At 39.4% G+C, this 144,179-nt stretch overlaps 5 protein-coding genes and 4 long non-coding RNA genes across 10 annotated transcripts; 5 read left to right on the forward strand and 4 right to left on the reverse strand.

Moving 5' to 3' along the window:
• Positions 1–909: 909 nt before the first annotated feature.
• On the reverse strand, positions 910–7,375 carry LOC122015602 (ATP-dependent zinc metalloprotease FTSH 7, chloroplastic-like). Its single transcript, XM_042572590.1, has 13 exons — positions 6,281–7,375; positions 5,458–5,523; positions 5,249–5,383; positions 5,090–5,155; positions 4,813–4,998; positions 4,631–4,717; positions 4,427–4,540; positions 4,193–4,317; positions 4,005–4,113; positions 3,075–3,200; positions 2,675–2,995; positions 2,462–2,585; positions 910–1,369 (listed from the first exon to the last, which is right to left on the reverse strand). The coding sequence occupies exons 1-13, from the start codon at positions 7,247–7,249 to the stop codon at positions 1,245–1,247; spliced, it is 2,553 nt and encodes an 850-aa protein (XP_042428524.1). The 5' UTR covers positions 7,250–7,375; the 3' UTR covers positions 910–1,244.
• A 3,621-nt stretch (positions 7,376–10,996) lies between these two features.
• LOC122015610 (ATP-dependent zinc metalloprotease FTSH 7, chloroplastic-like) lies at positions 10,997–17,459 on the reverse strand. The gene is made up of 13 exons (XM_042572601.1): positions 16,364–17,459; positions 15,541–15,606; positions 15,332–15,466; positions 15,173–15,238; positions 14,896–15,081; positions 14,714–14,800; positions 14,510–14,623; positions 14,276–14,400; positions 14,088–14,196; positions 13,158–13,283; positions 12,758–13,078; positions 12,545–12,668; positions 10,997–11,456 (listed from the first exon to the last, which is right to left on the reverse strand). The coding sequence occupies exons 1-13, from the start codon at positions 17,330–17,332 to the stop codon at positions 11,332–11,334; spliced, it is 2,553 nt and encodes an 850-aa protein (XP_042428535.1). The 5' UTR covers positions 17,333–17,459; the 3' UTR covers positions 10,997–11,331.
• Positions 17,460–19,263: 1,804 nt separating this feature from the next.
• LOC122015619 (probable proline transporter 2) lies at positions 19,264–25,768 on the forward strand. The gene is made up of 7 exons (XM_042572612.1): positions 19,264–19,809; positions 20,883–21,107; positions 21,314–21,408; positions 21,600–21,789; positions 23,665–23,789; positions 24,747–24,962; positions 25,257–25,768. The coding sequence occupies exons 1-7, from the start codon at positions 19,716–19,718 to the stop codon at positions 25,635–25,637; spliced, it is 1,326 nt and encodes a 441-aa protein (XP_042428546.1). The 5' UTR covers positions 19,264–19,715; the 3' UTR covers positions 25,638–25,768.
• Positions 25,769–56,566: 30,798 nt separating this feature from the next.
• LOC122015628 (putative disease resistance protein RGA1) lies at positions 56,567–60,916 on the forward strand. 2 transcript variants are annotated; one of them, XM_042572631.1, is made up of 3 exons: positions 56,567–56,744; positions 56,884–60,491; positions 60,641–60,916. In XM_042572631.1, exons 2-3 carry the CDS (start codon positions 56,949–56,951, stop codon positions 60,656–60,658), a joined length of 3,561 nt encoding a protein of 1,186 aa, XP_042428565.1. In that variant the 5' UTR covers positions 56,567–56,744; positions 56,884–56,948; the 3' UTR covers positions 60,659–60,916. The 2 variants fall into 2 exon arrangements, with proteins under 2 accessions (XP_042428565.1, XP_042428556.1); XM_042572622.1 differs by lacking the exon at positions 60,641–60,916 and having other exon boundaries at positions 56,884–60,619.
• Positions 58,667–72,819, reverse strand: LOC122015640. The gene is made up of 3 exons (XR_006120940.1): positions 72,642–72,819; positions 71,878–72,449; positions 58,667–58,800 (listed from the first exon to the last, which is right to left on the reverse strand). It is a non-coding gene; the product is annotated as an uncharacterized LOC122015640 (long non-coding RNA).
• A 17,354-nt stretch (positions 72,820–90,173) lies between these two features.
• On the forward strand, positions 90,174–90,667 carry LOC121998902. Its single transcript, XR_006116692.1, has 3 exons — positions 90,174–90,217; positions 90,304–90,367; positions 90,599–90,667. It is a non-coding gene; the product is annotated as an uncharacterized LOC121998902 (long non-coding RNA).
• Positions 90,668–97,865: 7,198 nt separating this feature from the next.
• Positions 97,866–98,359, forward strand: LOC121998913. Its single transcript, XR_006116701.1, has 3 exons — positions 97,866–97,909; positions 97,996–98,059; positions 98,291–98,359. It is a non-coding gene; the product is annotated as an uncharacterized LOC121998913 (long non-coding RNA).
• A 4,268-nt stretch (positions 98,360–102,627) lies between these two features.
• LOC121998925 lies at positions 102,628–103,224 on the reverse strand. The gene is made up of 3 exons (XR_006116710.1): positions 103,051–103,224; positions 102,838–102,908; positions 102,628–102,682 (listed from the first exon to the last, which is right to left on the reverse strand). It is a non-coding gene; the product is annotated as an uncharacterized LOC121998925 (long non-coding RNA).
• Positions 103,225–105,316: 2,092 nt separating this feature from the next.
• LOC122039067 (putative disease resistance protein At3g14460) lies at positions 105,317–111,703 on the forward strand. The gene is made up of 6 exons (XM_042599079.1): positions 105,317–106,312; positions 106,447–107,510; positions 109,890–110,002; positions 110,251–110,331; positions 110,846–111,504; positions 111,689–111,703. The coding sequence occupies exons 1-6, from the start codon at positions 105,317–105,319 to the stop codon at positions 111,701–111,703; spliced, it is 2,928 nt and encodes a 975-aa protein (XP_042455013.1).
• The last annotated feature ends 32,476 nt before the right edge of the window (positions 111,704–144,179 follow it).

Here is a 144,179-nt window from a genome sequence, read left to right on the forward strand (position 1 = left end):
TGAGTTCCACACTATGGCAGGCAGGTTTCAAAGTCAGGTGGACTATGCTTCCTTCCTTCCCAATCAAAACTAAAGTAGCATTTATCTTTTTCTTTTTTCTTGTTTTTTTTTTCCTTTTGCAAAATAAAAGTTGGTGTAGATCATAAAGATGATTGAGACCATTGGCAAGAGTGAAGAGACCATCCCACCAGCCTAAGAATTTATGGACCAAATTATTTTCTAAACAGTTGATCAGTAAATACAAGTGGTTCATTCTCATTCTGTCTCGAGGTGAATCCATGCTATGGTTTCATATAATTAAAAGAATGAATGCATCTGATATGATAGCTAACAGAACAAGTGCATATGCAAATGGCAATCAGTAAATATCCAACACCCTTACTAGGTAGGTAGCCTACCTACTGAAATCTGACTCAGTATCAACATGCAACGAAGGAGGAAGAAAAAAGTGTGCATCTTTGGAGAGCATGCAACTAATAATTCTATCAATCGAACCAACGGATACAATTTTTAGACACTAATACAGTTAAGACGTCCACCTCAAGGACACATGGAGAATGCCTTCCAACAGGGGAAAAAAGAAAAGCAATCAAACTGTTTAACTCCAAAGTAATCAACAACCTTTTAGCAACAACATCTATCGACCAATCAATGATCAGCCAAAAATCGCCAAGATTTTCCTTTTTTTAAAAAAAGAATATGTAAAACGTTCTCTGATGCAACAAATTTCTGCATCTTTCGAGAATCTAGCACAAGTTTTTCATCCCAGTTAAAAGACTACTGTCATCTCCTGTACCAGGGGCTGCACACTTGCAAACTGCCTAAACCATGAATTTCACAATTCCATACAGATCATAAATAAAATGTCTATGATGATTACCAATGAGAAGAAGTAAGAACAAAGTCAACTGCAGTTAGAAATATCCAGTAAACCTATTTCCGAGGATATAATGTACACATGACCTAATCTTAATCTTATAACTTGACAAAGATTTAGGCATAATTCAATAATAAGGATTGAAGCGATTAAGGTATGGATAGTAAAGACTATCTAACTGGGGAAATTATTTGGATATCTCAAACTGTTTATGAGCAACTAAGCATGGATAAAGAGGTATAGATGAAAATGTTGCCGGCTGTATGGTAAATAAATCAACTCTCTTTGTCGACGAGTGGGTGCCACTTTGACTGGAACAGAATTGGTAATTTTGATTCTTTAGATCTTGAGAAAATTTTCAATAGTGTCAGGAGCCTGACTCCAGCTGGAGAAGATTTCCAGACTTTCCTTGTATGAACATAGTCAGTTCTGTAGGGGCAACAACTAATTTCAACCATGCTTGCAGCTCTTCTCCTTCCACCTTCTCCTTTTCTGTTCAGTAAAGCCAGAAACAAACAGAAAATTAGATGATAAGATTTGTTTTACATGTGACAATTTCAGGCTACACCTTACTAACATCCATCAAGGTTAGCAAATAAAACTGAAAGGTCAGAAATGTGTGTTATCATGAAAGGTCATGTGATGTTATGAATACCATCAAGAAGGGGAAAACACATACATTTTTTTTGTTAAAAGGAATAATTGACAAATCCTTATAATGGTTTATAGAAAAAGTAAAAGGGGAATATTGGATACTGGGGATGATTGTTAACCCTCTTGGTTTACAGAAAAAAGGAGGGAATTTATACATAATTGTTTCTATCAACTAAATCAGCACAAGATATTTGTGCTTCCAACTAGATCATTTTGTTTATAACTTGAAGGTTGAACCCGTTTCTTACTTCAATCATTCATGAGAACTAATAATTCAAGTATCTGTCAATTGCTTGTTTGCTTTGACATTCTGATTTTGCGTATATACAACAGCAACCAAGTTTTATCCCACTAGATAGGGTCGCTCTTATGTTGCATAGATGACAAAAAAAAAAATTAAGAAACAAAAGTAAGAACTTGCCAGAGGAAATCTAAATAATGATGAAGAGACATCAATTTATCAAATTGAGAGAAATTAAGAATTCTCACTGTTTCTTAGGTTTATAGATCAAATTCAATTGTAGAATCTACAAATCCCCTACTGGTATAGAAAATCATAGGCTCCACAACTCCTTGTAGATAGTAAGAGATTACATATGTTCATAATGCTTTACTAGCTTGTATAACAAATTTAAGATAAACTATAATTCCTGCCAAATTTAAACAAAAAAAAAAAATCTGCTCAAGGTAGATGTTATCTTCTAATTTAACTCAAAAGGAAAATATCAAGAAAATCAGAAGCCCATAGTGAAGGTCAATTTATATGCTTGTTCAAGGGGATAACTGAATAAGTTATGAATGCCAGATTAGAACATTGTCTATGTTCCATGAAAAAGAAAGCAAAATCACCTCAAACCCAGATAATTGGAGCTAGTAAACTTAACAGCAGATTCCAAAAGTAAAAAAAGTATCAAGGTAAGCATGAGAAACCTTCCAGGTAAGCACCAAGACCCTCAACCACAGTAGGATTGGCTCGTACCACAGAAAGAGCAACTTCAAGAGCTGACTGCAGGAATGATTTTACCTCTCGTTGCGCAAGGTCAACAAGATGGCCCTAAAATTGAATCCCAGTTAATTCTAGCCAATTTACATCCCAAATGAATATTTAAAAGAGCAAGAGAGAGAGAAAAATAAATAAATAACCTGATCTCTTCCCCAAGAACCCACTCCAGAATCATCTAGGCCACCATTAGATAATGTTGCCAATGATACTGGACCAATGTTCTGATTAAGTCCATATTCAGCTATAGCCTTGTAAGCCATATCTGTAGCACGTCTAATGTCATCCAGGGCTCCAGTCGACACACGACCTGAGTAGACAACTTCTTCTGCAGCACGCCCACCAAGAAGAGTGACCAAGCGGCCTCGCAATTCATCAATGAAAAGCAAATATCTGTCCTCAGTTGTAGGAGGGATATATGTGAACCCCAATGCACCCCCTGACCTAGGCAATATGCTCAGTTTCTAAAAGAAGGAAAGTGGAGTAATTAGAGTTCACATTAGAGCCACCAGAATGCAATGATAGAACATCAAAAACCCAAACCTCCACACATGGTTGCCCAGGAAGAAGTTTTGCAACAGCAGTTCCCACAACTGCATGGCCAGCTTCATGCCGGGCAACAACTGCTTTCTCTCCTCCTTGCAGCTTGGCATGTTTCTTCTCTATGCCCTGAGGCCAGAAAAAAAAGTATGACCGTTAAGCAGCATGTATAGAAGATGCTCAAAAGTTGACAAAATCTTAACATTCAAACATGCACCATAGAGTAACAAGTCATTTTATGTTAAGGATTTCTAGTTGATGTTTCAAGTCCAGCAGATTGTGAATAGAGATAACATAATCATACTCCTGTGTGCAAGAAGCCATACAAATGGATGAAAAAAATAACCATGTGATTCCATTCTCTGGATATTGACAACAAACCAGCTGACATACAGTTGGTTCTGTTTGCACATTCCAAAGAAATCCTTTGAAATTTTAAAAATAGAAGTGGTGGATTGTAATGGAGAGGTAGAATGTCAAAGACCAACATGTCAAAGACAAACATAATTATGTAATTAAGCACAGAAAGCATCATGCTGATATTTCTTTCAAAGAAAATTTATTAAGAGCTCCCACTTTAAGGCAGATTCTTACATGAGAGAATGACATATGGGTTGTCATTTGACAAGACAATTCTGGTCAGGAGTAATCTGCTAATAAGTTAATAGGTTACCTAAAGGACAAGAAAATAATAAAAGAATTTTTATACAGCATAAAGATTAAGATACATATAGAAAATCAAATTCTAGAATAATAAAAGCAGAAGACTTTGCGAGGAAATATTCTGTGAAACTGCAGAAGATAAAATGCATCATCCAGTGTCCACCAGAACAAGAGTAAGATATTTGTCACAGGGATAGGCTGACTAGAATAAAGAGACAGAGCATAAGACAAGTTTGATTAGGTTGAAATAGAAAATAGAATAGAACATACAGCTATTGAACGTTCAACTGCAAGGATAAAATCAATCTTTTCAACAACAATTTTACTTAGTCTTCCAGCTAATAGAGCAGCTTCATTCACCAAATTTGCTAGGTCTGCTCTGCACAGTGTTCAGTGCCCAAACGTTAACAGTGAAGTAGATAAAGTCATTCCAGATAAATGAACTCAAATTACAATACCCAGTGAAACCAGTTGTCATGGATGCAATTTCACTAAGATCTACATCATCGCCTAATGGAAGTTCCTTTTTGCTGATATGAACCTTTAAAATGGACTCCCTTCCAAGCCTATCAGGAGTTTCTACCTACAATGAAAACAGAAAAATGATATCCATATTTCAATTGCAATACAATTGTACAAAACTAAATTGGTTATTAGATATCAATATCACATTTAAAGGCAGGCATACGGACCATAACTACCCGATCAAATCTGCCAGGTCGGCGAAGTGCAGGATCCAACACATCTGCCCTATTTGTTGCGCCAAGGACAATAACAGCAGAGTTGCTATCAAACCCATCCATTTCCTAGAAAACAAAGTGGAAGAACAAAAAATATAAGAAAAAAGTTTATAGTGGTAAATGATTAGCAAGAACAGCTAGCTCTAATTGCCCTACAGTAAGTAGCTGATTGAGAGTTTGCTCTCGTTCATCATTGCTGACTATGCGATATCGACCGTCACGGCTTTTTGCAACAGCATCTATCTGCATTAGCAATAAATAATATTAGCATTTATTGCTCTACATAGTTTGTAAACACTAGATGCTGATTGAAAGTGCAACAAATATTTTTTTATTACCTCATCAATAAAAATTATTGATGGTGCTTCTTTCTTTGCCCTAGCAAAAAGATCTCTCACTCGAGAAGCTCCCATACCAACATATAATTCTACAAACTCACTAGCTGAACAACTTATGAAGGGTACTTCAGCTTCTCCAGCCACAGCTTTCGCCAACAGTGTCTTGCCTGTCCCAGGCAGACCTACCTGTAAAAAGTCCCTCAATGTAGAATTTTAGTGATGAAAATTATTTAAAAAAAAAATAAAATTCATTAGAAAAACTTCATATGCCACTCACCAATAAGACTCCTCGAGGTGGCCGTGCTCCTAGGCGTATATATCTGTCTGGGTTTCTAAGAAATTCCTAGCAATGAGCAGGCAGAAAAATATCTTATTATTAGGTCCTACTGTAACCATGAACAACCAAAAAAGAATACTTTGTCAACTTTTCGCCTACCACAATTTCTTCTAGCTCCTCCTTTGCTTCATCAACACCAGCTACATCAGCAAAAGTGACTGCACCAGTATGTTCAGCTGTTTTAGCACTACCTGAATTTGATGCCTTCCTGTTTCTCAACTGACCAGCTGTAGACTGAAGAGGTAAATTAGCATCAGATAAGTTCAAGGGTGATCAGTTTGATTAAAATACAGTGAACGAGCACATACCTGGGAAAAGCTTAGTTTAAAGTTATTAAAAGCACCCACCAGCAAAGCAATGTAGAACAGAGAAATCTGCAGAAAAATCAGTTCTTTTATCAGGAACTTTACCGCCAATAAATTCCTAAACTCACTGTCACTGTTTTTTTTTTTTTTTTGCAGATATTGGGTAGACAATATCGCTAATGATTTTATTCATAAATTCAAAGTACTTCAGGCCATCCTATTCTCTTCTCTCTGAGTTACAAAAAGTGAAGGCAACGTGTGGAGCACATGGATTCAGTCATTTCTTTCTATGTAAATGGTCATTGGAACTTTAGAATCTAAAGAGACACAAGCACTTTGATGGTGGTGTTCTATGTTGACCACATATTGAAAGGAGATAATTCAGTAACTAACTAAAGTTGATTTTGCTTCTATATTCAGTGAGGACATGAAGGAGAGCCTTGACACAACGGTAAAGTTACTGCCGTGTAACCTAGAGGTGGTTTTAATCTCGGAAACAACTTCTTGCAAAGTAGGATAAAGTTGATCCTTCCCCGGGACCCCGCATTAGCGGGAGCTTCGTGCACTAGGCTGCCCATTTTTTTATTCAGTGAGGACATGCAAAGATGAATGCTCCAAATTTAGTTCAAGAGATGATAAATACTTTTGGTATGTAGTGCAGACGTGCTCATGATAAGGTTGTATACATAGAACACACTCTTATGCATAGAGATCAACTAAGAATTCAACCCTAATAATATAACTAAGAACTCATTCCAACCATAGTAAATTTAGATTTTTCACATGCCTCATATAGCAAGTGAGATTCAGAAACTTGAATGCTTACCATCGCAGAGTTTAGGAAACCCCCATTGCGCTTATCTGGTGAGCCAAACTCAACTTGATTCTCCAGCATCTTCTCATAGGGAGTCTTTATATCAGCTGGGCGAGTGGTGGTGTATACTATTTTCTTTGTCGGGGCCATGCTCCTGATAAGAGCTTCTGCATCCTGTGCTCGATTCTCCCCTCCAACATCGGCTTCCATACTGGCAGAATCCTGTCGCAGACGGAACAATATGTGCACACCATCCACCTCGACTTTCTGCACCTGGTCATTATTTATCTTGCTCATGAAGTCGCTGAAGGGCACGCTTACATACGTAGTAGGGGGCCTAGGCTCTGATCCAGGAAGAGGAACCCCGGGCCGCAGTAACCGCATGGCGAACATGACGATGCCCAGCTGAAAGAGAAGGGCGCTGATCTCTTGAGCCGGTATGATTGGCTTCCATTGCCATCTGCCGCCCTTCAACGAGCGGTTCTTCCACTTGTTCTCCCGGCCGGGCGAAGAAGATGAAGACGACGAAGAAGAAGATGTAGACGACTGAGATGACGAAGGGGAGGAATGGGAAGCGACCTTCTTCACATTTTGGCTACTACCCTGCGAGCTCTCTGCGGTGCTATCGCTGGAGCTGGCGTTCGAGTCATTACCCTGCTCAGCAGAACTGCTAGCTCGGACGGCGAAAACCGCGCCTCTCCGCCGACGCGTCAGAATAACGCCCAACCCATCCACCCCCTCTCCCAACGCCCAGCGGCCCCAGCCCATGCTTCCATGAGAGAGGGAAGAAAAAGCGTGACCCCGGAAGCGGCTCCTCCGGCCAAATCGATTGGCATCCGCCACCGCTGCGAGCTCCCGCGACAGGCAAGCGAGGACGATCGACCGATTGCGCAATTCCGTGGGTACGGTCTGCTTACCGAATTTGGGATAGTAAAGACCGCGGGGAGCCAAGGACTCGATCGCTACGGCGGCCGCAGCCATCTGTCGATCAATCAAGCAAACAAAAATCGAAGAACAAAAACAAGGGAACAGATTGGAATTGTACAGATTACGAAACCCTAGCTAATTACAACAGATTGCACTATTTCCACGAGGGGGAAAAAATGAGGTTTTTATTTTCATTTGATCGAGGATTAGAGCGGAGGCGGATGTGGGCCATGCGGCGGTGCAAATCCATCGGCGCGGGGGATAACAAAATATTAGATACAAGCTTTATCGACGCGCGTAAACTTAACCCGAACGTTGCACGGAGATCATTGGCGAGATGCATGGGTCCCTAAAGGAACTGTAAATTGTGTGAAAAAGGAGTTTACTAACTATGGGGGGCTTGGAAGATAAATATGAAGAGAAGGAACCGACCATTCGGGTGAGTCCACGTGTGTTCTACTGGTTCGACGTTGGAGTGGATGGTGTTGAAGAATGAGGTAGCATAAGGCGGTGGTCCACTCGAGATATTGCTTAGGTTTCATAAGCCCAATTAAGCATGAGTTTCAATCCGAATTAAATCGGTTAAACATATCATTTTAGTCAAGTTATATCGATCGCTGCATCCGTTTGATTAAATGTTGGATCAATCTGTTTAAAGATTTGATCGCGTTGGAGTCGCATGTGTTGACTGACGACATTTCATGACTCCTATTTGTATTACCACCTCGAGTTTAGTTTTAATAACTTATACGTCGAGGATGGCACCTGCTAATCATACTTAGATGCCTTAATGGTTATTATTATCCGTCCACTTACCTTAACTCATACTGACACTTTAATGACGATTGAAGCCCGCATCGACGAGGCCCAATCGTGCGTCAAGGAGGCCCGGCATGGCCCAGCCAACGTATCTATAAAATTTAAAAAATGGGTTGGGTCGTCATCAATGACCCAGTCCGGGTCCACGTTCTTGAAATGGATCGGGTCACTGATGGCCCGGCCCACATACTCAAAATATAAAAATAAAGAAAATGTTTGATTCCTTTTTAAAAAAATCATAAAATATATAATATTTTTTTAAAAATATTTGTATCAATTTTATATTCTTTTATTTTTTAAATAAATATTTTACACAAAAGCGGAAACTAAGTTTTGTCACATAAATAAACTAGTCAATTTTTTTACTTTTTTTTAAAACGTAATAATTATCGCGTTTCTTTTTATATCGGTGATCCCGTCAAAGAGAATTGCACGTATAGTCAACATTCCTTTTCTAACTTTAGCAGCAAAGCTGAAGTTGTAGCTGTCAATTGTCATCTTGATAGTCATTTTAAAGATAAATTATAAAGACTTATTCAATTTTAAATAATATTTGTATTCGTCAAAAATCAAACCATATCTGATAAACTCTACGGAATATCAATTCGATTACCATCAGCAGGCTAACTTTACATTCATCGGTTGCAAATGATAGGGACACACGAATAAGCTCGTAAATAAAAATTCACTCCAAAAAGGAAAAACATATTTTGAGTGGACTAAACGTGGTATGATTCGACAACTGAATCGATTCGTCACATCATCTTGGATAAATTTTTATCTTTTAAAAAATAATGTGAAAGATCTTTCAAAAAAAAAAAAAAAAAAAAAAAAAAAAAATTGATGATGTCAATTAATCTCATTGATTATTTCTCGGATGATTAATCCGGTTCCACATAATTTTTTCATTGATCACTAGAATAAATCAGGAAGCGTACATGATGATCAATTTAGAAGTTCAGTATCCTTTAATTATACCCTTCATTTAAAAGAAAAATTTTTATAAATAAATCATAGTTAGATTTGATCATGGACACATAAGAGATAATTTGTATTCGTTCTCGTACAGAAGAAGATATTTTAAGTGACATTTTAAAATTAATTAAATCTTGGAGGCAATTTTTTTTTTAAAAAAAATGCTACTTAATCCTTTCCTACTTTTTCTAACAAAGCCGTGCGCCACGTCGGCCGCCGCTTCCGATTTCCTCTGCTTACTATATATAAGGGCAACGGTGGTCTGCGTCGTCACCACCGCAGGGATGCCGGTGGAGATAGCGAGCTCGCCGCTCCGCCGTTCTTTTTTCTAACGACTGCGTATCCAATTCGGAATAATTACTTCATTACTTAATCAATGAATGTGATCCCTACTAACTTCTCATCAAATTTTAATCAATAGTCCATAAGTTATGATAATATTTCAATTGACTTATGGTCAATATCTTATGAATTTTTGATATTTCTATTAAAAAAATGTATTTGATCAGCAGGATCTTAATTCGTAGAAGATTATTGAAAATTAATATTTTTTAAAGGAAAAAAATCCTAATAAATTACATGCGAATCATTTTTCTTAAAGAAGAAGAAAAAAAAATGAGAATCCATCCAAACGACAAAATAAGGGCAAAACGGGTCATGGAAAGAAGAAAGAATCTAGCTTAGATTTGGTGTCATGTATTCTCCATTCCACATCACAATCACATCTCGTACCACAGTCAAATGCCAATCTCTACCAAGATTCGCGGATCAGCCCAATCTTTTTTTTTAATCTGAACCCGGAAAAACACAGAATAGCAAATATATTAACAAGGAAGTGATTAATTCATTATAACTATTGTTTTTTATTTGATCTCCTAACGTTTTTAATCAGAAGCATAAAAAAAAAAAAACTAGTGTTCCATATCGATATGCTCTGTCGTAATCCTGAAACATTTGAACGCACACGACCGATCGGCAAAGGGATCCACAGGGACAGTGGCATGTTCGTGTTCCAGTCTGCCATATTCAATGTGTGGTGTTAGACTTTAGCTCGAAGAGCGAAGACAAGAGCAATTGGAAACGGAGGTGGCGTGTACTTGAGTTCCACACTATGGCAGGCAGGTTTCAAAGTCAGGTGGACTATGCTTCCTTCCTTCCCAATCAAAACTAAAGTAGCATTTATCTTTTTCTTTTTTCTTGTTTTTTTTTTCCTTTTGCAAAATAAAAGTTGGTGTAGATCATAAAGATGATTGAGACCATTGGCAAGAGTGAAGAGACCATCCCACCAGCCTAAGAATTTATGGACCAAATTATTTTCTAAACAGTTGATCAGTAAATACAAGTGGTTCATTCTCATTCTGTCTCGAGGTGAATCCATGCTATGGTTTCATATAATTAAAAGAATGAATGCATCTGATATGATAGCTAACAGAACAAGTGCATATGCAAATGGCAATCAGTAAATATCCAACACCCTTACTAGGTAGGTAGCCTACCTACTGAAATCTGACTCAGTATCAACATGCAACGAAGGAGGAAGAAAAAAGTGTGCATCTTTGGAGAGCATGCAACTAATAATTCTATCAATCGAACCAACGGATACAATTTTTAGACACTAATACAGTTAAGACGTCCACCTCAAGGACACATGGAGAATGCCTTCCAACAGGGGAAAAAAGAAAAGCAATCAAACTGTTTAACTCCAAAGTAATCAACAACCTTTTAGCAACAACATCTATCGACCAATCAATGATCAGCCAAAAATCGCCAAGATTTTCCTTTTTTTAAAAAAAGAATATGTAAAACGTTCTCTGATGCAACAAATTTCTGCATCTTTCGAGAATCTAGCACAAGTTTTTCATCCCAGTTAAAAGACTACTGTCATCTCCTGTACCAGGGGCTGCACACTTGCAAACTGCCTAAACCATGAATTTCACAATTCCATACAGATCATAAATAAAATGTCTATGATGATTACCAATGAGAAGAAGTAAGAACAAAGTCAACTGCAGTTAGAAATATCCAGTAAACCTATTTCCGAGGATATAATGTACACATGACCTAATCTTAATCTTATAACTTGACAAAGATTTAGGCATAATTCAATAATAAGGATTGAAGCGATTAAGGTATGGATAGTAAAGACTATCTAACTGGGGAAATTATTTGGATATCTCAAACTGTTTATGAGCAACTAAGCATGGATAAAGAGGTATAGATGAAAATGTTGCCGGCTGTATGGTAAATAAATCAACTCTCTTTGTCGACGAGTGGGTGCCACTTTGACTGGAACAGAATTGGTAATTTTGATTCTTTAGATCTTGAGAAAATTTTCAATAGTGTCAGGAGCCTGACTCCAGCTGGAGAAGATTTCCAGACTTTCCTTGTATGAACATAGTCAGTTCTGTAGGGGCAACAACTAATTTCAACCATGCTTGCAGCTCTTCTCCTTCCACCTTCTCCTTTTCTGTTCAGTAAAGCCAGAAACAAACAGAAAATTAGATGATAAGATTTGTTTTACATGTGACAATTTCAGGCTACACCTTACTAACATCCATCAAGGTTAGCAAATAAAACTGAAAGGTCAGAAATGTGTGTTATCATGAAAGGTCATGTGATGTTATGAATACCATCAAGAAGGGGAAAACACATACATTTTTTTTGTTAAAAGGAATAATTGACAAATCCTTATAATGGTTTATAGAAAAAGTAAAAGGGGAATATTGGATACTGGGGATGATTGTTAACCCTCTTGGTTTACAGAAAAAAGGAGGGAATTTATACATAATTGTTTCTATCAACTAAATCAGCACAAGATATTTGTGCTTCCAACTAGATCATTTTGTTTATAACTTGAAGGTTGAACCCGTTTCTTACTTCAATCATTCATGAGAACTAATAATTCAAGTATCTGTCAATTGCTTGTTTGCTTTGACATTCTGATTTTACGTATATACAACAGCAACCAAGTTTTATCCCACTAGATAGGGTCGGCTCTTATGTTGCATAGATGACAAAAAAAAAATTAAGAAACAAAAGTAAGAACTTGCCAGAGGAAATCTAAATAATGATGAAGAGACATCAATTTATCAAATTGAGAGAAATTAAGAATTCTCACTGTTTCTTAGGTTTATAGATCAAATTCAATTGTAGAATCTACAAATCCCCTACTGGTATAGAAAATCATAGGCTCCACAACTCCTTGTAGATAGTAAGAGATTACATATGTTCATAATGCTTTACTAGCTTGTATAACAAATTTAAGATAAACTATAATTCCTGCCAAATTTAAACAAAAAAAAAATCTGCTCAAGGTAGATGTTATCTTCTAATTTAACTCAAGGAAAATATCAAGAAAATCAGAAGCCCATAGTGAAGGTCAATTTATATGCTTGTTCAAGGGGATAACTGAATAAGTTATGAATGCCAGATTAGAACATTGTCTATGTTCCATGAAAAAGAAAGCAAAATCACCTCAAACCCAGATAATTGGAGCTAGTAAACTTAACAGCAGATTCCAAAAGTAAAAAAAGTATCAAGGTAAGCATGAGAAACCTTCCAGGTAAGCACCAAGACCCTCAACCACAGTAGGATTGGCTCGTACCACAGAAAGAGCAACTTCAAGAGCTGACTGCAGGAATGATTTTACCTCTCGTTGCGCAAGGTCAACAAGATGGCCCTAAAATTGAATCCCAGTTAATTCTAGCCAATTTACATCCCAAATGAATATTTAAAAGAGCAAGAGAGAGAGAAAAATAAATAAATAACCTGATCTCTTCCCCAAGAACCCACTCCAGAATCATCTAGGCCACCATTAGATAATGTTGCCAATGATACTGGACCAATGTTCTGATTAAGTCCATATTCAGCTATAGCCTTGTAAGCCATATCTGTAGCACGTCTAATGTCATCCAGGGCTCCAGTCGACACACGACCTGAGTAGACAACTTCTTCTGCAGCACGCCCACCAAGAAGAGTGACCAAGCGGCCTCGCAATTCATCAATGAAAAGCAAATATCTGTCCTCAGTTGTAGGAGGGATATATGTGAACCCCAATGCACCCCCTGACCTAGGCAATATGCTCAGTTTCTAAAAGAAGGAAAGTGGAGTAATTAGAGTTCACATTAGAGCCACCAGAATGCAATGATAGAACATCAAAAACCCAAACCTCCACACATGGTTGCCCAGGAAGAAGTTTTGCAACAGCAGTTCCCACAACTGCATGGCCAGCTTCATGCCGGGCAACAACTGCTTTCTCTCCTCCTTGCAGCTTGGCATGTTTCTTCTCTATGCCCTGAGGCCAGAAAAAAAAGTATGACCGTTAAGCAGCATGTATAGAAGATGCTCAAAAGTTGACAAAATCTTAACATTCAAACATGCACCATAGAGTAACAAGTCATTTTATGTTAAGGATTTCTAGTTGATGTTTCAAGTCCAGCAGATTGTGAATAGAGATAACATAATCATACTCCTGTGTGCAAGAAGCCATACAAATGGATGAAAAAAATAACCATGTGATTCCATTCTCTGGATATTGACAACAAACCAGCTGACATACAGTTGGTTCTGTTTGCACATTCCAAAGAAATCCTTTGAAATTTTAAAAATAGAAGTGGTGGATTGTAATGGAGAGGTAGAATGTCAAAGACCAACATGTCAAAGACAAACATAATTATGTAATTAAGCACAGAAAGCATCATGCTGATATTTCTTTCAAAGAAAATTTATTAAGAGCTCCCACTTTAAGGCAGATTCTTACATGAGAGAATGACATATGGGTTGTCATTTGACAAGACAATTCTGGTCAGGAGTAATCTGCTAATAAGTTAATAGGTTACCTAAAGGACAAGAAAATAATAAAAGAATTTTTATACAGCATAAAGATTAAGATACATATAGAAAATCAAATTCTAGAATAATAAAAGCAGAAGACTTTGCGAGGAAATATTCTGTGAAACTGCAGAAGATAAAATGCATCATCCAGTGTCCACCAGAACAAGAGTAAGATATTTGTCACAGGGATAGGCTGACTAGAATAAAGAGACAGAGCATAAGACAAGTTTGATTAGGTTGAAATAGAAAATAGAATAGAACATACAGCTATTGAACGTTCAACTGCAAGGATAAAATCAATCTTTTCAACAACAATTTTACTTAGTCTTCCAGCTAATAGAGCAGCTTCATTCACCAAATTTGCTAGGTCTGCTCTGCACAGTGTTCAGTGCCCAAACGTTAACAGTGAAGTAGATAAAGTCATTCCAGATAAATGAACTCAAATTACAATACCCAGTGAAACCAGTTGTCATGGATGCAATTTCACTAAGATCTACATCATCGCCTAATGGAAGTTCCTTTTTGCTGATATGAACCTTTAAAATGGACTCCCTTCCAAGCCTATCAGGAGTTTCTACCTACAATGAAAACAGAAAAATGATATCCATATTTCAATTGCAATACAATTGTACAAAACTAAATTGGTTATTAGATATCAATATCACATTTAAAGGCAGGCATACGGACCATAACTACCCGATCAAATCTGCCAGGTCGGCGAAGTGCAGGATCCAACACATCTGCCCTATTTGTTGCGCCAAGGACAATAACAGCAGAGTTGCTATCAAACCCATCCATTTCCTAGAAAACAAAGTGGAAGAACAAAAAATATAAGAAAAAAGTTTATAGTGGTAAATGATTAGCAAGAACAGCTAGCTCTAATTGCCCTACAGTAAGTAGCTGATTGAGAGTTTGCTCTCGTTCATCATTGCTGACTATGCGATATCGACCGTCACGGCTTTTTGCAACAGCATCTATCTGCATTAGCAATAAATAATATTAGCATTTATTGCTCTACATAGTTTGTAAACACTAGATGCTGATTGAAAGTGCAACAAATATTTTTTTATTACCTCATCAATAAAAATTATTGATGGTGCTTCTTTCTTTGCCCTAGCAAAAAGATCTCTCACTCGAGAAGCTCCCATACCAACATATAATTCTACAAACTCACTAGCTGAACAACTTATGAAGGGTACTTCAGCTTCTCCAGCCACAGCTTTCGCCAACAGTGTCTTGCCTGTCCCAGGCAGACCTACCTGTAAAAAGTCCCTCAATGTAGAATTTTAGTGATGAAAATTATTTAAAAAAAAAATAAAATTCATTAGAAAAACTTCATATGCCACTCACCAATAAGACTCCTCGAGGTGGCCGTGCTCCTAGGCGTATATATCTGTCTGGGTTTCTAAGAAATTCCTAGCAATGAGCAGGCAGAAAAATATCTTATTATTAGGTCCTACTGTAACCATGAACAACCAAAAAAGAATACTTTGTCAACTTTTCGCCTACCACAATTTCTTCTAGCTCCTCCTTTGCTTCATCAACACCAGCTACATCAGCAAAAGTGACTGCACCAGTATGTTCAGCTGTTTTAGCACTACCTGAATTTGATGCCTTCCTGTTTCTCAACTGACCAGCTGTAGACTGAAGAGGTAAATTAGCATCAGATAAGTTCAAGGGTGATCAGTTTGATTAAAATACAGTGAACGAGCACATACCTGGGAAAAGCTTAGTTTAAAGTTATTAAAAGCACCCACCAGCAAAGCAATGTAGAACAGAGAAATCTGCAGAAAAATCAGTTCTTTTATCAGGAACTTTACCGCCAATAAATTCCTAAACTCACTGTCACTGTTTTTTTTTTTTTTTTGCAGATATTGGGTAGACAATATCGCTAATGATTTTATTCATAAATTCAAAGTACTTCAGGCCATCCTATTCTCTTCTCTCTGAGTTACAAAAAGTGAAGGCAACGTGTGGAGCACATGGATTCAGTCATTTCTTTCTATGTAAATGGTCATTGGAACTTTAGAATCTAAAGAGACACAAGCACTTTGATGGTGGTGTTCTATGTTGACCACATATTGAAAGGAGATAATTCAGTAACTAACTAAAGTTGATTTTGCTTCTATATTCAGTGAGGACATGAAGGAGAGCCTTGACACAACGGTAAAGTTACTGCCGTGTAACCTAGAGGTGGTTTTAATCTCGGAAACAACTTCTTGCAAAGTAGGATAAAGTTGATCCTTCCCCGGGACCCCGCATTAGCGGGAGCTTCGTGCACTAGGCTGCCCATTTTTTTATTCAGTGAGGACATGCAAAGATGAATGCTCCAAATTTAGTTCAAGAGATGATAAATACTTTTGGTATGTAGTGCAGACGTGCTCATGATAAGGTTGTATACATAGAACACACTCTTATGCATAGAGATCAACTAAGAATTCAACCCTAATAATATAACTAAGAACTCATTCCAACCATAGTAAATTTAGATTTTTCACATGCCTCATATAGCAAGTGAGATTCAGAAACTTGAATGCTTACCATCGCAGAGTTTAGGAAACCCCCATTGCGCTTATCTGGTGAGCCAAACTCAACTTGATTCTCCAGCATCTTCTCATAGGGAGTCTTTATATCAGCTGGGCGAGTGGTGGTGTATACTATTTTCTTTGTCGGGGCCATGCTCCTGATAAGAGCTTCTGCATCCTGTGCTCGATTCTCCCCTCCAACATCGGCTTCCATACTGGCAGAATCCTGTCGCAGACGGAACAATATGTGCACACCATCCACCTCGACTTTCTGCACCTGGTCATTATTTATCTTGCTCATGAAGTCGCTGAAGGGCACGCTTACATACGTAGTAGGGGGCCTAGGCTCTGATCCAGGAAGAGGAACCCCGGGCCGCAGTAACCGCATGGCGAACATGACGATGCCCAGCTGAAAGAGAAGGGCGCTGATCTCTTGAGCCGGTATGATTGGCTTCCACTGCCATCTGCCGCCCTTGAACGAGCGGTTCTTCCACTTGTTCTCCCGGCCAGGCGAAGAAGATGAAGACGACGAAGAAGAAGATGTAGACGACTGAGATGACGAAGGGGAGGAATGGGAAGCGACCTTCTTGACACTTTGGCTACTACCCTGCGAGCTCTCTGCGGTGCTATCGCTGGAGCTGGCGTTCGAGTCATTACCCTGCTCAGCAGAACTGCTAGCTCGGACGGCGAAAGCCGCGCCTCTCCGCCGACGCGTCAGAATAACGCCCAACCCATCCATCCCCTCTCCCAATGCCCAGCGGCCCCAGCCCATGCTTCCATGAGAAAGGGAAGAAAAAGCGTGACCCCGGAAGCGGCTCCTCCGGCTAAATCGATTGGTATCCGCCACCGCTGCGAGCTCCCGCGACAGGCAAGCGAGGACGATCGACCGATTGCGCAATTCCGTGGGTACGGTCTGCTTGCCGAATTTGGGATAGTAAAGACCGCGGGGAGCCAAGGACTCGATCGCTACGGCAGCCGCAGCCATCTGTCGATCAATCAAGCAAACAAAAATCGAAGAACAAAAACAAGGGAACAGATTGGAATTGTACAGATTACGAAACCCTAGCTAATTACAACAGATTGCACTATTTCCACGAGGGGAAAAAAAAATGAGGTTTTTATTTTCATTTGATCGAGGATTAGAGCGGAGGCGGATGTGGGCCATGCGGCGGTGCAAATCCATCGGCGCGGGGGATAACAAAATATTAGATACAAGCTTTATCGACGCGCGTAAACTTAACCCGAACGTTGCACGGAGATCATTGGCGAGATGCATGGGTCCCTAAAGGAACTGTAAATTGTGTGAAAAAGGAGTTTACTAACTATGGGGGGCTTGGAAGATAAATATGAAGAGAAGGAACCGACCATTCGGGTGAGTCCACGTGTGTTCTACTGGTTCGACGTTGGAGTGGATGGTGTTGAAGAATGAGGTAGCATAAGGCGGTGGTCCACTCGAGATATTGCTTAGGTTTCATAAGCCCAATTAAGCATGAGTTTCAATCCGAATTAAATCGGTTAAACATATCATTTTAGTCAAGTTATATCGATCGCTGCATCCGTTTGATTAAATGTTGGATCAATCTGTTTAAAGATTTGATCGCGTTGGAGTCGCATGTGTTGACTGACGACATTTCATGACTCCTATTTGTATTACCACCTCGAGTTTAGTTTTAATAACTTATACGTCGAGGATGGCACCTGCTAATCATACTTAGATGCCTTAATGGTTATTATTATCCGTCCACTTACCTTAACTCATACTGACACTTTAATGACGATTGAAGCCCGCATCGACGAGGCCCAATCGTGCGTCAAGGAGGCCCGGCATGGCCCAGCCAACGTATCTATAAAATTTAAAAAATGGGTTGGGTCGTCATCAATGACCCAGTCCGGGTCCACGTTCTTGAAATGGATCGGGTCACTGATGGCCCGGCCCACATACTCAAAATATAAAAATAAAGAAAATGTTTGATTCCTTTTTAAAAAAATCATAAAATATATAATATTTTTTTAAAAATATTTGTATCAATTTTATATTCTTTTATTTTTTAAATAAATATTTTACACAAAAGCGGAAACTAAGTTTTGTCACAAAATAAACTAGTCAATTTTTTTTTTACTTTTTTTTAAAAACGTAATAATTTTAGCGTTTCTTTTTATATCGGTGATCCCGTCAAAGCAAATTGCACGTATAGTCAACATTCCTTTTCTAACTTTAGCAGCAAAGCTGAAGTTGTAGCTGTCAATTGTCATCTTGATAGTCATTTTAGAGATAAATTATAAAGACTTATTCAATTTTAAATAATATTTGTCTTCGTCAAAAATCAAACCATATCTGATAAACTCTACGGAATATCAATTCGATTACCATCAGCAGGCTAACTTTACATTCATCGGTTGCAAATGATAGGGACACACGAATAAGCTCGTAAATAAAAATTCACTCAAAAAGGAAAAACATAATTTGAATGGACTAAACGTGGTATGATTCGACAACTGAATCGATTCGTCACGTCATCTTTGATAAATTTTTATCTTTTAAAAATTAATGTGAAAGATTCTTCTATAAAAAAAAAATAATAATAATAATTTTAATTAATGTCATTGATTATTTCGAGAGTAGTCGATTTGGACCCATGAAAATTTTTTATCGATCACTAGGATAAATTAGAAAACGCACAGAACGATCAGCTTAGAAGTCAAAATACGTCTCTCATTTAGAGAAATTTTTTTTATAAATATATCGTAACTAAGATTTGATGGTGGATACATAAGAGACCACTTGAATATCATTCTTATAAAGAAGAAGATATTTTAAGTGACATTTTAAAATTAATTAAATTTTGGAGGCATTTTTTTTTTAAAAAAAATGCTACTTAAATCCTTTCCTACTTTTTCTAACAAAGCCGTGCGCCACGTCGGCCGCCGCTTCCGATTTCCTCTGCTTACTATATATAAGGGCAACGGTGGTCTGCGTCGTCACCACCGCAGGGATGCCGGTGGAGATAGCGAGCTCGCCGCTCCGCCGTTCTTTTTTCTAACGACTGCGTATCCAATTCGACCTCATCGTCTCACACCGCCAAACTATCCGCCAATGCATGTGACTTTGGTTCCTGCCTATTTTTGCTCCCTCCATTTCGCTTTCCTCTAGGGTTTTTTTGATTCTCTTTGATTTGGAAGGTTTGCTCCTTTCTTTGTTTTCGGGCGGTGGGGGACCGTCATTAAAGGATTCGTGATTGGCGGTGGATCCCACACCCGCCTTCTTTATCTCTGCCGCCACAGCCTCTTCCCATTTTTGAGTGGACGAAGGACGAACAGGGAGGCCGCTGCTATTGGGAGGCAGCGGAGAGGAGGCGGAAAAACAAGCCATGATGGTTGGCGCCGGCGAGGAGGACAACGGCCGGCATGACGACCAGGCAAGGATCGATGTGTCGGACGAGACGGCGCATCAGATTAGCACCGGTAAATGATCACCTTTTACACTTGTTTGTGTTGTTTCTTTCATGTCATTCCTTACCCTAAATGATCACCTTTTACCCTAAATTGCATCCTACACTCTTCATTCTTCTTCATCATTAACTGTCAATATCTCAGGAAAGAATAAGGCAAGACTTCAGGCTAGAAAGAAACCCAGAACAAACACCCTCGTATCTCAACGTTAGCAGCACTTCTCAGCAGTCTGCCGTAGATTTAATTAATCTGGATCAACGATTCTAAAAGAGGATATAACTTTATAAGTAACTTCCTCTACAACTTTATAGCTCAGATCATGTATTAGAAAGAAAAACATTAGATGGTTGCGTCATGTATCAGCACCCTGCATAGCTGAACTTGATTTCAAATTTCTCTTTGCCCTTGGTGAAATTTGAATTATTGATCTTTTGATAAATAAAATAAACAATTAGCTAGCTAGACAACTTAATACCTGTGATGCGGTTAATATGTTGGAGATTCATCCCTAGTGTCTCTCTTGTTGTTGTCAAGGCGTTCTTTAAAGATTTAGCAATCAATATCCAGACAAACAGACAAATAGATGGAAGTAGTAAGAGAAGCATGACATGAGAAGGAAACCCCGATCAATATTTGTGGAAAGGACAAACAAACTTTTTTTATTTATTGTTGAAGGATGAAATCTGAAGTAAGTAAAATAAATCTAATAGATTCCAGAAATGAATGATGCACAAAAGAGTTATCAAAAAGTTTGAGAAACTTTTGTCTTTAAATTATTACATCCGATAACTGGAAACTGAAGAAATAATGGTATTGGAGTTCCCGTTTCTTAGTGAGATCCTGTTCTGAAACAAGAGCATGAAAATGGAATTTCAATACACCTAAAAATACCAAGGAAAGTAGACACCTTTCTGTTATTCTAACTCTATGCTCTCATAATGCTGTTCAAAGTTGCAAGAGTATCATTTGTGCAGTGTGTTGCAGTCAGTAAATGCAAGGTTGATTGTAATTTTTTCCAACATTATGCTGTTCTTTCTTTATTGTTACAACTAACCTCCTCCTTTTGCATCTATGCTGTATTTCAGATCCTTGGTACCAAGTTGCATTTGTGCTCACTACGGGAATAAATAGTGCTTACGTCTTAGGTTATTCTGGATCAATAATGGTTCCATTAGGTTGGGTAGCTGGTGCAACTGGTTTACTTTTAGCAGCTGCAATGTCCCTCTATGCTAATATTCTTGTTGCCCGTCTCCATGAGGTTGGTGGAAAGCGTCATATCAGATACAGAGATCTTTCTGGTTATATATACGGTAATCACAATAACCTTTTGCATTGTTTTTGTCTTGATTCTAAAAATTACGACAATTACTTCCATGGTTCAGTTTTTGGTGTAGAAATTGTGGAGTGTCCTATCTATTTCTGTATGCAAGTTATATAACTTGTACTTTTTGCTTGGATGGTGGTGTAAATTTCCTGAAGTTTAGTTTATCTCTTTTTTTGGGCGGGCATATGGCAGGTAGGAAAGCTTATTATCTTACATGGGCGTTGCAATATGTTAACCTTTTCATGATCAACACTGGATATATCATTATGGCTGGGCAAGCTTTAAAGGTGAGATATGTTTGTCTCGATCTTGTTGATCAGTGTTAAATTCATTATGGTACAATAGTTTCTCCAGTAGTTTCTATGGTTCATGTTAAGGGTTTAGATATTAGATTCTTTAGAAACACAACTTCCTATTTTATTTGAGTGTTGGTCTTTTGCATACCTCCTTGTTTTGACCTCCTTTATTCATTCTGCAGGCTACTTACGTGCTTTACAGGGATGATGGTGTTTTGAAGCTACCCTACTGTATAATCATCGCTGGGTTGGTTTGTGCATTCTTTGCCTTTGGCATACCACATTTATCAGCTCTTGGAGTTTGGCTGGGCTTTTCAACATTCTTGAGCTTGATTTATATCATTGTTGCTTTTGTGCTTTCTCTTAGGGATGGTACTGCTATCTACCTTGACCTGTTCAAGCTTCCATTAACTGCCTCTATTATCTTAAATCTCTCTAGGTCCCCTTCTACATTGAAATAAAGAGAATACTCTCAAGAATTACATTTGTATTACTTGGACGTGAACAGAAGAGACTATTACAAAAGGCACCAAGAATATCTGTCGATAATTAGGAGCTATAGTTTATGACCCAATTGCAAACATCATAGCCTGTGATCTATCAAGTTACTCATGATGTAAATTTTTTTAATCTCTTATTCCACATTAACTAAATAATATTTATATCCATTTATAGTGTTCAACAAAGGCTGATATGCATGTAGCTAATTTCAAATAGTTGGATTGGCATGGGTTGAAAAATGAGTTTGACGGGTTATAATGGAAATGAGCTATTGGAGTCACTACTCTCATGTGCCCCTTAGGCTAATAGGGTTTTTTGAGGTTTTAATACTGTCAATCATTCTTTATGGTAAGTGAGTTACCAATAATTGCTTGGCCTTAGCGGTCAGTGAGTTAAATCTGAATGCCTTTTGGCCAAAGGTCAGAAATTTGCATTCGTATAATGGTGGCAAAAGGCGAATACGCTCGCCCACAGCGCCCCCGCCAACCCGGCCCAGGGCCAACACGAGGAGATAAATCACGGGCGACTATTAGTCTTTGGAATAGTGACTAGCACATAAAGGAGGCATTTACCTTGGCTTTGCCGAGATTCGAACTCCAGACCTTATGGTGGCAACACCTCATGTGCTAGCCACTAGATCGTCCCTAGGGGACAATTTGCATCTATATAATGACTCTATTGGGAGAGGTTTGACCTTGTGACTGCCGTCCCGAATGTCCCGAATGGGGAATAGATTTGCATTTAACATGCTCTGGAGATACTTTGTTGTCATGATACAAGAAAAGATTGTTTGTGTTGTAAAAGTTAGAAAACTGCATATCCAAAAGTCAGTATATTAGAGATATGAAAAGATAAAAAAATGATGTTTGGAGAAAATACTAAATTTTAAAAACTACTGTCTGAGAGCATTAGATTTAAGCCCAGATGGAGGATACAAGGAGAAAAATGGATTAAGATAGAATGAACATGCTCAAAGACTACGAATAGTAATTTAGGACACATATCAGCAGTAGATGATAGTTTGCTGAGGATCAAAAGATTTAGAAGCTTTTTTTGCAAACTCCTAAAATTTTTTAGTCTCCTTTTTATGCTTCTTTTTGCAGAAAGCATAATGTTGATCACCAAGAATTCATTATCTCTAGATTGTGAAAATGCATGCAGATTACCTTTTTACACGGAAAATATTTTCTAGCATGAAATACTGATTCCATGAAAGTGTAACTAAACAAAAATAATAATAATAATAATGACTGCTAACATTCATGGAAGTTTGCTGCAAAAATTCATTTATTATTGTATGAAAATAATTATTTTTTAAAAGAGGAATTGTCATTCATCTTTTAACCATATAATTATTTTTTTTCCTAGAATGAAATACTGATTCCAACAAAGTTCAATGAAAACAAAAAAATGATGACTTCATGCATTCTTGGGGGTTCTTAATTATTATCATATGCAATGAATATAAGTAGTTATTTGATTCCTAATGATTGAAGTTTGCTGCGCTTGATATATATTTATGTCATCCTTTGTCTTTGATAAAAGAATCAGATCCAGAAAGCACCTACGTAGTTATATACTTTTTTTCACTTTTTCTCCTTTTTCCACTTAGGCATAGTTTCATAAAGTTGAGAGGAGAGCTATAATCCATATAATTTCTGCTTCTATTCTGCACCAGCAATTTGTGCCAAAATAAACCGTCTAAAGGTATAGTTTATTGATTATTCATATATTTTCTCGTAACAGGAATTAATTCTCCTGCTCGAGATTACAGCATTCCAGGATCACATACCAACAAAATTTTCAGTTTTATTGGTGGTGCTGCCAGTCTTGTTTTTGCTTACAACACAGGCATGCTTCCAGAGATTCAGGTGAGTGATTCGAGCTGTACATCTCATGCATTAAGAACAGGTAAACAGTATACATATTTGGAGTCAAAGTTTCATGTATTTCTCATCACGAAAGTCTGGGTGGTTGGAGCTGAAAATTGCTGAAACATAATACCCTTGCCCACCTTTTTGTTTAGAACTAAGCAGATTATTTCTTTTAATAATTGTCTATTTGCTGAATTGGAAAATCATACTTGAGTTGAGCGTATGTTTTGGATAGATTCTTGAAGAAAACAAAAGGGCTAAGGATGGCTAGTTGGCAATAGTTAATGAATACATGAATGAAGGGTGTTATATATATTGTCTCAAATAATTGGGGCTAAAACAACCTAACAACTTGATGATATGATGCAAGTTTCATTGGTGTTTTGGCCTTGCTTCATGTGTTCCACGTATTTCTTACTTTTAATTCACATGTGGTTCTACAGTTCTTTCTTCTGATTTGATGAGATGAAACAATCAAAACGGAATGTTGTGCAACAAATATAACAGTAGGACTAACTCAATGATGGAATAAAATTTATGTAACCAACTCCATATAATCAGCACTCATGACCTGTTGTTGTTTGTTCTGGCAATTCTTTGACGGATATTTCCTATGCTAGGCATGAAAATGTTTATTTGATATACCATCCTCCAGAATTGGATGCAAGTTGCCATGTTCATACATGTGTGATTGTTACCCGCTGTTGTCCTATGAGGATGGCAATGGCCTAGATTTGTAGGTGTTCGCGGCTTTTCCTGTGAATTCAATAACAATAACACTACTTAACCTTGATTCTTTTGTTGTTCTAGAAGTTCCCTTACACAATTTGTTGGGGTTATTTTTCATAAAATTATTAGCCTTATTTTCAGAGGTAGAATTCTCTCATGCTTGCTCTATTGTGCATGTATGCTTTGGAACTACTTTTCTCACTGATTCTGACATTTTTATGTCAGGCAACAATAAGACCTCCTGTCATCAGAAATATGGAGAAAGCTCTTTGGTTTCAGTTTGTACTAGGTGGATTGCCACTATATGCTGTTGTTTTCATGGGCTACTGGGCTTATGGATCGTCTACGTCGACATATCTACTAAATAGTGTCAACGGCCCAAGTTGGTTGAAGGCAACTGCAAACATTGCAGCTTTTCTTCAGACAGTTATTGCCTTGCATGTACTTCACTCAAACTTAATTATGTTCTTTTATTTTTTAGGTCACTTGCATTTGATAGTTTTGCTGTTGATGATTGTCTAGGAGTTCTCTAAAGGTTAACGAGCAATCTAGATGTCTGTTAATGGCATCTTGATAATGATAATATAGATAGACTGATTAGTCCTTTGTTCTGTTTACCTCAGCCATCATCAATTTGCAGACTCAAAAAATTCATGACATTTTCTTAACTGAATTTATGGTTAGATCCTTCCTTTTCTACTTGGCAGCTGCTAACTGAGAGGTTTTTTTTGTCAGATATTTGCAAGTCCGATGTACGAGTTCTTGGACACAAAGTATGGAAGAGGGAAGGGGAATGCCTTCTCCTTCTACAACCTTTCTTTTCGAGTCCTAGTGAGAGGGGGCTACCTCACTGTAAGCACTTTCGTGGCTGCTCTGCTTCCTTTTATCGGAGACTTCATGAGCCTCACTGGTGCTCTTAGCACATACCCACTCACATTCGTTCTTGCAAACCACATGTACCTGAAGATCAAGAAGAGCAAACTCTCCATACCTCAAAAGGCTTGGCATTGGCTAAATGTCATTGTGTTTAGCGGCTTAGCCATCGCTGCGGCAATTGCAGCTCTAAGGTTCATTGTTATTGATTCCAAAACATATCATCTCTTTGCAGATCTCTGAGTTTACCACTTTGATTCATCAACTATACAAGTTGTGTTTGAGCTCTTTACTACTGATCAGCCCGGGCCATGTAAGAATAAAACAGATCTTGATTGCCATATGCTTGATAAATCTTATGTTGCACTTGCATATATTGGAGCCAAACATATTGTTCCTTTTGGTGCTACCAAACATATCGGCTGCCCTTTATCTAACTTGAATTTACTTTTTCATGGACGCCACATGTCCATACCCATTCCTTTTGACGTGAACGCGTTATCGAATGCCGTGTGTAACTACAGACTGTTGTGCAATAATATTCTTTATAAATACAACGACTTCTCTTCCTCGGTTCCTCCTCGTCGTCAATCGATCGCCGCCCGAGCATATCTTCTGGCGACAATGATCGCCGTGACGCGGAGTGCCACCTTCCTTGCCGTCAGCGATGCATGCGACGAAGGGCACAAGCACGAGGCACCAGCTCACAATGAACAGCAGCAGGAAGAGGAGGTGGAACAGCGGATGAAGCTTCTGCTGCTGAAAGGGTCTCGGTGGCCCACCCGGCCGCCGCTGAACCGGGCAAATACCGTCTCAACCACAGTAGAATGTGCGACATCCCATTTTACCCTCAATTTTTCATGAGTATTATCCAAAAATAATTCTATCCCTTGCATTTTGATTAGTAGAGGAGAAAATTAATTACAGATATTTTCACAAATTAGAGAATAAGTGTCATAATTGCTAAGTTATGAAGGATTTGATTAGATACAACATTGGATGAAGCGGAATTAGAACAAATGTTCCGATTTGATTAGAAAAATTAAAGTTAGTCAAATTTTTCACTTCACTTTTTGAGATTTTTTTCTATAAATTCTCAATCGTCATTACGTCCTGAACGTTACTATCATAGTGCTTGACTTCCTTAATCAGAACTTGCAGGCGGTTAAGGCTTTCAGCATCGCCCGTATCGAACCTAGTCTCCATAGTAGAATACTAAAGCCCATGCGAGGGGTCCGACGGCTGGGAAGAGCTCGCCATCATCGAAAAATGAAAAACAAGAGGTTCGACGGAAGTTTAACGGAGCAATAAGCATGAAACGCAAAACGAACACTAGGAAAACTACAAGGAACGAAGAGGGTTGCGAGCGATTGGAGAAGGGAAGGAATGGGAGAGCTTACAGGAGAAGAAAATGTCGTCGAAAATAGGAGTGGAGCGTCACCGGAGCACCGACTGCACAAGAACTCGCTGACAGCCTTCGCAGAAAATGCAAGAGGAAGAAGCCGGCACCGTGGCTTTATAAAGCTTGAGCTCGGTCGACCGGAACCGTCCGATCCAAGTCAGCGTGCTCGGCTTTAATGAAGATGATTTGCATGAATTCCAGGGGGATCCAGATGATGTCAGCGTTGACCGCTCTCAACCAAGGATACAAAGTGAATTTCTTGAAGTACAAATAGACGGAGGGCCGACCCACCTCAAAGAGCATTCCCAAAGCCGTCCGACACTCTTCGATAAGCCGATCAGAGTCTAGACCAGCATCCGGCTGATTGGCCAATCCGACTCAGACTACTCATCCAGTCAGTCGGACTTATAGCTTCTTTCAACTAGACTTGAGGGGAAGGCATGTGATTCAGCGGTAAGGTGGGGCCTGCTCAGCAGAAGGGTCAATGACATAATGGAGGTCAAAATCAAACTGATCAACACCCCTAGTATTATCGTCCGGTCGGGCAACCCTCTTTTCCGACTGGGAGGAAGAATTGCCGAGCCTACATGAAGCAGATGTTAGTACAGCTCGGTCATGCACCGAGTTTCCGGCGCTCAAATAGACAAGGTATGCGCCGAGCAGCCAGCCTGCTCAGACTCACATCGGCGAAATAGTAACGACCGAGCATACTACATTCAGACACATCCCCTTCGCCCGGCATAACAGCAGAGCCCGGACAATGGGAGGTTGGTCGATCGACCTCTCCGCTCGGCCGAAGGGCTAGAGCACCCGAACGGCCAAGGGCTGGTCGAGCGGCCATCCCACTCGGCACACTAACAGACAAAAGGAGGATCAACCGATATCCTCGTGAGAACTCGCGCCACCGACAGATGGCATGGTTGGCGGCATGGATAGGCAGATGATCGTACGACGAAAACTTCCACTGTCATGTCAGAGATATGCTCGGGTCATTAAGGTATGATGTCGGGGACACTTTCCTGACACGTCTTTAATTTTCAGGATATACTTTGAGAAGCGTGCGCACCTCGAGATGCATGCACACGCTCCCTGGGAGTCCTCTATAAGGACTCTCAAGCTTCGACGGAAGTATGCATAATCTTCACTGTATCCCTGTTATTCTGCTACTCTCATTCCTCGTCTTCGTTTCCTTGTTTCCATTTCACCGGAGACTTACTTGAGCGTCGGAGGGTTAACGCCAGGGAATCCCTTCCTGGCCTGACACTGACGTTTTATGGTTGCAGGTCTACGTCATTTGGAGTCTACGCCTAGTTAACGTGACCGCCACATCCTCAGCCTCCATCGCCTGGACTCTCGGAGAGGATCAATATGAATCGCTTGAAATATTGAAAATTAAAGGGTATAATGGAGGTAGGTCACCTAGTTGGTTGATGTCAAAAGTTCTATCTAATTTGAAAAAGCTTGAATTAGTAAATTGCAACGGATGGGATGACGATCTGCCATTTGAAGGTCACCTAGTTGGTTGGTCAACGTTTGCAATTGAACTTCGCATGGACAACATGCCTGCTTTGAAATGACTGAGTCATGAATTTGAAGGCAAGTGTTTTCCCAAGTTGGAAATGCTTAAGTTATTCAATTTGCTGGCATTTGACGAGTGGTCTTGGACCGATGGCAAAGATCTATTTCCCTGCATGCGTGAACTTGGTGTCATAAGTTGTCCTAAACTAAAGAGATTACCTCCCTTCCCTCCTTCCCTAGAAACGTTGATAATAAGAGACTGTCCCGAGCTCATATTAAATAGCGAAACGGAAGATGACGAGGAAGGTGACCGCCTTCTACTGCCCTCACTCAAGGTATAGGAAATGAGCGACTCTGGCGAATATGCAAAACTTTTGCTCGACTGTTTGCACAATCTTTGTTTAGTTACTGAATTGACAATAAGCGATTGCACGCACATAACGTCTATTCCTCTAGTTCAATTGGTAGAACTGTGATGAGTTGAGACGGATGGAGTGCTTAGGACTCCTTAAATCCCTCGAGCAATTGAAGATCGTAGGATGTCCTAAGCTGGTTCAGTTGGATGTAGAAGATGAGCAAGCAGGGACCTTGTCATCTTTGCGTAAATTATGTGTGGACAACACTGCTGTGCTTAAAATGTTTCCTCTGAGAAACTCACTGTCATTCATCACAGAGCTTGGAATTGCCTCATGTTCTGAGGAGGTGATATTTGAGGAGGCGATGCAAAGCCTCACTGCTGATGAAAGATCTAATTTAATCATGTCATATATATTTTTTTAATAAACATTGCTTAATCTAGAATGTCATAAAACAGTTGAAGACTCAATCAAGTAAACAAAGAATGCGTTAGGCATAACATTTATCTTAAACATGTCATTATAAAGATAACCCTTCCCAATTGACATCCCACCCTTGGAAATCATAAACTTATTAGCCTCAAAAATTAGTTTGAACCCAAACTTGTTCAAAAAACTATTCGATGCAAGAGTTTTCTTAACTTCGGGAACAAACAACACATTAATTAAAGTTATAATTTTTCCTAAAGTAAATTTTAGATCCATCTCCCCTATGCCCTAGATGGGTATTGTTGAGGAGTTTCCTATGAAGACAACGGAGTTTGGAACTTCAATTTTCTTCAAGGACTTGAAGAAGCCCTTATTCCTGCATATGTGTCAAGTGTTGGGACCGATATGGCCGCTAGAGGGGGGTGAATAGCAGTTCGTCGTGCTTGCGTCGGTTTACTTCGTCTTGATAATGTGCAGCGGCATACAAAGAAAAAAACACTCACAACGCTAACAACTAGGATTTACTTGGTATCCACCTCAAGATGAGGTGACTAATCCAAGGATCCACACACGACACGCTATCTCCGCTATGAAAACCCTCCTTCTCAGTCGCAACCGAAGGCGGAGAAGCCTTGTACAAACTCACACTACAACACAACACTCACACAAGAAAGAGAAATACAAATACAAATGAATACACTCTCTTCTTGCTTATTTGTGCTTGTTGTTGCCTTTTGAACCTTGAGAGAACACTCTCAAGAGCCTTCAAGAACTAGCGGTGAAGATCGGAGAAAGTTGCAGAAGATCACAGCAAACTCGCAGGAAGAAAGCTCGCAAAGAACTACGGAGAAAACACTCCGCCAAGGCTTTAAACAGTGCTCCCAATCGATCCAATTCATCCCCAATCGATTGCCACATCAGCACCGGCAATCCCAGCCATCCAACACCTGCAACCTGCGCAACGGTCACTTCCCAATCGATTAACCGATCGATTGGGACTGCCTGAATCGATCGGCCGATCGATTCAGAACCTTTCTGTGTTCTTGTGTCCGCGCGAGAGCTTCTGTTGCCCAATCGATCGACCGATTGATTGACAGCTCCCAATCGATCGCCCAATCGATTGAGAAGGCCTCCGTGCTCGCGAATAATGCTCTCAATCGATCGACCGATCGATTGGGACCATCCCACACTTGCAGCACAGTTCAATCGATCGACCGATCGATTGGACCCTGTTCAATTGATCGCCCGATCGATTGAACACTCAGAACTTGACTCAAACTCAAGTCCTAAGTTCCAAACCCAACTCCCGGTCAACCGTGACCTGTTGGGTCTTCATGCCTAGAACTTGGCCACACCCGACCAACCTCGAACTAGCCTTCTAGCCTCCTCCATCAGCCTTGCGTCCCTCGGATATCTCTCATCCTTTACGCCTTGCCTTCAGGAGCTTCCTTCGGCCTCATCCTAGTTGTCAGATTATACCACCACACTCGACTAACCTCGAACTAGCCTTCTAGCCTCCTCCATCAGCCTTCCGTCCCTCGGGTATCTCCCCATCCTTCACACCTTGCCTTCAAGAGCTTTCTTCAGTCTCATCCTAGTTATCGAGTTCTCCTTGCCAAGTCACAGTAGGACTTACCTTGCCAAGACCACATGCTTGGACTTTCAACCTGTGCCAAGATCACACTTGGACTTTCCAATTGCCTGGCTCCTTATCAGGACTTTCTTGTTGGTGCGGTTAGCACTAACGATTTAACCCAGGTTTTGATGAATGACAAATTAGGTTAAGTTAGTTTGTCGTTGTCTGACACTTTGATCAAGTGTGCAGGAGAAGTCGAAATGTCGACGGGCTGTGTCTGACACGAAGCCCGGCTAGGTCGATGGGTGACCGGATAGCTGCACGAAGTCCAAGCGTCGACGGGCTGACCGGACGCTTAGGCACGAAGCCTAGCTAGGTCGGCCGACCGGATAGTCGGCACGAAGTCCAAACGGGTGGACGGGCCGTCTGGCAGGTAAGTGAGGTAAGTCACTGGAGGGAGTGATTATGAGGACATGTTCCCGTGAAGGGAACATTAGGCGTCGATCCGGCTTAGATCCATTTCGGATATCTAAGTCGAGATCGTGACTAGATTCCGGTCTCGGAAAGACGGAATCTAAGTCATACTCTTTTCTTGTTAAATCATATTACTTTAGTTGTGCTAACAATCTATTTTGCAGAATATATATTTGCCTCGGACTAACTCTGTTTTGCAGGAAAGGAAGTTTCTGGAAACAGGAGGTCCGGGCGCCCGGAAGGGATCCGGGCGCCCGGAGGTGAATTTTATCCAGGCCGAGTCGTCGCCACGTGGAGCTCACTGGTTGGACCTGCCACGTCTCACCAGGGCGCCTGGAAGGGATCCGGGGCGCCCTGAGCTTCATATAAAAGAAGGGGCGAGGGTAGAGCTTGAAAACTACTGAGAACTCTTCGTTTGCTTGCTCTGCTGCTCTACGCTCCTGCGACGCTAACAAAGCTCCGACAAAGTGCTCCTTCTTCTTTGGTTAACTTTCTTGTCGGTATCACTTTATTTCCATTAGCATTTCTGTACCTTAATTTGTAATAGTATTTCGAATTGCTAGTGAATTACCCAACGAAAGTACTCAAGAAGTACGAGCCTTCGAGTAGGAGTCGTCACAGGCTCCGAACGAAGTAAAAAATACCTTGTTCAGTTTGCCTAAGTTTTTTTATTATTCCGCTGCGCTTAACTCTTATTAACGCGATTTTTTTGAATCGATATTCACCCCCCCTCTATCGACGTTTCACGATCCAACAAGTGGTATCAGAGCAGGTACCACTCTGATTTAGTGCAACCACCAATCAAGCAAAGGGGGGGGTCGTTTTAAAGAAAAAAATTAGATATTGTTTGTCTTTTAAATAAAACCTTACGCCTTTCGTTTTTTTCCCTCCAAAACGGTTTTTGAAAAATATATCGCCATCTTTTCACCATTATTTAGTATTTAAAAAATATTACATTTTCAAAATTTTGAAATAATATTTTTTCAAATATTTTATTAATATTTTATTATTTTTTCTGAAAATAGTGAAATATTATTTTTTCCGAAAATAGTCAAGTCTTGGGATTTTTTTTTTCTCGTGCAAGAATAATGACTCTTCAAGAAGGACGGAACCCTGCGAACCACCACCATACGATCATGAAGACTTCAACTACTGGAAGCGATTAATGGAATGCTTCTTAGGAAGCGTAGACATCGATTATATGCTAATTTTGAGGAAACCTTCTCAAAACTCGGAACTGAACAAAAAGGTAAGTAACATTATTTGTAATGTTTTACCTAACAATATTTTATGCAGATTAGAAAAGTACAAGAATGCATATGAGCTGTGGACCCAGTTGATCAAGCTTCACGAGACGCCGATGGAGCTAGAAGATCAAGTTAAAGTCAAATATGGACTCGAGTCAAATCCAACGGAGAAGCCTACTGAATTAGGGGTTGCGCTCAAGGTTAGTAATATTTATCAAAATACCCCTGCTAATAGTAGTTTAAATAATCAGCATGATGATAAGTATGAAATTAGTCCAAGTATGGTGCATGATAATCTAGATTTAAATGATTTAAATTCAAAATCACAAAATAATCTAGACTCTGATCAATTTGGCATCAACCTTGATTTGGTCAAACAGAACAATGACCAAATCAATTCAAATAATTTAATTAATTCAGAAAATTTAAAATTAGGTGAGCATTTAGACATAAATAAGTCAAACATTAAAATAAACTTGAATTTAAATGCTAAAAACGAGAAAATGGATAAAATCAATAAATACCCTGATAAAATATTTAATAATCAAGATAAAATCAGTCTAAAAAATGCTATCCAAAACCAAGATAATTTAATTAATAAAAAATTAAACTTTAAAGATAAAACTAATCTAATAAATTCAATTAACCATATCAATTTAAAAGGCAAAGAAAATGTAAGGATAAAATCAAACACTTTGATAAAATCAAAACGGAATTTAACAAACTTAAAATTAAATGTTAAAGATAACATATTAAACAAAAATAATCTAGAAATTTCAAAATTAACAATTAATAAAAAGCTAAAAGATAAACCGTTAAGAAAATATAATTCAAACAGTTTAGTTAATTCAAATTTAAAAATAAATAAAAACTTAAACTTTAAAAATAAGCTATTAAAGAAAGATAATTCAATTAACTCAATAAAATTGAAATTGAAAGAACATTCAAATATTAAATACACTCTCTTAAAAAAAGATAATTTGACCAATTTAATTAATTCAAAATTAAAAACTTAAATTTAAATTACAAATTAAACATTAAAACTTAACTAAAACCAACTCTAATTATACAAAAATCTTAAATTAAAGACCAATGATTCAGGGGGAGGCTCCAGAATAGCTGACACCTCCAAAACTAACTTACCCGACAGGGTAACCCAAACAAACTAACCCGGCAGGGTGATTAGGATTAGTTAAAAAGAGACCACGTCTAACTTGAATCCTGGTACTAATAAAGTTTTTGGATGATAGTACGTTAGGGAAGCTTGGGCATCGCATGTCTAGAAAGATATGGCTTCGATCTGGTGCATTTGGCCAAGTGGAACTGACAGAAGCTACCCTTAAATGGATCCTAACTAGTTAGACCAAGGTTTAGTACTAAGCTCCGTGGATAGGAACTAGGGGTGGGCATCGGTCGGTTCGGTTTGGATTGCTCTACTACGGTTCGGTTTTTCGGTTTTCAATTTGAAAATATTTGGTCTGAAATTAAACCATTTTTTATTACGATTCGGTTCATTTTTTATAATACAACCCACTTTTTCGGTCAATTATATACAACTATAATACTTAATTAAACTATTCCTCATTTGATTAATGTAATACAAAATATAGATTCAAGTCACTCAACGACAATAAAATATAAATTGTTCTAATATCAAAGAAGTAATTCTAATAATTAAATAAGATAACTTGTTACTACTAAATATAAAAAAAAATATTAAAGGCTTAAATGTATGGTCTATAGTTCATAAATATGAGTAAATTATTAAAGACCTAAATATATGTCCAATATTTCAGAAAGAGTGAAAATCGTATTGAAAAACTTGACTGAAAAATATCGAAAAGAAAGTTTCTTCGGTTTTTTTGGTCGGTTCGGTTTTTTCGGTTTGGTCGGTTTTTTTGGTGCGGTCGGTTTATGCCCACCCCTAATAGGAACTATTCGGAAAACTTCGAAAGGTTGGTTACTTCTAATGATGTCCAAGTGACTCACCAAGCTTAGAAGTTTATTCGAAAAATGTCTATTTGTTGAGACCAAAGCTAAACCTGAATCTAACACAAGTTAAACCAAACTCTATAATTAAAGCTAATTCATCTCACAAAATTATAGGATTCCCTGATTGAAAACTTAGATCGGGTGAGATGACTAAGGATCAAAATTAAATTTTGAATTAAATTAATTAAATTAAATTTTGAATTAAATTAATTTAATTAAATTTCGAATTAAGTTAATTAAATTAAATTTCGAATTAAGTTAGTTAAATTAAATTTTGAATCAAATTAATTAAATTAACTTTCGAATCAAATTAATTAAATTAAATTTCGAATTAAATTAATTAAATTTAGAATTAAATTAATTAAATTAAATTTCAAATTAAGTTGATTAAATTAAATTTCGAACTAAATTAATTAAATTAAATTTCGAATTAAATTAATTAAATTAAACTTTGAATTAAATAACTAACAAGAACTACGATTAATTTATGTTAAATTTTAAATTAACTTTAAAAATTATTTTAAAATTAAATTAACTTTAAAAATTACTTTAAAAATTAAATTAACTTTAAAAAATATTTTAAAATTAAATTAACTTTAAAAATTTATTTTAAAATTAAATTAACTTTAAAAATTATTTTTAATTAAATTAACTTTAAAAATTATTTTAAAATTAAATTAACTTTAAAAATTACTTTAAAAATTAAATTTACTTTAAAAATTTATTAACTTTAAAAATTACTTTAAAAATTATGTTAATTAAATTAACTTTAAAAATTATTTTAAAATTAAATTAACTTTAAAAATTTATAAGTAATTAACTTCATCAAATAATTAATAAGTAAATAACTAATTCTTTAAATCTAACCTTATTTGAGAACTAAGCTTGATTTGATTAGAACCTAAGTTTAACCTTATTAAAAATATTAAAATTACTCTAAGTCATTTTTTTAATCAACCTTTAAAATATTAATTATTTTTATTAAAAAATAATTAAAGTTTGAATTAAATTGAACCTTACTTAACCTTGTTTAATAATGAGTTTAACTTTAAATTACCACCAACTTTAAACTAAGTTAATCCAACTTAAAAGGAAGTAAATGAAAAGTTAAATTATAACTAGCACCTTCATCAATTAATACAAAATTTAGATTATAGCAAAATTTAATCAATACATTATTAATATTGATCAATTATTGAATTAATAACAACTTATCTTACTTAACATTACACTAAAGGTTAATTTATTTCAATTGAATCTAACATTAATTACGGTTAGTCAAATTTAAATGAATAATTTTATAAAGATAATTGTACAATCGCCTAAAACACTTAGGTACTAAAATATGTTACGGTTGTAAAATTTTATATTAAGGGGGAGTAATAAATAAGGAGGATTAATAAATTAAAGGAGTATCAAATTCAGGGGGAGGTTTATTTTTTAATTATCTCCTTAAGTGTTATTTCTTAATCTTTTCTTTAAAATCTCTCTAGAAAATTCTACCTCATTTAAAAAAAAAAAAAAATCTAGTTTGAATATTTTTAGCAAATATTTTCAACATTTTATGTTAGGTTCAGGGGGAGGAATTAATTAAAATTTTCCCTTTATTTAAAATATTTTAAATTTGTGTTTGAAAAATGTTTTCTAAAAAAATTTCTTAAACCTATTTTTGAAAACTAACTCTTATAAAACTAAGTTGTTTTTAAGAATTGAGTTTTATTTTTTATTGAAAATTGATTTTGAAAATTAGATTTACCTTAGTTTAGAAAATTGAATTTAAAAATCTAGTTCTTAAAATTTGATTTGAAAGTTAAATTTTACAAAAATTAATTTTAAAAATTGCTTTATTATTAAAAATTATGGAAATTAGATTTTTAAACTTTGACCTTAAAAACTATACTTGAAAAATTAGCTATCTTTCAAAATTACAAAGTTATAAATCAGCTATCTTTCAAGACTTAGTTTTTTTTAAAGATTTAAAAGTAAAATAATCTATGTTTTAAACTCCCCCAGATTAACTTGACATTATTTCAAAGACTCTTAACATTCCTAGTAGACTCTGTATTTATGCTTACTTACTCCATGTTTATTTTTGATGAATGCCAAAGGGGGAGGGTTAGGTGGTTAAGTTAGCTAAACCAATTTGAAAATACAAACTAACTTTAAAACCACATAAATGCATGTTGTTTCTTGCATATGTTTTCACTAACTTAACCAGGTTGTCATTCCATCAAAAAGGGGGAGATTGTTGGTGCGGTTAGCACTAACGATTTAACCCAGGTTTTGATGAATGACAAATCAGGTTAAGTTAGTTTGTCGTTGTTTGACACTTTGATCAAGTGTGCAGGAGAAGTCCAGACAGGTCGACGGGCCGACCGGATGTCTGGCACGAAGCCCAGCTAGGTCGACGGGCTGACCGGATAGCTGGCACAAAGTCCAAGCGGGTCGACGGGCTGACCGGACGCTTAGGCACGAAGCCCAGCTAGGTCGACGGGCTGACCAGATAGCTGACACGAAGTCCAGACGGGTCGACGGGCTGACCGGACGTCTACAGGTAAGTGAGGTAAGTCACTGGAGGGAAGTGACTGCGAGGACGCGTTCCCAGGAAGGGATCATTAGGCGTCGATCCGGCTTAGATCCATTTCGGATATCTAAGTCGAGATCGTGACTAGATTCCGGTCTCGGAAAGACAGAATCTAAGTCATACTCTTTTCTTGTTAAATCATATTACTTTAGTTGTGCTAACAATCTATTTTGCAGAATATATATTTGCCTCGGACTAACTCTGTTTTGCAGGAAAGGAAGTTTCTGGAAACAGGAGGTCCGGGCGCCCGGAGGTGAATTTTATCCAGGCCGAGTCGTCGCCACGTGGAGCTCACTGGTTGGACCTGCCACGTCTCACCAGGGCGCCTGGAAGGGATCCGGGGCACCCTGAGCTTCATATAAAAGAAGGGGCGAGGGTAGAGCTTGAAAACAACTGAGAACTCTTCGATTGCTTGCTCTGCTGCTCTACGCTCCTGCGACGCTAACAAAGCTCCGACAAAGTGCTCCTTCTTCTTTGGTTAACTTTCTTGTCGGTATCACTTTATTTCCATTAGCATTTCTGTACCTTAATTTGTAATAGTATTTCGAATTGCTAGTGAATTACCCAACGAAAGTACTCAAGGAGTACGAACCTTCGAGTAGGAGTCGTCACAGGCTCCGAACGAAGTAAAAAAAATACCTTGTTCAGTTTGCCTAAGTTTTTTTATTATTCCACTGCGCTTAACTCTTATTAACGCGATTTTTTCGAATCGATATTCACCCCCCCTCTATCGACGTTTCACGATCCAACATTTCTCCCTTGCCAAGATCACACTTGGACTTTCCAATTGCCTGACTCCTCACCAGGACTTTCTCCCTTGCCAAGATCACACTTGGACTTTCCAATTGCCTGACTTTTCACCAGGACTTTCTCCTTTGCCTAACCTCCAGTTAGGACTTCCACTACTTCCTAAACTCCAGTTAGGTCTTCCAGATGCCTAACCTCTAGTTAGGACTTACCCAGTCAAGTCTCCTGTCATCCCTGACCTACTTGACTTGTATTCTCATCAACCTGGTCAACCCTTTGACCATCTCTACAACCGGACGATTGCCCTAGCAATCTCCATATATTGTCAAACATCAAAACTCAAATCCCGACTCAAGCTTGACTCAACTCAAGCTTAGTCAAACTAGTCAAACTTGACCAAGGGAAATTGCCTCAATAATCTCCCCCTTTTTGATGTTTGACAATACCTCTAAATTAATACCTCTAAGTTAGGCTAAATCTCATAGCCTTAACCTCTTCCTTATCACAAGGCTGAATCCCATGGCATTAACTCCTTCTTTATACCAAGGCTAAATCTTATAGCCTTAATCTCTTCTTTATCACAAGGCTAAATCCCATAATCTTAACTTCTTCCTTATCACAAGGCTAAATCCCATAGCATTAACTCCTTCTTTATACCAAGGCTAAATCTCATAGCCTTAATATCTTCTTTATCACAAGGCTAAATCCCATAGCCTTAACACTATTCTTCATAACAAGGCTAAATCTCATAGCCTTAACTCCATGACAAAGCATAAATGAAGGTTTCCTTCATTCTCTCCCTTTCCTAGAGGGCAAAGTCTCCCTGCTTGGAATGAAGGCTTAACTTAACCTCCAATTCTCCCCCTTTGTCACACATCAAAACCATAAAACAAACTCTTCTCTATAAGAGTTAACTTTACGTTGTTTACAACTTCATATGTTGTTAACAACCCCACAATGAAGATTTCATAACCTCCATTGTCTCCAAAGCTCCCCCGTGAGCTCTACTTCACTTCACAATGCTCATCCTAGAGCATGCATCAACTCCCCAATGAAACTCCCATTCATTGTATTCAATGCTCCCCCTTGAGCAGTAATCTTCTTCTCAATGCTCATCCAAGAGGATTTTTCACTTTATTAATGAAGGTCCGATCCCCTTCATTAACCCAATGCTCCCCCTTGAGTAGTAATCTACTCCACAATGCTCATCCGAGAACATTTATTATCCTAGCAATGAAGATAACCAATCTTCCATTGCTCCCCAATACGCAACCCTGAGTATTAATTCATCACGAAGGTTTAACCCCCTTCCAAGGTCTTTGAGAAGATTTTTATGTTTTCAAATAGTAACTCCCCCTAAAAATATGGTCACACTTCTATCATTACACCAACAATGACTTGGGTTCCTAAATAATTAGGAAAACTAAAACTCGAAGTTTTGAGGTTCAAAATTCAATAATGAAACTAAACCCTAGCCTAAACTTCACCTAAGTCTACCTTAACCAATCCATACTTGTTTTCATCATGAAGGCTTCCCCTAAATATATACAAGTGTATTCCAAAGGGTTAGGAATGGTTAATGACCCTTGAAAACCAAAACTTGAAGTTTTAAGATTTCAAAATTCAAAATTGAAACTAAACCCCCATTCTAAACTTCACTTTGATATATCTTAACCAATCCATACTTATTTTTATCAAGAAAACTCTCCCCTAAATGTATACAAATATATTCCAAGGGATTAGAATAGTTATTGGAACTCGAAGTGACTTGAAGTGTTGAAATCAGGCTTTTTCATCCATAATCTGACTTCCCAATCGATTGAAGTTGAGACTCAATCGATTGAAATCACTTCAATCGATCTGATTCCGCAAGCTTTTGCTCGCAGAAATTTTCTCTGAATCGATCGACTGATCGATCTAGCCTGGGTCAATCGATCGGCTGATCGATTCACTACCCTTCTGTTCGCAGAAATTGGCTTTCCAATCGATCGGCTGATCGATTGAACCCAATCCAATCGATAGACTGATCGATTGGGTTTCTGATTTCTCTAAAATTTAATTTCAGCAAAATTCAGAAACTCTCCAAAAATTCTACAAAATTCTAAAAATTATGAAAATTCATGTAAACATTATTTGGGATATACTTTATCAAGGAAAAATAGTTTTCTATGAAAATACTTCCTATTTTCAAAGATTGACATAACTTTGAAAACTCTTGAAAATTTCAATGTTTTCTCCTAGTTTGTGTCTAATTTTTCAATGATGATTACTGTCAAAAGATAATTGATCCTGTTCGAACCAAGAGTCAACGAACGCTGGGGATGCGGTGCTCCCTGCTGGATCCTCGAGTGCTCCGGTGAACCTGCAGCAAAACCGAGCCGGGAGGGGTGTCCCGGCGACGGCCCTCCGACGCTCAAGTCAGGTAAGCTACGATGAACAAAGTGGCTTCCAAAATCTCAGAATACGTACCTCACCGGCGAAACCTGAGGTTCTTTATATAGAGCTATGAAGGGTCTGGGCACGCGTACCTAGGTGCATACGTGTCTTCTGTCCTTTCCTAGGTATGCGGCTGTCAGAAAGCTTACCTGTCCTTTCCTAGGTATGTGGCTGTCAGAAAACTTACCTGACCCATATCGCTACAGTCAAAGCATGCCCTCGATGGGACAGCAGAATCCCCTGTCACAAGATTTGGAGCATGACACACACGTGAAACCTACCGGTTGTCAGAGGAGAAATCCTCGGGTCTTTTTCCTTGCTCCAAACTTGTCGTCCGAGCGGACAGCTCCCTCAACATCCGACCGGACATACGCAGTGGTTTACCTGTGCTTTGTGGAGACTAATAAACAGGGGCGCTTTATGACTGTGGCCGGTCAAAAGGTCAGCTCGGTCCGTGACCTTTTAATCGAGCGTCGGAACCCCGATTTGACGGTGTCCTCCAACCATAAGTGCGAGCCGGCCGGCAGTCCGGTCGGGCCGGCCGTCTACGGTCGTCCGTCCGGTCGGACCACACTCTCCTCGGATGGGCGGCTGCTCCGGTGACTTTCACTTGGCGTTGACTTTGCAAGAGGGGGGGCCCGCTCTTACTACCGGATCACTTGCCTCTCCTTCAAGTCTAGTCGAAGGAGGCAAATAGTCCGACTGACTGGACTGTGAGTCTAGCCGAACGGCTCCTCAATGCTAATACTCTCCGCTCGGTCAGCCGTAGAAATATCCTTGAATGAATCAACGATGGCCTTCACCGGATCTCCTCGCGTTCTGCGCCAATCTTCGCCATCAAGGCCGATCATACCTTCATTAAATGCTCCGAATGATTGACTGCCACGTGGAGCAAGGCCAACAGAGTACGGAGGCGGTTGCATGATATTGTGATGTGATCGAAGCAATTCGAAATAAACGGCTAGATGTGTGCTTTGATTCCCGTGACCTGGATCCGACGGTGGAGGCCGCCCGGCCCTCACCCTATAAATTCTTCGTTTCCTTTTCACCTTCACACGCCTCCATTACCTCTACTGCTGCTCTCTGCGCTTCGGAGCTCCGGCGATCTTGTTGCTGCCCTTTGACGCTCTCCGGCGCCTCTCCTCGATCCATCTCCCTTCAGTAAGGTTTTAGAGCTTCTCTCCTTCCTTTTCGGTATCGAATTCGCCTTTCTTCCCCTAGCTCCAGTCTTTGAAATTCCATTTCTTCGTCTTTGGAACTTCCTTTTGTGATTTCTCCTATCTGGATCATGGCCAGTTCCTCTCATCCCGAAGAACAATCCCTAGGCCCATGGTATACTACCATGCGGTCCCGTTTCGAACAACGGGATTTTGATATTTTGGCTGACAATTTCGAAATACCCGAGGATATCGAAGTTCATCTAGCTGGTCCCGCCGCTCGGCCACACAGACCGCCGCGCGGTGGTTTCTGTGTCTTCCGCGACCAATTTATCGCCGGTCTGCGGTTTCCCGTGCATCCCTTTATAGCAGATGTCTGTAATTATTTTGGCGTGCCGCTCGGAAGTTTAGTACCAAATACCTTCCGTCTCCTCTGCGGCGTTGTCGTTTTGTTTAAGATTCACAACATTCCCCTCCGCCCGGAGGTCTTTTTTTATTTCTATTATCCTAAACAAGCCGAGCCGGGCACCTTTATGTTCCAAGCTCGACCCGGTCTGGTCTTCTTCAATAAACTACCCACTTCCAATAAACATTGGAAGGACTATTATTTCTACATCCGCATGCCCAGTCAGCCAAACTTTCCGACCCAGTGGCAGGTCAGTCTACCTCCTCCTCCCGAGTTGAAGAAATTTAAGACCCGACCGGATTATCTTCACGCCGCAAATGTACTAGCCGGTCTGCGGCTTGACATCAACAAACTTCTTCACGAGGGAGTGATGTACATTTTTGGGCTGAGTCCTATACGGACCCCACTTCCGACCGGCTTCGGTAAGAATTTTGCTTGGGCACTTGCTTTAATTGCTAACTGATTTCTTCTTCTTTTCATGCAGCTGAAATCGTCATGGACTCGGTGATGGCCGGCGTTCTAAAGAGAAAGGCAGCGGCGCTGGAGGCCGCGGCGGCCAAGGAAATGGAGGCGCTAGGCATTCAGCCGGTCGGTTCTCACGAAGGAGAGAGCGGCACCCAGGCTGAATCGGCCGCTCCGACCTCTCAACGGCAGGCGGCCAGCGGAGCTGCCCCCTCCAGGGAACCAACGGCCACCGAGGAAGAATCCGTTCGGGAGGAGGAACAGCCACTGCAAAAGAGGCGCCGGGTGGAGACTCCGCTGCGCTCGGCTACCTCCGCGGTCCAACCCCCCGACCGGGCCGCTGCGACTGCTAAAGGCAAGGCGCCAGTGCCCGAGACCATCTCGTCCGATCGGACGCCTTCTGACTGGGACGAGCTGCCTACTCCGGTTGAGGCCACTCCAGTCGACACTCTCCCCCCTGCTCGTCGTTCAGTCCAACGCTCGACCATCCATTCGCGATTTTCTGCGCCAGCTTCTGATCCCGGTCGGGCGATCCCTGGTCACGGCCGCACAATATGAGTTACTCTTCATCTTCTAACTGAAGAGTTGCTACCAGAAGCCGACCGGCCCACCGCGCCCGAGCACACCATTACTTTGAAAGGGCCCCTCACCGAGATGTGGGCCGACGCTCGGGCGCGAGTAGCAATGATCCCTCTCCAGAACTTAGCCAACAGCCATATACAAGCGGCTACGGGGGTAAGTTTGTTGTTTTTTGAAATTTTTTCTGAATATTTCCGCCCGGCTTTTAACAAATGCGTCTTGCTTCAGAGATGGGTGGAAGAGATAGCAGTTTCCAGCCGCCTGGCTATGGCGGACGAGGAGATAAGGCAACTGAGGGCGGCAGGCGGTCCGAGCGGCTCCCAAGGCCCTTCCTACTCCGAGCTGCAAAAAGAGTTGAAGAAAGCTCAAACTCTGCTGGCTGCTGAGCAGAAGAAAACAGCTGACCAGGCCCACGCCCTAGCCGAGTCCGAGCGACAAGTCAAGTCGCTTGACACGAAGATAACTCTCGCCACCACTCGGAAGAACACAGCCATCTCCGATCTGGAGAAGAAAAACGTGGAGGCCCGGGGCCTGGAGTTGAAGATAAAGGAGCTGACGGAGCAGCTCGACCGGGAGAAGGCAGGCCGCTCGGCCGATGCGGAGAAGATTGAAAGTCTGAATGAGGCCCTCACAAGCTCCCAGGCGACCTTGAAAGAATACCAGGATGCTGAGCCGAGCCGAGTCGCCGCTCTCCGACAAAGCCACATCCGATCGCCCGAGTTCTCGGAGAAAATTTGCGAGCGGATGTACTCGGCTTTTGACTTGGCCATTACGGCTACTATGACCTATCTGAAGTCGAAGGGTCTTCTTCCGGAGTCCACCAATATTCCGGCCGGCGATCAAGTGGAGCTCTTGAGCAACATTCCGAGGGACCTCTACGACTACATCGAGTAATTCTTGCAATTTCGCTGCTCGGCTGAACATGAATCTTTTTGTACTTAGGCCACTCGGCCTAAGGTTTTTAATTTTAATGAAATGTTTTCCTTTCGTGTACTCTATCTTATTGCACTGTCCACTTGCTAATACCTGTGCTGTCCGCTCGTCCGCTATCACCCCTTTGGCATTCGAGGTGCATTCTTGCAAGTGTTTTCCCCAGCCCTTCCGTGCGGCCGAATATCATTCTGTGTTGCTAGCAAGACTCGCTCGTTATAGGCCGACCAGAACCTTTTATACCTCGAGTCTGAGCGGAACTTAGCGTCGGTCTAACATTATCGGCTGCGGGTAATTGCCGTGTCGACGATATTCCTCTCGGATTATTTTTAGACGCCGACGCGTCTCTTGATGTTTAACATCGGAGCTCGTCGGCACGGATATTTATAGCCGGTCGGCGAGGCTTTCGATCTTTAACGACGGAGCTCATCGGCCTTTCGCTCGGAGGATTTATAGACGCCGACTCGTCTCTTGATCTTTAACGACGGAGCTCGTCGGCGCGGATATTTATAGCCGGTCGGCGCGGCTCTTGATCTTTAACGACGGAGCTCGTCGGCGCGGATATTTATAGCCGGTCGGCGCGGCTCTCGATCTTTAACGACGGAGCTCGTCGGCCTTCCGCTCGGAGGGTTTATAGACGCCGGCTCGTCTCTTGATCTTTAACGACGGAGCTCGTCGGCGCGGATATTTATAGCCGGTCGGCGCGGCTCTCGATCTTTAACGACGGAGCTCGTCGGTCTTCCGCTCGGAGGGTTTATAGACGCCGGCTCGTCTCTTGATCTTTAACGATGGAGCTCGTCGGCGCGGATATTTATAGCCGGTCGGCGCGGCTCTCGATCTTTAACGACGGAGCTCGTCGGTCTTCCGCTCGGAGGGTTTATAGACGCCGGCTCGTCTCTTGATCTTTAACGACGGAGCTCGTCGGCCTTCCGCTCGGAGGGTTTATAGACGCCGGCTCGTCTCTTGATCTTTAACGACGGAGCTCGTCGGCGCGGATATTTATAGTCGGTCGGCGCGGCTCTCGATCTTTAACGACGGAGCTCGTCGGTCTTCCGCTCGGAGGGTTTATAGACGCCGGCTCGTCTCTTGATCTTTAACGACGGAGCTCGTCGGCGCGGATATTTATAGCCGGTCGGCGCGGCTCTCGATCTTTAACGACGGAGCTCGTCGGTCTTCTGCTCGGAGGGTTTATAGACGCCGGCTCGTCTCTTGATCTTTAACGACGGAGCTCGTCGGTCTTCTGCTCGGAGGGTTTATAGACGCCGGCTCGTCTCTTGATCTTTAACGACGGAGCTCGTCGGTCTTCCGCTCGGAGGGTTTATAGACGCCGGCTCGTCTCTTGATCTTTAACGACGGAGCTCGTCGGCCTTCCGCTCGGAGGGTTTATAGACGCCGGCTCGTCTCTTGATCTTTAACGACGGAGCTCGTCGGCGCGGATATTTATAGCCGGTCGGCGCGGCTCTCGATCTTTAACGACGGAGCTCGTCGGTCTTCCGCTCGGAGGGTTTATAGACGCTGGCTCGTCTCTTGATCTTTAACGACGGAGCTCGTCGGCCTTCCGCTCGGAGGGTTTATAGACGCCGGCTCGTCTCTTGATCTTTAACGACGGAGCTCGTCGGCGCGGATATTTATAGCCGGTCGGCGCGGCTCTCGATCTTTAACGATGGAGCTCATCGGTCTTCCGCTCGGAGGGTTTATAGACGCCGGCTCGTCTCTTGATCTTTAACGACGGAGCTCGTCGGCGTGGATATTTATAGTCGGTCGGCGCGGCTCTCGATCTTTAACGACGGAGCTCGTCGGCGCGGATATTTATAGCCTGTCGGCGCGGCTCTCGATCTTTAACGACGGAGCTCGTCGGTCTTCCGCTCGGAGGGTTTATAGACGCCGGCTCGTCTCTTGATCTTTAACGACGGAGCTCGTCGGCCTTCCGCTCGGAGGGTTTATAGACGCCGGCTCGTCTCTTGATCTTTAACGACGGAGCTCGTCGGCGCGGATATTTATAGCCGGTCGGCGCGGCTCTCGATCTTTAACGACGGAGCTCGTTGGTCTTCCGCTTGGGGATTTATAGACGCCGACTCGTCTCTCGATATTTAACGTCGGTGCTCGTCGGCCTTCCGCTCGGAGGGTTTATAGACGCCGGCTCGTCTCTTGATCTTTAACGACGGAGCTCGTCGGCGCGGATATTTATAGCCGGTCGGCGCGTCTCTCGATCTTTAACGACGGAGCTCGTCGGCGCGGATATTTATAGCCGGTCGGCGCGGCTCTCGATCTTTAACGACGGAGCTCGTCGGTCTTCCGCTCGGAGGGTTTATAGACGCCGACTCGTCTCTTGATCTTTAACGACGGATCTCGTCGGCCTTCCGCTCGGAGGGTTTATAGACGCCGGCTCGTCTCTTGATCTTTAACGATGGAGCTTATCGGCGCGGATATTTATAGCCGGTCGGCGCGGCTCTCGATCCTTTGGGTGGCTGCTGAACGGCGTGCTGTTTCCGCTCGGCATGAACAGGTGCATGCTCGGTTGGAGTTTCCATTTTCCGAGCGGCTTGCGCTTCTTCCACGTTTATGTATTCGTTGGCCCGATGCAGCATGTGATCATAATCTCGGGGCGGCTTTCGGATGAGCGACCGGAAGAAGTCTCCATCTACAAGGCCTTGTGTGAAGGCATTCATCATCGTCTCCGATGTGGCCGTTGGGATATCCATCGCCACTTGGTTGAATCGCTGGATGTAAGCTCGAAGCGATTCTCTCGGTTCTTGCTTGATGGCAAACAAGCTGACACTTGTCTTCTGATAACGCCGACTGCTGGCGAAGTGGTGGAGGAAGGCCGTTCGGAAGTCCTTGAAGCTAGTGATGGATCCGTCCGGCAACCTCCGAAACCACCGTTGAGCCGATCCCGAGAGGGTCGTAAGAAAGACTTGGCACTTTACTCCATCTGTATACTGATGGAGCGTAGCTGTGTTATCGAACTTACCCAGATGATCATCCGGGTCTGTTGTTCCATTGTACTCGCCGATCGTCGGAGCCACGTAGTGCTTGGGCAGAGGGTCTTGTAGAATAGCCTCCGAAAATTGGCGATTGATCCGCTCGGGGGAGGAGTCCGCTCGGGGAGCTTTCCCCTTCCTGTCATCCCGCCTTGGCATTTCATCTGAAGAAGATCCTCTATCTCTTCGGGCTGGTATGGCTTCAGGGGTGCGAAATAAGGCCCGGTGGAATGCGACGGTGGCCTGAGGTGCTTCCGCTCGGCCACCTGACGCAGATGTTGCTTGTTGCTCCGGCCGCTCGGCCGCGGCTTTCTGTTTTTGCTCCACAAGTTTGGCGGCCCTCATCTCGACCAGAGCGTCGAGTTCTTCTGTTGAAAGCGCCACCGTGTGTTGTCGTCCAGCCTCGTCCATTGTTCTTGTTCGAATGCAGGAGCGTTCCCACAGACGGCGCCAAATTGATCCTGTTCGAACCAAGAGTCAACGAACGCTGGGGATGCGGCGCTCCCTGCTGGATCCTCGAGTGCTCCGGTGAACCTGCAGCAAAATCGAGCCGGGAGGGGTGTCCCGGCGACGGCCCTCCGACGCACAAGTCAGGTAAGCTACGATGAACAAAGTGGCTTCCAAAATCTCAGAATATGTACCTCACCGGCGAAACCTGAGGTTCTTTATATAGAGCTATGAAGGGTCTGGGCACGCGTACCTAGGTGCATACGTGTCTTCTGTCCTTTCATAGGTATGCGGCTGTCAGAAAGCTTACCTGTCCTTTCCTAGGTATGTGGCTGTCAGAAAACTTACCTGACCCATATCGCTACAGTCAAAGCATGCTCTCGATGGGACAGCAGAATCCCCTGTCACAAGATTTGGAGCATGACACACACGTGAAACCTACCGGTTGTCAGAGGAGAAATCCTCGGGTCTTTTTCCTTGCTCCAAACTTGTCGTCCGAGCGGACAGCTCCCTCAACATCCGACCGGACATACGCAGTGGTTTACCTGTGCTTTGTGGAGACTAATAAACAGGGGCGCTTTATGACTGTGGCCGGTCAAAAGGTCAGCTCGGTCCGTGACCTTTTTAACTGAGCGTCGGAACCCCGATTTGACAGGGTGTCCTCCAACCATAAGTGCGAGCCGGCCGGACCCATCCGGGTATTCGATTCCATCGGCCGGCCGGCAGTCCGGTCGGGCCGGCCGTCTACGGTCGTCCGTCCGGTCGGACCACACTCTCCTCGGATGGGCGGCTGCTCCGGTGACTTTCACTTGGCGTTGACTTTGCAAGAGGGGGGGCCCGCTCTTACTACCGGATCAATAATCTTCACCAAGGTTTTCCAAAAACATTTTAAAATCATTTTCAAAACCAATATCCAACCATGTTCTTTGCGCTCAATGCACATGACTTGTACATTAGCTTTCCCAATGATTGGAAATCACATGACTATATGCTTTGATGAACCTAAAACTCAACAAGATGCACTAAATCAACATCTTGAGTTTTGTTCACCATCCTAACATCTCACTTGTATTTAATGTGTATTAAAACACATGCAAGTCACTTTATAGTTCTTTGTGAGATGTAAATTCGATTTTCGCCCTAAACTAAGGGATCATGCATATCTATCTAGACATTATAAGACTTATGATCATTCACTTAGAATATCATTTGGTATAATCCCACTAATTGGGATATTCACCATTCATGATAAATGCCTTTTGTCCTTAATTATAAGGAAATTGACATAGTACATGTTGATCAATGGCATACATCAAAATAATCAATTTTCAAAAGAAAAAACATGCTATTACTACATGATGTATGTATGACATTGTTGGAACCCCAAGGTGTTTTGATGTGATCAAACAAGCTAAGTTAGGTCCTGCGTTTGTTTAACCCTTGTGTCTAAGTGTGCAGGAGCTTAGGAACACAGGAAGTCGAGCGGAAGACGCGGCTAGCGAGAAGGACGGCACGGGAGAGAGCCGACGGGCTCGGTGCGTCTGAGGGACGAGGTGTCCGCGAAAGAGTACACCGGTGAACGAGAAGAGCGTGTGCGGCGCTCAAGGGACGAGAAACCGGGAAGGAAGGCTGCTCGAGGAGAAGGCCGGAACATGGGTTCGGGTGAGCCCTATTCCGGAAGGCCGAGATCACCCAAGCTAGCGGAGCCGGAGCGAACAGACCCGGACCGAGACTGGGACTTAATGGAGAAGTGATCCCGGACAAAAAGTCAACCGTAGTTGACTTTTTGCTCCGGGGTGCCCGGAATGCTTCCGGGCGCCCGGAGCATGATTTTGACCAGAATCGCGATTTTCGCAATCTGACCGTTGGGGGATAAAGTTTATCCCCCGGGGGCGCCCGGAACCACTTTCAGGCGCCCGGACCAGTACTATAAATAAAGTACTGATCCGTACATTAAATGCAACTACTTGTAATTCAGTGCTTTCATTTGTGTTATTTCCTTCTGTGCTTTCAACGCTGTAAGAGGCTACTCCGCCCAGAGGAGAATCAATTAGTGCGCCTTCTTTGCCTTGGATTAGCAATCCTCTGATTGCAAACCAAGTAATTCCTCTGTGTCTACTTTCTGTCTTAATTAGTCTCTGCCGTTTTAATTACAAGTTCTTTTAAGTTAGTTGAATATCCGAGAAAGGTTTTTGGTTTTATTTTTGTAGGGCAATTCACCCCTCCCCTCTTGCCGGCCTCCAAAGGGACCAACAGACATGACATGATATTTTTGTATTTTTCATAATAAAAATGAATGCAACACATGATGTCATGGTATATGATGGGCAAATAATCATGACAAGTTAGCATAAATAAAATTTACCTAGATTACCTATCTAAGTATTCTTAACCCTAGCTAACTCAAAATTTAACCCTAAATTGCCCATGATTTCCCACAAAAATGCCAACACCCAATTTTGACATTTCTTTTTTTCCTTTCTAAATCTATGTCATTTTAAATCAAACAAATTCCTCAAAGTATGACACATTTTACTCTTTCAAAGAGTAAATGAAATCAAATTAAGATTTAGATTCACCTTTAACCTTCTAAGAGAATGTCAAAACCCCAACTTGGCATTTCTTATCCTTTTCTAAATGTGTCAATTAAAAAAAAAAAATTAAATTCTCAAATTTTATTTGACACATTTTACTCCTTTTAAGGATTAAACATTTAGATTGAGACTTAAATTGCTCTTAATTCCTTAAGATCATATTAAGATCTCAACTAGACATTTCTTATCCTTTTTCCAAGTGTGTCAACTTACATTAGATGTGATTCCTCAAGGTTTGACACAATTTACTCTTCTAAAGAGTAATTAATTTAGATTAAGACTTAGACGTACCTTAATCCCGTTAAGAAGATACCACAATCCAACTTAGTATTTCTTTTTGCATTTGTGCCAATTTAAATTTAAGTCCACTCTTCAAATTTTGGCACATATTACTCTTTCTAAGAGTGAGAATTTGGATTAAGGTTTACATTTCCCTTAATTCCATAAGAAAATGTCAAATTCCCAATTTGACATTTCTTTTACTTCTCTCAAGTGTGTCAATTTAAATTAGATTCAATTCCTCAAGTTTTGACACATTTTACTCTTTCAAAGAGTAACACTAATAATCCTTTTCATTTTCAAAGGTTAACAATAACCTTGAAAATGCTCTCAAGTGTCAACTTTACCAAGGTTGAGTGACCTACACTTCCAATTATAATTGACACTCTCTAAACCCATTTAGGGTGTAGAGAATATGCTCCTAGGAACCCAAAACCTATTGGTGCTCCTTGGATGCTCTAGGTACTCACTAGGGATAACTTTCCTAGATACCTTCCTAAGGACCTTTCTAGGCTTCTTAGAAGCCTTGATCACTTCCACTAGGTCACTTCTAGGGATACCTTCCCTTGTAACCTTCTTTGTGACTTTATTTGGCCTTTTTGGAGCCTTAGTCACCTTGGTCTTGACAAAAGTACTCTTAGGGATGACTTCCTTAGTAGTTTTGGCTTGACCACTAGACTTAGGTTTGGTTTCATAGCTATATGAAACCCTATGATAGGAAGTTACATCCTTCTTGACTTTAGGTTTGTATCCCAAACCTCTATAGTCATTGGATGACTCTTGTCTAGCTCTTCCTAGGTTATGCTCATTTTGAACCCTAAGCATGTTTTCCATTCTTGCTAAGGTCCTTTCTAAATTATCAAGTCTTGACCTTAAGACTTAGTTTTCACTCCATAAATCCCTAGATTTTGGTTTTTCATTGAATCATTGAGCATTTCTATTTTTAGGCATATATCTAAAGTCCTTAGAGTTATTGCCTACGTTACTATCTACCTTCCTAAACTTAGGTGTGGTAGTTCTAGTATGAGGAGGAATGCATTTTCCCTTAGTGTCATCATGCTTCCTACTTTCATGATAATTAGCATTAAAATGATAAGAATTATTTCTAGCATACTTTTTATCATGTGTCAAAGGAATGAATTCATTAAATGATACTTTGGCTTTTACCTTGGAAGCTCCCCCTAGACTTGTGCTTCCTCCTTTGACTTTGGTTAGCTTCCTCTCTTTAGGATATTGACTTCGGTAATGTCCTCTTTGTTTGCATGAGAAGCACACAATGTGCTCCTTGCTTTTGTGTTCTATGGGACCAACCACTTTAGGCTTCTCCGTAGCCTTGGTTGCCACTTGGCCCTTCTTCTTGGCCAATTTTGGACACTTGCTCTTATAGTGTCCATGTTTCCTACACTCAAAGCAAATGATATGATTTTTATTATTTACAATCGAAATTTCTATACCTTTGCTTGTAGGAGTGACACTTGATCCTCCATTTGATTTATCTTGCATTGTGGAGGTTGCATCTTCTTCTTCTTCTTCTCCTCTTGAGGGTGTGGGTGCTTTCACCTCTTCAACTCTTGAGGATGTGGATACTGCCACCTCTTCCTCTTTTGAAGATATAGAAGATCTCTCATCTTCTTCCTTCTCCTCCTCTTCTTTCTTCTCCTCGAATGTTGACCTTATGTCAACATCGGATTGGTCCTTCTCTTCTTGGACCAATGAGCCCTTCTCCTTGGACTCCTCTACTCCTTGGAATTATGACGGGTCTTCATGATAGGCAATGATCTTTTTTCAAAGATCACATGCACTTGTGCATTCACCTACACTCAAAAGGATATTAGAAGGTAATAAATTTAACAAGATTTTTGTTACCTCCTTATCCGCCTCCGTTTGCTCCTTTTGTTCCTCGGTCCAATGTCGAGGTCGGAGGCGTTTACCCTTCTTATCCTTAGGAGCTTCAAATGGGTCTTCCAATGCAACCCATTGGTTCCAATCCATTTGAAACCATGTCTCCAACCGCGTCCTCCAATAATTGAAGTCTTCTTTGTCATACGGAGGTAGAATTCGGATATCCCATCCGAGCGGTCCTTCAAGCTCCATCTTCTTCTTCCACTAACTTCTTGCTCTCTTGACTGTTAGTCCCTAGAAGAGCGACCTCGCTCTGATACCAATTATTGGGACCGATATGCCCGCTAGAGGGGGGGGGTGAATAGCGATTCGTCGCGCTTGCGTCGGTTTGCTTCGTCTTGATAATGTGCAACGGAATACAAAGACAAAAACACTCACAACGCTAACAACTAGGATTTACTTGGTATCCACCTCAAGATGAGGTGACTAATCCAAGGATCCACACACGACACACTATCTCCACTATGAAAACTCTCCTTCTCAGTCGCAGCCGAAGGCGGAGAAGCCTTGTACAAACTCACACTACAACGCAACACTCACACAAGAAAGAGAAATACAAATACAAATGAATACACTCTCTTCTTGCTTATTTGTGCTTGTTGTTGTCTCTTGAACCTTAAGAGAAAACTCTCAAGAGCCTTCAAGAACTGGCGGTGAAGATCAGAGAAAGTTACAGAAGATCGTAGCAAACTCGCAGGAAGAATGCTCGCAAAGAACTACGGAGAAAACGCTCCGCCAAGGCTTTAAACAGTGCTCCCAATTGATCCAATCCATCCCCAATCGATTGCCACATCAGCACCCGGCAATCCCAGTCGTCCATCGCCTGCAACCTGCGCAACGACCACTTCCCAATCGATCGATCGATCGATTGGGACTGCCTGAATCGATCGACCGATCGATTCAGAGTCTTTCTGTGCTCTCGCGTCCGCGTGAGAGCTTCTGCTGCCCAATCGATCGACCGATCGATTGGCAGCTCTCAATCAATCATCTGATCGATTGGGAAGACCTCTGTGCTCGTGAATAATGCTCCCAATCTATCATCCGATTGATTGGGGCCATCCTACACTCGCAGCACAGTCCGATCGATTGGACCCTGTTCAATCGATCGCTCGATCAATTGAACACTCAGAACTTGACTCAAACTCAAGTCCTAAGTCCCAAACTCAACTCCCGGTCAACTGTGACCTGTTGGGTCTCTATGCCTAGCACTTATCCACACCTGACCAACCTTGACCTAGTCTTCTAGCCTCCTCCATTAGCCTTGCGTCCCTCGGATATCTCCCATCCTTCACGCCTTGCCTTCAAGAGCTTCCTTCGGCCTTATCCTAGTTGTCGGATTATACCACCACACTCGACTAACCTCGAACTAGCCTTCTAGCCTCCTCCATCAGCCTTGCGTCCCTCGAATATCTCCCCATCCTTCACGTCTTGCCTTCAAGAGCTTCCTTCGGCCTCATCCTAGTTATCGAGTTCTCCTTGCCAAGTCACACTAGGACTTACCTTGCCAATACCACTTGCTTGGACTTACAACCTGTGCCAAGATCACACTTGGACTTTCCAAATGTCTGTCTCCTCACCAGGACTTTCTCCCTTGCCAAGATCACACTTGGACCTTCCAATTGCCTGGCTCCTCACCAGGACTTTCTCCCTTGCCAAGATCACACTTGGACCTTCCAATTGCCTTTCTCCTCATCAGGACTTTCTCCCTTGCCAAGATCACACTTGGACTTTCCAATTGTCTGGCTTCTCACCATGACTTTCTCCTTTGTCTAACCTCTAGTTAGGACTTCCACCACTGCCTAAACTCCAGTTAGGTCTTCCAGACGCCTAACCTCCAGTTAGGACTTACCCAGTCAAATCTCCTGTCATCCCTGACCTACTTGACTTGTATTCTCATAAACCTAGTTAACCCTTTGACCATCTCAACAATCTGACGATTGCCCTAGCAATCTCCATATATTGTCAAACATCAAAACTCAAATCCCGACTCAAGCTTGACTCAACTCAAGCTTAGTCAAACTGGTCAAAGTTGACCAAGGGAAATTGCCCCAACATCAAGTGGCTCCCGAGTGAACCCACCAGGTAAATTCTTCATCAACCATGTTGGTTTCAGTGATCATGGCTACAAGTGCCTTCTCATCATTGCCTTTGTTGTGGAAGTTTGGAGCATTTTTATTCTTCTTGAGAAGACGACACTCATACTTGTAATGTCCCTCCTTCTTGTAATGATAGGACTTGTCTTTCTTTTTCTTGATTTTGCCATTGTCCTTAGCATAGAAAGCCTTCTTCTTGAATTTGTTGTTTTGACTTTCTTCTATGACATTCACCTTGGCGGTTGGCTTCGTGCCTTTGTCATCCTCCTTTGATTGAGGAGTTTCTTGCTTTCTCAATTCTTCTTCAATACGAAGAGAGTTAGCTAGACTTTCAAGTGAGATCTCTTCCTTTTTATGCTTGAGATCTCACTTGAAGTGTTTCTGAGAGGGGAGAAGTTTATCAATCAAAGCACTAACTATTATTGTCTCATCCATAACCAAATTGTGTTGAGAAAAATGATTTAACATTCTTTCCAATTCAGTGATTTGTTGTATGATGGGTCTATGGTCCATCATTTTATAATTGAAGAATATTGAGATAGGAAATTTATTACTTGTGGAGTCTTCTCTCATGTACCTTGTCTCATGTTTTTCCCATAACTCCTTGGTGGTTCCTACCGTATGGTAGATGTCAAACAGGTTGTCCCCCATGGCATTGAGGATATGACCTCTACAGATTTTATCGTCCGTCTCCCACTTCTATTTTGCACGGAGCTCATCCAATGTCTCCTATTCCCCTTCATGCGTTGATTTTAAGGTATTGAGCACATAAACCATCTTTAGGGTCACCAAGAGGAAATGAACCCTCTTCTTCCGACATATGAAGTTATTGCCATCAAACCTGTCAAACTTAACTATACTAGATGCTAGATCTTTCACAGCACTAGTCATTTTGGGTGGTAACATAAAGCGTTAGGATTATTGGTGTACTACTAGGCTAGTGCTATGAAACAAGATCAAACTTGAAAGCTTGAAAGAGAAGAATAAATATATTGAACTCTAAATCATGTTTTAAACAGTTCTTAAGACTAACTCTTATTTAGTCGGCTTCTAAAAATAAATAAGCTAAAAAAATTGACACTAAGAAGCATAGTTTGTAGAATCGCGATCCTACGCAGGATCGATTTAGGGTCAGGATCGGATCGTAGAATCATACGATCCTACCAAAAACCCTTAAAATTTTATCATACATGATTAATAATTAGAAAAAAATACCTAAAAACTCATTTACATATAAATAAATAACTAATTTTGTATATATATACAATTATTTACACTCAACACATCAAATTACATTACTACATGTACAAATTTAAATTAACTTATAATTCAACTATCATTCTCGCATAGTAATAATATTTATATTTTCATATCATAAAATGAAAGAATATAAAATATCTATTAAGACAATAATAATAACACATACAATGTCAAAAATATTTCCTTGATTTATAAGATAATTCAATTTAAATGTCAACAAAGCATCTAACGTATATAACAGAAGCTATTGAATCCTTTGATTCAAATATGAATGCCGGAAATAATCTTCTAAAGACTGGTTGATGTCACACAATACTAGACAATAGACATCCAAAAACTTATTATTTTGAGAAAAATAAATGACAGAATATTATTGATAAAAAAACTAACTCAAAAATAATTAAACATATATTTAAATAATTTAAAACTCTAATAAGATGAAAAAAAGATAATTGTTAAGGATAAACTTTGAAATTTATTAAAGATCTCTGAACGAGCTTTAATTTGATATATTATAGGCCCCGTGGTTCAATCCGAGTCAAAAGTTATGACCTCTCAAAGTTTCCACCGATCCTGCTCCGATTCTGCTCCGATTCTGCTCCGATTCTACCGATTCTGCTCCGATCCTACCAATCCTGCTGCGATCCTACTGCAAAAACGATTCTGCACGATCCTGGATCGATTTTGGGTTTCCGGATTGTAGGATCGTACGATCCTACGATCCAAATCGCGATTTTGTAAACTATGCTAAGAAGCAAGGTCCAGAGAAACTTGGCTTATAATAGTATAACGGCAAAAAAAAAAAAAAATGCCAGAGATATTAATGAATTTAATGGTTCAGATAGATCTATTTATCTATGTAATTATAAATTAAATAGTCTTAATTAATATTTGATTAGTAAGAATATTCATATCAATTTTCTTATTGACATGTAAAATTTAAAGTAAAAACTTACTTTATTAAATTTAAATATTACTTTTCACTTATTAATTTTTTTTAAATTTTTTTCACTGCTCTATGATATTTAAAGAATAAAATTTATTTTCTTATACTATTTATAAATATTAAATTTAGAAAATGGATATAGTAATTAATGTAAAAATGTTTTAATTATCTTATGTAAAATTTAAGATAAAATTTTTAATAGGATAATTAATAACGTTAATAATAAGAGAAAGACTCAAGTTAGATAGATCCATTTTTTTGCAATTATATTATATATTAAATATTTTTAATTAATCCTGGCTGAGTCAGCTTCCACCGAACTGAAAACGAGTGAACAAAAAAAATATTGTCGCGTGCCATTTAAGCGCAGGACTCTTCTGTAGTTTGCTTCCGGAGACTTTTTGCAATATTGCTTCCGGAGACTCTTCACTAGGAGCATCGCCCAACTTTGCTTTGATCTGCAACTTCCTTTTAGCAATATTTGCTTCCTGAAACTATTCTGTAGTTTGCAGCAGTTGAGCAACGATCACCTCTAGATCCACTTTATTTGGAGGTAATCAAATCTCTTATACATATATATTACTTTGCTATATATATTAATCCTTTTAATTTGTCATCAATCAAATCAATAGTTCGATCTACTACATGGCGTTTGCCCTTTGATTACTACTGCCTTTGTTTTGTTTTTGCAGCTCTTTTGGCTTGCAGATCTGAGAGAAGAAAACAGGGATCTGCCGCTGCTCTCTTCTGCAATCAAATGGCGGTGTCACTGACAGTGGTGGGGGGATGGGTCGCGCAGGCCTTCATCCAGACCTTGATCGATAAGGCCAGCGACACAGCCATCCAACTGTTTGCCGAGCGCCGGGGTTTCGCGGCGGACATGAAAAAGCTTCGCACGTCGCTGCTGGAGACTCGAATCATCCTTGACAAGGTACAGAGTAGCGGGAGCAACAGCACCAAGTGGAAGACATTGATGCGGGATCTTAAGGATGCTGCTTATGATGCTGAGGACTTGATAGATGAGTTCCAATACCATCTCCTCAGGCAGAAGATCAAAGGTGAAGAAGAGGACAAGGCAAGTGGCTCCAGTGGCCTTTCAAACATTTTTTCAGCTGCAAAAAAAAGGTTGTTTGCTTCTTCTTATTCCTTGGGGGAAGATGATATCAGAGCTAGAGTGAGGGAAATTCAAGAAAGGCTGGAGGGAATTGCTATTAGTGTGAAGGACATCATGAAAGTGTTACCACCAAATGATCAACCTGAGGTGAAGTTTCAGGCTAGAGAATCATGCTCTTCCCCGGTGACGGACATATTGTTTGGCAGAGACAAAGAACTGAATCAAGTGGTAGACTGGTTGTTGGGGTCAGCTAGTCAGGTGAAACCGGCATCGGGATTTGTCAACGATACCTTCTCCGTCTTGCCCATTGTCGGGATAGGAGGAGTTGGAAAGACTACTCTTGCTCAGTACGTGCACAAAGACAACAGAGTTCAGGATCATTTTCATCTAAAGATTTGGGTCTGTGTGTCTGACAATTTTAGTGTGCAGAGACTCACTAAATCTATAATAGAGTCAGTAACTCTTAAAAAAGAATATGATAATATAGAGTTAGAACCTCTTCAAAAAATATTCCATCAGCATATTGCAAAAAAGAAATTTCTGCTTTTTCTTGACGATGTGTGGAGCGATGATAAGAGTATCTGGGAGAAATTCTGTGCACTACTCAAAGTCGGAGAGCATGGTAGCAAAATCATTGTTACAACTCGAGATATGAAAGTTTCTAAAATGGTTAGCCCGGCGGAACCAATCTTGCTCCATGATTTAGACGAAGATGCCTTTTGGAAATTGTTCAAGAAATGCTCATTTGGTACACTCAACCCCGAAGACTATCCAGAGCTAGAAGACATTGGTAGAAAGATTGCTCGCAAGTTGAAGGGCTCACCATTAGCTGCAAAGACACTCGGCAGTGTTCTACAATTAGATTTGCGCAAGCAACACTGGGCCACCATAATGAAGAGCGACATATGGAAAGTAAAACAAGATGAAGATAGCATTATGCCAGCTCTGCATTTAAGTTATCAATATCTTAATGAAAATCTGAAGCAGTGTTTTGCTTTTTGCTCGGTGTTCACTAAAGACACCAGTTACCATAAAGCTCATTTGGTTCCGATGTGGATGGCCGAAGGTTTCATCGAAGATAATAACACAAAGAGGATGGAAGATGTTGGAAACGATTATTTTCTTGAGTTTGTTAACAGATCTTTCTTTCAAGAATTCAAACATGGATTTTATCCATATATGATGCATGACCTTATACATGATTTAGCCGAGATGATTGCTGAGGAAGAGACATGTAAAATTCAAAGTAATGAACAAACAAAGAAGCTTCCCAGTACAGTTCGGCATCTACTAGTAGAAAAAAGAAAATTGCCGCTGGAATTGTCTGGATACGACAAGTTGTGTACCTTGTTGTTGAAAAATTCACCTCCCGATAGCCTCTTCGAAAAACTAAGAAGCATTCGCGTTCTGGATTTAAGTTTTTGTGGCTTGCTGGAGTTATCTGGACATATTGGTAAATTGATTCACCTTCGTTTCCTTGATTTATCATACAATCCTGAAATTAAATTTTTGCCTGACTCATTATGCGACCTTTATAATTTGCAAACGCTAAGAGCACGGAATTGTTTTTCAATGGAGTCTATACCACAAGAATTGCATAAGTTGGTCAATCTGAGACACATTGATGCAGATAAAAAAATTTGGTTGATGATAAAGGATGTATGGAGACTAACTAATCTTCAAGAATTGCTAACATTTAGTGTTCGAGAGGGCGATGCCCTCAAGCTTGGACGACTACAGGATATGACACAGTTTCATGGAACACTTCATATTCAAAATCTTGAGAATGTGGTCGATAGCAAAGAAGCACAGCATGCTGAGTTAAAGAACAAAGTCCATCTAAAAGAATTGGTATTGGAATGGAATGATGAGAAGGATGCCAAGTTGGAAGAGGAAGTAATTGAAGGTCTGCAGCCACACGATTCACTTGAAATATTGAAAATTGAAGGGTACAATGGAGGCAGGTCACCTAGTTGGTTGATGCCCAAAGTTCTATCCAATTTGAAAAAACTTGAATTAGTAAATTGCAAGGGATGGGATGACGATCTGCCATTTATTGGTCAACGTTTGCATCTAATTGAACTTCGCATGGACAACATGCCTGCTTTGAAACGACTGAGTCATGAATTTGAAGGCAAGTGTTTTCCCAAGTTGGAAATGCTTATGTTATTCAATTTGCCGGCCTTTGAGGAGTGGTTTTGGACCGATGGCAAAGATCTATTTCCCTGCATGCGTGAACTTGTTGTCATAAATTGTCCTAAACTAAAGAGATTACCTCCCTTCCCTCCTTCCCTAGAAACGTTGATAATAAGAGGCTGTCCCGAGCTCATATTAAATAACGAAACGGCAGATGACGAGGAATGTGACCGCCTTCTACTGCCCTCACTCAAGGTATTGGAATTGAGCGACTCAGGTGAATATGCAAAACTTTTGCCTGACTGCTTGCACAATCTTTGTTTAGTTACTCGTTTGACAATAAGCCATTGTCCACACATAACGTCTATTCCTCTGGTTCAATTGGTAGAACTGCGATCGTTGGCCATCTCTTACTGTGATGAGTTGACACGGATGGAGTGCTTAAGACTCCTTAAATCCCTCGATCTATTGGAGATAATAGGATGTCCTAAGCTGGTTCAGTTGGATGTAGAAGATGAGCAAGCAGGGAGCTTGTCATCTCTGCGTAAATTATGTGTGGACAACACTGCTGTGCTTAAAATGTTTCCTCTGAGAAACTCACTGTCATTCATCAAAGAACTTGAAATTGCCTCATGTTCTGAGGAGGTGATATTTGAGGAGGCGATGCAAAGCCTCACTGCTGTTACATCTCTAATCTTCTATAATTGCAAGAAACTACAATCTCTGCCGACAGAGCTGCTGCATAGCCTTCCCTACTTAGAAGAATTAACAGTGGCTAACTGTCCACAGATCCATTCACTGCCAGATAAAGGACTTCTTCCCTCCCTATGGATGTTAACAATAGACAACTGTCCACAGATCCATTCTCTGCCGGAGAAAGGACTTCCTACCCTTCTCGAATGCCTACATATATTTGACTGTCCACAGATTCATGTGATGCCAGATCAGGAGGGGCTTCCCAAATCACTATATGTTTTCGATTGCATTGGTGATGTTCATCCAACGCTGAAGGAGCAGTCACAAAAGTTCTACACGGATAGAAATAGGAGAGTAAGTACCCCTGACGCTCATCATAGGCTCCCAAATGTCATTGCTTTTTTTTCAGATCTCTGAAAATTAACATTATTTACATTGCTCCCTTTTTTTTTTTTTTGTCTCTTGTATTGCATGTAATTTACATGGTTAACTTATATATGAAGGAAAGGGCATTGAAATAGGAATGAGAACATGGAGAGTTCAATTAATTATCACAACAAGGATCTGGTTCTTCGAGGACATAACTATGCATAAGACAAGCGGTAAAAGCATCTGTTGGAGTTTGCTGATAATAATATTCAAGTGATGACTTCGTGATATGTTCTTATGTCAATATATACAGCCTTTAGAATCTGGTATGCGAACAATAATTTGCTTATTGTGTCATCTGTATGGATTTCTTTAATTTTCATTGGCATATGTGCGAACTTGCTAAATAATTTGTGTATTCTGACATTCGAATATTGTGTAACTATTATTATCATCGAATCTGTGATTTCTATATTTAAATTTGGAACTTATTTAATAATTATGTTGAGTTTTCTACTTGCTCTTAATTCTTAACTCCTAGATATTCCGTTTTAATATATTTATTATTTTTAAATGAAAATTTAATCTTTGTACGAGATTTTTCTTATGCGTGTAAGATAGCTATTTTTTGTTTCTTTCGTCATTGTAAGTTAGTTTGAGATCAATTTTGGTTGCATAAATTTATATAACATATATATCTATATATCTTAGTGTGAACTTATTATTATTATATTTTCCTTTAATAGCTGTGGGATTAATTGCATAAGTTTTAAAGATCTCATTATCATTAATATGTTGCTCAAATTGGTACTTGGAATTTGCATAATCGTTTTCATCCTTTCCATGATCTTGTCAATAGATCCCATTCATATCCTTAAGTGTTGAAATTCTGCTAAATTAATATATAGAGACAAAAAAACAATCTTTAGTAGAGGAGAAACCATTTTAGAATTTTGATTATTATACGATAATTATGATTATTTCTTAACTTTTCATATATAGAAATAGATAACTATAAATAACACCTCTTATGTGATATTAAACGAACAAAATTGAAATATAGATGAAATATAATCGAACGGGATGGAATATATATAATGAAATAGACTCATTTTCAGGTTCCATGAAATGAGACATGGGATGGCCACTACAAAGAAATTCAGGGAGCTAAGAAGGAAATTTCATACTCATATTGTTCATATAGGTTGAGAACGGGTATGAGGTTGAATTTTTAGTTGTTTTCTAGCTCATTTACATAAGTTGTTATGCTACGTATTTTATTATTTTTTAGACTATATTATATATATTTATAATTACTGGGCTTAGATTTGATCTCGGATTGCTACATAGTTCATATGGGTTTGGTTCGTATCGGGCAAAGCAAAGTCCTATTTTAGGAAGAAAGCTATAATAGATGTTTTTTATTTTAAAGGAATAAAGTTAAGAACTTAAGTTATAAATTTGAATTAAAAGTGTCGGTTCTGTTATAACTAAGTGTTAATTGTACGTGATCCGTCCAGAAGCCGAGTGAAGTGGAGTACTGGTGATGATAAGAACATTGACGGAGAGATGAATTTGAGGCTGGGGAGAGGATCATCAATGGTACTCATGGCCCTACAAACACCAAAGATCAAGTACCCGGAAGCATTAAAACGAGAATCAAGGAAGAGTTCTTAGCATAGGCTTTCCGACGTTCAATTCAGAAGAGAGGTCGAGTGAAAATAAGATGAACAGTGCATGTAAGTAAGACTATTGTAAAATGCGTACCTGACCAATGGAGAGGACCTGTCTTTTTGTATTATTTTTTATGACCTTCGTAATCATAAGGCATCAAAGAATGTCGGATGTCAGGGGGTGTCGAGTGAAAGAAGATGTATGACAGACTTCCATTGGGTAGAAGAAGGTTCTATAGTTTGTATGTGACAGAGCATTGGAATATTCTTTGACGAATAACTGTAATTCTCTGTCAAACTGTTACGATTCCCTGACAATGGTCCTCTAGGGGTCCGATCGGCTAAGAAGCTAACTAAGGGTAAGGCTGGGTCGGTGCCTAGGAGAAGCGAGGGGATTGAGCCCTGAGAACCTGACCGGTTTGGAGCTAGTCGGGCACTGCCAGTGCCCAGGAGAAGCAAGGGGACTGAGCCCTGAGGACCTGACCAGTATGGAGCCGGTTGTGCGCAAGACTGGGCTAGTGCCCAAGAGAAGCGAGGGGACTGAGCCCTGAGGATCTTACTGGGCTGGAGCTGGTCGGGAGTAAGGTTGGGTCGGTGCCCAGGAGAAATGAGAGGACTGAGTTCTAAGGACCTTGTCGGGTTGGAGCTCGTCGGGAGTAAGGTTGGCCTAGGAGAAGCTAGGGGACTGAGCCCTGAGGGTTCGACCGTGCTGGAGTTGGTTGGGTGAAAAGGAGTCGACAACCTTTGCGTATTCCTTGACCTTGACTGTCACCTCCTCCTGATTTTTTTGACTTCCACATCATTTTGATCATTGACCTTACGCCATTCTGGGCTCCACACTTTATACGTTGTATCATAAGCCTCCCCTCCTAGTCTAGTCAAAGGAGGTTCATGTCTAATTGACTAGACTACAGTCTTGTGCGAGTGTGCCCCTTCGCCCTCTGCTATTACCATAAATATCCCTTCTTCCCCATACTGCCTGTGTTTGTCCATCTTCCTTTTCCCAAACAAAATAGCTATCGTACGATCTTCGATGACAATTCACCTACCCCTTTATCCAATATCCAATGGTCTTTGGGAGGTTGGTTCATCTCTTGATGCAATCGTATGGTTCATATCCCATGATTCTTCTTTAAAAGGCCCGACGATGTCTAGCCTACATATCCAATTGTAGGTGTTGTAGAGGCCGCCAAGAGGGGGGTGAATTGCTGCTGAAAAATAAAAACTATACCCTCCTCGGATTTCAACTCAGAAAATCAATAGCAAAATAATAACAAATAAAGAAATAGAAATTAAGCAGAAGACAGGAATTTAACCTGGTTACAACCAAGGAGGTTGTTAATCCAGGGCAATGAGAAGCGCACTAAAAAAAATCTCCTTTACTGAAGACGGAGAAGCCTTTTACACTTTGGAAGCTTAGTACTATTGCTAGGAATGGCTACACGATTGATTGCTTGAGTTGTTGTTGAATTCCTAGCTCCAGGGGCCTTTAAATAGCCTCTGAAAATTCTATCCCGAGGGTCCAGAGGCGCCAAGGCGCCTCCAGGGAGTGAGCGAATAAAACTTTATCCGCAGTGCAAATGGTCAGTTTTGACCTGTTGAAGGCGCCTTCATCAAGACTGAAGGCGCCTCCAAGGCAGATGGAGGCGCCTTCATCAAGGCCGAAGGCACCTTCAAGATGGAGGCGCCTTCAAGCTGGAGGCGCCTCCAAGCTGGCAGCTTGAAATTCCAGCTTGTTTCTTTGCTTCGCTTTGACTTTCGACGCTCCGATCTTTTGGGTGATTGCGGCCAACCGGAATAGGGCTCACCCGAACTCAATTCCTGGCCTTCTCCTCAAGCAGGCTTCCATCCGGCTTCTCGTCCCTCGAACGCCGTGCACGTTCTTCTCGCTCCACCGGAGTACTCTTCCGCAGCTCTCTCATCCTTCAGACGCACCGAGCCCGTCGGCTCCCTTCCCGTGTCGTCCTTCTCGCTAGCTGCGTCTTCCGCTCGACTTCCTGCGCTCCTAAGCTCCTTCACACTCAGACACAGGGATCAAACACAAAGCAGGACCTAACCAACTTGGTTGATCACATCAAAACTACCACGGGGTCCAACACCCTTGCCCCTATTGTGACTCTTTATCAACTCCCTTCAACAACTCTCACCATAGTGATGGAATCAGAATCTCATCCCTGGACTATGATTGGGAAGCTTCAACAACTTTGGCTAAAGGTAAAACAAAAAACTCAACTACTTGCCGAAAAGAGGAAGCCCTAGCAAAGGCGTTGCAAGCCAAGGATTTTCACTGCTCGATCCAAAAGGAACTAGAGGGGCGCTTGCTTGCCGCCTAGTCCAAGGTCTGAGTGGAGATTGCTATGAAGAGTAAAGCTTCTTCAGACATAATTGATAGGTCTTGGGCACTGCATGACATTTGAACTAAGCATTTGTCCGTAATATCCTATATGACCAAAGAGGTGAAGACCAAGGACTTGATGATATTGCAACAACAACAGAACTTGGAGTCACTAATAGCCGAGCGAGATTCTCTACAAGCCAAACTAGAACAAGCTAGGTCCAAACTGGTGAATAAATGTGGGAAGGCTAGGCGAGTAGCGTACTTCTGTCCCAACTACAATTCGACCGTACACGCTCACTTGGGACTGGAGGAGCAGTGTGGCCACTCTAAGAAGGATATTTGATGGCTGATCTACCCTAGAAATTTTAGAACCTCTAATAATTATAACAAAGAGAGAGAGAGAGAGAGAGAGAGAGAGAGAGAGAGAGGCTAAATTGTCCTTGTATTATGTTTTTATTAATGAAATATGGGTATGTGTTTCTTTAATTGCCCTTCTATTCATTTCTCCCTTTTTGAAATGATTCTTCTAGATTTGAACGTTTATAATTGGGTAGAGCGGCGATTGGGATAGGAGCTAGGTAGAGCAACGATTGAGATATGAGTTGGTTAGAGTGACGAGTTAGATAGAAGCCGAGCAAAGCGACAATCGAGATAGGAGCCGGTTAGAGCGATGAGTGAGATAGGAGTCGGGCAGAGCGACGATCGAGATAGGAGCTAGTTAGAGCAGCTGTAGAGATGTGAGCCGGACAGAGCGACTATTTAGATGGGAGCCGGGTAGACGACTGTATAGATAAGAGCCGAGCAGAGTGGCTGTATAGATAGGAGTTGGGTAGAGCGGCTACATAGATAAGAGCCGGGTAGAGCAGTTGTATACATAAGAGCCGGGCAGAGCGGCGATCGAGATAAGAGTTGGGCAGAGCAGCTATAGAGATGAGAGCTGAGCAGAGCGGCTGTTTAGATGGGAGCCGGGTAGAGTGGCGATCGAGATAGGAGCCGAGCAAATGATTGTTTAGATAAGAGCCGGGCAAAACGACTGTATAGATGGGAGCCAGACAGAGCGATTGTTTAGATGGGAGCCGAACAGAGTGGTTGTATAGATAAGTGTCGAGCAGAGCGGTTGTATAGATAAGAGCCAGGCAGAGCAGCTGTAGAGATGGGAGCCGAGTAGAGCCGCTGTTTAAATAGGAGTCGGGCCGAGCGGTTGTATAGATAAGAGTCGGGTGGGATTTTAATCCTGACTAGGAAGTTATAGGTGCGAGAGCCCTACTTACTTATAACTTGCACGGGGCGAGAGTCGGGAATCCGACCGGGAGGTCGTTGGGATGTGAGAGTCCTGCTCGATTATAACTCACACGAGGTGAGAGTCTAAAATTCGACCAGGAGGTCGTTGGGACGTGAGAGCCCTGCTCACTTATAATTCGCATAGGGAGAGAATCTAGAATCTAATTAAGAGGTCGTTGGGAAGCGAGAGCCCTACTCACTTATAACTAGTACGGGGGGTCTGGAATCCGATGGGAGGTCATTGGGACGTGAGAGCCCTGCTCATTTATAACGCACAAGGGGCGAGAGTATGAAATTTAACCGAGAGGTCATTGGGATGCGAGAGTCTTGCTCGCTTATAACTCACACGAGATGAGAGTTTGGAATATGTTAATTAGATAAATGTTAATACAGATAGAGAATGCTCCCTGATAATGTTTTTTTTTATCGTGAAATGATTTCAAAAGAATTTAAGCGCTGAATCCCTCTAACTACACTAATGTAGTATAGAAATGACTCAGGTCGTCTCCCAATGAATGCAATGAAAGGATGATAATCTAGGATTGTATGTTTTTCATATTTTTAGGGTTTTTAATATGAATATGGGGTTTGAGTTTTGAATTATGAATCTAACAAAAGAAAAGCAATGCAAGTACGAAATCTAATTCTAATGCTGAAATGGAATCTAACTAAGTGTCAACAATTAATCCACAACATATTGTCATTCTACGCTATGAGTTTCACCATCACACAATTAAACTAAGGAAGGAAATAACAAAGCATTAAATGAAACCTAATCTAGTAAATGAAAGACAATGCAAGTAATGAAAGCTAAGTCTAACCTATCTACAACTGCAGAAAATAAAAGGGCAACATAAAGTAAAACGTTAACGAAACTAAGCATGTAATGAAACCTAAACTATTCTATCCTAATTGCATTCAATCGAAACTAGAACTTAACGAAATTAAAAGAATAAGACAAAACAAGAATTAAACAAACTAAAATACACCAAATTGAACCTAACTATTTAAAGAGACATTTCATCGAACACATGGCATGCATGAAACAAATGAAGCAAGATTAGTGCAATTTAAACATGGAGAATCAAGTTCAATACAAGCATTCAATTAAAATTCAACACAAGTAAATTGACACAATTAATGAACATTAACATGAATAAAACTAAGTTAACCAAATCACAATCTACACTCAACTTCAATACCAAGTGATCCGGCGGGAAGGACGGGGGACCCGCATAGAAGGGGGTCAGTGACATGTGGGAGTCAAAAGTCAAGAGGGTCGACCCTGAGGTCCTGTCGAGCGAGTCGGTCATCCGATCAGCCGATCGGCCGGGAATCTCCCAGGTCGGATGAAAGACAGCTCGTCCACAGGCTGGGTTTCTGACGCTTGGGTAAAAGAGCTTCTGTGCCGAGCGGCCAGGCTGGCACGGCTGATTCGCAGATCAGTGAGGAGTAATCTCATCCGAGGCGTAATCTCATCCGAGCACATGACCGGGGGCCTGCCCGCTTGGTCCGATATACTCACTGTTAGAGTGTATACTAAAAGCCTAGCTTTTGGTATAAACATTTATCTAGAAATAAAAATCACATTGGTCAAATGTCTACATTTGTGATAAATGTAGTTGTTCAATTAATTTATATTGTAGATAACATGGTGTGTGGTGTCACACACAGAGGATCATGTTATCAGTACCTTATAAATTATAAACAGTAGCTCACGACCAAAATGGAAAGGAACAAACCATTAGAAGGTCGTAGTGTAATTAGGTGTCAGTTTATCTTGACTGTATAATTACACTAGTACACTTAGAGTGTATTGAGTAGGACCATTTGAGGTCGGTTCTTTTATACTGATTTTATAAAGAAACAAAGACCTCGGTTATTATGGAAGTGTGTGCTCTTAATCCTGATATAATAACAAGCACATATATTTGATATTTATTTCTTTAATTTATCAATGGGTGAGATTTAGTTCGATGAATCAATAAGCCCGATAAGTTGGGAAATGGTATCACTTATAGTGTGTGTTGTTGATTATAGAAGGAAACTGTGTCCTAGAGATACTAGGTTGAGAATGTCCCCAAGAGGAGCTCATAAGGATTGTCATGTTAAACCCTGCAGGTGGACTTAGTCCGACATGACAATGAAGTTGAGTGGTACTATTCTTGAAGCTAGATATTAATTAAGTGAGTTGTCAGTAACTTACTTAATTAGTGGACATTTGTTATCTTAACCACAGGGAGACTAACACACTCATAATAAGAAGGAGCCCAAAATGTAATTTGGGATTGGTGCGGTAGTTCAATAATAGTTCTTTAGTGGAATGAATTATTATTGATGGAATTAAGTTGTGTGTTCGGGGCGAACACGGGAAGCTTAATTTCATCGGGAGACCAAAACCAATTCCTCCTCTCGGTCCCTATCGTAGCCTCTTGTATATAGAGATTTATACCCACCACATACCCACCTTCTTACCCAACCAATAGGGGCCGGCCCACCACATATCCCTCAGGCTGATCCATATATATCTCTTCTTCTAGATCTCCATTCAGGAATGCCGTTTTGACATCCATTTGATGGACCTCAAGATGATATATGGATGCTAATGCGATTAACACTCGGATTGTAGTAATTCTGGTAACAGGAGAATAAGTGTCAAAATAGTCAATCCCTTCTTTTTGTTTGAATCCCTTAGCAACTAGGCGGGCTTTGAATTTATCTACTGACCCATCAGGTTTTAGTTTTCTCTTAAACACCCATTTACATCCTATAGTGATACACCCAGGAGGTAAATCTACCAACTCCCAAGTGGCATTAGAGATAATAGAGTCCATTTCACTTTTAATAGCCTCTTTCCAGTGTTTAGCTTTAGGAGAAGTCATAGCATCTCTATATGTCACAGGATCACCTTCTACATTATAGGTGATAAAGTCCTGACCTAAATCCGTAGACACACGTTGCCTCTTGCTCCTTCTTGGTTCTGTATACTCACTAGATTCATCTAGTCTAGAGTGACTTGAGGAAGGTGTACCCACTACGGATAGTGGGACCTCTACGGAAGAAGGCTCATTTCTAGTAGAAATACTAGATTGAGGTGTTCTCGTCTTCATAGGAAATATATCCTCAAAAATTGTAGTATCGCGAAGTTCTACAATAGTATTTGCATCTATTCCAGGAATTTCTGATTTAATAATCAGGAACATATATGCAATACTATTTTGAGCATAACCCAAGAAGATACCATTTACGGTCTTTGGACCAAGTTTTTTCCTTCTGTGTTCAGGTACTAGTACCTTTGCAAGGCACCCCCACACTTTAAGATATTTCAAACTTGTCCTTTGGCCTTTCCAAAGCTCATATGGTGTTTTATCCCTTGACTTCATTGGGACTCTATTTAGCACATGGCATGCAGTGTATAGAGCCCCCCCACATAAAGTTGGGTAACCCAGAACTGCCTAACATGGAATTAATCATATCTTCAAGGGTTCGATTTTTTCGTTCTGCTATACCGTTGGATTGAGGACTATATGGAGCAGTTACCTCATGGATTATACCTGTATCTTGACAAAATTTTTGAAACAGGTTCGAGCTAAATTCTCCACCCCTATCAGACCTTAACCTCTTAATAGTTTTATCGGTTTGATTCTCAGCTTCAGATTTAAAAACCATAAATTTATCTAAAGCTTCATCCTTGGTTTTTAGCAAATAAACATAACAATAACGAGAGTGATCATCAATGAATGTGATGAAATACTTTTATGATCTCTCGTTATTACACCGTTAAACTCACAACAATCAGTATGGATTAATTCTAAAATATCAGAATTTCTATCAATTGATTTGAAGGGTTTTCGGGTTTGTTTATATTGCACACAAACTTCACATTTTTTCCTATCATTTATAGCATATTTAGGAATCATGTCAAGGTTCATCATCCTTTTCACGGTATTAGAATTGACATGTCCTAATCTGTCATGTCATATATCATAAGACTCAATGTTATATGAACAACCAATATTAGTAGATTTATTTAAGGTAGCATTTTCTACATTGAGTTTGAATAAACCTTCATTAAGGTAATCTTTTCCAATAAAGGTTCCAAAATGTAATATTACAACTTTATTACATTTAAAGTTCAACTCATAACCAGCACGGACTAACTTTGATCCGCTAATCAAATTCCGACGGACCGCTGGAACATGGTGCACCTCATGCAGTGACAGGACTTTTCCAGAGATGAACCTCAGGTCAACTTGTCCTATCCCAAACACCCTGGCTGCTGAATGGTTCCCCATGGTGATGGAAGTGCCTTCAATTACCTGATAAATAAGGAAGGCAGAGTGATCAGCACAACAGTGTACATTAGCACCTGTATCAACTAACCATTCATTGGGTTGATAGATCAAGTTTAGTTCGGGTTTGAAGGTAACAAACCTATCGCTGGTGTCGTTACTAGCAGTCACGACATTTACTTGTGCCTTGGTATTGGACGTATTGCTTTGGTTTTTCTCCTTGTTTTTTCGCTTAGGGCAGAATTTGGCATAATGTCCAACCTGTCCACATGCCCAGCAAGGCTTAGGTTTGGTTCCAGTTTTCTTTTGAACCTTTGGGTTGGGTTTCATCTTGTTCTTCATTTTCTGATTTTTGAATTTCTTCTTGTCAGATGAGACTACTACATTCGCCTTTGTAATAAAATTCATTCTTGTATCATCATTTTTATGTTGCTTCCGATGTTCTTCTTCGATATTTAAGGCAATCATCAAATCTTCTAGAGAGATTTTACCTCTTCGATGTTTAAGAGTCATGTCAAAATCTTCCCAACTCGGAGGTAATTTTTCGATTATAGACAAGACCTGAAATTTTTCAGGTAATGACATATCTCCTTCAGCAAGACCATGAATTTGAACTTGGAATTCATGTGCCTGCTCAACCACAGATTTGCCTTCAACCATTTTGAAGTTCAGGAATTTTGCCACAGTATACTTTTTTAAATCAGAATCTTCGGAGTTATATTTTTTATCCAAAGATTTCCACAGCTCTTTAGCTGAAGAGGTTGAGCAGTACACATCAAATAGTGCGTCTGAGAGGGCAGACAGGATTCTCCCATGGCAGAGATAATCCCTCTGCTTAAACCTCTCTAAGGCAGCACTACAGGCAGGTTCCTCTTCATTAGGTGAAGGAGGGTCTGTTTCTATAACGGAGAATAGCCCTAGCGTAGTAAGCCAAAATTTCATCCGTTGTTGCCAACGTCTGAAGTTTTGCCCGTAAAATTTCTCGGGTCTAGCACTAGCCTCATCAGATCCTATTACCCTATCATTCATCATGTCTATTGATGCAGGCAATAAATTCTCTAAGAATGTTGTAAAAATATTGCAATATAAGCAGTATTATATTCGCACAAAATATAGCATGCAATAGACAGATAAATAAAGGAGTAGGGTTTAGAATATAGTTATTCGGTTGAAGCGTCGGCACGCCGACTGTCCTTAGATAATTTATTGCCGCCTCACGGTGCAAAGGCTCTCCGGCAAAATTCCCCCAAGATCCGACAACCGCTCGTCTCGTCCGTAGGTTCACTCCAAAACGGACGCGACACTCGGACCCAACCTCAGATCGCCAGAAGACCAAGCCTCAGGACAAGAAAGCAGAAAAACCGTGCAGAATGAATCGCACAGAGAAGGGAGAAGAAGGAGAAAGCTCGAGGTTTGAGTGAAGAATAGAGGTGCTGCAAGTCCCCTTTTATTCACCCTGAGAAGACCAAGCCTTAGAATGAACCAAACCAGCAAAAACAAACCGGGCCACCCGTGAGCGCAAGGCCCACGGGTTGGGGATTTGCACCCACGTTAATCGCATACATGACGCCCGATTTATGAATTTCCGATTCGAACCTCCCAAATCCATTCGATTTGGGCTTGGCCCGCGCATGCATGTAGGTCTCCTTATCATTGCTAAGCAAGGATGGAAGGGCTTCCTATATAAGCTCTTCCAAGCTTCTCCACTTAGCAATGTGAGACTAAAAACACTACAAAAAAATGTTTTGAATTTAAAACAAAATTCAACAAGAGCATGATTCTCTGACCTGAAACTTCACCTCAGGTTGCTTCCCTCTATCATTTGGTAACAACACACTCATGATGCTCTTCATACTTTTAGCAATTCTCTCCAGCCTTTCTTGAATCTCCCTCACTCTAGCTCCCATATCATGAGAAGAACCAAACAACTTTTTTTTTTTGCAGCAGACAAAATGTTTGGAAGGCCACTGGAGCCACTGGCCTTGTCCTCTTCTTCACCTTTGATCTTCTGCCTGAGTACATGGAATTGGAACTCATCTATCAAGTCCTCAGCATCATAATTCATAAGCAGCATCCTTGAGTTTCTTCATCAATGTCTTCCACTTGGTGTTGTCGCTACGACTAATATGTACCTCGTCAAGGATGATTTGAGTCTCCAGCAGCGACGTGCACAGCTTTTCCATATTCTCCGCGCAACCCCAGCGCTCGGCAAACAGTCGGATGGCTTTGTCGCTGGCCTTATCGAACAAGGTTTGGAAGAAGGCCTGTGCGAACCATCCCCCACTGTTAGTGAGGCCGCCATTAGATTGCAGAAGAGGGCAGATCCTTGTTCTTCTCTCAGATCTGCAAGCCAAAAAAGCTACAAAAACAAAAGAAAAACAATCGTGATCAATTGCAGTTGAATCCGCCGTGCCATCCCAGCCCCACGGCCACAAGGTAAATCAGAAAATTATAGTATTTTTCTCAATTTTATCAAGATGAGATTCGGTTTCTTATCTATCGTAGCAATATCTACCCATAGAAAAGTAATTTGTGTAGGAAATTTGATTACCTCCAAATAAAATGGATCCGGAGATGATCGTTGGCTTGCTGCCGTTGTGTGGGCGATGCTTCGATCTTCAAACTACAAAGTAGTCTCCGAAAGCAAATATTGCTGCCGTATACAAACTACATAATACCAGGAAATTGGAGATCAATAATTTTTTCAACGCGTCAGGATTAAATAAAAATAATTAATATAAATAATACAATCCATCTGAACTCAACCGTTCATTCAATTCAACAAAAATTTCTCTTCCATTCATTTTTTATGAAAACTGACTAATCAAGCATTAATTAAATATATTTTATTTATAATCAAATTGACAAATCGATCCATCTGGACCATAAATTCAATAATATCTCTTTCATTTCATCTTTTTTTTTTCCGTCTCACTTTCTTAAGCGGAGTTTTCATGGACCATTAAATTCGTCAATCCCTAATTTTTTTTCCACGCGTTCTTCTTAACTATCTATACTGGATATTTTTCTTTTAAAAATTATTAAAACAGCACTTTATTATATCTCTAAAATAAAGCGGCCTTGTTGAATGAAATATGTTACAACTCAATATAAAAATAATCTTCACGTTAAATTGCAATCAAAATTTCCATTGCCATTAACAGCGTCAAATTGCAATCATTAACAAAAGAATAAGAGAAGATCATGAAAGACCAATGGTGAAAGTTTCCATGGGTTGATGAATTATCATCTTCAAGTCATATTAGTCCCAACTATTTAGGCTCCCTCCCTCATACGGATCTTATCATTCATTGAACTTATATAAAATTATCTGAACAGACTATTTTCAATTTGTCTTTAAAATATTTTGAAACAGGAAAAAAAACATATACTTTTTCAAAGAAAAATGACAATGTTATGAAGGGCCTTATAAATAAATTATGGTTAGGGAAGGGGTCCCCGACGTTAACCTTTCGATACTCAAGTCAGTCATCGGAGGAAAAAAAAAAATATGTGGAGCAACAGTAGATACAAGCAACGCGCGTTTGTCAAAAGCATACCTCCACCGGTGCTTGGATCCCCCTTTATATAGAGCTCCTATAGCTCGCGTCCTCACTTCCCTAGACGGGCACGGTTCCCCAAGTTTCCTATGAAATGACCTGTTAATAAAGTGTTTCTGACACCATACCTTAATAAGACGAGCATATCTCTGATATGATAGTGAAAGCTTTTGTCGTACGATCTGCCTGTTGACTATCAGTGGCACTATCTCCCAAAAGGATATTAAGAGATACGTCCGTCGTCTATCTGACTGGCCGAGTGGCATGGCTGCTCAACAAAATATTGCCTCCCGCTCGATTAAGCAGTCCTCCATCTAGCGGGGTATTCCTCTGTTCAGACCACTTCGCTGTCGATAGGGAGATATATGTACACTCAGCCATTACAGTCGGGTCTCGATCTGTTGATCGAGAGCTTCCTTCTCGATCGGCTACTGTAGTCGGGCTATGCTCGGCAAGCCTTTGGTGGGCCCATCGGTTCCTCGACGTTGACTTCCTTGACTCTGACCTCCACGCTGGCTGTCATCTCCCTCCTTTGACCCAGCTTTGGTGGGCTGCTTTTTATCGTCGCATCACAAGCCTTCCCTTCAAGTCTAGTCAAAGGAGGCTCCGCGCCATTGAAGATCTGGAGCTCAAGAACACCGAGGCCCGAGCCCTAGCGGGGCGCTTAAAGGAGGCGAAGGCCCTTTTGACTACCGAATGGGATGGCCGCTTGGCCGATCAAACTGTGGTCGTGGCTCAGCTTGCTACTAAGGGCGCCAACCTGGTTTCCTTGAAAGCCGAGCTGGACTCTTCCCGATCCGCCTTGCAAGTCTACCAAGAGGGAGAGCTCGATCGGTTCGAGGTCTTTAAGCAAGACTACCTCCGTTTGGGCCCCTTCAACGACCGACTCACTAACCAAATGCTCTGCCTGTTTAACTTGGCAGTGGATGGGATGCTCGACCAATTGTGGGACAACGGCTACCTTCCCCATGCAGTGATCAGCCAGGTTATCAGTAGGGAGAAACTGACTGACTCGTTGCCGGACGACGTGTTAGACTATCTAGAATGATTAACTCAATATGCTGTATTAAAGGACTGCATTCGCGGGCAATTTAGAAAAAAAATTAATAATCCTAATAAGTCGCATTGACCATTTTTAGGATGATCAGTTCGGTCCCATAAAATTTTTCTACCAGTCACTAAGGTAAATCGGGAAGCACATGCTGAGGGCATCCTAGATGCTTAACATTCTTTGATTGTGCATCCCATTTAAAGAAAAAATTCCTATAAATACGTCATAGTTGAAAATTGAACCATGATATTTGAATGATAACTTGAATATCCTATTACGATACCATAACATGGGACCATTTGTCGGCAACTTAAGAACGTGGGCTAGTGTGCTATCCAAATTTATCAATCTTCAATTTAACCTTCAATTGCCACCAATTTTTCATCATAAAGGTATTCAAAATCAAATTAAATTTCAAGGAGCTAACTGATAGTTTTGACTAACTTTAATTTTTCTACTCAAACCGGAATATTAATTCTGGTTCCGCTTCATCCAATGTTGGATCCAATTTGACTTATAAAAATTATGATCCACTAGGTGGCCCGATTCGCAGGCCTGGATCAGGCTCAATTCGAGCTAACATCACGAGGATCCAGAATTTGGTCAAATGTCAAAAAGCGAATTGTCTTTAACCCTCTTTTTTTACATATATTTTTTTTAACTCGTAGATTACCCCTCCGGCTCCGGTTAGACTATTACACTTGGAAAACGACCTTATTTGAACCGCATCACTTGGATAAATTAAATCTAAGTTTAGTTGTTTATACATGAATAAGTGTTGATTATTAGTTGTGCAATTTAGTCACGATTAACCGAGATTTTACTGTAATGGATTGGCATCTTGATGCTTTAAACAAGGTTTAAAACATAACGTTGTGAATTTAAAAAAAAATGCATTAAATTTGAGTTCACTTTCCATCAGAAATTTTATTCCAAAAAGCATAAGTTACATAAACGAAATGTTAAGCTGACAATCTGCCACCTCTGCACATTATCAAAAGTTTGCTTCTTCGTTATTTCATAGACTAAAAGTGCTCCCACTGCAACCCTATAGTATGCATTAGTTATGGCAGGGCACCTTTCTTTACCTGCCGTGTTCCAAATCTGTGCCTTGACTGTCTCCCCTTCTATCTGTACATTACATTTAAGTTGCTGATCGAATATAAATCCAGAAGTCCAATTAAAATTGAAAAAGAAAATGAACATCACTTAGTACTAATATTATATAAACTTTATAGAAACTGATTTATTGCATTGACCTTTGATACAAATGGAATGGCAAGTACTTGTATGTCTATCTCCTCAAGTAATACACAGCCTTATCCAAATGTCGTAAATTTTTGAAGAAATGATGCTGTTTTAGTAATAAAATAACTTTTTTTTCCTTTCCCTTTATTTCCCTTGAAATTCCAACTGACAGAGGGGTTCAATTCCTTTCCCGTCTATTTTACTTTTCTCCCTTACTGAAGAGTTGTGTATGTAGCATTCGAATGAAAACTATTACAAGAGAGTGAAACAAGAGGAGATATGCTTTAATCATAGTTTAGGAACATCTCAAAGTACACCTACTAGGGTATTTTACTATCTCAGCGTGGAAGTTCAAGGATACATTAATAAATAACATGTAATCCACAACTACATATATGCTAAGAAAATAAATGGGACAAATTTTGGTTCAGGTCATCACATTCAATTCCACGGCAAGAGAGACTATTCTGTAAAGACAACATAATCTAATTGATTTTTTTTGAACAATAATAATTCATGGAAGTAATGTTCCATAAACCATGGCTAAAATGTCCAACTGAAAAACTAAACTTCATGTTTGTTTAAGATTCCTAATTGTTACAAGTGTTAGGCACCATCAACTACCCAGCCTGTTAAGCTTTTGAGCTCTGGCAATCCTTTTGCTCCTTGTGTTATGTTCTTCCACTTCCAATATAATTCAAGTTCACTGATTTGGCAATTATAGGAACTAAGTTGACAGATTGACACATTTTATGCAAATTACGTGCCAAGTGTTCCTGGTTTGGCACAGAGATGGTTCGACAGACTGTCGGTCAGATAGATCACTTGCTTTAAGGAGTTCAAAAATTCTTTTCTACATCATTTTGCCAGTAGCAGGAGGTACTAAAAAACTAATCATAGTCTGTTTACCCTCCAACAAGGAGCCACGAAGTCTTTGAGGATATACATCAAGGATATCAACCAGGTGGCACTGGACATCCCGTCCGCCACCTGTGAGATATTAATAAGTGCTTTCTCTCAAGGCCTACTAGAGAAAGATTTCTTTCGTGTCCTCATCCAGAAACCTGCAAAGGACTTCAACGATTTGCTGGGAAAAGTAGCCAAATATATCAATGTGGAGGAAACTCAAGCCGCTCGGAAAAAGGAAGTAAAGATCCCAGCTCCCATCAGTCGGGCAGACAGAAGGCCACCACCACCTCGTGTCCATCCTAAAGAGCCCCAGCTGAATCTCCCACCAGCCCGAGATGCTAGAGTGGCGCAGCAGGTTGAGGCCATTCGAGCTCCTGTCAACCAGTATGCCCCATGGGAGGCCCAATACTGCACTTAGTACTGGTCTCACACTTACGATATGGGAAATTACTTCCAGTTTGCTCGAGATTCTCACCAAGCAACCGAACTAGGTCTGTCGCGGTCCAAAATCGCACCTAAACATCTAAGACAACACACCAGCATCCTTAACATTTTTGCTCAACCGACTAACCCGCATCAAGGGAAGGAAGATCTGGGTGGATTGTCAAGCAATAGAGCAAAAGAACGGAGGGAGACCCGAGAGGAGGAGAACTGGGGAAATGCAGCCGCCTGGGATATTTTGTAGACGGGTCCTCTGCTTGGCAGGGAAGCTATGTAGTATCAGGCAGAAATGTAACTAAGCCACCACCCCAAGGGGATAGGCCGTAGAAATCAAAAGGTCAAGGGTAAGAAACTAGATCGCCTAAGGAGTACGAATTACCTCTGTCTTTACCGTAATTGGGGAGTGATAACTAGCATTTTTATCTATTATTGTGACTTTTATTCTTGGCATTTTTTGTTGGTGCGGGAAGTATCCGACGATCGAACCTCAGTTTTGATAATGGCAAAGGGATTCAAAGTTAAGATTCCTTGTTATCTAACGTGCTTAAATAAGGTTTCAGGAAAGTCCTAACTGCGGTTAGGCAGGTGAAAATCCTAAGGGGGGTAACCTTAGGTCCTAGGGGGCGGTAACCCTAGGTGGAGGAAAACCCTAAGGGGCGGCAACCTTAGGTCCTAGGGGGTGGTAACCCTAGGTGGAGGAAAACCCTAAGGGGCGACAACCTTAGGTCCTAGAGGGTGATAACCCTAGGTGGAGAAAAACTCTAGGGGGCGGTAACCCTAGGTCCTAGGGGGTGGTAACCCTAGGCGGAAAGTCCAGTCGGTTTGGAGGATCGGACTGACATCAAATAATCTCTCCTGAGGGGAGTAGGTGAGGACGCGTTCCCCGTAGAGGGAACAGTAGGCGTCGGGTCGACCTAGGGTTTCCGGTTGGAAATCCGAAGTCAGACTCGGACAGTTCGAAGACTGTCAGTTTATTTACTTATGATTTATCAGATTCTAACACTGTCTTGCAGGGTATGTATTTTCTCGGACTAACCTTGTTTTACAGGAGAAGCAGCTCCTGGAAAAAGATGATCCGGGCGCCCGGGATGGATCCGGGCGCCCGGAAGCACAATTCTATCCCTGATGCGACTTCGCCACGTGGAGCATCCTGGTTGGTTGGCCACGTCACACTCCAGGCGCCCGGAAGGGATCCAGGCGCCCGGAATGTCATATAAAAAGAGGGTCGAGGGTGCAGCTATAACAACAACACATTCTAAGCAATCTCCTTGCGACAAGCTGCTAACGACTCGATCCAGAAGTGCTGCGACAACCTCCCGATGACCCGGAGCTTCATTTCTTCCTTCTTAGTTATCGGTATAAAGTTGCCATTATACTTCCATTGTAATTAGTTTGTAATAAATTTGAGCTTATAGTTGTTGCCCACGGAAAGCGATCAAGGATCGCGGGCCTTCGAGTAGGAGTCGTCACAGGCTCCGAACGAAGTAAATTCCTTGGGTCTTTTTGTGCTTGCTTTACTTTTCATTTCCGCTGTGTTACTTGATTTTCTCCGATTTCGAATCGAACGAAATAGCCACGAGCGCTATTCACCCCCCCTCTAGCTCTTTAGATCCAGCAATTGGTATCAGAGCGGGGTCACTTCGAATAGGTGAAACCACCATTCGAGTATTTTTTTATGGCTTTTTCGTCTGTTTAGGCTAAAAATAAAAACTTACGCCTTTCATTTTTTCCCTCCAAAACTGTTTTCGAAAAATTTATTCTCATCTCTTCACCATTCATTAGAATTGATAAAATATCGAATCTAGCAAAATTTGAAATAATAATTTTTTAATAATATTTTATTATTATTTTTTTATTATTTCTCAAAATTCCTGAATTACAATTTTTATTATTCTCTTGCACTACTAATCCAAGACCAAGTCTTGGAACAAGTTTTTTGTTTATATTGTGTGCTAGATTTTCATTGGCCTATGAGGATGGATACAACACCACAAGCCTGCCACTCTTGTCCAGCGAAAATCTTGGTTACTGGAAAGACCAGATGGAGCACCAACTGAAAACCCAAGTGGAGACATGGACCATAATCCAGATCGGACTCATTCTCCCAACTGAAGAAGGTGTATCCATCACCTATGACAAGTGGGATGCTAAAACAATAAAAAACTTCGAGACAAATGCAAAGGCAACATGTATTCTCCTAGGCGGACTATCAAATTCAGAGCTTGATCGAGTCGGAAAGTTCGACACTGCTAAAGAGCTTTGGGAGAAACTACTCAAACTTCATGAGATTCCTTTAGAGTAAGAAATTGAACAAGACTGTGAACCCAAATACGAATCTCCAGAGTCAACCTTCGAACCAGACTCGGAAGAATCAGATCAGACCGATTACATAGCACTAATGGTCAGAGAGGAAATTGCTGAATCTGAGTCTGAACTCGAGGTGACAACAGTCAAGGGGGAGGATCCTGTCATAAATTTGAGAGGTAAGATTGTAAATTCAAAATGTAAATGTCACATAACTTGTTTTAAGTGTAGGGAGAGAGGGCACTATAAAAACAAGTGTCCTACTCATAAGACTCAACCGGTACAATCGAAGGAGAAGGAGAAAATGATCAAAAGAAGGAAGGAACAAATTAAATGCTCCAAATGCAAACAAATGGGTCACTGTAAAAAACAATGCCCAGAAAGAAGACCCAATAATCCAGAGAGAGAAATCAAGGTAAATAAATTTACATTATATGAAAATCCAGTTTTCACAACACATGATTGCAGTAGTTCAACTAATCTTGCTTGCTCTAGTATAGATTTTTCCTCAAAATTAGATATGCATGCTAATAATGTAATGAATAAAATTAATTCAAATAAAAATAAGAAATTAACTCTTAGAAAATTAGAAATATAAAATAATATTTTAAAAGATAAAATTGATAAATTAGAGAAGATTGTTAATAATTTAGCCAATTCACGAAGTCTAGACTTGTGTTATAAGTCTAAAGTAAAACTTAAACACTACAAACCAAACTATAATCAAGTACCTTTTACTTACTAAACTTAATTTAAATATAACTCAAATTTAATTTATAAATTTAAAGTAAAATTTATTAAATTCTTATAAAATCAAATTAAAAATTCAAAATTAAATTAACAATTCAAAATTCACTTCAAAATTTGAAATTAAATTAAAAATTCAAAATTAAACTCAAAATTTAACATAAATCAAATAAAAATATAAGGAGGGTCCAGAATCGCTGGCACCTCCGAAATTAATTTACCCGACTGGGTAACCAAACTTAATCTACCCGATAGGGTAACCAAACTTTACCTACCCGGCAGGGTAAATAGGATTAGAATAAAAGGGGCTAGATTTAACTTGAGTCACAGTACTGGTGAAGTTTTTGGATGATAGTACGTTAGAGAAACTTGGGCATCACATGTCTAGGAAGATATGGCTTCGACCTGGTGCATTTGGCCAAGTGGAACTGACCGAAGCTATCCTTAAATGGATCATAACTAGTTAGACTAAGGTTTAGCATTAAGTTCAATGGGTAGGACTATTTGAAAAACCTCGAAGGTATGGTTACTTTAATGAGTTCCTTGTTACTCACCATAGCCCAGAAGTTTATCCAAAGAATGCTTACTTGTTGAACCGAAAGCTAAACCTGAATCTAACACAAAGTTAAACCAAACCCTATAATTGAACCTAATTCATCTCACAAAATTATAGGATTCCCTGATTTAAAATTTAGATCGGGTGAGATGACTAAAGATTAAAAATTAAATTAATAATAAAAATCTAATTAATCATTCAAATCAAATTATTAATTAATCATTCAAATCTATTTAATAATTAATTCAAATTAATTATTAATAATTCAAATCAAATTGATAATCAAAACTCAACTCATTTGAAAAATCTTTTAAAAATCATTTCAAAAACCTTTTAAAAATCTTTTCAAAAATCTTTTAAAACTTAACTTCAAAATTATTTGAAAAATATTTTTAAAATCATTGCAAAAATCTTTTAAAACTTAATTTCAAAATTATTTGAAAAATGTTTTAAAAATTATTTAGAATTCTTCTAAAAACTATTTGAAAATCATTTTGAAGATATTTGAAAATCATTTTAAAAATTATTTGAAAAATTATTTTAAAAGTTTGTTTGAAATTCAAAACTTATGTTTTATATGAACTACAAAGACAACTCCATCTCACTCTCACTCATAAACTGAACATGCTTGTTAATCTAGAATGAGGAAAATGAATTTTTTAAAAACCTCTCATGCCTGGACTTCTGAACCCAAAGAATTTATTAAGGCTAAATTAAGGGGGAGTGATTTTGAGTTGGTTCTAAAATTAGTTTATATTCAAAATAAAAATTTGAATTGACTTCAAAATTAAAAACTATTTTGACCTGTCTTCAAAAATTCAGGATATTTTTAACTTAGCTTTAAAATTAAAATTATTTATGACCTGACTTTTAAATTACAACTCTTCTAGAATGTTTTCAAAGCTAAGCCTTTATGTAAAACCTCTTTAAGCTAAGTACTTAATCAAGTCTTCTTTAACTAAACTCAGTTAGATTATACTCTAAACTTAGCTATTTGGAAAGATGTTTTCTCAAGACAATCATTTTTAAGCTGAATATATAGCTAAGTATTTTCAAATATAGCTAGATATTTTTCTTTTTTCAAAAACATTTAGCTAAGTACCTTTTAAAGTTTTTTTAAGAAAAAAGGAATTTAGCTAAGTGTCTCTCAAAGCAATTGTTTTCAAGTGCTAAGTTTTGCTGAAAATGCTAAGTATTTTCCAAAGCATTCTCAAATTTCATAATTTTTTTTAAAAAAACTAAGTTTTTTTTAAGGTTAAATACTTAACAAAACTATTATCTTCATAAGTTTAGCTAAGTCTTTGATAAAAGTATTTTTTTTTAAAATAAAATAAAATAAAAATCTTAGCTAAACAAAGTCTAGATCATTTTTTTTTTGGCTAAACTCCCCCTTTAAAAACTACGAATTTAAAGTGTTTTGATATCACAAATTTTTTTTTAGGGCTTTGATACCTGATCAAAACAAATTAATAAATTAACAACTATTTAAACTTGACTCATGCTTGGACTTAAGGACCAACTGAATAAATAACCTAAACTTTCAACTGCTCCCTCTGCATCTTAAAAATTAACAAGCTCTTTCTCCTAATTTTTTTAAATATAAATATTATTTTATTCAAATTGAGCAAATTATCTTTTCACTTAAGCTATATTTTCAAAATTTAATGTTTGCAAAAGGTTTAGCTAACTGACTAATATAGCAACTCTCAAACTTAGCTATCCTTATGAATTTTTGCTAAGTCACCTATTAGATTAATTCTATACTTAGCTAAAAGTATTAAAAGCATAATTCTTTACTTGCAAAAGTTAACTCATGACTTTCAAAATTTTTTGCTAAGTAAAAAGAAACTCCAAAATGACTTGCAACCTTTTTAAATCAAGAAAAATATATTTCTTCTTAAAATCCTCTTTCTCCCTTAACTAACATTTCTTTCAGTAAATCAATTATAAGCTAAGTAAACACAATTTTTTCTTCACAGACTAAATCTTTTTTTTTGAAACTTAAAACTTGCTGTCAACTGGCTTATTTTTTGATATATGGCAAAGGGGGAGAGTAGGAAGAAATTCAAAGAAAATTTTTTTAAAAAAAGGGGAATTTTTTGTTAAGGGGGAGCCTTGCATATGCCTATGCTTTATTTATGCTTGTGTTTATTTTTGTTTACCTTTATTACATTCTCTACTTAACTTTGAATTTTGGTTGTCATAATCAAAAGGGGGGAGATTGTTGGCGTGAGAAGCATCCGACGATCGAACTTGAGTTTTGATAATGGCAAAGGGGTTCAAAGTTAAGATTCCTTGTTATCTAACGTGCTTAAATAAGGTTTCAGGAAAGTCCTAACTGCGGTTAGGCAGGTGAAAATCCTAAGGGGGGTAACCTTAGGTCCTAGGGGGCGGTAACCCTAGGTGGAGGAAAACCCTAAGGGGTGACAACCTTAGGTCCTAGGGGGTGATAACCCTAGGTGGAGGAAAACCCTAAGGGGCGGAAACCTTAGGTCCTAGGGGGTGGTAACCCTAGGTGGAGAAAAACCCTAGGGGGTGGTAACCCTAGGCAGAAAGTCCAGTCCGTCTTGAGGACCGGACTGACATCAGGTAATCTCTCCTGAGGGGAGTAGGTGAGGACACATTCCCCGTAGAGGGAACAGTAGGCATCGGGTCAACCTAAGGTTTCCGGTTGGAAATCCGAAGTCAGACTCGGACAGTTCAAAGACTGTCAGTTTATTTACTTATGATTTATCAAATTCTAACACTGTCTTGCAGGGTATGTATTTGCTCGGACTAACCTTGTTTTGCAGGAGAAGCAGCTCCTGGAAAAAGATAGTCCGGGCACCCGGGATGGATCCGGGCGCTTGGAAGCAGAATTCTATCCCTGACGTGACTTCGCCACGTGGAGCATCCAGGTTGGTTGGCCACGTCACACTCTAGGCGCCCGGAAGGGATCCAGACGCCCGGAATGTCATATAAAAAGAGGGTCGAGGGTGCAGCTATAACAACAACATATTCTAAGCAATCTCCTTGCGACAAGCTGCTAACGACTCGATCCAGAAGTGTTGCGACAACCTCCCGACGACTCGGAGCTTCATTTCTTCCTTCTTAGTTATCGGTATAAAGTTGCCATTATACTTCCATTGTAATTAGTTTGTAATAAATTTGAGCTTATAGTTGTTGCCCACGGAAAGCGATCAAGGATCGCGGGCCTTCGAGTAGGAGTCCTCACAGGCTCCGAACAAAGTAAATTCCTTGCGTCTTTTTGTGCTTGCTTTACTTTTCATTTCCGCTGCGTTACTTGATTTTCTCCGATTCCGAATCGAACGAAATAGCCACAAGCGCTATTCACCCCCCTCTAGCGCTTTCGATCCAACATTTTTACCTTCTCGCATGTTTAATTTTATGTTTATATTATATGTTGTGAGTAGGAATTTATTTTAGACTTAATTATAAATTTTCTACAAATTATATAATTTAATCTCATGTTTTTATTATGGTTTTGTAGAAAATCAAAAGAGCCATAAATTAGGATTTGATTAGATCGAATCTGACTTGATTTGGAGGTTAAACTGTAACGCCCAAAAATTCTCAAAACTATTTTAGGAGTATTCTATGATTTTTCTGGAATTTTTAGATATTTTTCCGGAATTTTCCGAGTAGCGGAAGTACCAAAAATAATTAGAAGAATAAAAAGGCTTAAACGGGAATCGAACCCGGGACCTCTCGGGTCCGCTAAACCTTTAGTTAGCCTTAGTAACCGGTGAACCCAGCAGGGCCGTGCTGAAAGAGAAGGGAAACATTTATATTTATATTTGAGTTGGGCCTAGTTATCCACTTAATATAAATTAAAACTTAAGTTGGTTTGGGTTTATTTTTAGAACTCGGTTCGGCAACTCCTCTCCAAAACCCTCACGCCGAGACCCAACACCACCGCCGCCTCTCCCTTCTTCTCCTCTTCCTCACGCACGGCACACCAAGCCCCAAGGGCCAAGGGAACTTCTTCCGGCGAGATCTTCGATACGAGGACGTTCCCCTTCGCGAGTAGAGCACGTGGACGCGAACGAATCATCGAGAAGTCGTCTCCACCGGAATTTCTAGCGATTAGATTTGTAAGAAATCTAGCACACAAGGTAAGAAACCCCTCACTTGTAGTATAAGTAGCTTTTGTGTGGTTTTCTATGCATTAGTTTAGTTATATGCAGATTTTTCGACATATAGAGTGTATTTAAACCTCCTCGCAGGTTTAGGGATTTAGTGAGTGCCTTTGGATGGGCCGGTCACGTCTTTTCCCCCTTCAGTTGGTGGTTTAGATGTTGTCGGGTGCCTAAAGGTAGTCTCCCTAATAGAGAGGGGAGTTTACGCACACTAGATGTTCGATTAAATGATTAGCTCAGTAAAATGCAACTTAGGCATTTTTAATAGCTCAGTAAATGCAATAGAAGCATTTAAAATAGCTTAGTTAGCCTTACTACAGCTTTCATGGGACTACGGTCCAATGGGTGGGCTCCCACAGTCGTCTCTAGGTTCAGACAACCTAGCACTAGGTTCAGATAACCTGGTAATAGCAAGATAAGTAAATTTAGCTATATCCGTATTTTATTTTCAGTGGCACTGTACAGGATCAGATATCCATTAGGTTGGACTCCCACAGTCGTCCCTAGGTTCAGACAACCTAGTAACCCTACTAAATTTGGGACTTGCAGACCCGGGTCTAGTTAGGGGTGCGCGCACAGCAGGTACAGTTGCCGGGCCCAAACAGCAGCCTGATTATTATTTTGAACTATTATGTATATAGTTTTCAAAAGTTCATAAAATAGTCATATGAATTCAGTACAGTTTTAGTATCAGATCAGTAATAGCTTAGCTCAGTATCATGCTCCAGCCTAGTTTTTTTTTCCATGTGAATATGCATGATAACTCTATGTTTAGTTTGATAAATATGTTTGGATGATTGTATGCCATGCCATCTTTTACATGTTCAGCATATGTTTTAAATAGCTTGTTTTAAAAACATCATTAGCACCGTATGCATATTTTTGTGAGGTAGATGGTTTCTTACTAAGCTTTAAGCTTACAGATTCTATTTTCCTTATACTTCAGATAAAGGTAAAGGAAAGATGGACTAGCAGGGGAAGCTGGAGGTCAATGCTGAGATAGTGTGTGTGGCAGGAACCTGGAACGAAGATCCTTGGGAGTTTAGCAAATCAAGAACTTAGTTTCTTTTCTTAAGACACTTTTATGCATTTCTAGTGGTTTAAATGCTATGAATTAATAAACCTTGCACTATGTCATGTTAGAATGCCAGTTAGTAGATATTAGAATGTTTTCCATGCATTGTATAATTGTTGTGTGAGATTTTGGCACGAACTAGTGCTGAAATCAGAGTTTCAGTGCGAAATCAGAAACTCCGATCGATCCATGGATCGATCTGGGGTCCTCGATCGATCCATGGATCGATTGAGGGCTGATTCCACGAACAGAAGGCTTCTGGATCGATCAGCCGATCGATCCAGTCACATTCTGTCACGAACAGAAGGCCTCTGGATCGATTGGTCGATCGATCCAAGCTATTCCTCGCGAACAAAAAGGTTTTTGATCGATCATTGGATCGATTGACTTATGTTGGATCGATCAGCCAATCGATCCAAATAAAGTCCAGTGCACAGAAGCACGCTGGATCGATCACTGGATCGATCAGTGAGCCTGGATCGATCAGCCGATCGATCCAGATTATCACCCGAGCACAGTAGCAGTCTGGATCGATCCATGGATCGATCCAACAGAGAGCAATCGGCCCAGTTCAGTCTGGATCGATTGGGAAGTTCAGTTTCGACCAAGGAACTTAGTAAATCAGCTTCTAGTCCATAGGGGATGTAGGATACATCTTGTATCCCTTAGATTACATCCTTCAGTACATGTAGAACCCAGAATAGTTATCAGTTAGCAACTAAAATTTAAATTAGATCAGTTTTCCGCACAGTTAGCTCATCATAACTGTAGCGATCGGCCTTACAGCCTAGTAGTAGAAGGTGGGTCGTTACATAAACAGAGGAGATCAAGTTAAATCAGTATGAATTGTTGATCAGATCAAGAGAGATCTTATTCCTTCATTCAGATCTAAGCATCCTTCCCTTCATCCAGAGTGAGATCAAGCCACCCATTATTCTCATCATCAAATCTGAACCACACATCCACTTATATTAATCGGACAACCCAGATTAAAGGAGGAAAACTCTTTCCTTCAATTGACGCGAATGGCACAGTACTGAAGCCCCTTCATTGTGTTTTGCTAGGACACGCGACAACTCCCACTCGCGCCTCCTTCTTCCTTTCTTCTTCCTCACTACCAGCCAGCAGCTTCTTTCCTTCAATGTCATCAGCCGGCCATCCACAGTCCACCTCATCTTCTTAATTCCAAGTGGCGACGACAGCGGCAACACAAGCGGAAGTTGCAAGCAGCGGCGACAACTCCGATCATCCACCTTGCCGAAGGGGTTCTTCGGCAAGATCCTTCACCTTCTGGCGTTCTTCCTTCACTCCTACCTTCTGGGGTTCAGGCAGCAGAGTAAAGAACACCACCGGAAGTCCATTTTACAACCCAATTAACTTCCATTGTAGGGGTTCTTTGGTGGAAGATTCATTCATCCCATCATCGTTGTCGAAGTGTGCAGCGACCGACTGTGAGTTACTGTTCACCAGAGTTAGGTGTTCCTTCTCCGGACCCTTATGTGACGGCAAGGGTAATCCTTGGTATTGAAGTTGAGTGTAGATTATGATTTGGTTAACTTAGTTTTATTCATGTTAATGTTCATTAATTGTGTCAATTTGCTTGTGTTGAATTTTGATTGAATGCTTGTATTGAACTTGATTCTCCATGTTTAAATTGCACTAATCTTGCTTCATTTGTTTAATGAGTGTCATGTGTTCGGTGAAATGCCTCTTTAAATATTTAGGTTCAATTTGATGCATTTTAGTTTATTTAATTCTTGTTTTGTCTTGTTCTTTCAATTTTGTTAAGTTCTAGTTTCGATTGAATGCAATTAGGATAGATTAGTTTAGCTTTCATTACATGCACTGGGTTTCATTATATGCTTAGTTTCGTTAACGCTTTACTTTATGTTGCCCTTTTATTTTCTGCAGTTGTAGATAGGTTAGACTTAGCTTTCATTACTTGCATCGTCTTTCATTTACTAGATTAGGTTTCATTTAATGCTTTGCTATTTCCTTTCTTAGTTTAATTGTGTTGATGGTGAAACCTATAGCGTAAAGTGACAATACGTTATGGATTAATTGTTGGCATTTAATTAGATTTCATTCCATCATTAGGAATAGATTTCATACTTGCATTGTTTTTCATTTGTTATATTCATAATCCAAAACCCAAACCCCAACTTCATATTAAAAATCCTAAAAATATGAATAACATACTAAATTACCATCCTATCATTGCATTCGTTGGGAGATGATCTGAGTCATTCTATACTACATTAGTGTTGTAAGAGAGGTTCAACATTTAAATTCTTTTGATATTGTTTCACGGTAAAAAATGAAACACTTATCAAAAATTAGCGTCGTTACCAGAGATGTGTAGCGGTGTTTGGTGATCTTAAGATTATTTTTCTATTTTCTCTCTTATTTATGTTTCCTTTATGGTTGCAAAAATTCAAAAATTATTGTTAGGGCTTAATTATTTCATCTTTTATATACACGTATTCTATAATGTATATTTTCCTATGTCTTTTGATGGTATTTGCATGAGTGTTTCAGGTAAGACTAGGAAATTTCTTATTTGTGTTATTAGCAGTTTCAAAGTTTTAGTGTGATCAGGACCTCAGATTTGATTACCCACATGGATAACAACACTGAAAATACTCTCAAAAAACTTTAGACACTGGATTTGTCAGTTGATTTATTTTACATTTGTTATTTTGATTTGGAGGCAAACTTCGAGTTATGGACTATTATACAGCTATTATCGAAATTTCATAGACTATCTGGTGAAGATCCTAACAGACATTTACAAGAATTGGATATGGTATACTTTACATGGAATCTACTTGGCGTATCAGAAGATGATGTTAGACTTAGAGCATTTCCTTTCTCACTGGCGAATTTAGCAAAATATTGGTTGTATTATCTCCAATCCAACTCTATTTCCAACTGGTTTGAGTGAAGAAATTATTTCTGGTAAGGTTCTTTCCTACTTCAAAGATTGCAGCTATTCGGAGCATTATTTGTGGAATCCAACAATTCACAGGAGAACCATTTCAAGAATATTGGGAGAGATTTAAAAGACTTGTTGTTAGATGCCCTCAACACCAGATAAGCGATCGACTACTGATTATATACTTCTACAAGGGATTTCTTCCCATGGACAGGAGTATGATTGACGTAGCTAGTAGAGGGGCTCTAGTTAACAAGACACCTACTTAAGCTAGAGAACTTATTGAGATTATGGCGGTAAATTATTAGTAGTATAGGACTAGACCAATGATTGCTAAAGATGTTTAATCCTTTGCCAGTGTATTCCCGACTAGGATTCAGTATCAATAGCTTGATCCTCAGTAATATAAGACTCATCAGCAGGATAGATGTAAAATACTGGAAAATAGGCGAATATGAATAAAGGAATTTTCCGGAATTTTTGGAAATTTTTCTGGAATTTTTCGGAGACTGTATGACTTCGGTTACGGGGATAAAAAAACGGGGCCCCGGGAAAACCTGTTTAAGCTACCCCATTGTAACGAGGAAAAGTTTTCTTTTCCTTTTTCTTTGCTTTATTTTCTTTTCTTTCTTTTGTTTTCCCCGCGTGCCCGAGTTCTTTTTTCCCCCGATCCCGATTCTCTTCTTCCTTTCTTCTCTGCCCTAACTGCTCCATCAACCGGCGCCACTCCTCTTCTCCTCTGCGCGCCGACACCGATCCAGTGCCCACGCCGGTCGAGCCACCTTTCCGATCCTTCCTCCCTCACCTCTCGCGACGCCGACCATGTTCTGCTACCTTATCCCTTCCTCTATTCCGGCCGAGCAGCGCCGAAAGTTTTCTTTTCTTCGCGTTGCCCGATCGCCGGAAGGAAGGGCCAATGTCAGCCGACCAAGCTTCTTCCTCCCTCGGAGTCACCTTCGGCCAAGGAGAGGTACTGTGCTGAGCCTTGCTCCGACTGCCACGACCTGATCTCTTTGCGTGCCGACACCGTGTGTCCATTGGGTTGTTGCTCTCCTTTGTGACGACCACCGGACTTGGAGTTTGTTCAGCCACTGGATTTCCGACATTATCCGATTTCAGCCACGTCCGGCAGTGACTCGACAGTTCGGGCATTTATGTTTGGGTGAGTATTTGGATTTTAGCCCTTGGGTTGGAAACATTGATACGGTTGTGCTGATATTTTTGGTTATGCTGATATTTTTGATTTAGGGCTTTTGGAATTTGCGGTGGCGATTTTGCTTCGGCTAAGGACCTCAAGGAAGAGGTTTCTAAGGTGAGTTTTTAGGATATGCTTTAATCCGAGCTATGAAGGAAGTGTAGTAATTGTAATACATGCTGTTGGTGAATTATGTTTATGTTTTGAATTAGGGATAATTGGATAACTAGATGGTTAGGTCCGAATCGTTTGTTACTCGAGAATAAATGAATGAAATAGGATTTCTGATAATTAAGAGATTAGCTATGTGATATACATATGTAGCTAAATTAAATGTGACTATTACAGGACATTGATTTGGGATGAGCACTTTGACGCAGAGGTTGTCTAGCTCGATCTACATTTGAGGCGGGTACCTCTTGACTTATCTTTTATGATATTGTCATTGGATATGCATAGTATTTTATAACTACATGCAATGAACATGTTTGCCGTTGGTATGCCACTATTTGATATCCTTAGCATGTTAGGTTTGTCACCTGTGATGTATCCGTGCTTATATCTCGTGATTTGTTGCCATGATTATCTTGTTACCATGAGTATCTTTGTTTCTAGAGTGACATACCATGCTTACTGAGGTTAGGACTAGGATTTGGATTGTTGTTTCTGGCCTGTGTATTTAGATTATCTGATACTTAGGTTTTAGTGCCATATCAGATTTGTGTACCTCTATTTGTATATCATATATGATTCGGGTGTTTAGACCCTGATTCTTTGATCTGTGTATATTGTTGGTACATATGCTATGGAAGAGGGATATGATTTGGGTCTAGGTTGTTATACCTTAGAGGATTTGTATACCCTAGATCTGTGGATTTGACTTACTGATACTGTGGTACCCATATTATGTATATATGGATTTTTCTATGTTGATCAGGATATTCCATACTTTTTATGTTCAGGACATAGGGTTTTTGATATTCTATCTGACCTGTGTACACTAGATCTTGGTATGTGATCATCGTTTTTACAGTACCCATTTTGTATGTATGGATATGGTTATGTTGATCGGTTTTGCTATGCATAGTGACATGCATCATGATTGCATCTTTGTGCGATTATCGGCTCCACTATGGTTGAGCCCATCGCCGATTACATGTACTGCACACACCCCACTCATGGTTTAGTGGTATATCGGACAGTGTGTGGCGGTTCTGCTGTTTAGCTCCGTTGGTCGAGGACTCGGTAGTAGCCGTGATCGATTCCTTCTGTTTGGCTCACCGGCATTTAGTGTAGCATGTAGTAGGCCGTGACGGTGGACTCTGTTTGCTCCGTTGGTCGGTGACTCGGTGGTAGCCGTGAGAGATTTCCTCCCGTCATCGTGTCGGGAGATGAGAGCATTGAGCTCCCCATTTATGATTTGGGGTCACAGGACGGGAGTAGAGAAGATCCCGTCCACTCGGTCACTCATCGGGAGTAGTGACGACAGAGTGCAGGTTGTCACCACCCTACCCACTCGGTCTCACCATTTGTGTGTGTGATGACTAGGGGTGACCAGGACGCATCATTAGCATCATATGCATTGATGCATTTATATTTTTATGATTGTGTTTGCTGCATTTGGTTGCTGCATTTTGGATGGATACATACTTTTGACCTGCATACAGGATTATTGACACTTTCGGTTTGACGACCCTTTTGTCTGGATAGGAGTTCCTGGTGAGTACAGCTTCCTCTGTTACCTTTCAGTTTTGCGTATTCCCTATATATGATTAGGAAGCTGTATTCCATGTTTGTTGCTGTTAGATATATCTTACTACTCATGTCCATTGGTATTCGCTGAGTTGTTGAACTCACCCCCGTTGACACTATCTTTTTCAGGTACCAGGTTATTTATGGTGTCGCTTGGAGCATCCTGTCTGCTGGTCCCCACGTCACATCAGAAGACTTATCGGTTCACGTATGTTTTGTTTGTTTTATGTATCAGTTTGTTTAGCTCTGTACTCTGGTTTTATTTTTAGAGTGTTGACGTTGATATGTGGTGTTTTGTATTTGTTATTGGTTGTGTAAGCCTAGCCGGCTAGCAGTTTGTGTTTTGGTTTTGGTACAGCTGAGTGGGCTGCTTTATTTTTAACTGCATGGTTGTGTCAGCCAGAGGCTGAATTTGATATTAACTGCGTGGTTGTGTGTATATTCCAGCCGCCTGTGGCTGATATATATTTTATGTCTGTAGAAATGATTCAGATTGTCACCGGTACAGGGGAGGTGCTGCCTAAATTTCTTCGGACAGAGACTCCTCTGGGGCGTGACAATTTAGTGGTATCAGAGCAGGTATACGATACTTGCTATGTGTTCTGGATTTTCGAGATTTATCTGATATCAATTTATTTTGTATCAGAGATCGACTTACGAGTTTTATTTCTCGTGTTTCGGATTTCATGTTTTAGTCTTCTCGATGTGACTTTTTGGATTTTGGGACCTGGCAGCAGCAGGACATCTCCAAGCTATAGGAGGTATGTTTGTATATGTTATCATACCTTTTTGATTAGTTTATGCCCTGTTCATTATTACAGTCTATGACATGGATTAGCACTCTTTACTAGTATCTGTCTAGTTGAGATAGTAGATATTTTATGTATTAGGTAAAACCATGATGATGATCGACCTTGATAGAGATTAAGGGTTACAGTTTCTGGTGATTTATCATATCATACATCAGTAGTTTTTTTAGCTTATGTTATTACTAGTTGGTTAGCAGATTGAGGCACATACCAGCCTCTGCTTTTATTAGCTATGTAGTGGATAGTATTTACCTATTTATGTTGACCTAGCCAGTAGTATAACATGTTATCTTAGTTAATTTCATTCGTAGATAATTGATTTATTCTTGTTAGATCGGTCAGTAGAAGATGGATTGATGTATGTTGACTTAGGTAGTCGTGATCGATTTACCTTAGATGCTTGTAGAGGCTTTATTTATTCTTGATTGGTTAGTAGATAACCGATTAGTTTTGTTGACCCGAACAGTAGGGGATTGACCTACTTTATTTCTAGATGTTTGAATCTTGAGTTATTCGTGGTTAGTTGGATATCTTGAGCACATCGAGTATCTAACTTATCCTGACGTGGGAAAGGATTGGATTAGCCATATACTATTGATGATTTGGTCAGTCGATAGAGGATCGAAGTATCCTATTCCATGGGTACTGTAATTTTAGACTGTTTGTACCTAATTGGATAACTTCGAAGATGGTATAGGGTTGGTGTGATAGATTGGATTAAATATGCTGATTATGCATATCTATGAAGTGTTCATATGATTGTTATAAGTTGAAGAAGTTCTATGATGGATAGTTCATTTGTGGATAGTGAGATATTCCCATCTAGATATGGTTATTGTAGATTCTTGTGGATTATAGCTATTTAGTTAGCTGTACGTGCATGATTGACATATTGGAGGTATCTTATCGATTAAAATCGGTGTTGTGGTATGTACATATGTGTTTGGTGTGGTATTTGAGGTATTTGGTTGATTTTGTGTGATTTGTGAATGCATCTGGGTTTTAGTATGCCTTATTGGAAGTATACGTTGATTATACTCTTGGCATATGTGTATATATGTCAGGTGAGTGTTGTTTGAGGTGTATTGTCGATTATACCCATATTGATATGTGCACACGGGTTTGGTATACATTGTTGGAGGTATCACGGTGATTTATACCTATGATGTGAGTATTTTTGGTATGTATACAAAATGGAGGATTATGTCGATCATACATATGTTGTGTGTGCACGTGTGCCGGGTGTATGGTTAGTAGCATCATGATGATTCTACCTGTATTGAATGTAGAATGTTGAATGTCTACATTATGACATTTGTGGTATTACCCTGTCAAATAATTATCCTATAAGTGGGTGATCGACCCACTAGGATGATGATAGAGTTGACTATGGAATTGATTTGCGTACTGGGTTGTTATACCCTAGACTACCCACATTGATCTGTGGTAGAGAGATCTTGTGCAGTCTCTAGCTAGATAGGTAGGTGCTTTGAGCACTTATGTATTGTTGTGGTAGAGCGTAGCTCCCACATGTTATGGATTGTTTGTGGTAGAGCGTAGTTTCCACCTATTCTGGATTTCCACATATTTAGGGATTGTTTTTTTTAGTGGAGCGTTGCTCCTACATAGTGCGGATTGTTTGTAGCGGAGCATTGCTCCCATATTATTGTGGATACATATTTTGGATTATTTATGGTGGAGCGTTGCTCCCACATATGGAGGATTTCTTGTGGTAGAGCGTTGCTCCCACATATGTGGTATTTCGTGTGATAGAGCATTGCTCTCACACTGGAGGTTCTATTCTTTGGTGATTTATATCGTTGGTGATCAGATCTGTTTATTGTTGAGGATCTTATGGTTAGGAATGACTGAGATACGAACATTATGTGTCTTGATTTTACTATTAGGGCTTACGGTTCTCTAGATGTTATTATGGACACGATGATTTTGGTATTTTGAGGATGTTTGGATCAGTTTCCATTGTCTTTATTGACGATGTTGTGATTTATTACGGATCTGAGGTGATGTCACGTACACTACCTTTGCATAGATCTAAAGATGTTTCGACGAGAACATGTATATGTGATTATCTGTAGTACTGATTTGGTTGTCTTCTGTGAGATGTTTTAGACACACGGTCACCAGTAGGAGTATACCGTGGTTCCACAGGAGATCGAGGTTGTTACTGTTGGGAGTAGACGGAGTCTATAGAAGAGGCTCGCAACTTCCTTTGTTTGGCTCGATATTTCCGGAGATACGTTGAGGGTTTCTCACGGATTGATATGTTACTTTCACGCCTGATCATGAAAGGCGTGAAGTTTACTTGGATTGTGGAATGCAAGACCAGCTTCTAGGAGCTGAAGTGGAGACTAGTGTCGATTTCGATTTTTGGTTTTACCTTCTGGAGAGGACGGATATATCCTCTACCTCGACGCATCTATTCAGGGTTTGAATGCCGTTCTGATGCAGCACGATAGAGTATTCTCCTATGCTTTTCGTCGGTTGAAGAAGCATGAGAAGAACTGTCCTGTACATGATCTGGAGCTAGTCGCCATTATTTTTGCCATGAAGATTTGGCGACATTATTTATATGACGTTACATTTGAGATTCTCACTGACCATATGAGTCTCAAATATTTGTTTTACTTAGAAGGAACCTAATCTCCGACAGAGGAGATGGATGGAGTTCCTGAAGGATTTTGATTGTACCATTAGCTATTACTCAGGGAGAGCTAATGTGGTTGCCGATACACTTAGCAGGAAGTCCAGAGAGACTTTGGCTTGCCACCGAGTTGTGGTCACAGACTGGTTACCATGGTTGCTCAGTAGTCGATCAGGACGAGGATCCGAGAGCCCTAGGCTGTATTTGCGGGTTATTTGCAGCCAGATAGCTTCCGGGTAGCAGACCGAGTTCACACGAGACGAGGAGGGTATTATATACTTCCGAGGTAGATTATGCGTACCTCAGTCTCATCCGGTCTTATAAGAGTTACTTCCGGAGGCTCATCGCTCATGATTTACTGTCCACCCAGGCGGTACCCGCGTGTACCAAGATTTGAGGTGTTTCTATTGGTGGAACGACATGAAGGAAGACATCGCAGATTTTGTAGCTAGATGTCTCGTCTGTCAGCAAGTGAAAGCCGAGCATTAGAGATCTGCCGGCTTATTTCAGCAGATTCCTATTCCCGAGTGGAAATGAGAACATATTACTATGGACTTTGTGGTGAGTTTGCCGAGGACATGACGAAACCATGACGCGATTTGGGTAATCGTTGATCAATTAACCAAATTTGCGCACTTTTTAACTAATCGGGGGACAGATTTCCTGGATCGATTGGTAGATCTATTTTGCCGGGAGATCATCAGATCACGTGGTGTTCCTTTGATTATTATTTCGGATAGAGACCCCCATTCACGTCTCGTTTTTGACAGAGTCTGCAGTAGACCTTGGGCACGCAGCTCTGTTTCAGTACAGTTTTCCATCTTCAGACAGATGGATAGTCACAGCGGACCATTCAGACTCTAGAGGACTTACTGAAGTCTTGTGTATTGGATTTTCGGAGGCAGTTGGGAGGACCATTTGCCATTGGTAAAGTTCGCCTACAACAACGGTTTGCATTCGACTATCCAAATGCCACCGTTAAAGTGTTGTATGGTAGGCCTTGTCGGACACCCACCCTCTGGATGAGGTTGGGAAGGCCTAGTTGTTGGGACCTCATAGAGTCTAATATGAGGCAGAGTTGGTCCGTACTATTAGACAAAGGATGTCAGAGGTATAAGACTGCCAAAAAAAAAATTAGGTAGACCAGAGTCGGAGACTCTAAGAGTTCTCTGCAGGCGACTATATATATTTTTTGCGAGTTTCACCTACGAAAGGGGTGAAAAGATTGGCCTTAGAGGTAAGCCAGCTCCGCGATGCATTGGACCTTTCTAGATCTTGGAGAGGATTGGAGCGGTAGCATACTGGCTAGCACTACCACCGTCCTTGGTAGGTGTGTACGATGGATTCCACGTATCTGTGCTGAGCAGATACGTACCTGACCCGACACATGTGCTGACAGATGTCTTAGATTCAGTTCAGCCTGACGTCACTTATGAGGAGATTCTGGTACGGATTCTGGACTGGAAAGAGAGTCAGTTGAGGAACAAGACTGTTCGGCTGGTTAAAGTCGGATGGTAGTATCATTCGGACGAGGAGGCTACTTGGGAGCTCGAGGATACTATCCGAGCTCGATATCTCCATCTTTTCACTTGAGGTATGTGATTTGTTTACCGTTCAACATTTATGCTTTATATCTGTTGTTGGTACTTGCTGATAGTAGATAATGAAATTTGGGGACCAAATTTTTATTAGTGGGGGAGAATGTAAAATACCGGAAAATAGGCGAATATGAATAAAGGAATTTTCCGGAATTTTTGGAAATTTTTCTGGAATTTTTCGGAGACTGTATGACTTCGGTTACGGGGATAAAAAAATGGGGCCCCGGGAAAACCTGTTTAAGCTACCCCATTGTAACGAGGAAAAGTTTTCTTTTCCTTTTTCTTTGCTTTATTTTCTTTTCTTTCTTTTGTTTTCCCCGCGTGCCCGAGTTCTTTTTTCCCCCGATCCCGATTCTCTTCTTCCTTTCTTCTCTGCCCTAACTGCTCCATCAACCGGCGCCACTCCTCTTCTCCTCTGCGCGCCGACACCGATCCAGTGCCCACGCCGGTCGAGCCACCTTTCCGATCCTTCCTCCCTCACCTCTCGCGACGCCGACCATGTTCTGCTACCTTATCCCTTCCTCTATTCCGGCCGAGCAGCGCCGAAAGTTTTCTTTTCTTCGCGTTGCCCGATCGCCGGAAGGAAGGGCCAATGTCAGCCGACCAAGCTTCTTCCTCCCTCGGAGTCACCTTCGGCCAAGGAGAGGTACTGTGCTGAGCCTTGCTCCGACTGCCACGACCTGATCTCTTTGCGTGCCGACACCGTGTATCCATTGGGTTGTTGCTCTCCTTTGTGACGACCACCGGACTTGGAGTTTGTTCAGCCACTGGATTTCCGACATTATCCGATTTCAGCCACGTCCGGCAGTGACTCGACAGTTCGGGCATTTATGTTTGGGTGAGTATTTGGATTTTAGCCCTTGGGTTGGAAACATTGATACGGTTGTGCTGATATTTTTGGTTATGCTGATATTTTTGATTTAGGGCTTTTGGAATTTGCGGTGGCGATTTTGCTTCGGCTAAGGACCTCAAGGAAGAGGTTTCTAAGGTGAGTTTTTAGGATATGCTTTAATCCGAGCTATGAAGGAAGTGTAGTAATTGTAATACATGCTGTTGGTGAATTATGTTTATGTTTTGAATTAGGGATAATTGGATAACTAGATGGTTAGGTCCGAATCGTTTGTTACTCGAGAATAAATGAATGAAATAGGATTTCTGATAATTAAGAGATTAGCTATGTGATATACATATGTAGCTAAATTAAATGTGACTATTACAGGACATTGATTTGGGATGAGCACTTTGACGCAGAGGTTGTCTAGCTCGATCTACATTTGAGGCGGGTACCTCTTGACTTATCTTTTATGATATTGTCATTGGATATGCATAGTATTTTATAACTACATGCAATGAACATGTTTGCCGTTGGTATGCCACTATTTGATATCCTTAGCATGTTAGGTTTGTCACCTGTGATGTATCCGTGCTTATATCTCGTGATTTGTTGCCATGATTATCTTGTTACCATGAGTATCTTTGTTTCTAGAGTGACATACCATGCTTACTGAGGTTAGGACTAGGATTTGGATTGTTGTTTCTGGCCTGTGTATTTAGATTATCTGATACTTAGGTTTTAGTGCCATATCAGATTTGTGTACCTCTATTTGTATATCATATATGATTCGGGTGTTTAGACCCTGATTCTTTGATCTGTGTATATTGTTGGTACATATGCTATGGAAGAGGGATATGATTTGGGTCTAGGTTGTTATACCTTAGAGGATTTGTATACCCTAGATCTGTGGATTTGACTTACTGATACTGTGGTACCCATATTATGTATATATGGATTTTTCTATGTTGATCAGGATATTCCATACTTTTTATGTTCAGGACATAGGGTTTTTGATATTCTATCTGACCTGTGTACACTAGATCTTGGTATGTGATCATCGTTTTTACAGTACCCATTTTGTATGTATGGATATGGTTATGTTGATCAGTTTTTGCTATGCATAGTGACATGCATCATGATTGCATGCTGTGCGATTGTCGGCTCCACTATGGTTGAGTCCATCGCCAGTTACATGTACTGCACACACCCCCACTCATGGTTTAGTGGTATATCAGACAGGTGTGTGGCGGTTCTGCTGTTTGGCTCCGTTGGTCTGAGGACTCAGCGTGGTAGCCGGCAGTCAGTTCCGCTCTGTTTGGCTCCGCTGGCATTTAGTGTAGCAGTGTAGTAGCCGGCAGACGGTGGACTCTGTTTGGCTCCGTTGGTCAGGTGACTCGGTAGTGGTGGCCGAGATTTCCTCCCGTCATCGTGTCTGGGAGATGAGGCATTGAGCTCCCCATTTATGATTTGGGGTCATAGGACAGGTCGACAAGATCCGTCCACTCGGTCACTCATTAGGAGTAGTGACGACAGAGTGCACACCACCCTACCCACTCGGTCTCACCATTTGTGTGTGTGAGCTGACTGGGGGTGACCAGACGCATCATTAGCATCATATGCATTGATGCATTTATATTTTATGATTGTGTTTGCTGCATTTGGTTGCTGCATTTTGGATGGATACATACTTTTGACTGCATCTGAGGATTATTGACACTTCGGTTTGTGACCCTTTTATGCGGATAGGAGTTCCGGTGAGTCTGACTTCCTCTGTTACCTTTCGGTTTCGTATTCCTATATATGATTAGGAAGTTTTATGTTTGTTGCTATTAGATATATCTTACTACTCATGTTCATTGGTATTATTGAGTTGTTGAACTCACCCCGTTGACACTATCTTTTCGTGTACCAGGTTATTTATGGTGTCGCTTGGAGCATCCTGTCTGCTGGTCCCCGTCACATCGAAGACTTATCGGTTCACGTATGTTTTGTTTGTTTTATGTATCAGTTTGTTTAGCTCTGTACTCTGGTTTTATTTTTAGAGTGTTGACGTTGATATGTGGTGTTTTGTATTTGTTATTGGTTGTGTAAGCCTAGCCGGCTAGCAGTTTGTGTTTTGGTTTTGGTACAGCTGAGTGGGCTGCTTTATTTTTAACTGCGTGGTTGTGTCAGCCAGAGGCTGAATTTGATATTAACTGCGTGGTGTTTGTTTTCTTTTATTGTTATTATTCCAGCCGCATGTGGCTGAGGTATATAGTGCTTGTAGAAAAGTTTCAGATTGTCCGCCGTACAGGGGAGATGCTGCCGAAATTTCTTCGGACAGAGACTCCTCTGGGGCGTGACAATAGATATAATTCATTTATAGGATTCAGGTATGGGAGGAACACACAACAAGGATTTTCTGAGTGGCCCTAGTTTTATCAGCCTTACTTTTAGTACCATCAGCCTAAGCAGCATTTTAGGGTGCAGTTGCAACAATTTTGGCAACAACAAAAAATATAGATTAGGAAAGAACACATTCATCGACATAGTTACAGTTGCTATCAGATTAACATACCGCATCAATTCCCGAAGAGATGAATTGTAGAGTTTGTGATATTTCTGACTTTGATTCTGCTACTTTGCATGACTCTTCTAGTTTTTTTATATCATGTTATTGTAATTGATTCTGATATTATTTGTTGATGATATTGTTGTTCCAAATATTCTTAATGTTGCGTGTATAGGAGATAATGATGGAAGTGTAGGGATTTATGTTGAGGAGATAAAGCCCAAGAATCGCTTCCTTTGACTGTTCTACCACTAGTTGAGCCAGTTGAGTCTGCTAGTATTTTACTTAGTGACGAAGGAAGTGTAGGGATGACTTAAGAATCACTTCCTTTGAGTGAACGACTACTTGATACAGAGCCAGATCCTTTACTTGATCAAGATGATGCTGCATTTAATATTTTAGACCCTCCAGGTATCTTTTAGGATAGTGAGATCAATGTTTCTTTAGAATTATTATAAAATTCCATGGGGGAGATTCATTTTGATTGTAATGAATGTGACACATCTTTTGATTCATGCTCTGTTACTTTTGATATTATTTCTAATCAATCTCGCATAGCATGCGTGCAGGAAATGCATCCTTTCTTTTTAGTGCACAAGATTTTTACAAACAGTTTATTTACAGTCAATCATGCAAGGATGCATTCTATCAAGTGAAGATGACCCTAACACTTTATGAAATAATGAAGCTTCTGGTGTCACGCCCCAGAGGAGTCCCTGTCCGAAGAAATTTCGGCAGCATCTCCCCTGTACGACGGACAATCTGAAACTTTCTACATACATAAATACCTCAGCCACAGGCGGCTGGAATAAAAACAGTAAATAAAATCAATCACCACGCAGTTTATATAAGTATTCAGCCTCTGGCTGCCACAACCACGCAGTTAATAAAATAGTAAACAAAACAATAAAACTCTGACTCGAAATCCACCCTACTCCACTACACTCGTAAAGCTCAAAACCGACGAACCCACCTCTTCTGCCGTCCAGGCAGGCATATAGTAGAATAAAATCCAAATCATATCAAAGGTCCATCAAACGAAAGGATTCCATACAATATCCATATGAAAAATCCAAAACAAGACTAAAACAAAGTCTGATAGAGAATAAAAAAACTAAAATAAAATAACAACTCAACCCAATAGAGGACTAGCACTACGTCTGTGGGGACTAGCGATGGAACTCCCTCCGACATCAACACGAAAATAACAACAATGGGCGGGTGAGTCCAACACTCGGTACAATTGATATGCAAAGTAAAGAAATAACACCTAGCACTAATCATGCGTCCTGATAAAGATAAAGGTAACTACAAACCAAGAAGACAGGAGAGAATCAGTACTAACCAGACCCGGTAAAAGGACAAACAGTCCGAAGGTATAGCAGACATGTATGCATGTCAATCAAGGTATCCAAGCAATGTGCAGCATATAAGTGCAACAAACACAAACACAAACAATAAATGCATCATGCATATGATGCCAATGTCATGGTCACCCCTGCCGACTCACAACAACGGTGGGACCGAGTGGGTAGGGCTGTGACAACGTGCACTCAGCCATCACTCCTGATGAGTGATCGAGTGGACGGGATGCTGTCGGAGTACATACGTACTCCTACCCCAAATCATAAATGGGGAAGCGCAATGCTCTCATCTCCCGGTACACTATGACGGGGAGGAATCTCTAACGTGCTACATGCTGCGTCACACTACCCATGAGCGGATCAACGGAGCACGCTGTGTCCCGCTACCCATGAGCGTCACAACGGAGCACCGAACAGTGATGGAAACTGGCAAAGTGCTCGACAATAATGGAGCAATCTATCGCACAGCATGCGATCATGCAAATGGTGCATGTCACTAAGCATAGTAATATACTAAACCAACCTCTGGGCATATAACAATGGGCACCATAGTGAATAGATCAAATCAAGACATACTGATCAAAAAGGTATCAAACCTAGGTCCTGAACATGTGAAACATGGTTATATCACTACCCATGAGCATGATAGATCGGGTACAAGATCAATACGAGATGCAAACAAACAATCAATCAAACAGGTAACATGTATTGGGCAGTGATTAACCGAAACAAATAGGAAACACAATTAATGCATCATATTATTTTCATTACTAAGCATATCAAAGACAATAAGTCAAAAGTACCCGCCTCCAATAGGAATGTCCAAATCTGACATCGAGCTACTCGTCTCGCGTCAAAGTCCTAAGTCACGAACAAATAAATATATTTTATTTAGCTATATTTTACATAAATAGCTAAATAAATTCTTAAAAATTATTTAGAGCAAAACCCTAAACCAACCTACTAACCATATATTCCAAATTCACTACAAAATGTATCACGATCCTACACTTTACCTCAAATCACAACCGTTGATTGTTGCCGATCGTTTACTGCTGAATTGAGAGCTGCAGAAATAGGGCAACTGCTGGAAACAAAACAAGCAATCAAATCAACAATTTCCTTCCAAACCATGTTCCCAAAAACATAACCACTACAAACCTATACAGAAAATGCTACTTCATTTTCTACAAATCTGATGCCAACCACAGCTTGATTAACAAACTCACCTACTCTGTATCGGAGGTGCAGCTAGTGCTAAGGCAGAGGTAGGGCAGAGGGGTTCGCTGTGGAGAAACAAACTCGCACTCGGAAGTGGCACGCCAAGGAAGAACCAGGGTTTGATTCGTTGTTCTTGGCCGGATGTAATCCAAGCAGAGACGCACTGGCGAAGATGGGAAGAGGGAAAAAGGCCACGGCACTGTGGTGGTCGGCGCTGAGGCTCCAGGGGAAAGGCAATAGGTCGGCTGCCGGCGTGATGCTCGGCTCAGGGAAGATCGCCGGCAATGAAGGGGTCGGCTAGGGCAGAGAGCGAAGCCGCCGGAGCTCTTGTGGCTGATGCTCGACGTCGGCAGAGGAGAAGATGTAAGAGGAGAGGAGGAAACCGAGAATAGGAAGTGGCCGAGGGGTTTAAGGCTTCAGCGAGGAAGAAACCGCCGGGCCGGCGGTTAGGGCTCGGCGTCGGGAAGAAGGGAAGAGGGCAGCAGGTTTTGGCGAGGAAGAGAAATAAGGAAAAGAAATTAGAATAAGTAAAAAGGAATTATAAAAGAAACAATTCCTCGCTTAATTGGGTAGCCTAAATAGGCTTTTCTCCGGGCCCCGTTTTCATCCCCGTTAACTCGTCCATACGAGCTCCGAAAAATCTCCAAAAATTCCGGAAAATTCCCTTATTCATATTCGCCTATTTCCGGTATTTTACATCTGGAGTGGACACTCCAACTGAACTATTTTCGTCCACCGGAGAAAATTGTTAAGGAGACGAAGGTGGAGGGAGCATTCCTCACTTCACCTACAATCATTCCACTTCCAGATTAGCTTCTGGAACTGAATCGACTCTAACCACCAGAAATTCAGGGGAGTCTGTTCCATCTTACTTTTTCTTTTTATTTCTACTTGTATATATTTCTTTACTTTGTTTGCTTGTGCTTGGTAGTTTATTTTTAGTTTGTCTTATTGGTTTTCATAATAAATTCCCTATGTATTCTTTTTTATCATTTTAGAAATTATGAAAGCTAGTTAAATTTGATTGTCGAGTTTGATGATTTATTGTCATGATTAGATTCTTGGATTACATGCGATTACAACTTGGTGATTGATTCTATGTAGATAGATTGGGATGATATTTTTTATATACCTAGTGAGGATATTTTTAAGCCTATTATTCCTATTGATGTATGATGTACTTATTGTTAATGTTACTCTAGAACTTCTTGATTCTTTTGAGACCACATTATCATAGGTATGTATGATTGTTATGAAAGCTATTTTACTAGCTTTTATCCATTCCTTTTGTTATCACATGTTTCATGAATAATTATCATTTGTTTCTCTCTTCCATTCATTTCCTCTCTATTTCACTTTTGGATGTGGATATTTTTGGACGTTCCATGATGAGTGTTTTGCCTGGGACGGATAAAAGTTTAAGTGTGGGGGAAAGAAATAGCTTAGTAGAATTTAAGGAAAGCATAGGTGAACCATGCTTGATCACCATTGGTGAGCCATGCTATTTATCTTTGTATTTGAGCTATTGATGATTATGTATAGGGAAGATGCACAACATGTTAAAAGAAAAAAAATGGGAAAAAAATGAAAAAAAAAAGAAAAAGAACAAAAAATAGAAATGTGAGGAAGAAAAAAATAAAGAAAAGAAAAAAATAGAAAAATGAAAATGCTTTGACATGTGTGGTATTTTGTATTCATTTGTGGTAGAATTTTTTGTGAGTGATAATTTTTATTGTAGCAACATTTAGATTTTATTATCTATCATGAGTAAATTTTTATTGAAAAGCTATAGTAGAGGTTGCTCACATTTTTTTGAGTTGTGAAAAGCTAGCTTGGAAGTTTGGATGAGATATTTTTAGGGCATTAGTTTCTTGTACTCATCTATGTAGCATTCTATTATGTCTATATCGTCCACCGATACCTTGCTTTATCTATCTCATTTTTTTCTTATACTATCATTTTCTTGATTCATGTTTCTCTTACATAATTAATGTCTTCATTATTTTATTGTGGACTACTCAAAGTTGGAAAAATCAATTGGCACATTAAATGGTTAGTCTGGTGAAACCAATTTTGATTCATGGTTTAAACAAAGATGTCTTTTGGAAATTGTTCAAGAAATACTCATTTGGCACATTAAACCCTGAAGACTATCCAGAGCTAGAAGATATTGGTAGAAAGATTGCTCGCAAGTTGAAGGGCTCACCATTAGCTGCAAAGACACTTGGCAGCGTTCTGCAATCATATTTGTGCTAGCAACACTGGGCCACTATAATGAAGAGCGATATATGGAAAGTAAAACAAGATGGAGATGGAATTATGCCAGCTCTGCATTTAAGTTATCAATATCTTAATGAAAATATGAAGCAGTGTTTTGCATTTTGTTCGATGTTCCCTAAAGACTACAGATTCAATAAAGCTACGTTGGTTCAAATGTGGATGGCTGAAGGTTTCATTGAAGATAAAAACACAAAGATGGAAAATGTTGGAAGCGAATATTTTCTTGAGTTTGTTAATAGGTCTTTCTTTCAAGAATTTGAATATGATGGATTTGTGATGCATGACCTTATACATGATTTAGCTGAAATGATTTCTGCGGATGAGACATATAGGATTGAAAATAATAGACAAACAAAGATGCTTTCCACTATTCGGCATCTACGAGTAAAAGAAGGAAAATTGCCGTTGGAGTTCTCTGGATACGAAAAGTTGCGCACATTGCTGTTGAGAAAAAATTCACCTCCTGATAGCCTCTTTGAAAACCTAAGAAGCATTCGCGTTCTGGATGTAAATGGGTGTGGTTTGCCGGAGTTATCTGAACATATTGGAAAATTAATTCACCTCCGTTACCTTGATTTATCATACAATTCTGAAATTAAAATTTTACCTGACTCATTATGCGACCTTTATAATTTGCAAACGCTGAAGGTAAAAGGTTGTTCTGCACTAGAGTCTATACCACAAGGATTGGTTAAGTTGGTCAATTTGAGATACATTTATGCAAATGTAGACTTTTGGGTGATGATAAAGGATGTACGGAGACTAACTAATCTTCAAGAATTGCCAACATTTAGTGTTCAAGAAGAGGATGAACTCAAGCTTGGACAACTAAAGGATTTGACACAGCTTCATGAAACACTTTATATTCAAAATCTTGAGAATGTTGTTGATAGCAAAGAAGCAAAACGGCCTGAGTTAAAGAACAAAGTCCACCTAAAAGAACTGAAGTTGGAATGGAATCATGAGAAGGATGCCAAGTTGGAAGAGGAAGTAATTGAAGCTCTGCAGCCACACGAATCACTTAAAATATTGAGAATTAGGGGTACAACGGAGCTAGGTCACCTAGTTGGTTGATGCCAAAAGTTCTATGCAATTTGGAAAAACTTGAATTATAAAATTGCAAGGGATGGGATGACGTTCTGCCTTTTATTGGTCAACGTTTGCATCTGATTAAACTTCGCATGTACAGCATGCCTGCTTTGAAACAACTGAGTCATGAATTTGAAGGCAAGTGTTTTCCCAAGTTGGAAGTGCTTCAGTTAACCAATTTGCCGGCATTGGAGGAGTGGTCTTGGACAGAGGGCAAAGATCTATTTCCCTGCATGCGTGAACTTCGCGTCAGCAGTTGTCCCAAACTAAAGAGATTACCTCCCTTCCCTCCTTCCCTAGAAATATTGACAATAGAAGACTGTCCCAAGCTCATGTTAAATAGCAAAACGGAAGATGACGAGGAAGGTGGCTGCCACCTACCGCCCCCACTCAAGGTATTGAAATTGAGCTACTGTGGCAGATACGCAAAACTTTTGCCCGACTGCTTGCACAACCTTCGTTTAGTTACTCAATTGGCAATTAATGATTGTCCATACATAACGTCTATATCTCTGGTTCAATTGGTAGAACTGCAATGCTTGTGCATCTCTAACTGTGATGAGTTGATAAGGATGGAGTGCTTAGGACTCCTTAAATCCCTCTGGGAATTGAAGATCGTAAGATGTTCTAAGCTGGTTCAGTTGGATGTAGGAGATGAGCAAGCAGGGAGCTTGTCATCTCTGCGTAAATTATGCGTAGGCAGCACTGCTCTGCTTACAATGTTTCCTCTGAGAAACTCACTGCCATTCATCACAGAACTTGTAATTGAGTCATGTTCTGAGGAGGTGATATTTGAGGAGGCGATATTGGTGCGAGACCTCATTGCTGTTACATATCTAAGCTTCAGTGATTGCAAAAAATTACAATCTCTGCCAACAGAGCTGCTGCAGAGCCTTCCCTCCCTACAAACATTAGTAATAGATTGCTGTCCACAGATCCAATCACTGCCAGAGAAAGGACTTCCTCTCCGTCTCGAATTCCTATTTATATCTGGCTGTCCACAGATTCAAGCGATGCCAGATGAGGGGCTTCCCATGTCACTAAATATTTTCCATTGCTTCGGTGATGTTCATCCAACGCTGATGGAGCAGTCAAAAAGGTTCAAAGCGGATCGCGACAGTAAGTATACCCTTTGACGCCCGTTATTTTTATGTATAGATAGCTCTTATTTTCCATTTCTTGTATCGTATTTTTAGTTAAAAGAACCATAGTCTATCTTTTCACATTTATACGATTCATCAACTTTTTCTTTGCCATACGATTTTTTTTTTTGTCTAAGCTCCCAATGTCTTGGCCTTTTTTTTAAGTCTTTGATAATTAGCCCTATTTACATTGCTCATTCTTTTCTTTGTTTTTTGTCCCTTATATTGTTAACTTATGAAGACAAGTTTGGAAATACATTCTGGACGGTTTAATTAATTATCTCAAGGATTTAGTTCTTAAGACAAGCAATATAAAAAAAATGATGAAGGGTAAATCGGTTTGTAGAGGGTGGCTCAGAAGTCTATGATTGCGTGTTCCATTTGGAAAAAAAATCTATGTAAATGTAGAAAACAACATTGTGTTGTCCTGTCTATTACTGAAGTCAAATACATAGCAATGGGTAATGCGTAGCTCAATTATTATCGATGTTCATACCTTAAAAGATTTTAATTTAGAATAAAAAATGCGAAAACTTTGATAATATAAATTATATAAACCTAACTAAAAATTCAATACATCACTCTAGAACTAAATACATAGAAGTTAAACACCATTTCATTAGAAATCATGTTACAAAAGGAAATATAGAACTTAACTATATTGAATCTAAATCTAACATAACTGATATATTTATCAAACCTTTATCAGAATCTGAATTTAATAACTTAAGACAACAATTAGGAATGTGCTTTATAGAATAGTTTTCTTTATTTCAAAATATGTTTATAAAAAATTGATATTTATTCTGAATATGTTTTTAAATTTTCCATTCAAAAAGTGTTTTCAAAATTGGAGTAGACTAAGACTTATCGTAGAATGGCATGATCCTATAGTTTTAGTAGTAAGCATCTTGCAAGTACAATAGGATCTTTTGCTTGTGTATTGTGAAACATAGAATGATATGAGATACTTTAGATACTTATGTCAGTGCATTTATAAAATTTGGTTAAGTGCAATTAGGGCATTGGATTTGCATCCCCTGCGCACTCACGCGTGAGAGATGGACTCTCCCTTGTATTTATTCACATCATCAATACATGTGAATCAATATAAACCAACTAATATGCCTTGGCACTCCCAATATAGGACTACAGTATCATTCACAATGGAGCATTTTTCCACCTCTTCTTCATTCACATATATCCTATAGAGTATAATCGGGCAGCTCAATAGAGATGGCCGACCTTAAGGGTCGGTCGAGATGTATTTAATAGACAACATCTTAACAACTGGTCAGAACAACAACCATGTGTTAGAGAATATTTTCTAAAATCTTCTTCAAGGATCATTGTGTCTCTCATCAACTGTATACTTTCCTTTCACTAACAACCTTTGACAACCTTTGACACATATCGTCATCTCATCATCATGGAGGTTATGAGAAATGGTATATAAAGAGGAGTTCTCTCCGTTGGCAAAGTACACCCTCTGGACATCTACAACTTATTCTTGCGCATACACTCTTACCGTTCTCCCTACCGAAATTGTATTGACTTAAGTGTCGGAGGACCTTCGTCAGGGACTCCCCCTGGTTTCCACTGACATTTTGTTGTCTCATTTTCACTTGCGCAAGGACAAAAGGAAGGGTTTCCATGGAGGAAAAAGGCTTCTACCGATCAATCATCAAGCCACCGTGCCTAGCGCGTCATCTCTATAGTTTTCAGACAGAATCATCCACCTAAAAGAATTGGTGTTGGAATGGAATCATTTGAAGGATACCAAGTTGGAATGGAGGTCTGTGAGGCAGGTCGGTCGAGGGTCATATCCGACCGGCAGGAAACAAGCACGAGCGAAAGTCAAGAACCCGCGCGGAGCATCTCAGACCGCCCCGGACGGAAGAGCTATGCCCGAGCGGCTATCCCGCTCGACTGGTAGCAGGATCATTAGGTGCCCTTCAACATCCTTTTGGGAGATGGTGTCGCTGACAGGCAGCGTGGCCGGTGGACGGATCGTACGGTGGAAGCTTCGACTGTCCTGTCAGAGGATGTGCATGCCCCGTTAAGATAGGGTGTCAGGAGCATTTTACTGCTTGGTCTTTTCATAGGAAACTTGGGAAAGTGCGCTCGTATTGGGAAATGAGTCCGTAAGCTACAGGGATTCTATATAAAGGGGGGTCCAAAGCAGCAGAGGAGGTAAGCAAAATTCACTGCTCACACTCGCTCTCTACTATTCTACTGTTGTTCCACTTCTTTGCTCCAGTGATTGACTTGAGCGTCGGAGGGTCATCACCAGGGACCCCTTCCCCAGTACGACACTGATGTTTGCTGTGTTACAGGATGGGAGACAACCCACGCATCGCCAACTCAGCGTCACATCCCCGGCCGCCACCTTCAATACTTTCAAACAGGATCGGGTGGTATATAAAGGAGAATTCTCTCCGTTGGCAAGGTACGTCATCTGGGCATCTGCAACCTATTCTCGCACATACACTCTTATTGTTCTCCCTACCGGAATTATACTGACTTAAGTGTCGGAGAGTCTTCACCAAGAACTCCCCTGGTTTCTAGACACTGACGTTTTGTTGTCTCATTTTGGCTTGCGCAAGGACAAAAGGAAGCGTTTCTATGGAGGAAAAAGGCTTCCACCGATCAATCATCAAGTCACCGTGTCTAGCGTGTTATCTCTAAAATTTTCAGACAGGATCATCTATCTAAAAGAATTGGTGTTGGAATGGAATCAGGAGAAGGATACCAAGTTGGAATGGGAAGTAATTGAAGGTCTGCATTCTTCAGCCACGTGAATCACTCAAAATATTGACAATTAGAGGGTACAACGGAGCTAGGTCACCTAGTTGGTTGATTCCAAAAGTTCTATCCAATTTGGAAAAACTTAAATTAGTAAATTGCAGGGGATGGAATGACGTTCTTCCATTTATTGGTCAACGTTTGCATAACTGCATCTAATCATATTGAACAATTGGCATGTACCGCATTAACTTTGCATCCATTTGCCGTCATTTGAGGAGTGCTCTTGGACCGAGGGCAAAGCATGCGTGAACTTCGTATTAGAAGTCGTCTCAAACTAAATTAAGAGATTACCTCCCTTCCCTCCTTCCCTAGAAAATAGACAATAAAGACTGTCCCGAGCTTATATTAAATAGCAAAACGGAATATGACGAGAAAGGTGGCTGCCATCTCTTGCCCGACCGCTTGCACAACCTTCGTTTAGTTACTCGATTGAAAATAAATTATCTTCCATCCATAACGTCTATTTCTCTTGTTCAATTGGTAGAACTGCAATACTTGTACATCTCTAACTGTGATGAGTTGAGAAATATGGAGTGCTTAAGACACCTTAAATCCCTCAAGGAATTGACGATCGTAGGATGTCCTAAGCTGGTTCGGTTGGATGTAGAAGATAAGCAAGCAGGGGGCTTGTCATCTCTGCGTAAATTATGCGTGGACAACACTGCTCTGCTTAAAATGTCTCCTCTGAGACACTCACTGCCATTTATCACAGAACTTGTAATTGAGTCATGTTCTGAGGAGGTGATATTTGAGGAGGCGATATTGGTGCGAAGCCTCACTGCCGTTACATCTCTAACCTTCAGTGATTGCAAGAAACTACAATCTCTGCCGACAGAGCTGCTGCATAGCCTTCCCTTCCTAGAAAAATTAATGATGTTTGACTGTCCACAAATCAAATCGCTGCCAGAGAAAGGACTTCCTCCCTCCCTACGGACATTACGGATATCTTGTTGTCCACAGATCCAATCACTGCCAGAGAAAGGACTTCCTCCCTTTCTCAGATCACTATGTATATCTGGTTGTCCACAGATTCAAGCGATTCCGAAGGAGGGGCTTCCGAAGTCACTATCATCTTTCGATTGCTCAGACGATGTTCATCCAACGCTGAAGGAGCAGTCAAAAAAGTTCACCGCGGATCGGATAGTAAGTACCTTTGATGCCCATTATTTTCATGTATAGATAGTAAGTACCGCGGATCAGATAGCTCTTATTTTTTAGTTAATCTTCGCTAAAGAAGAATGCTAGTCTCTATTTTCACATACATACGCTTCATCAACTTTTTCTTTGCCATACAATTTTCTCTCTCAGTGTCTTTGCCTTTTTGTAGGTCTTTGATAATTAACATTATTTACATTGCCCATTCTTTTTTCTTTTTCTTTGTATTGCAAAGGCAAGGTGGTAAAGATATTATGGACGGTTCAATTAATTATCACAAGGATCTGGTTCTTCAAGGGCATACTGTCTATAAGACTTATAGTAAAAGCATCTGTTGGAGTTTGCTGATAATATTCAAGTGATGACTTCGTTATATGTTCTTATGGCGATATATGGTCTCTTTAGAATCGCCTACTATGGGAATAAGGATTTACTTATTGTGTCATTGCTGCGGATTTCTTTAATTTTCACTAGGATATGTGTGAACTTGCTAATAAGTAGTACGACACATTTAACTTGTAGTTTTGACACCGATATTATCTATATATCAGTGTGAGCTTGTTTTTTTTTTCTTTTTCTTTTATCGGTGTGAGATTGATTGCATTATAAATTTTGGATGCATATACGTACAGTGTGAACTAGTTACAAACTTTTGAGTCCTCAAACATAATCCATCCAAATTTGACCTTATTAAGTCAATCAAAACTTGACCGCTTCAAGTTATGAACTTCGTAAATCCCAAGTACACTTTGCTAAATCTAATTCATAAACACATCAAAATAATTTAATTGATTGCAACCATTTGAGAGTATCATTTCACTAACACTTTCTTTATCTTAAAGATCCCCAAGCCCTTAATCTATTATGCCCCATAATATTGGTGATAAAAATATATTACTATTGTTATATTCTTATTAACATTATTTGAGCATATTCATAAGTTCGGAAGATCTCATTATCATTAATGCATTGCACATCTCTAACTGTGATGAGTTGAGACGGATGGAGGGCTTAGGACTCCTTAAATCCCTCAAGCAATTGAAGATCCAAGGATGTCCTTAGTTGATATTGATGGAGCGCTTAGGACTCCTCAAATCCCTCAAGGAATTGAAGATAGTATGATATCCTAAGCTGGTTCAGTTGGATGTTGTAGATGAACAAGCAGGGAGCTTGTTGTCATCTCTGCGTAAATTATGCGTGGAAAACACTGCTCTGCTTAAAATGTTTCCTCTGAGAAACTCACCGTCATTCATCAAAGAACTTGAAATTTAATCATGTTCGGAGGAGGTGTTATTTGAGGAGCCGATATTGGTGCGGAGCTCACTGCTATTACATCCCTAAAGTTCTGTGGTTGCATGAAACTACAATATCTGTCGGCAGACCTGCTGCATAGCCTTCTCTTCCTAGAGAATTTAAAGATAGCTGGCTGTTCACAGATCCAATCATTGTCAGAGAAAGGACTTCTTCCCTCCCTACGGAGATTAGAAACAACTAACTATCCACAGCTCCAATCACTATCAGTGATCGGACTACTTTTTTTTTTTTATTTGTGTAAGATAGCTATGTTTTTTTTCTTCTTTATGTAAGTTTAAGTTGGGATTCAATTTTGGTATCACCAGTCCCAGATGAACTTTTTTTTTTTTTTCTTTTATCAGTGTAATTGTAACAGATGCATTTTTTTCAAAGAAAAAACGTTAATAACTAAGGTAGCAAATGTGAATTAAAAGTGTGAGTGCTCTTATAATTAAGTGTTCGTTGTGTCTCTCTCTCGCCGTTTCAATAATCGTGTCATGATAAGATTGCAATGGAGTTGGTCAGGCTTTAGTCGACTTTACGTTCTCGTCAGAGTTGACGCTGACGCCCCAACGCTTCCTCCGCGAATTTTTATAAAAGTTGAGAAAAAATGTCCTCTCAGGGTCAATTTTAATTTTTTAATTTACTTTTCTATACATGACTATGGGTTTATCATGCGAGCGATATTCAAAATTTGATTTTTGTTTTTTATTAGATTATATATACTTATTTATTTATAATTTTTAGGATAATTTAATTTTTTTTTTAGAATTTAAGATTTCTTAACTAAGCTATATAATAATTTATACTATTACAAAATAATTATTATAAGTAAATAGTTATTTGTTTACTAATTATTAGGGAATAATTATTATTAGAAAATAGTTATTTGTTTCCTAGTTATTAGAGAATAATTATTATTACAAAATACTTATTATTTTTCTAATTTATGTATTTTCCTATTTTCACTAGTAATGAAATTTATATATATCATATGCTATCATTAATAATATGTGTGAATTCTATCGTCAATATAATATCAGAGCTCTAAGCTTAATTAACAGCAACCCTTTTTTTCTTCTCTTTCTTTCTTTTCTCTACAATACCCACCAACCGCTTTCTACAATGGCTGTCGCCGATGACATCAACCGCCGGCTCTAGTCGTCTTCTACAATGGTTGCTGCCAACGACACCACCCGTTGGCTATCTCTCACAAATACTCCTAATTCTCCTGCCTCTCTTGTGGTTTTCAACGTCAATGCTCAGGCACCGTTGAAACTCACCACCTCCAATTATTCTGTCTGGCGCTTGCAGCTCACGCCTCTTCTATTCGGATATGACTTACTGAGTTTTGTTGATGGCTCACGTCCCTACCCCCTTGCGCAAATAATGCCTACAGATGCTATGCTCCCTTAGACGAATCCTAATCATATTCTCTGACTCCGCCAAGATCAACTTATCCTCAACGCTATAATAGGTTCGATGTCTCCTACTCTTGTGCAATTTATTTCTTCATCAACTTCATCTAGAGATGCATGGCAGCCGCTAAAGAGAACCTACGTTGCTCCCTCACGTGGCAGGATTATGACTCATCGTTAAAATCTTGCTAGCCCTCAACAGGGTAACAGATCTATCACTGATTATATGCAATACATCAAAAGAAATATTGACGCTCTTGCGCTTATGAATGTCAAAATTGACTTTGATGAGCTCTCTATTCGTGTCCTGAATGGTCTTAGCTAAGATTACTGCAATATCTCACATGCTCTGCAAGTTCATGACGTCCCTATTACCTTTGTTAAGCTATTCGAGCAGCTCCTCAGCTATGAAGCCCAGTTAAAAGTCTCAACACCATCTCCATCTTCGACGTCAATGACTGCTCTTGTGGCTCTAACAGGGAATTCTTATAATCTGTATTCAAACTATCATGGTGGTCACCAGCAGATTCCGTCTATATCCCATCAGCCACGCATATCTACTCTTGGGCTATCTATGCATCCACCTGCACATCCAGTTGCGTCTAGTCCCAATCATTATCTTGGACGTTATCAGATTTGTGGTGTCCAAGGTCACTATGCTCGCTAGTGCGGTCATATGACTGCATCGATTCTTGCTCTGCTTCTGCCAGCTCCTCCGCGGGCTCCGCGTCCTACGTATAGTGCGCTATTTGCGCACAATGCCGTTCATTATACACCTTCGTCTGATTCTCAAGAATGGGTTGTTGACTCTGGCGCCTTTCATCATGTCACCACTGATCTCGCTACTCTCTCGTTGCATGAGCCTTACTCTGGGAATGATAGCGTCATCATTGGTGATGGTTCTAGACTACCTATTACACACACTAATTCTTTCTCTTTCTCTACTCCATCTTTCCCTTTAGTTTTCTCCAATGTTTTATTTGTGTCATCTATGTCAAAAAATTTGATTTCTGTCGCAACACTTTATGCTACTAATCCTGTTACATTTCTTTTCTTTGATTCCCATTTTCAGGTGTTGGATTGTTGTACGGGAGCGACACTGGTCAGCGGGGTCCATAGAGATGGTGTCTATTACTGGCCAAAATTTATGTCTACGCTATCATCGCCTTCCGCCTTTTCTATGTCTGTCTCGTCATCTATTTCCTTATGACATAGTCGTTTAGGTCATCCGTCATTAGATGTTTTGCAACATTTTTTTTATCCTTGGGTCTTTCGTTTCATGCGAATACTTTGTCTAATTTTTCATGCACTTCGTGCAATATTCATAAGAGTCATAAATTTCCCTTTCATAAATCTAGTATCTCGTCTCGTGCTCCTTTGGATATTATCTTTTCTGATGTTTGGACATCTCCTATATCATCATTTGATGGATTCAAATATTATGTTATATTTGTCGATCATTTTACAAAGTATATATGGCTTTATCCTTTACGCAATAAATCAGATGTATACTCTACTTTTATTGTATTCAAAATTCTTGTTGAAAATCGATTCTCGATGACTATCAAAATACTATTCACTCATAATGGAGGTAAATTCTTAGTCTTTCGCTCCTTTCTTACTACTCATGGTATTAGTCATCTTACCATTCCTCCACACACTCCTGAACACAATGGATACTTTGAACATCGTCATCGCCATATAGTCGAAACTAGTCTCACTTTGTTGCACAGAGTATCTATTCCACTCACTTTCTGGCCTTATGCCTTTGCTGTAGCAATTTATTTGATTAACCGCATGTCTAAGGTTAGTCTCTCCCATATGTCCTCTTTTGAAAAATCATTCACCATCGTTCCTGATCTTTCTAAGCTTCGAGTTTTCCGGTGTCTATGCTTTTTGTGGTTGTGCCCCTAGTCTCACCACAAGCTTGATCCAAGTCAACCTCTTGTGTCTTCCTTGGCTATTCTCTCACCCAGAGTGCCTTCTTGTGCTATGATGTGGCTTTCAAAAGAGTCTTTGTATCTCATCATGTTAAGTTTATGGAGCATATTTTTCCATTTGCCATCACCTCCTCCTTGGATTCCACAATAATAGACACTGACTCTGAGCTCTCTGTTGCACCAGTTCTCTCATGTGATCCTCCAGCACCGATGCTGCAACCTGCCACTAACCGTAGCGGTCCACAAGTGACTTCTTCACCGCTGTCATCATCGTCGCCATCACCTCCGCCATCATCACCTCTTGTTGTTGGGTGGTCCATACTGCCTGGTGGCAACCGACCCTCTAGCCCACCGACTCTTACTCCCTCTCTCGCTTCTTTAAATCAACATCCCATGCAAACTCACTCTAAAAATACCATCTACAAACTCAATCCAAAGTATCTTCTTCATATTAGTCTTCCACAATATTGTGAACCCTCCTCTGTCACGCAAATGCTCAAATATCCGAATTGGGTATAGGCCATGCATGAGGAGTATGATGCTCTTCTCTGTAATCAAACTTGGACTCTTGTCCCACCTTCGCCAGACTAAAATCTTGTAGGTAATAAGTGGGTGTTTCGCATTAAGAGTAATTTTGATGACTCAATTGATCGGTATAAGGCTCACCTTGTTGCTAAGGATTTTCATCAGCGCTCTGGTGTTGACTTTCATGATACATTCAACCATGTTATTAATCCAATAACAATGCGCATTGTTCTTCGCCTGGCTGTGAATCAGAGGTGGTGTCTTTTGGAGCAATCCCAATGGTCTGTGCGACCATGTGTTTTAGTGTTTGGGCAAAGGGTTTAAGTTAGGTTCACCCTTGTATTTGATATGTGTATTTGAGTTGTGCAGGTTTGCAGGTTACACATGTGACTCGGGTTGATGGCTTCGGGTCCGGTGAAGGATGGAGCATCCGAGGGACCGTGGACAAGGAAGCGAGGACAAGGGCCGAGGGAAGCGACTTCGAGGCATACGCGAAGGATGACATTGGGGATAAGCCGCGAGCTTGAATGCATCCGAGGGGCGAGAGCAAAATGAAGTAGGCTTGAAGGCAAGAGGTCAAGGTTGTAAAGAAGCTTGAAGTGAGTCATAAGAGTGAGGGTACGAGTGCACGAGAGATTGTACTCAGAGTAAAATCCTAGTTTTAGGGTTTTACTGTAGCGTTACTGTAGCAGTACTGTAGTGTTTCTGTAGTAGTACTGTAGCAGTCGACTGCATTCTTTAGCAGACGACTGGTGCAGTCGACCGTGTAGTCGACTGGGAGCGAACAAAATACTTCTGTTCGTTCGATCAGTATGGAGCAGTCGATTGCTACTTTTAGTAGTCGACTGGTATCGAGCCGTTGGGATGTAACGGTCGAATTTTCACAGAGGACAGTCGACTGCATGTTATGACAGTCGACTGGTAGGCGGAGTTTTCAACCCGCGAGCTATATAACTAAAGCATGGGAGCTTAGTTATAGTTGACGAAATTGGACTTGGTTAAAGTCTAATTAGTAGTCTTTTGTGCTCAAGAGATCTTTGTGTGCCAAGAGGTCTTGGTTGGAGTTGTGGTGAGGTTTCTCCACCCACAAGGAGGTTGAGCTAGTCGGAGTTTACCGGGGACTAATCCACCGACGGATTGAGGGATTGTCCACCTTATGGACACGTCGTAGAGTAGGTGTAGCGACCCGCCTCCTACTAACTAAGTTGTAAGGCCGGGGGTTACATTATGTTGTTGCTAACTATTCTTAATGTGCGGAAAACTGAGTTAATTAAAATTTTACTAACTAATACAATTTCTTCTGCTAATTGCTATTAGATCTGAAATTCATATTTAAACTACATCTTGAATGTTGTTCCTATGCTAAAGGAGGTTATCTAGGCTTCACATATGATCAAGGGCTGAAATGAGGGGTTTCCAGTTGTTATCAGGCCTCCCAATCGATCGGTGGATCGATTGGAGTGCTCTGATCGATCCACTGATCGATTCAGCTTGCTACTGTGCACGGGGTAAATTCTGGATCGATCGGATGATCGATCCAAACTTGCCAATCGATCCAGTGATCGATTCCAAAGCTCTCTGTTCACGAGAGCTAATTCCTCGATCGATCGGTTAATCGATCCATTAATTCTCTGTTCGCGACAGAACGCTACCGGATCGATCGGCTGTTCGATCCAGGAGCTTACTGTTCGCGGAACAAGCTGCCCAATCGATCAGCTGATCGATTGAGGAGCCTCCAATCGATCGACTGATCGATTGGGGTTTCTGATTTCGTATCAGAAGTCTGATTTCAGCACTGTTTCGTGCTCAAATCACATATATCAACTCTATAAGCAAAAACAAAGCTACTAGACCTATCATTACTCATGGCTAGCTAACTAAGATCATGACAATCAGTAATCTAAGCATAACTATCGCAAATCAAGACACTTATGTTGGACCCCGTGGTAGTTTTGATGTGATCAACCAAGTTAGTTAGGTCCTGCTGTGTTTGATCCCTGTGTCTGAGTGTGCAGGAGCTTAGGAACACAGGAAGTCGAGCGGAATACGCAGCTAGGGAGAAGGACGGCACGGGAAGGGAGCCGGCGGGCTCGGTGCGTCCGAAGGACGAGAAAGCTGCGGAAGAGTACTCCGGTGGGCGTGAAGAGCGTACGCGACGTTCGAGGGACGTTAAGCCGGGACGGAAGGCTGCTCGAGGAAGGCCGGAAATTGGGTTCGGGTGAGCCCTATTTCGGTTGGCCACAATCACCCAAAAGATCGGAGCATCGGAAGTCGCAACAAGCTGGAAACGAACTCAAAGGAGCTGAGCTGCCAGCTTGGAGGCGCCTCCAACCTGACTGGAGGCGCCTCCAGCTTGAAGGCGCCTTCAACCAGGTTGAAGGCGCCTTCAGCCAGGCTGGAGGCGCCTTCAGCCTGATTGGAGGCGCCTTCAACAGGTCAAAATGACCGTTTACGTTCGGATAGAGTTCTATCCGCTGACCGAGCTGTGGAGGCGCCTTGAACCTTGTTGGAGGCGCCTTGGACCCTCGGGATAGAATTTCCAGAGGCTATTTAAAGGCCCCTGGAGCTAGGAATTAGAGAACAACTCAAGCAATCAATCTGTTAGCAATTCCTAAGCAACTAGTGAACTTCAAAAGTGTAAAAGGCTTCTCCGCCTTCAGAGAAGGAGATTTTTCTTACTACGCTTTTCTACAGTCCTGGATTAACAACCTCCTTGGTTGTAACCAGGTTAAATCTCTGAGTCTTTTCCATTCGTGTTTCTTTTTATGTTTCATTAATTTAGTTGCTGATTTAAATTCTGAGTTGAAATCCGAGGAGGGTATAGTTTGTTTTTGTTTTCAGCAATTCACCCCCCTCTTACCGGTCTCCGCTGCATGAACAACTTAATTAACTAAAAGTGCAGAAAAGTAATACTACAAGAAATACTAAGTTCTTAAGTTCTAGTGCCTCTAACGTACTTCAATATATGCTTTACTGCAGTCCACTGTCCTTGTCCAGGGTTACTTTGATATCTGCTAACTATGCCCTTGGCAAAACAGATTTCTGATCTCGTGCATAGCATATATTAGGCTTCCGATAGCCGAAGCATAAAGAACTGCCTTTATTTCCTTTATCTCCTTTGATGTCTACAGAGACATATCTTTAGATAAAGTTACTCCATCCTAAAAAAGTAAGAAACCTTTCTTGGAGTTTTGCATGCTTAAAAGGAGCAAGGATTTTTCCGATGTATGAAGCTTGGAATAAGTAAAATATTCTTTTCTTGCGATCCCTTATTACTTTGATCTCAAGAATATATACATTCTCCCAAGTCCTTTATATCGAATTGTTTGGACAACCATACCCTTACTTCCGACAACATTTTGATATTGTTTCCAACTACCAAAAATGTTATCTACGTATAGTACAAGAAATACCACCACGCTTCCATCACACCTTTTGTATACACAAGACTTATCCAGTTACTAAATGAATCCAAAGGTCTGGATTACTTTGATAAACTGGATGTTCCAAGACCTTGAAGCTTTGTATCAGTCCATAGACTGATTGAGCTTGCACATAATATGCTCTTAGCCCTTTGCAATGAACCCTTCTGGTTGCTTTATATGGATGCTTTCTTCAAGACTTCCATTAAGGAATGCTGTCTTGACATCCACTTACCAAATAGATAAAAGAATCCGGATAGACTTAAGCATGGCTACCAGTGAAAAAGTTTCCTTTTTCATCTAGCCTTGCTTTGAAAGTTTCTACCTTCCTGTCTATCCCTCTTTTTCTATTATAGACCTTTTTATACCCAAAGGCTTTTACACCATTTGGTGGTTCTACAAGCTTCCAGATTTTATTAGAATACATATATTCTAATTCTGTTATTCATTACTCTTTGCCAAGATATTGCATCTTTATCTTGGAGTGCTTCGTCATATGTCCAGAGATCAGGTTCATGTCCTCCAGGGATCGAGTCCAAAAACTCTCCCAAAACATGAATCTTTTTAGGTTGTCTAACAACCCTCCCACTACAACAAGGCACTTTCTGCAATTATGTATCATTTGTGATACGTGTTGCAGTTTCCTTGTGGTATCTCATCTTGTACAATTGGTACTAGATTAGACATGTCTTTTATTATTTCCTTAAGAACAAGTTTTCTTATGGGCACATGGTTTATTACATAGTCCTTTTTCTAAAATTGGTCATTGATGCTAACAATGACCTTCTGATTTTTAAGACTATAAACCTACTTTCATTTCTCTAGGATAACCCACAAACAAGTGAATTCCTGTCCAACTTATCATTGTCTCTCTTCAGCATATGTGCTGGACTACCCGAATCCAAATATGCTTCAAAATAAGCTTACGCCTATTCTGCAATTCTATATGAGTAGAGAGTTCTGACTTTGGAAGGTACTATGTTCACTTCCGTTTCCAGAGTATATCCTTAAAATGAATTTGGTAAAATAACTCATCATCAATCTACTTATTTTCATAAGAGTCTTATACCTTCTTTCTACTACACCATTCTGTAGAGGTGTACCAGGTGCAGTTAGTTTGGATTGAATCCCTACTTCTGATAAGTGACTCCTAAATTCTCCCAAGAGGTACTTGCCACTATGATTTCACCATAGTGTCTTTTTACTTTGTCGTTTCTTCACATCAGCCTAGTACTCTTTGAACTAATCAAAGTACTTAATCTTGTGGTACATTAAGTAAATTTATTTGTATCTTGAATAGTTGTCTATAAAATAGACGAAATATTCAATACTACCTCTTGTCTGGATAGTCATAGGATCACACAAATCAGAATGAACCAATTTCAACATATCTTTGACTCCATACCCCTTAGACTTGAAAGCTTCTTGGTTATTTTTCCTTCCAAGTAAGACTCGCAGGTTGGAAAGATTTCCACTACTAATGAACCCAAAAGTTCATCAGCTACCAATGAATCATACTCAAGTTAATATAACCTAGCCTTAGATGCCAAAGATATAATTGGTTCATTTTCGAAGGTTACTTTCTCTTAAAGTTAGAAGATGTGTTACTAATTTCCATTTGTTGCATCGTGAGAGTTATTGGATTTATAAATTGCCAACCAACGTACCAGAACAGATAACTTCCCTCTTTTTCTTAATAACAACTTTGTTATTAAAAGAGGCAGAATATCAAGTTCTTTGAATAGTTTAGAAACTGAAAACTAGTTCTTTCTAAACTTGGTGCGTAAAGACAATTACTCAAAAATCCATGTTTTATTCTTATCAAAAGATAAACATCTCCCACTGCAACAACTACCATTTTTACAGTAGTGCCCATGTAGACGATGTTTTAATTTTCATTTAGTTGCCGGGTTTCCTGGAACCCTGCAATAAATTGCGGACATGATTAATGGCATTTGTATCTACACTCCAGGTTTTGGTAGATAACACCACTGAACATGTTTCAACTAATGAATTAAATACACCTATGTTGTTCTTAGTTTTAAGAAGACAGTCTACTTTAATATCCAAGTCCTATTTCCAATCATTACAATTGGGACTACTAAGCCTTTTCTATAGTATGACTACTAGGGGATTGACAAATATTTAAATCCTATGAATCACAAAAATATTTGGTCAAGATCAACTCCTTAAAAATCCCCATGAATTTTGTATGCCATGATAGTGTGGACGTATACAAAATCGAAGAGGAGATTTTATTCATTAATTTTATTATCTCGTCAACTTTACTTTATGACGAATAAAATTAATAGTTGATCTGTCTTTGATCAAATATTTGGTCAAAAACTTTTGAATTTAAAAAAAATATTGATTCCTCAAACAATATTATTTAAATTCACCAACACCTCAAACACCGTGAATTTTGCAAGCCACGTTAGTGTGGACGTATACAAATTCAACATTTGTAAAAGGAGGGTTTTAACCCATTAATTTTATTATCTTGTCAACCTAACTTTTTGACAAATAAAATTAATAGTTGGTATCATTTGGTCACACAAATAATAGCAGTGACTCCGATGGGGAGGATACTATTAGATGTGTCTAAGTGTATACCATTATTTGACACTAAGTCCATTAATAAGATTATGCCCCTTCCGTTGGGGAAGATCACACGCTCTTAATTAACTTCCTATAGTCATCCAAAAATGGAAGTCTGTTCTAGTGATCCATAAACAAGCTCATCCGTTATGGAGGAAGGCACTCAGAGCCAACGCGCAAGCTTGTTTGCATCACTTACAAACCAGTATTGGAGACCATGGGATTTACTTAAAAATCCCTCTCCCACTTAGTTATTTATAAATGAGGAATTTTAACTATGCTAGCCTACTAAATATGTAAACTAACATGCACACACAGCACAATATAAAAGCAATAAATAGAAAATCTAATTTTCAACTATTATGGCTTTTATCTCTAGTTGTCCTCCGTGTGTTGTCATCCCAAGCTGCTGTCATATTTGGCCACCGCCACCGGGTCTAGCTGTCGCATCCATCTTGCTCCTAGTTCTGCTGCGCCTCTGGTCCTTAGAAGGTTCCATGCTTTGCAAGATTCGATCCGCGACATAAATAGAATTTTACATTTTGATCCTATATTCCATAAAAGGAATGTACATGTATCTAGATCAAAAATAAAATCCTAATAAAACTAAATACAGCTCCTGCTGTATTTTATAATACAATCATGCACACACAATAAAATGCCCTTGACATGTCCAAGAGTCCAATCACACACATAATAACTATAAGCCATAATAGTTGGATCCTGCATCCACAAAGTTAGCACATCCTACTATTATCCTGCCTAAATTATGTATGACATGTGCATAATTAAACTAATACCAAATACACAGAGGCAAAACCCTAGCTCTGATACCAATTGTTGGTTGCTACTCGGAAAACCTAGAGGTTCCACTGTACAAAAATTTTGTACAAAGGTCTGAACCTTTTCCTAGCTACCATATGTTCTTTTAAATTAAATTTTGGATCGCCTGCGGAACTTAACACATTTGATCCAAAACTTAATCTATTTGTTCTTTTAGGTTTTGACTTGGATCTCCTGCGGAACTTAACACGTTCGACCCAAATCACCTTAAGTTATTAATTCCATTAAATATTAATTTCCATAATTGGTTCCCAGTACTGACGTGGCGAAGCACATGGCCTTCTTGGATATGGGAGCAACCACCACCGACTAGACAAAACCTTTTATGGAAAGCTAATATTTAATTTCCTAAAATAACTTTAGGTTAACCGAAAAGAACAATCAAATCACAAGGAAAAATAAAACAAAAGAACACATCATCGAAAAACATATTCGAAATACTAGAATCGTAAGCCTTTTGTATTTGGTATTATTTCTATAAATAACTAGCATGATGCAGAAAGGAAAAATTACTAGTTATACCTTCTAGAAAGACCTCTTGATCTTCTACCGTATTCCTCTTCTAACCTCGGACGTTGTGTGGGCAACGTTCTTCCGAGATGAGAAACCACCAATCACCTTCTTCTTCCTTGCAAGTTTCGGCCATCAAAACATCTTCTAAGATGAAGAGGTTCGGCCACCACCACCATGCTCCAAGGGATGCTAGAAACGAGGCTTGCTTTCTCCTTCTTCTCCTTCCTTGATCCGCCACTAACAAAAGCTCCACCAAGAGATAAGTTTCGCCAACAAGAGGAGAGGAGAGAAATAGGTCGGCCACACCACCAAGGAAAAGAGGAGAAAAATAGAATAGAGTCATTAGCCTTGAAGCCTCCTCTACCCCTCTTTTATAATCCTTGATCACGGCAAATAAGGAAAATTTAATAAAATTTCCTTAATTCTTTTCCATTGAAAAGGAAAAATTATTTAATTAAAATAATTTTCTTTCTCAATTTTATTTGGCCACATAAAAGCTACAAACAAGGAGAGTTTTAATTAATTAAAACTTCCTAATTTGTCTCCGAAATTTATAAAATTTCTCCAATAATTTAATCCCTTCATGATTGGTTTATAAAAGGAAATTTAATAAATTAAAATCTTTCTTTTAAACATGTGGATAAAAGAAAGTTATCTCTAAAATTAAAATCTCTTTTAATCTACAATTAAGGAAAGATATCAAATCTTTTCTCAATCTTTTGTAGAAACTAATAAAAGAGAATTATTAATTTTAAACTTTCTTTAAATCATGAACATGGTTAAAAAGGAAAGTTTTCTTAAAATTTAAAATCCTCCTTTAATCAACAAATAAGGAAAGATTTCAAATTTTAAACTCTCTTTTAAACATGTAGATGATTTATAAATAAGAAAAGTTTTTACCAAAAATTAAAACCATCCTTTTAAACTACAAATAAGGAAAGAGATTAATCTCTTCTCTTAATCTTTTGTAGAAAACTATAAAAGGAAATTTTTAATTTTTAAACTCTCTTTTAAAATCATGATATCCACATAAGAAATAATTTTAATAAAAATCCTTTTTAATATTCTAGTGGCCGGCCACCTAAGTTTGGGACCCAAGCTTTGGCCGGCCACCTACATGGCTCATCCACTTGGTCTTGGCCGGCCCTAGCTTGGGTTCCAAGCTAGCTTGGCCGGCCCCATTGGATGGGTAAGAAGGTGGGTATGCGGTGGGTATAAATCTCTATATACTAGAGGCTACGATAGGGACCGAGAGGAGGAATTGGTTTTGGTCTCCCAATGAAATTAAGCATCCCGTGTTCGCCCCGAACACACAACTTAATTTCATCAATAATAATTCATTCCACTAAAGAACTATTATTGAACTACCGCACCAATCCCAAATTATATTTTGGGCTCCTTCTTATTATGAGTGTGTTAGTCTCCCTGTATTTAAGATAACAAATGTCCACTAATTAAGTAAGTTACTGACAACTCGCTTAATTAATATCTAGCTCCAAGAGTAGTACCACTCAACTTCATCGTCATGTCGGACTAAGTCCACCTACAGGGTTTAATATGACAATCCTTATGAGCTCTTCTTGGGGACATTCTCAACCTAGATCACTAGGACACAGTTTCCTTCTATAATCAACAACACACACTATAAGTGATATCATTTCCCAACTTATCGAGCTTATTGATTTATCGAACTAAATCTCACCCATTGATAAATTAAATAAATAAATATCAAATATATGTGCTTGTTATTATATTAGGATTAAGAGCACACACTTCCATAATAACTGAGGTCTTTGTTCCTTTATAAAGTCAGTATAAAAGGAACGACCTCAAATAGTCCTACTCAATACACTTCTAAGTGTATTAGTGTAATTATATAGTTAAGATAAACTAATACCTAATTACACTACGACCTTCCAATGGTTTGTTCCTTTCCATCTTGGTCGTGAGCTACTGTTTATAATTTATAAGGAACCGATAACATGATCTTCTGTATGTGACACCACACACCATGTTATCTACAATATAAATTAATTGAGCAACTACATTTATCATAAATGTAGACATTTGACCAATGTGATTCTTATTTCTAAATAAATGTTTATACCAAAAGCTAGGCTTTTAGTATACACTCTAACATATGGGAGCCCACCCATTGGACCGTAGTCTCATATAAGTTGAAGCAAGACTAAATATGCTATTTTAAATACTTCTACTACATTTACTGAGTTATTACAATGCATACTGTAGCATTTTACTGAGCTAAACATTTTATCAAACACTTGGTATGCACTAGATCACACCCTACATACTGAAAATCTGCATACAACTAACACTACAAAAAAAAAAAGCATTCTGGGACAAAATTAGGGACGAATTTTAAAAAAAAAATTCGTTGCAAAAATTTTTGGGACAAAAATCAGGGACGAAAATTTTTTCGTCCCAAACTGGTTGATGCCAACTTTTGGAACGAAATATGGATTGTTGCAAATTTAGAAACGAATTTGGGGACGAATTTGGCGACTAATAAAATTTTCGTCCCCAAATTCGTTGCAAAAAAGTATACAAATTTGCAACGAAAATAGTTTTTGTTGCAAACTTAGGAACGAATTTGGGGACGAATTCACATGGGTAAATTTGTCTCTATCTTTGCAACAAATTTGGGGACGAATTCGGTGACAAATTATATTTTGTTGCCAATTTTGTCCCTAATATTGCAACAAGTTTGGGGACAAATTCGGTGACAAAATTTTTTTTGTTGCCATTTTTGTTCCTAAATTTGGAACGAATAATAAATTTGTTGCAAATCTGACAACGAATTTGGCAACAAAAATTGTCCACAATTTTGAAAATCGTATGGTAAATTTTCGTCCCAGAATTCGTCCCAAATTCTGGGACGAATTTTGGGACGAATCCACAAAATTCGTCCCAGAATTCGTCCCAGATTCTGGGACGAATCCAAATTCGTACCAGAATCTGGGACGAATTTTGCGACGAATCCGCAAAATTCGTCCCAAAATTCGTCCCAGATTCTGGGACGAAAATAATTTTGTCCCAAATTACGATAGAATTGGCTCAAATAATTTTCGTTGCCAAATTCGTCCCTATATCAAATATTTTTTCCAGATTCAATTTATTTATACAATACAATCCATAAATACATAAACGAATTCAAATAACAATAATATGCATTCAACACATCTTAATTTAACATTTCAACACATCCTAATTTAACATTTCAACACATCCTAATTTAACATTTCAACACATCAACTCATAATTCAAGAAATATAAAGATTCCATGAAGTTTACATTTCAACAAAGTTTACAAGATCCATCCAAGCTAACTAGAAAATATGATACAAAGTTTACAAGATCCATCCAAGCTACTAGAAAATATGATACAAAGTTTACAAGATCCATCATCCATCCAAGCTACTAGAAAATATGATACAAAGTTTACAAGATCCATCATCCATCCAAGCTACTAGAAAATATGATACAAAGTTCAACAACCGAATGTTTTAAAAGTCCATCATCCATCCAAGAACACTAAGAATACATATAGTCATCTTCGTGTGCCACAAAAATCTTTGATCCCCATCAAATCTCCTTTGCCTACATAATAACAAACAAATAAACCAGATCAAGTGTAACAAGAAAGCTTTTAAAAATTATACGATATGGCCATGTAACAAGAATAATTGGAAACAAGACCCATGATATGCATAGTTTACATTAATTAACACAATGTTTTACTGTGTAAACATGGACATATCATACTTGTAGTATTCATGCAGGGCACCAGTTCTTTTAAGATTTGTTATCATATTTTTTTAATCATACACATTTTGAGAACAGACCCATGATAAGCATGCATTGTTCAAAGGTCATGAAATTTATTTATTTCGCACTCCATTGGCTAAGTGAGGTCTTCGTCAATCAATTATCAACTTAAATTCATTAGAGGATAATGAATTCATGTTCACAAGATCAAAACAATTTTTCATCTTCCATTTTGGCTCTCCAAGCTTATACAGTCAGATTCTAAGAGCAAGGTGAATCAAAAGAAAAACATATTTTTCTAACAGAAATCGTAAGCCTCACCTCCGCCGCCACCGAGTGCGGCATCCACCGAGGCTTACTAGTGTGGTTGGGAGCTTCACTTTCATACTTTTTGTACGCTGTCTATGACAAAGCTCCCTGTTTACGAGTTACTGAGAACTTGCATTAAATGCCTAATTAGATGTCAGTATATCATACACAAAGCTCCCAATGAGCTCAACTACTCAACTTTTCAGTGTTTTTGGTTTTTATTCTCGTGCACAATTCCTGTTTGACTTCATTTCTGATCACGTTACAAACAATGAGGGGTCCGGCCAACTACTGCACCAACTACCTTTCTCTTTCATCCGAGGAGCTCTTATTGTACTCGTGTCTAGTGGACTCGTACCATATCAAATAGGAAGGTAATGCTAGCATTTGACTAGTTAAACTACAGTGCACTCACATGAACCAATGAAGGCAACATTGTTCTTCTTGGAGCATTTCTCCAGTAACAACAAAAACAGAACAGCTGAACTAGAATTGCAAATTGATTCATGGTAGACAAATCAAACACTTGGCCCGAGAATATGTTATATAAGTTAATCAACATACTACTTTGGATGTCTATAAGCTCAGTAATATTAAGAGCAAACAAGAGCTCAATATAATTAACCGAAAAAGGAATCCATATACTGTAACTGCATATTGCTGATTAAAAGTTGTAAAAGATATATTGTGAATGGCTAATTCAAGACAGTTGATTAAGTTTACCTGACACTTTGATGACTCCAATGCATCGCTTTGAAGTCCTTCCCTTTCCAATTCGCCACAGGATTCCTTGGGAAAAATAAATCTAGGATATATCAAAATTCAGATTGTATTTTTGCAAAATAAATATAAGGCAAGGCAAAGAGAGATCTTCTTCCCTGTATAATTCGATCCTCCAAAGTTTTAATCAAGCAACAAAATCAAAGTGTCAAATGTGGACTAGAGATCTGCATAACTTGGCTCAACCAACTTCGAAACTGTCAGGCAGCCACAATAAACAAATCCTATTTCTTCTTGTTTGGCATAAAAACTCCAACGTCGGATGGCCAATTTTATCTGCCACAATGGTCTCAATACATAACTTTGATCCTTTACAGAAGAAACGGTAGTCCATTTAATTGCCGGCAATAAACTTTCGACACCAATTTAATCCAAACCAATCCTGTGTACGTTCTCCCCACCACCCCCATTCAATGCCTCCAATAATGAAACTCTTCTTTTCATACTTCTTTGTTGAGATGACTCATTAGCTCCCGGCGCCGGCCAGGTAGCGCCTGCCGGCGCCCAGGCAGCGCCGGCAAGCAGCCCTACGACGGCGAGAGGGAGAGATCCGAGGGCAGAGTGCTTACCCGGAGATCAAGCGATCGTCACAGATCACGCCATCGTCGGTCGGAGATGTGGCCGAAACGTGGAAATCGCAGCTTGGGAAGGGGGAACGGGGGAGAGAGAGGGGAAAGAAATGAGGGAAGGGAAAAAGTATCGGGTGAGTTTTAGATCTAGGGTTTATTAGGAACAAATATATTTTGTTCCCAAATTCGTCCCTAAGTTTGGGGCGAATCCATGGATTCGTCCCAAAATTTGGGACGAATCCAGAATTCGTCCCAAATATTTAATTATTTTTTTTAAAAAAAAAGTAAAATTGGACGGCTTAAATACGGACCTAGAGACATCGGAATTTGATGAAACAAGTTTCTATGTGCTCGTCTCATTGTCATGATCATAAATCTATCAATAAAAATATTTTTTACCAAATATATATATATTTGGAATTTTTTAATCCCAATTTGACCTAATTTGGTGTTAAAAAATCAAATCACTGAAAATAATAATTAAAAATTATGGATGATGACGTATTTACGATCAGCTCAATGATATGGATGCATAGAAACTTGTTTCATCAAATTCCGAGATCTCTAGGTCCATATTTAAGCTTTCGGACACTAATTTACAACCGTTCAGTACACAACACATTTTTAGTTAGTATCAATCTGTAGATGTTTTAAAAAATATCTACATAGAGATATCGAAATTTGATGAAACAATTTTCTATGTGCTCGTCTTGTTGTCCTGATCATAAATCGATCAATAAAAATATTTTTTACCAAATATATATATATATATTTGGAATTTTTTAATCCCAATTTTACCTAATTTGGGGTTAAAAATTCAAATCACTGAAAATAATAATTAAAAATTATGGATGATGACGTATTTAAGATCAACTCAATGATACAAATGTATAGAAACTTGTTTCATCAAATTCCGAGGTCTCTAGGTCCATATTTAAGCCTTACGTGTTTCATTTTATTTATTTAAAAATAATTTTAGGTTTGGGACGAATCTCTGGATTTGTCCCAAAATTTGGGACGAATCCAGAGATTCGTCCCAAAAATTTAATTATTTTTAAAAAAAAAACAAACTTGGGCGGCTTAAATACGGACTTAGAGAAATCGGAATTTGATGAAACAAGTTTCTATGTGCTCGTCTCAATGTCATGATCAAAAATCTATCAATAAAAATATTTTTTTACCAAATATATATATATTTGGAATTTTTTAATCCCAATTTGGTGTTAAAAATTCAAATCACTGAAAATAATAATTAAAAATTATGGATGATGATGTATTTACGATCAGCTCAACGATATGAATGCATAGAAACTTGTTTCATCAAATTCCGAGGTCTCTAGGTCCATATTTAAGCCTTACGTGTTTCATTTTATTTATTTAAAAATAATTTTAGGTTTGGGATGAATTCTGGATTCGTCCCAAAGTTTGGGACGAATCTCTGGATTCGTCCCAAAAATTTAATTATTTTTTTTTAAAAAAATAAACTTGGACGGCTTAAATACGGACCTAGAGATATCGGAATTTGATGAAACAAGTTTCTATGTGCTTGTCTCATTGTCATGATCATAAATCTATCAATAAAAATATTTTTTACCAAATATATATATATTGGGAATTTTTTAATCACAATTTGACCTAATTTGGTGTTAAAAATTCAAATCACTGAAAATAATAATTAAAAATTATGGATGATGACGTATTTAAGATCAGCTCAACGATACGAATGTATAGAAACTTGTTTCATCAAATTCTGAGATATCTAGGTCCATATTTAAGCCTTACGTGTTTCATTTTATTTATTTAAAAATAATTTTAGGTTTGGGACGAATTTTGGATTCGTCCCAAATTTTGGGACGAATTCTGGATTTGTCCCAAATTTTGGGACGAATCCAGGAATTCGTCCCAAAGTTTGGGACGAATCTTTGGATTTGTCCCAAAATTTGGGACGAATCCAGAGATTCGTCCCAAAAATTTAATTATTTTTTAAAAAAAACAAACTTGGACGGCTTAAATACGGACCTAGAGATATCGGAATTTGATGAAATAAGTTTCTATGTGCTCGTCTCATTGTTATAATCATAAATCTATCAATAAAAATATTTTTTACCAAATATATATATATTTGGAATTTTTTTAATCCCAATTTTACCTAATTTGGTGTTAAAAATTCAAATCACTGAAAATAATAATTAAAAATTATGGATGATGACGTATTTACGATCAGCTCAACGATATGGATGCATAGAAACTTGTTTCATCAAATTCCGAGATCTCTAGGTCCATATTTAAGCTTTCAGACACTAATTTACAACCGTTCAGTACACAACACATTTTAGTTAGTATCAATTTATAGATGTTTTAAAAAATATCTACATAGAGATATCAGAATTTGATGAAACAATTTTCTATGTGCTCGTCTCGTTGTCCTGATCGTAAATCGATCAATAAAAATATTTTTTACCAAATATATATATATTTGGAATTTTTTAATCCCAATTTGACCTAATTTGGGGTTAAAAATTCAAATCACGGAAAATAATAATTAAAAATTATGGATGATGACGTATTTAAGATCAGCTCAACGATACAAATGCATAGAAACTTGTTTCATCAAATTCCGAGATCTCTATGTCCATATTTAAGCCTTACGTGTTTCATTTTATTTATTTAAAAATAATTTTTGGTTTGGGACGAATTCTGGATTCGTCCCAAAATTTGGGACGAATCCAAAGATTCGTCCCAAAAATTTAATTATTTAAAAAAAAAAACAAAATTGGACGGCTCAAATACGGACCTAGAGACATCGGAATTTGATGAAACAAGTTTCTATGTGCTCGTCTCATTGTCATGATCATAAATCTATCAATAAAAATATTTTTTGCCAAATATATATATATTTGGAATTTTTTAATCCCAATTTAGTGTTAAAAATTCAAATCACTGAAAATAATAATTAAAAATTATGGATGATGACGTATTTACGATCAGCTCAACGATACGAATGCATAGAAACTTGTTTCATCAAATTCCGAGGTCTCTAGGTCCATATTTAAGCCTTACGTGTTTCTTTTTATTTATTTAAAAATAATTTTAGGTTTGGGACGAATTCTGGATTCGTCCCAAATTTTGGGACGAATCCAGGAATTCATCCCAAAGTTTGGGACGAATCTCTGGATTTGTCCCAAAATTTGGGACGAATCCAGAGATTCGTCCCAAAAATTTAATTATTTTTAATAAAAAAACAAACTTGGACTGCTTAAATACGAACCTAGAGATATTGGAATTTGATGAAACAAGTTTCTATGTGCTCGTCTCATTGTCATAATCATAAATCTATCAATAAAAATATTTTTTACCAAATATATATATATTTGGAATTTTTTAATCCCAATTTGACCTAATTTGGTGTTAAAAATTCAAATCACTGAAAATAATAATTAAAAATTATGGATGATGACGTATTTACGATCAGCTCAACGATACGAATGCATAGAAACTTGTTTCATCAAATTCCGAAGTCTTTAGGTCCATATTTAAGCCTAACGTGTTTCATTTTATTTATTTAAAAGTAATTTTAGGTTTGGGACGAATCTCTGGATACGTCCCAAAATTTGAGACGAATCCAGAGATTCGTCCCAAAAATTTAATTATTTTAAAAAAAAAAACAAATTTGGACGGCTTAAATACGGGCCTAGAGACATCGGAATTTGATGAAACAAGTTTCTTTGTGCTCATCTCATTGTCATGATCATAAATCTATCAATAAAAATATTTTTTACCAAATATATATATATATTGGGAATTTTTTAATCCCAATTTGACCTAATTTGGTGTTAAAAATTCAAATCACTGAAAATAATAATTAAAAATTATGGATGATGACGTATTTACGATCAGCTCAACGATACGAATGTATAGAAACTTGTTTCATCAAATTCCGAGGTCTCTCGGTCCATATTTAAGTCTCACGTGTTTCATTTTATTTATTTAAAAATAATTTTAGGTTTGGGACGAATTCTGGATTCGTCCCAAATTTTGGGACGAATTCTGGATTCGTCCCAAATTTTGGGACGAATCCAGGAATTTGTCCCAAAGTTTGGGACGAATCCAGAGATTCGTCCCAAAAATTTAATTATTTTTTTTAAAAAAAAAACTTGGACGGCTTAAATACGTACCTAGAGATATCGGAATTTGATGAAACAAGTTTCTATGTGCTCGTCTCATTGTCATAATAATAAATCTATCAATAAAAATATTTTTTACTATATATATATATATATATATATATATATATATATATATATTTGGAATTTTTTAATCCCAATTTGACCTAATTTGGAGTTAAAAATTCAAATCACTAAAAATAATAATTAAAAATTATGGATGATGACGTATTTACGATCAGCTCAACGATACAAATGCATAGAAACTTGTTTCATCAAATTCCGAGGTCTCTAGGTCAATATTTAAGCCTTACGTGTTTCATTTTATTTATTTAAAAATAATTTTAGATTTGGGACGAATTCTGGATTCGTCCCAAATTTTGGGACGAATCCAGGAATTCGTCCCAAAAATTTAATTATTCAAAAAAAAAACAAACTTGGACGGCTTAAATACGGGCCTAGAGACATCGGAATTTGATGAAACAAGTTTCTTTGTGCTCGTCTCATTGTCATGATCATAAATCTATCAATAAAAATATTTTTTACCAAATATATATATATTGAGAATTTTTTAATCCCAATTTGACCTAATTTGGTGTTAAAAATTCAAATCACTGAAAATAATAATTAAAAATTATGGATGATGACGTATTTACGATCAGCTCAACGATACGGATGCATAGAAACTTGTTTCATCAAATTCTGAGATCTCTAGGTCCATATTTAAGCTTTCGGACACTAATTTACAACCGTTCAGTACACAACACATTTTTAGTTAGTATCAATCTATAGATGTTTTAAAAAATATCTACATAGAGACATCAGAATTTGATGAAACAAGTTTCTATGTGCTCGTCTCGTTGTCCTGATCATAAATCCATCAATAAAAATATTTTTTACCAAATATATATATATTTGGAATTTTTTAATCCCAATTTGACCTAATTTGGTGTTAAAAATTCAAATCGCTGAAAATAATAATTAAAAATTATGGATGATGATGTATTTAAGATCAACTCAATGATACGAATGCATAGAAACTTATTTTATCAAATTCTGAGGTCTCTAGGTCCATATTTAAGCCTTACGTGTTTCATTTTATTTATTTAAAAATAATTTTAGGTTTGGGACGAATTCTGGATTCGTTCCAAATTTTGGGACGAATCCAGGAATTCGTCCCAAAAATTTAATTATTTAAAAAAAAAAACAAACTTGGGCGGCTTAAATACGGACCTAGAGACATCGGAATTTGATGAAACAAGTTTCTATGTGCTCGTCTCATTGTCATGTTCATAAATCTATCAATAAAAATATTTTTTACCAAATATATATATATTTGGAATTTTTTAATCCCAATTTGGTGTTAAAAATTCAAATCACTGAAAATAATAATTAAAAATTATGGATGATGACGTATTTACGATCAGCTCAACGATACGAATGCATAGAAACTTGTTTAATCAAATTCCGAGGTCTCTAGGTCCATATTTAAGCCTTACGTGTTTCATTTTATTTATTTAAAAATAATTTTAGGTTTGGGACGATTTCTGGATTCGTCCCAAAAATTTAATTATTTTTAAAAAAAAAATAAACTTGGACGGCTTAAATACTGACCTAGAGACATCGGAATTTGATGAAACAAGTTTCTATGTGCTCGTCTCATTGTCATGATCATAAATCTATCAATAAAAATATTTTTTACCAAATATATATATATATTGGGAATTTTTTAATCCCAATTTGACCTAATTTGGTGTTAAAAATTCAAATCACTGAAAATAATAATTAAAAATTATGGATGATGACGTATTTAAGATCAACTCAACGATACGAATGCATAGAAACTTGTTTCATCAAATTCTGAGATCTCTAGGTCCATATTTAAGCCTTACGTGTTTCATTTTATTTATTTAAAAATAATTTTAGGTTTGGGACGAATTCTGGATTCGTCCCAAATTTTGGGACGAATCCAGGAATTCGTCCCAAAGTTTGGGACGAATCCAGAATTCGTCCCAAGTATTTAATTATTTTTTTTAAAAAAAAAAACAAAATTGGACGGATTAAATACGGACCTAGAGACATCGGAATTTGATGAAACAAGTTTCTATGTGCTCGTCTCATTGTCCTGATCGTAAATCCATCAATAAAAATATTTTTTACCAAATATATATATATTTGGAATTTTTTTAATCCCAATTTGACCTAATTTGGTGTTAAAAATTCAAATCACTGAAAATAATAATTAAAAATTATGGATGATGACGTATTTACGATCAGCTCAACGATACGAATGCATAGAAACTTGTTTCATCAAAATCTGAGATCTCTAGGTCCATATTTAAGCCTTACGTGTTTCATTTTATTTATTTAAAAATATTTTTAGGTTTGGGATGAATTCTGGATTCGTCTCAAATTTTGGGACGAATCCTAGATTCGTCCCAGAATTTGGGATGAATCTTCGATTCGTTCCCAAATTTGGGACGAATCCAGTATTTGTCCCTAAATTTGGGCAAATTCTTTTTTCATTCCAGATTTGGGGACGAATTTAGCAACGAATTATTTTTATGTTGCAAACTTGAAACGAAATTTTTTTGTTGCAAGTTTTGTTGGTTATTTGGGTCGAAATTTATTTTCGACCCTAAATTTGTCCCAATTTTGGGACGAATTTTTTTCGTTCCAAACTTTTGTCCCCAAAGTTGTATTTTTTTGTAGTGTAAACTAATGCATAAAAACATACGAATATCTACTTATACTGCAGGTGAGGGGTTTCTTACATCTTGCGCTAGATTTCCTTACGATCTGATCGCTAGGTTTTCCCGAAGGACGATCTTCTCTACGATCCTCCTACGTCTACGTGTTCTTCTCACGGAGGGGAGCGTCCTCATACCGGAGTTGTCGCCGGAAAGTGCTCCTATAGCCCTCGGGACGGAACCTAGCCCCTTTGGTTTGGTGCGCCGAGAGAAGAAGAGAAGGGAGAGGGGGCGGCGTGTAAGGGTTTGAGGAGAGAAAGTTGCGTTAAAAACATTAAGTGGTTTATATTAAGTGGTTTATTCGGCCAACTTAAATATAAATATAATGGTTTCCCTCTTCTTTCAACACACCCTTGCTGGGGCCTCCTGGTTACTATAGTTGTCTATAAGACATAGGGTCTCATAGGTCTCGGGTTCAATTCCCGCTTAGGCTATTTTACGTTTCTATTTATTTTTGGACTTCCACTACTTTAAAAATTTCAAAAAAAATATCATAAAATTCCAGAAAACTAATAGAATATTTCTAAAATTACTTTGAGAATTTTCGGGCGTTACAGTAGGAGCAAATTATCTCCGAACCACATAAACGAATGTGTTAGCGGTTTGCATTTCCTTTCTTAGTTTTAGTCTTTCTACTTGTTTGTTTGTATTTCCGCTTGCGCACTATATTGTAGAAAGAAGCGATTATTTGGGGGTGTCGTCTATCCAACCCTCCTTCAAGCCGGCCACCGATCCCCTCACAAGTGGTATCAGAACCAAGGTCGCACTTCACCGGACTAATCGTCGAGAAGAGCAAATACAAGAAGATGACCGGCTTGATTGAGCATCCAAAGTTTGAAGGAGGAAGCCTTGGGGACATCACATTTTGGATGATGAAGATGGAAGTCTTCTTCGACACGGATTGGGACACCATGATGGTGATCAAGGACCCGTTCGAAGTCCCAAGAGACAAGAAGGGAAAAAGACTCCGACCACTACATTGGACGAAAGAGCAAACCTCACGATCATAGGCAAACTCAAAGGTAATATCAATCTTAATAGATATATTGTCGTCTAATGTGATGAGTGGGGTAGGTGAATATAAGAACGCCTACGATTTGTGGAGCAAGGTGAAGATGGTTCTACGGAAAGAACCTGAACCTACACAAGAAGAAGAGCCCAAGGAGATGAGTTTAATTGCTCAAGTTGAGGAGGAGCAAACGGAAGTTGAGCCATGCTCAACATCCGAGGAGGAGAAGGAAGATGAGGTATCACCTACATCCTCAAGAATTGAAGAAAATTCCAAGACAAGTGAAGAAGAAGAAGAAGTCTTGGAAGTCAACCTAGTGAGCACCTCCACCGAAGAAAAGTCAAAGGTCCACATAATTTGCTTCGGGTGCAATGAGAAGGGGCACTACAAGAGTAGGTGTCCATTGGGTAAGAAGAAGGTAACTCCTAAACTCATTCAAGTTAATTTAAACACTAACAAGGGTTGTAGGAATGAAGAAGCTCAAAGAAGGAGAATGCGCATTGTATGCTTCACATGTAGAGAGAAGGGACACTACCACACAAAATGCCCCAAGAAGAGGGATATCAAGAAGCTTGCGCATCTAAAGAAATGGGAGAAGAAGAAGAGAAGCAAGAGTCAAGGGGGAGCTTCAAGGGTAAGGGAGGTATACCCTAACTTGAATTGCAATTCAAGGTTTAATTTTTATACTCCCATGCATGCTAGGAATAATTTTCATTATTTACCCATGTAAAATTTTGGTTTTAAATATCATGATAGGAGTAGAGTAAATGTAGATCATAACCCTAGGAAACCAATTCATGAAAAATCTAGAAACGGTAAACCTATGGAGACCCAAGGCATTAATCCTAAGAAGGGGAGACACATGCCTAGAAAAATGGGTAGGTCTAGGAATGTCCATAGTGGACATGTTGACTCTAGGTTTAGGAACTTAGAAAGAGAAAATCAAGCTTTGAAGGCAAAGCTTGATAAATTGGAGAAAACCCTAGAAAGATTCAACGTTAGATCTAAGGGTTTAGGTATGATGTTGGGTAGCCAAAGACCCAACAATGATAAATCAGGTTTAGGATACCGATCTAATGTCTCCAAGGTTAAGGGAAAGTCGTATGCTAGGGTTACATATGACTATAGCAAGGAGAAGCCAATAAATGGCAAGGGAAAACCATTTAAAGGTAAGGAGAAATTAACTAAGGACAAGGTGTCCAAGGTTAAGAAAGTTAGGTTTGTAGGCCAAGTGTCACCGGAGGTGCACCGAAATGGCCTAGCCATTGTGGATGAGTCACCTAAGGAGGTGGCTAAGGCTAAGAGCTCTAGGGGGAGCTCAAAGAGTCAATTTGGGACCCATGACCAATGGATCTTAAGTGGGTTTTACTTGGGAGTCTAGGTTAGGTCATGGAATATGCCAAGTGGTTTGGAGACAGACTTGAGTCTCAAACCTAGGGAATTGACACACATGGGTTGTGTTTCATGCTTGAAAATATGACATTTGGGTCATATAGCATGATAATTGGTTTTGGATGTATAGATGCCATATAAACCAATGCTAGGGATGCATTATGGGTTAGTATGGGTAAATACATCAAGAGGAAGCCAAAACTAGGACTTTAGGTCAAGATTCAATTGAACTTTTTAGCTAGTTTTGTGTTTTGTGTCAATCTTGGGATTTGTTATAAATATATTTATATATATATTTTTTTCAAGTAGACATTGATAAAATAGACCACTCCACAAAATTTGAGAATTTTTTGAGGTCTGTGGAATTTCTGGCGCATTTCTGAAGTTGGCCAGAAAAGATTGATTTTTGCATGAATAGTGTACTAGTCGACTGGTAACAGTATTTTTTAAAACAGAATGTTTCTATAAGCTCGTTTTAGTAAGGTCAGTAGACTGGTACTTCTTTCAGTCGACTGATACCAGTCTGAAATTGTTTTCAACACTGGATTTTGACCGAGTCAACTCGTACAGGTGTATGAAATCCATGGGGGATTAATACATGAGTTTAGGGTCAATTTGGATGACAAGTTTTCAACAATTTGGATATTGTTGGAGAACTTTTTGTATGTTAGGCAAAGGGGGAGAAGTAAGGTTTAGTTGGGAAAACCTGAAAGTGTCTTTGGTGCCTTTGCGTAGGGGGAGTCTTGAGATAGACTCTTAAAAAGCTCGAGTGAAAATTTCCTAGCTCATTAGGGAGCTTAGGTGTAGGGGACCTTGGGATATGTTCTTAAAAAGTCCTGTGGTAAAATTCCTAACTCAATGGGGAATTTAGGTGTAGGGGAGCCTTGTGATAGGTTCCAATGCTTGTTGCATTACTTTTGATTTGGCGGTGTAAGTCCAAGTGTGTAGCCTTGGCAACATAAGTCCATTTGTTTTAGCACATTTATTTGCTATTGTTTTCCCTAACTTAAACGTATTGCCAAACATCAAAAAGGGGGAGATTATTGGAGCAATCCCAATGGTCTGTGCGACCATGTGTTTTGGTGTTTGGGCAAAGGGTTTAAGTTAGGTTCACCCTTGTATTTGATATGTGTATTTGAGTTGTGTAGGTTTGCAGGATACACATGTGACTCAGGTTGATGGCTTCAGGTCCGGTGAAGGATGGAGCATCCGAAGGACTGTGGACAAGGCAGCGAGGACAAGGGCCGAGGGAAACGACTTCAAGGCATACGCGAAGGATGGCATTGGGGACGAGCCGCAGGCTTGAATGCATCCGAGGGACGAGAGCTAAAGGAAGTAGGCTTGAAGGCAAGAGGTCAAGGCTGGAAAGTAGCGTGAAGTGAGTCATAAGGGTGAGGGTACGAGTGCACGAGAGATTATACTCGGAGTAAAATCCTAGTTTTGGGGTTTTATTGTAGAGTTACTGTAGCAGTCGACTGCATACTTTAACAGTCGATTGGTGCAGTCGACTGGGAGCGAATAAAATGCTTCTGTTCGTTCGGTCAGTGTGGAGCAGTCGATTGCTAGTTTTAACAATCGACTGGTATCGAGCCGTTGGGATTTAACGATCGAATTTTCACAGAGGGCAGTCGACTGCATGTTTTGGAAGTCGACTGGTAAGCGGGGTTTTCAACCCACGAGCTATATAACCAAAGCTTAGGAGCTTAGTTATAGTTGACGAAATTGGACTTGGTTAAAGTCTAATTAGTAATCTTTTGGTCTCAAGAGATCTTTGTGTGCCAAGAGGTCTTGGTTGGAGTTGTGGTGAGGTTTCTCCACCCACAAGGAGATTGAGCTAGCCGGAGTTTGCCGGGAACTAATCCATCGACAGATTGAGGGATCGTCCACCTTACGAACACGCCGTGGAGTAGGAGCAAGTTATCTCCGAACCACATAAACAAACGTATTAGCGGTTTGTATTTTCTTTCTTAGTTTTAGTCTTTCTACTTGTTTGTTTATATTTCTGCTTGCGCACTAACATTGTAGAAAGAAGCGACTATTTGGGGGTGTCGTCTATCCAACCCCCCTTCAAGCCGGCCATCGGTCCCCTCACAGTGTCTTCTCCAACTTGATGTAAACAATGCATTTCTTAATGGTTATATTGCAGAGGAGGCTTATATGGTGCAACCTTCGGGTATGCACAGTGCTGAGTTTTTAGATCATATGTGTCGTTTGCATAAGGCGCTTTATGGCCTGAAGCAGGCTCTGCGTGCCTGGTATTTGGAACTTCGTGTTTTCTTGGTCTATCTTGGCTTTATCACATCCCGAGCTGACACCTCCTTATTTGTTTATTCTCGAGAGGATACTATTATCTATTTCCTTGTATATGTTGATGATCTAATCATTATAAGGAGTGATGCTTCTTCTGTTGATGTCATAGTATGTAAACTTCATGCAAAATTTACGATTAAGGATCTTGGGGCTCTTTCCCTTTTCTGCGGTATTGAAGTTCGCCCAACCTCAAATAGTCTTCTCTTGTCTCAGTAAAAGTATGTCACTGATCTTCTCTCCAAACACAACATGCTTGACTCCAAGCCGGTCTCCACTCCTATTGCTGCTGGCTCTCGTCTTACTTTACATGATGTGCCTTCATCTTTTGATACGACTAAGTTCCGACAAATAGTTGGAGGCTTACAACATCTCCGTATGACTCGTCCTAATATTTCCTTTGCGGTCAACAAGCTTTCACAGTTTATGCATGCTCCCTCAGAGACTCATTGGGGTGTTGTGAAGCATCTATTTCGATATTTCAATGGTACTAGGGATCTTGGCATTTGACTTCTTGCGAATACACCTTTTACTCTTCATGGTTTCTCCGATGCAAACTGGGCAGGAGATCCAGATGATCGGTGTTCTACAGGTGCATTTATTATTTTTCTAGGTGCTAATCCGGTTTCCTGAAAATCTACCAAACAGCGCATGGTTACACGCTCTTCGACTGAGGCTGAATATTATGTCATTGCCTCTGCAGCAACTAAGATCCAATGGATTAAGTCACTTTTTGACAGATCTTCTTCTTCTGGTTACCACACATGCTGTGCTTTTTACTGATAATTTGCGTGTCACATATCTTTCAGCTAATCCTATTTTCCACTCTTAGATGAAGTATCTAACTATTGACTATCACTTTGTTCGTGATCTGGTGCATGCCTCCGAACTACGAGTTACTCATATTCCTGCTAAGGATCAGTTGGCTGATGCACTTACAAAGTCGCTTTCTCGACCTCGGTTGTTTGATATTTGTAGCAAGATTGATGTCATTTCTGGAACACCATCTTGAGAGAGTGTATTAGGAAATAATTATTATAAGTAAATAGTTATTTGTTTCCCAGTTATTAGGGAATAATTATTATTAGAAAATAGTTATTTGTTTCCTAGTTATTAAAGAATAATTATTATTAGGAAATACTTATTGTTAGGACACCATATGCTATTATTAATAATATATGTGAATTCTATCATCAATATATACTCTATATTTATAAGAATCAATTTTAGATTCAATAATATGGCTAGTTTTATTTTTTTTTCTTAATTTCTACATGGTATTAGAATCAGGTTCTCCTTCGCTGACTTAATTTTTTTCTATCACCCCTTATTATTACTTCCTGTTCCGGATGTCGTCTCCTACTATTGCTATCGATTTTGACACTAACGCTACTTTCTGTCGATTTCGACGCCGATGTTATTTTCTGTCAATTTTGGTGTTGACGCCTTATGTTACCAATTTTGACATTGACGTCCTTTTCTACTGATTTAGACACCAATGTCCTATGCTTCCGATTTCTACTTTTGACATCCTTTTCTGCCTCGAATTCTCTATATTACCTTAAGTCGTCCTGACACCAATTTTTACAGATCGTATAAATGTGTATCCTTACAGTTTGGTTATTCTGAGCATTATTCATTCTGTCATCATGCCTAGTCATGCAGATGTTTATGAAAATTTGATCGATATATGTTGGAGCAGTTTCAACAGTTCCTTGCTTCATGGCCCTCTGCCATGTCAGCTTCCTCTTATATATGTTTGTCATCATCTAGTATTTCAGGTATATTTTCATCCTTATGGATTTTGGACTCTGGTGCCTCCTATCATATGTCATATAATTTATCATCTTTTATTTTTTTTCTCCTTGTTCATCTATATCTATTGTGACTACTAATAGTACTCCTATGTCATTAGTAGGTGTCGGTTCAATTATTACATCTTTTTTATCGCTTACTGATGTTTATTATATTCCAAGTTTTACTTTAAATCTTGTTTCTATTAGTCAATTATGTGAGTCTGGATACCTAATCTATTTTTCTTCATCCAATTGTTATGTTCAGGACCGCAATCTCAGAACCTGATTGGGACAGGTCGTAGGCAAGGAGGACTCTATGTTTTGGATCAACTCAAAGTACCAGAAGTGTAGTTTCGAGTATGGATTTATCATCTTTTCATCTGAGTCGTTTATCTTCTGATTTTTATTTATAGCACCCTCGTTTAGGTCATATTTCAACATCTCATTTGTAGTTTTTAGCTTCTACAGGAGTATTAGGATCTTTAAAAAAGTTTTGATATTTCTGATTGTAGTGATTATACATTGGCTAAATTTTCTACCTTACCATTTTTTAAAAGTCTTTCTTTTTCTTTTACTCCATTTGATCTTATCCATTCTGATGTGTGGGGACCCTCTCCTATTCCTACAAAAGAGGGGTCAAGGTATTATGTTTTATTTATTGATGATTGTACTCGTTACACTTGGGTCTATCTTATGAAACACAGATCTGATTATCTTACCATTTTTAACAACTTCAGAGCTCTTGTGAAAACTCAACATTCTAGTGTCATAAAGTGTTTTCATTGTGATTTGGGGGGTGAATACAATTCGAATCATTTTTCACAATTATTTGCTTCTGATAGTACTATTCATCAAACCTTTTATACAGATACTCCTGAACAAAATAGTGTGGCTGAACGAAAACATAGGCATCTTGTTGAAATAGCCCGTTCATTTTTATTGTCTGCCAGTATTCCTAGTACCTTTTGGGGGGAGGAATCAAGTTTTACTGCTATTCACATGATTAATAGAATTCCAACCTCACATAATTTAGGCTTGTCACCTTTTGAAAAATTGTATGGGCATGTTCCTCTCTTCATCTTTATGTATTTTTGGTTGTACTTACTTTATCCTTCGTCCACATGTCGAGCGTAATAAATTAATCTCTCGGTCTGCTCTTTATGTCTTTTTGGATTATGGTGTTACTAAAAAGGAATATCGTTTCTTTGATCTCGTTAATAAAAAATTGTATGTCTCTCGTCATCTTATGT

Source organism: Zingiber officinale, chromosome 1A (genome assembly GCF_018446385.1).
Source record: "Zingiber officinale cultivar Zhangliang chromosome 1A, Zo_v1.1, whole genome shotgun sequence".
In the NCBI taxonomy this organism is placed as follows: Eukaryota; Viridiplantae; Streptophyta; class Magnoliopsida; order Zingiberales; family Zingiberaceae; genus Zingiber; species Zingiber officinale.

What these genes read in the sequence shown, in the direction of transcription:
- LOC122015602 (XM_042572590.1), bottom strand. Translation starts at nt 7,249, where the DNA reads ATGGCTGCGGCCGCCGTAGCGATCGAGTCCTTGGCTCCCCGCGGTCTT. An exon ending in CAATAATTTTTATTGATGAG is followed by an intron (nt 4,718 to 4,812) that starts GTAATAAAAAAA and finishes TTGCTAATGCAG; the next exon opens with ATAGATGCTGTTGCAAAAAG. An exon ending in ATGACAACTGGTTTCACTGG is followed by an intron (nt 4,114 to 4,192) that starts GTATTGTAATTT and finishes AACACTGTGCAG; the next exon opens with AGCAGACCTAGCAAATTTGG.
- LOC122015610 (XM_042572601.1), bottom strand. Translation starts at nt 17,332, where the DNA reads ATGGCTGCGGCTGCCGTAGCGATCGAGTCCTTGGCTCCCCGCGGTCTT. An exon ending in GATTTGATCGGGTAGTTATG is followed by an intron (nt 14,401 to 14,509) that starts GTCCGTATGCCT and finishes TTTTCATTGTAG; the next exon opens with GTAGAAACTCCTGATAGGCT. An exon ending in GTTCTTGGGGAAGAGATCAG is followed by an intron (nt 12,669 to 12,757) that starts GTTATTTATTTA and finishes ATTCAATTTTAG; the next exon opens with GGCCATCTTGTTGACCTTGC.
- LOC122015619 (XM_042572612.1), top strand. Translation starts at nt 19,716, where the DNA reads ATGATGGTTGGCGCCGGCGAGGAGGACAACGGCCGGCATGACGACCAG. An exon ending in GGCGCATCAGATTAGCACCG is followed by an intron (nt 19,810 to 20,882) that starts GTAAATGATCAC and finishes GCTGTATTTCAG; the next exon opens with ATCCTTGGTACCAAGTTGCA. An exon ending in GCATGCTTCCAGAGATTCAG is followed by an intron (nt 23,790 to 24,746) that starts GTGAGTGATTCG and finishes TTTTTATGTCAG; the next exon opens with GCAACAATAAGACCTCCTGT.
- LOC122015628 (XM_042572622.1), top strand. Translation starts at nt 56,949, where the DNA reads ATGGCGGTGTCACTGACAGTGGTGGGGGGATGGGTCGCGCAGGCCTTC.
- LOC122039067 (XM_042599079.1), top strand. Translation starts at nt 105,317, where the DNA reads ATGAAGAGCGATATATGGAAAGTAAAACAAGATGGAGATGGAATTATG. An exon ending in GAATTCTCTCCGTTGGCAAG is followed by an intron (nt 110,003 to 110,250) that starts GTACGTCATCTG and finishes TAAAATTTTCAG; the next exon opens with ACAGGATCATCTATCTAAAA. An exon ending in GGAATGGGAAGTAATTGAAG is followed by an intron (nt 110,332 to 110,845) that starts GTCTGCATTCTT and finishes TTCAATTGGTAG; the next exon opens with AACTGCAATACTTGTACATC.